Source organism: Rhinolophus sinicus, chromosome 14 (genome assembly GCF_057876585.1).
Source record: "Rhinolophus sinicus isolate RSI-liver-muscle chromosome 14, RSI-T2T, whole genome shotgun sequence".
Lineage (NCBI taxonomy): Eukaryota > Metazoa > Chordata > Mammalia > Chiroptera > Rhinolophidae > Rhinolophus > Rhinolophus sinicus.
This window is the reverse complement of record NC_142514.1, coordinates 58,419,662-58,563,840: the sequence shown is the minus strand read 5'-3', so window position 1 is coordinate 58,563,840 and position 144,179 is coordinate 58,419,662. Positions and strand designations below refer to the sequence as shown.

Here is a 144,179-nt window from a genome sequence, read left to right as displayed (position 1 = left end):
TGTGTCTACTACTCAAACATTATTTTATGAAATGATTAAAGTAGTGATCAGACTCATGAAAAATTATTTAAGAAGGCATTTTTTTTTAATAAAGAAGAAAGCTAGTTTTGTTTTTATTTTTTAAAGAATTAATTAAGCCATTAAGGAGGAAAATCCAAGGTGGTGGAGTAGATAAACACTGTACCTGCTTCCCTCCGTGAACACATTAAAATTACAACTAAATTATAGACAAATCAACCTGTAGAACTATCTGGAGTCTGGCTAAACAGAAATTTCATAACTAAGGATATAAAGAAGAAGTCACATCCAGACTGGTGGGGGTGAGGGGTGCAGAGATGCAGAACTGGCTGGCCTCAAACCTCTATGTGGAACTTGAGAACTGAGAGGGATATCTCAGATGCAGAGATTCCCCCCAAAGGAGTGAGGGAACCTAGCCCCACACCAGCATCCACAGCCCATAGTACTGGTGCCGGGAAGAGAAGTCTCCACAATATCTGGCTGTGAAAAACAGTGGGGATTCCAATCATCCAAGTGGGACAGAATGAGCAGGAAACCCAGACTTCCTCTTAACTGGTTCGTGCACAGACTCTCACTCCCAGGCACTTACCTTAGGCTCCAGTGGAGGGACAGTGACTTAGGGGATGTCAGAGACATACTGGGGGAAGATTGAGTAGTATGGCTGTGGGATAAGGGCTGGAGGACAGTTGGCTTTTTCCCTGTGAGAAGGTCATCCTCCCGTGCAGCCATTAGGCTGACATCATGTTTCCTGTGTTGAGTGCCCCCCACTCCCCACACATGTTTATGGACAAATCTGAATCTGATTAGTTTGGTGAGCTCCACTGCTCCACCCTACTGACTTACTGGGACCTCACCCCACCTAACTCCCACTTTCTCCAAGAACAGCCAGCCCTGCCTTCATTGCACTCTTTCTTAGAAAACTATCAGAGTCCGACAGACCTCAGGTGGGTGGAGACTGGCCTCAGTGTGCTTCAAGACTTTTGCTGAGTAGATTCAGACTAAGCCCTGGCACCAACCAAAATTTACATTAACCTGGTGAACACAACTCTTCCCACTCTAGTGACTCCCTGAGACATTGCCTCACCCAACTTGCATACCACCTGAGTCTTTATCAGTGGCTGAACCTTAAGGGAGCTGGCAGGTGGCAGCAGGCTTCAGGATGTCCTGGAATTTTGTGGAGCTACCCCAGATCTGGTACTGGTGGCAGACGTCCTTGGTTCATCGTGTGGCCTCTCCCACATGGCTCCAAGGTTAGGACAGACAGTGAACAATCATGGATCACTTTGTAGCTCTTACCAGGTACTCCTTGGCCAGTAACAGGCAGTGGGTGACCTGCATCCACCAGAAACCTGCCCAAGAGGCCCCAGAACCAACATATTTGGAGTTTGGCTTCAGAACAGAGCAGAGCACTGTCCAATTAGCCCTACAAGCAGCATACACAAAGTGGAGTCTCAACAGGCACCACAGTCTGCTGGGTGAATCCCACTCAGTGCATTAAGTCTCCTGCACAGCAGCCTGTAAGCTCAGGACATAGCCTAACCCCACAGCCAATAAGCCTGAGGGTCAATCCCACCCTTCTGATATGGCAGTAACAATCAAGGCTCAACTATAACAGGAGGGCACACACAACCCATACAAGGGACACTCCTGCAGCACCAGGTGTGGGTGACCAGGAAGACTGTGCCCCTGGACCCCACAGGGCACCTACAACATAAAGCCACCTGGCAAGACTGGGGGACAAAGCAGATCTACCTAATAAAAGGAAACAAACACAAAGAGGCAACCAAAATGAGGAAACAAAGAAATATACCCCAAATGGAAGAACAGGAGAAAATTCCCCAAAAATATCTAAATGAAATAAAGACAAGCAACCTACCAGATACAGAGTTCAAAACAATGGTCATACGGATGCTCAAGGAACTTTGTGAGAACTTCAACAAAGAGATAGCAAGCATAAAAAAGGACATAGAAACCATAAAAAAGAACCAGTCAGAAGTGAAGAATACAATAACTGAAATAAAGAATGCACTAGAAGTAATCACCAGCAGACTAGATCAAGCAGAGGATTGAATCAACAATTTGGAAGACAATGGAGCAGAAAACACCCAGACAAAATAGTGAAGATTAAAGAATCCAGAAAAATGAAGAAAGTTTAAGAGACCTCTGGGACAACATCAAGCATAACAACATTCTCATCATAGGGGTACCAGAAAGAAAAGAGAGAAAGCAAGGAAGGGATTAAGAACCTATTTGAAGAAATGATGACGAAAAACCTTTTTCTAACCTGGTGAAGTTACTAGACATACAAGTCTAGGAAGCGCAGACAATCCCAATGAAGATGAACCCAAACGGGCCAACACCAAGACATATTATAATTAGAATGGCAAAAGTTAAAGACAAAGAGAGAATCCTAAAAGCAGCAAGAGAAAAGCAACTAGTAACTTATAAGGGATCTACCATAAGATTATCAGCTGATTTCTCAGCAGAAACTTTTCAGGCCACAGGGATTGGAACAAAATATGCAACGTGATAAAAAGCAAGAACCAAGATTACTCTACCCAGCAAAGCTATCATTTAGAATCAAAGAACAAATAAAGAGCTTCCCAGACATGAAAAAGCTGAAGCACTTTATCATCACCAAAACAGTATTACAAGGAAAGTTAGAAGGACTTCTTTAAAATGAGGAAAAAAAAAATCAAAATTATGAAAAATAAAATGGCAATAGCTACATATCTATCAACAATTACTTTCAATGTAAATGCATTAAATGCTCCATTCAAGAGACATAGGAGGTCTGAATAAGAAAACAAAATATTTACATATGCTGCCTACAAGAGACTCAATTCAGATTGAAAGACACATGCAGATTGAAAGTAAAGGGATGGAAAAAAAATATTTCATTAAAATGGAAAAAAAAAAAAAAGAAAAGAAAGCTGTGGTAGCAATACTTAATACTTATACCAGACAAATTAGACTTTAAAGCAAAGACTATAACAAGAGACAAAGAAGGACCCAGTGATCCCACTTCAGGCTATTTATCTGAAGAAACCAAAAATGCTAATTTGAGGGCACATGCACATCCATATGTTCATTTCAGCATTGTTTACAATGGTCTAGATGTGGAGGCAGCCTGGGTGTCTGTCGATGGAAGAATGGATAAAGAGGAGGTGGGACATATACACAATGGATATTGCTCAGCCATGGAAGGGAATGGGTTCTTGCCATCTGTGATGGCATGGATGGACCTGGAGGGAATTGGGCTGAGTGGTGTCAGACAGAGAAAGACAGATGCAATGTGATTTCACTTATATGTGGAATCTAAAGAACAAAATAAACAAGACAAACAGAAACAAACTCAGAGATAAAGAGAAAATTTTAATGGTTGCCAGACAGAAGGCGGGTTGGGGTTGAGTGAAAAGGGGGAAGGGATTAAGAAGTGCAAATGTTGTTACACAGTAATCATGGGGATGTGAGGTATAACATAAGGAACACAGTCAATACTGTTGTAATAACTATGTGTGGTGTCATATTTGTACTATATTTTGGGGGTGATAGATGGGAGGGGTTGGGGAAGTGTGAAAAAAGGTGAAGGGATTAAGAAGTATAAATTGGTTGTTACACAGTAGTCTTGGGGATGTAGGGTATTTTACAAGGAATATAGTCAGTAATACTGTAATAATTATGTATAGTGTCAGATGGATACCAGATTTGTTGGGGTGATAGATGGGAGGGGTTTGAGGGGCAGGGTGTAAAATGTGAAGGGAATAAGAAGTACAAACTGATAGTCACAAAATAGTCATGGGGATGTAAAGTAAAGTATAGGGAATATAGTCAATGTAATAACTATTGTATAGTGCCAGGTGAGTAGTAGAGTAGTCCGAGTGATCACTTCTAAAATTATAAAAATGTCTAACCACTATGCTGTATACCTGAAATTAATATAAAATAATATTGAATGTCAACTATGATTGAAATATTAAAAAGGGAGGGGAAATGGGAAGAGGAATAAGAGGTTCAAATCTCCAGGTATAAAGTAAGTCATGGGGATGTAATGTACAGCGTGGAGAATGTAGTCGATAATATTGTGAGAGCATAGTATGGTGTCAGATGGTTGCTGAACGTATCATGATGATCACTTCTTTAGGTATATAAATGTTGCATATTATGGTGTATACCTGAAATTAACATAATTTTGTATTTAGCTTATTTTTATTAACAACTGTAAAAAATAAAATAAATAGAAAAAAATGAAAAAAGCCATTAAGATAACAGACTTAAACCTAAATATGTCATTATATTAGAAATACATAAGTTAAATACTACAATTTAAAAAAAATCAACTAAGCCATCATCTTATCCACAACCCCAAATTTTTCCACATAGAGCAAAGCAATTAAATATAATGTGATGTTATTAGGCTACACTGCTAGAATTTTCTCAAAACAAATCATCTTATTTTTACTTCACTCTGGAACAAAAAAGAGAAAATTATTCTCCATCATCATTTCAAACTTAAATAACGACGTATGCTCAGAAAATCATATGTAAAACATAATACCCTGATAAGAAATTTGAACACATTTTTAATCACATTCAAAAATCTCTTTAAGATTCAGGTTGAAAGGGAAAAATGTAGAAGAGAATGAAAGATTAAGAATTCATCATTGCAGAATGACATTTCTTTTGACAAAATAACTCAATTGACACTCAAAAATAAATCATTTATGATTCAAATACTGTGAATATTTATTTCGTGTCATACCTGTCATTTGTTTGGCTTTTTTCCCCATAGATAGACAAGAACAACTGTGTATCTTTTTTTTACACGGTTAAAATGATTCCCGGTAGCAGAAAATCACAAATGGTGTGTGCCTTAAAGTGGGCAGCAGATTTTTTTTTTTTTTCAGCTGTCCTAATAAGTCACAAGAATAACCAATAAAATTGTCCTAATACCACTCCACTTGCTCTAAAGGCAACACTGTATAAAATATAATTCAAATGCAACATTAGAAAATATACCCAGGCTGTTTGGTCAGATGATATTATTCAATTTAATAAAAAATAAAAGTAAAAAGAGTTGAATTCCCAGACTTTTCCAAAAATTAAATCTCTGTGGGGTCTAAACAACATCTGCATTCCACATTGCCTGACCAACATTTTCTTTAGGAACTACCCATAACGCTGTCTTGAAAGTCCAGCATAGCATGTCAGAACTGGGAAATGGTGGTGTACTAGTTAAGAACTTCTAGGAAATTAAGTTAGACAAGACACGACTGCATTCTGGATTCTGGGCAGGAATGAGTCAGATTTTAATTAGATTACAATATACCTATAAAATAATGTTTTGACATTTCATAACAACATTTAAATTAATTTACTTTGAACCTACAAGCTTCTAATTTATCGTATTATTGAAGATCATAAATTTAACATCTAAAAACATTTTGCTGGATGAAGGATTTTTGACAAAGCATAACATTCTCTAAAATGTAATGAAATTCCTATCTTGTACTATTTTTGCTATGATTGACTGAAGTTATATTTGTAAAGTACATTGTCAAATAAAACTTGATAGTAATATAATAGATTACTATGCTGATGGTAATGATTAATATTTTCAGCCAATTTAACCAGACACATATTTATCCAATCATAATGGATTTTTGGTAGTTAACCCCTGCCCATGCATAAAGCAGATAAAATGTCGATTCATCAGATAATTGAATCTTAATAGAAATCTGATGTCAATAATAAAGAGTTAATATAGAAGTCGATGCGTCATGATAAAGTGAAGCTACATTGAAGTCAGGAATTTTGAGATCCAGTCACTCAACCAATCTAAAACTCAATTTCTCTTGATTTATAAAATGCGTGAGTTGTATTATAAGACCCCCAAATTTCTGTTCAGCAATAAAATTCCATGTTAATGGTCAGAATCAGAAATCAATATTGTCTTATAGATCACTAGTAACATGACAATACTGATGGTAAAATGTACTTTTTTAAGTCAAACATTATTTCATATCTACTATCTCAACTGATGCTCACCCCACCTCTAAAAGGAAAACAGAAAAAACAGCTGTGAGGAAGCCAGGACAGAAATTCCAATCCACATTTTACATACTAATGCTAAATGGAGTTGCATAGTGTGCCATGGATAAAAACATACGATGCTCAACTGGGGCTAGAGTCCAAATTTTTTTTATCCCAAGAGAATGAAAGTTTTCAGGATTCTTCTAAAACATTCTCTCAAAAATGAAAACAAAAATCATTGATCAGAAAGCATTCTGATTTCTATTACAATAAAATTCCCCATGAGTTAAAGGATTAAAATATGCAAATTTTGAAATGTTTTATCCCACATATTAATATGTAAACACAAGAAAACTAATTCTATTTGTTTATTCTTCATTAAACATTGTTAGCAAATAATGAAAAAAGGATCATTTAAATTTTAAGATGTTTGGCACTTCTTAGTAAACTGCACTTGCATTTCAAACAATATATCAGACTTAAAAATTACATACAATTATTAGGATATTTAAGATTATTCATTTTTCTCTGAGTTGAAATATGAGTACATAAATCACATTCTAACCATAAAACCTCTAGAGTTGATCAGAATCAAGTTTAATCATATTCATATTTTATTTTAAAGCCAATTAATTCACTTAATAAATATGTACACATACTATTAATATCAATTGATTTTAGATATCTTGTATTATTATTTCTTCAATTCAAAAGAATAATCCTCTTTTTTTTAAAATTTATTGGGGTGAAAATTGTTAGTAAAATTACATAGATTTCAGGTGTACAATTCTGTATTACATCATCTATAAATCCCATTGTGTGTTCACCACCCAGAGTCAGTTCTCCTTCCATCACCATATTGTTGATCCCTCTTACCCTCATCTCCAACCCCTCTCTCCCTTTGCCCTCTGGTAACCACTAAACTATTGTCTGTGTCTATGAGTTTTTGTTTCTCATTTGTTTGTCTTGGTCTTTTGTTGTTTTTGGTTTATATACTACATATCAGTGAAATCATATGGTTCTCTGCTTTTTCTGTCTGACTTATTTCGCTTAGCATTATACTCTCAAGATCCATCCATGTTGTCACAAATGTTCCTATATCATCTTTTCTAACCACCAAATAGTATTCCATTGTGTATATATACCACAACTTCTTTGTCCATTCATCTATCGAAGGACATTTTGTTTGTTTCCATGTCTTGGTCACCGTAAACAAAGCTGCAATTAACATTGCAACACACGTGTCTTTATGTATAAACGTTTTCAGATTTTTGGTGTAGATACCCAGGAGAGGGATTGCTGGGTCATGTTGTATTCTATTCGTAATTTTTTGAGGAACCTCCACACTGCCTTCCATAACGGCTGCACCAGTCTGCATTCCCACCAACAGTGTATGAGGGTTCCTTTTTCTCCACAGCCTCTCCAACACTTGTTACTATTTGTGTTGTTGATGATAGCCATTCTGACTGGGGTGAGGTGATATCTCATTGTGGTTTTTATTTGCATTTCTTTGATGATTAGTGATGTTGAGCATTTTTTCATATGTCTATTTGCCATTTGTATGTCCTCTTTGGAGAAATGTCTCTTCAGGTCCTCTGCCCATTTTTCAATTGGGTTGTTTGTTTTTTGTTGTTGAGTTGCATGAGTTCCTTAGAATAATCCTTTCTTGAGGTTGTTTTAAGATACCATAAAAATAAATATTTTAGAAACAATCTACAGTTGTAATCCTGAATTTCCATGTTATATGACTGTCATCGATTTTGATGTCATTCATAAAATTTGAAATTGAATGATAGAGACTGTGTATCATGTCTATATGTCAAAGACATTTGACTATTACCTCGATTTTTTAAAATCTCTATTATTTATTACCTGGTGAAAACTAATACATTGGAATGAACTGCAGGTAACTGAATGGGTACCATACATTAAGACACAGTGAGATGTATTTACTTCTTTCAGTAAGCTCAGCTTAGATAGAAAGTTTGTGACAACTTGTAGGGTATTCCTTTTTTTTTTTTTTTTTGGTTGAGAGGAAGTAACAGTACATAAACTGCTAAAATATTATTAGCATACAGCATGAGGAGAGACTATCGTTTTCAGACTTATTCCTGGACAGACTCTAATCCCTATTTTGGTAACCTGCAATTGTCTTTTAACTCAGAACACATCTATGGCATTGTAATATCTACGTTTTACAACATTTATGAAAATAAATATCATGACAATAGTTTTTAAAAGCATTGTAATTTTTTGAATCATGAAGTGAACTGAAAGGAAGGGAGGGAGGGAGGAAGAGAGACCTGGAAGGAGACAGGGAGGAGAAGGAAGGAAAAGGGAGGAGAGGGGGAGAGAGGGAGGAGGGGGAGAGGAGAGAAGCAGGGAAGAAGTAGGGAAGGAGAAGAGAGGAAAGATGTGGGAAGAAAAAGAATCCTGATGCCCTAATAAACAAACCTCCCTTGCTGTATTCCAACACACTGAGCAGTTTGTCAGTTGGCAGAATGAAGTCATTCACAGATTCTGCAGATTCCAGTCATATTCACAGAATGGATTCTACACTTCCTAAGAACTCACTGAGAAGATGAAACTTGGCATAACCCATGTGGAAATTCATTTCATCTGTTTTCACTTTACACTGTCTACCATGTATTTTTGATGACAAAATGGAAAAGAAAAATGAAATTTTACCTTATGAATTTCTATTAATATCATTTTAGCGATCAGTTGTCACACCTGTTATTTGATCCATTTCAGGCAATTGGCATGATTATATATTTTTGCAACCTATATCATTCTATGAAGACTTACTTTTTTGCAATAAAACCAATTTATTAAAAATGTATTGAAACATTCTAACACCTACCAAATACATGTTTCCAATATATTTAAATATTATTCAGTTTAAATCCATAAGGGTTGGATAACATGTGGCTTCTTTTAAGTTAAAATGAGTCATTGTTTCCATGATAATGTCATGACTGCTCTGTAGACTCTCTTTAGAAACATACAGGTCAGCACATGCATTTAGATTTGCATACAATTGCAGGAAATTTTGAGGCTTCCTGACATCTCTACAAACTCTTGCCAGGTTCTGAAGCTCCATCAAATCTCTATAATATACACATATCAGTTGCCTCTGAAATTCTGTCATTAGACTCACAATACCCATTACATATTTTTTCTATCATCTATCTATCTATCTATCTATCTATCTATCTATCTATCTATCTATCTATCTCTATAATAACATCCAAAATTAACCTCTTATATAACATAAAATGCATACACATACATACGTAATTATAACATAAACATAGATTATTAAAAGGTGAAATAAAAATACAATAAATAATATTTCACTGCTTCCTTATGATATCGCTTCAGAGTATCATTACCTATATTATTAGGTATGATTTATAATTAATAATAATATATTATGTAAAAGCTTGTTTAAAAAATTTTCTTGAATGTTTTGTTTTTTGGCTAAATTTTTGTCAGATCTGATCATCTGATCAATAGTCACTTTTTACCTCCTCATAAGTATCATTAACCCACTTTCAAAAGCAGCAGTCTATATACTACAAAATTATCTGTATATACACCAGGATACACATGCACACACACACACACACACACACAGGGTTTTTGTATACCTCATGAAGATGGTTCATCAACCAATCAAACTTCTGACTGCGTAGAATCTTGTCTAAAAATGAATTTCTTAATGGGATGCTGAAAATAAAAATATCTTTACATGTACATTTCTCTCTCTCTCTCTCTCTCTCTCTCTCTCTCTATATATATATATATATATATATAGATAGATAGATAGATAGATAGATAGATAGATAGATAGATAGATATAGATATAGATATAGATATAGATATAGATATAGATATAGATATAGATATAGATATAGATATAGATATAGATATAGATATAGATATCAATTGCTTTAATCATAGACAATGGTAAATAATTTTTAAAATAATTCCATCTTAACTTATTTAAATATTCCCTAGATTCAGTACTCTAAATGTACACTTTACTAAAAATATTTAAGATGATTTACTGGACTTCTGTTTCTATACTCACAATTATTTAGACCTTTTTCTTTAGGAGTGTCATTTGATATAAAGAAAGAATGAAAGAGAATGTACTTTGTTAACAAATATACTATTTTTTGTAATTTTCCTGCCAAAAATTTATTTCAATATGGTGAACAAAGTTTTCTTTTGTGAAAAAAAAAGCATATTTGTGTCACCCATTTATCAACATTTATGCATTAAAATATATCTGAATGTACATTATTTATGATCACCATGCTAGGTAGTGTAGACTCGTTTTTCAAAAGTTGGTATCTGTTTCCTTCCTTTATATAATTATTTTAAGTCTTAAATTATTTGAATTAACAGGGTACCACCCAAATTTCCTGTGACACTTTTTTTCTGTTTTAAATGCCCTTTTCTTAAGTCAATAGAAAATAGGTAGTGCTTATCAATCAAAAAGCATTATTTAACTGTGTATGAATGGGAATCAGTCCCCACCCTCACAATCTGAGTTTAGAATAAATCCTGGAAATGTCGTTTATTTTATCAGGGAATGTAGAAGTTGACATTTCTATAGCGTGGAGCTTATTCTTTAGTGGTGACAGAAAAGAAAAGAAAAAAATAAATAAAAGACTGATCTAATCATTCCAGTATTCCAAATTACATCATAGATAGTGACTCTTAAAATAAAAACATACTTCATAGACTTACTCTATAAGGTTTATATTCTGTACTGTGACTAAGTATTTTGGGATTGAAAATGACAGATATGAGGTGCATTAATGAAATGAATAGTCACTTCTTCTCACCAGATGAAGCACTTTTATCACAGCAATTTATCACGAACTAGATAGTGATTCAAGAGGAAACATTTGAGCTACAGTATATATTGCAAAGGAAGTTAGAAATTTGAAATTACTACTACAAACTGGTAAGCATTTTTATTACTGATTTTAATATTTGAAATCAAAAGGTAAAGAAGTGAAAAAATACACAGAGGTCAGAATACTCCAGCTAAACTAGAGAGGAAGGAAGTTTGACCGTGATTTAGGCAATAGTTGCTGCATTTTTCACTCTACTTTCGTACAACTACATTTTTGGGATCATTTGGCTGATTTTGCAGGAAATACTGATTCTTTCCGCTGCCTGAGTCACTGATAAAATTTCCATTGTTTCTCCTCAAACATTTTAGAAATAAATATAAGTCTAATGTTCAAAATCCAAATGCTTAAACAGTAGAGAAATTTTTATTATCTATATTTGATTTCATTTCGGTATTCTCTTAATAGCTATTGACATTCAGAAAGAGTTATTTTAAGACCATGTGTGTCCAAGAAGAGCTCTAGAGATAAATATATACACTGATACTATAGAGATAAATACATATACTGATAAATGACAGTCTCCAAAATAAAAATATTCTTTGGTGAAGGCGGAACATTCAATCTCATAGTTTATTACTCTCTTCATTAGACGTGAAGAACCTCCTACGCCAGGCTCTGGGAATGCGAAAATGAGAAAGAGACAGTCCAGGCCCTTAGGAGCTCACATTTTATTGACGAGACAGTTACTATTCAATTTGCATACTGTGTAGACATGATGTAATAGAAGTATGTTTAATATTCCATGAGAAATGCATGCACAAAGTGCCTCAATCTGTGAGAAATCCTTAGGGAATGTTGCCCAGAGTATGTGATCTGGAGAGCAGAGGGTGGCATGGCAGAAAAGGTTTACCATAGTAGAAACCAGCTGTCTCTGCCCAAGCTGGAAGGGTGCCTCTAGCCAGGAAGGAAGCTTCCATTCTTCTGAGCACTCATCACTTTAACAATGGCTGCATGAAGTGATATTGGACAACATGCAGGGGGCATCTATAAGCAGTGGGGTTCTAGAAAAGCTTAGAAGAAACTTAAAAATGGCTATACTAAGACAGACATGTCCTCTTTCAGCCTATGCGTGTTACTGTGAGAAGGTATGATGCTAAGTGTTGCCACAGTTTTTTTATCACCCTAAGAAGAAATAAGAAGGAAAAAATGGGGGAGATAAATCAAACTGAACACAATCAAAAGCTTATTTGGTTACATTTTGCATATGCACACAAAATGACTTTGAGGTCTTTACTAACTGGTCAAAAGAATCCAAAAGAGAAATAATAGGTATAGATGTAGAGATATGTATCGTAATTACCTCACCCACAGCCAAAGGGGGAGATAGAACAGCCAACTTATAATGAGAACCTATCCTCTACGGATCTATTTAGTCCTAAAATGTCACCTTCTGTGAGTCACTCTTTTTGTGTTTTGATATAAAACCTTAAATATCATTGCATAGGTTCAGTTATTATTAGCTAATGTAATAATACATATTATGCACACAATAATGTAATGGGTCAGAATTAGAGAAGGGTGGTTGATGCCTGGAAGAGGGCTAGAGACTGGGAACCTAGTCAAGGGTACAAATCAAAGGAATAGCAAAAATAGGAGTGAAGTTAGAATGAGACCAAATTTGCCTACTTCATAATTTTGTCTAGCTGTAGTCGTAAACACAATCTTTGAGCTAAAATCTATTTCATTCCAGAAAGCTAAATTTTATATCTAAAATTGCTTTTCTATTTCCTTATTAATCAAGTCTATTGTCAACTGGGTGCAATTTGGAAGTATTCCACTATAGTATTTGCAGGTCTATTATGAAATAATGATCCCAAATTCCTGCCATTATTGAAAATTATTACACGTAGGAATTGTGTTCGATATGTATTATCTCATTTAATGCTCAAAGCAAACTATTAGGCTGATATAGTCTTTATACTCCTTGATAAAACCCAAGACTCAGTTGACCAAAATCAAAAAACGTGTAAGTTTCAAAAGCAAGATTCAATCCCAGGCTTTCTGAATATGTGTGCTTTTAACCACTAGCTGTGATGTATGGCTCCTAAGAAGAAACATGTCAATAATTAGCTAGAGTGTGGTGCCTCTTTGCTCTAGAGATAATTATTTCAGTGCTTTTTTTTTTTTTTTTGAGTGGTGAAGTAGTCTATGGCAGTGTTTCTAAATATTCGTATCATACAATCATATCAAATTTTCTTGTCAAAAAAAATGTTAACACAGCTTTTTTACTGAGTACAGACCAAGTATTTGCAAGGATTAATAATTTCTTTAAAAATACCTCCAAACAATCCTATAACAACTGATCATTAATTTCCTCCTAATTATACACATGTATAAAAATGAACATTTTTAAATTATGTTAGGACAGCATGAATAACATATTCTCTTGAAATTTTATAAGAATATTCATAAAGAACATCATAATTCCTAGTTTAAAGGTGCTTAATTTAACGATGTATGGACTCTAATGAAAAGGTCAGGTGTGAAATTTATTGAACTAAAAAAAAGTTGTTCTTTATATGTAATTAATCATGAAACTCATACTGACTCAGACTGAAAAAAATGTGGCTCATTGCAATTCAGCCCTCCTAGGATTGTTAAACAGAGCACTAGTTGTTCAAGTGACACCAGCCTAAGGAACACAATGGAACTTAATATAAGCAAAAATGTCACAATTGCAACCATGTAATATTCGTTGGCTGCCTACTTAGTGGATATAGCTACGATAAATGCTTTAAGAGCTTTAAAGAGACAGAGATGACCATCATGGATCTGCAGCACAGGAAAAATAAGTTACATGATGTGATTATTAAATCTAGAATATAGACCCTCTTTCATGTACAGCAAGCATTATTCACTCACAACTTTATTCTTTTGTTCATATTTCACTCATTCATTTCATTATGAAATATTTGATACAGATGAAAGAACGTGTACAAGTATATACAAGCTATACAGCATAATAATAAACTACATACCATCACATACGCTCTCTGTACTCTTATATCTTTCATTTTTGTCTATCACCCAGAAGGAAACACTGTGCTGCATTTTTTTTTAAGTAAGATTCCCTTGTTCTTTATGGTTTTAACATACAGATATCTATTCCTGAATAATAAGTGAATTTACTTGTTTTTTTGAGATTTATAAAAATGGCATTGTAACTTATGTCAGCTTCTGTGACTTGATTTTTCTCTCCTCATTATGTTTCTAATACTTATCCATTTGTTCTATTTTTTTGTTTCACTTATTTTCATTACTGTAAAATATTCCGTTATGTAAATGTACTTCAGTTATTTATCAGTTCTCTTCCTATATTCAGGAAGTTAGTTTCCAATTTCTTGCTTTTTATTTGTTTGTTTTTGGAATTACATATAAAACTGCTATGAACATTTTTGCATCTGTCTCCCAGGGCTCATATACAACAGTTTCTCTGGCTACATATCTAAAAATAGAATCACTGAGAGGTAGATATTAGCTTCTTTTTTTTTTCCTAAGTGAATATAGCAAAGTACAAAATTTTACTTGATCTACTTCCACACCAACACTTGATACTGTTGCTAACCTACGTCCCAACAAAGTTGAGACAATTATATTTTGTTTTTTAAAGCGATTCAGATTTTTTTCCAATTTAATTGAATATATAAATCAGTTTGTAGAGAAATTACAGGCTTACATTTCTTGATTCATTTAAATTTTCTATAAAGACTTCCATTAAAATTTCATAATATTTTCCATACAGTTCTTCCAAATTGTATTATATATTCCAAGGTAACATTTTTGTTGATAGGGTAAATAGTACTATTTTATTGTAGCAAAATGCAGTTGATTTTTATATATTGATTATCTAGACTTTGTCAATTCTTCTAATTTCTAATAATGTATATGCTGTAAGATATATATATATATATATATATATATATATATATATATATATATATGATAGCAGTTTTGTTTGTTCTTTTCTCTTAATACATTGTAGTTTTTCTTTCTTACTCTTTTGGCCAGGCTTTCAGTACAATGTATCAAAGAAGTGAAAATAAAAGGAATTTCGGTCTTTTCTTTTTTCTTCCTTCTTTCCTTCCTTCCTCCCTTCCATCCTTCTTTAAATAACAGTTGACATACAATATTATATTAGTTTCAGGTGCAAGATAGTAATTAGACATTTATGTACCTTTTGAAATGATCACCCCGCTAAATTTAGTACCCATATGACACCATACATGAGTATTACAATATAGACTATAGTCCTTATGTTTCTTTCCTTAATTTTAAAGCAAGCATTACTAATGAAGAATGATATTTGCTACAATGTATAATCATTTTATGGAGAAATGACAGGTTTATATCACTGAGTCATTTAAATTTTCTATAAAGACTTCTATTACAATTTTATATTTTCCATACAGGTCTTCCAAATTGTATTATATACTTCAAGGCACCTTGTGTTTTTTCTTGATATGTTTCTAAAATTTCTAAAATCAGCAGGTCATAACAGAAATGGGAATGGTTTTGTGGTCTGTTCCATAAATGTGGTAATGTCACAAATTTGTTTGCCTTATGCCCTGCTCTTTTAGGATAGGTGCTCTTTCAGGAAGAATCTTCATCCCTAATGTAAAGAAATTTGTGGCAGGCAGCTCATTCAAGGCAACTAACATACTCAATTTTCTACAATGGATCCAATTAATTTTTCATAGGTGTGTCTGTATACATATACATGTACATGTGCAAGTACGTATATATGTATATAAAAACTACATATATATACATATATGTAGTTTTTCTTTGTTTAATAATCTCTCCTTCTAGACTGTGAACTTCAGAAAGCAACAATCTTCTCTGTCTTAGTCGTTCACAAGGTCTTTATTCATTTACCATTCAAATTTGATGGATGTATTTATTGGCTAATAGATTTAATCCTTCAATGAATATTTATTGTTTGTTATATGCCAGTACTGTTGACATGCTGTGGGTCCAACAGTAAAGAGTTCATATTAGACCAAATTCTCCACTTTTATGGATTTATAGTCCATCAGGAAAGAATATACAGAGATATACCTAGATATCTATATATATGCAGTCTGACAATCAAGTTCAAGAACTTGTTGCAACAATGCTGCTAACCTTTTTTGATATCAGAGGGATTACTCATTATAAATTTGTACCAACTGGACTAATAGTTAACTAAGTTTACTATTTGGAAGTGCTGAAAAGGCTGCGTGGAAAAATTAAACGACCTGAACTTTTCGCCAAAAATTCATGGCTGTTTCATCACAACAATGCACCAGCTCACATTGCACTGTCTGAGGGAGTTTTTAGCCAGTAATCAAATAACTGTATTCAAACACCCTCTGTACTCACCTGATCTGGCCCCCAATTACTTCGACTTATTTCTTTCCATGAAGATAAAGAAAATATTGAAAGGATGACATTTTGATGACTTTCAGGACGTCAAGGGTAATATGACGACTGCTCTGATGACCATTCCAGAAAAAGAGTTCCCAAATTGCTTTGAAGGGTGGACTAGGCACAGGTGTAGGTGCATAGTTTCCCAAAGGGAACACTTCAAATGTGACCGTCGTGATATTCAGCAATGAGGTATGTAGCACTTTTTCTAGGATGAGTTCTTGAACTTAATTGTCAGACTGCATATATCTATATCTATACAGAATTACAATTCTTATTTTCTCAGATGGCAGTAAATGCCGCGGAGAAAAATAAAGAATAAAAAAGGGGGAAAGAAGTAATAACTTTAATATTATGGTTTTAAAGTAGTCAGGAAAAGTCATTTAAAAAGTAACATTTCAGCAAATACCTGAAGTGCAAAAGTAACATGTCAATGCTGAGCAGGTGACTAAGACAAATCCATGTGAAAAGTAGGAGAAAAACATTGTGAGATGGGGAACTTGTAAGAATAGATTCCCCAAAGATGCCAGCATTAATGGAGTTGAATGGGGGAGCAGTATGGAAGAATTATAGGAGGTGAAGTTAGAGAGGTAAAAATGAGCCCAAATTATATATGGCTCTGCAGGACAGTGGAAGAAATTTTGTTTCAATTCTGAATGAATATAGATTGTCATTAGATGGTTTTCAGCAGAGTGTGTCATGATACAAGTTGCATTTTTAAAGATCACTCTAACTGCTGTATTGAGTCCAGATTGTATGAGGGCCAAAGGTGAGAATAGAAAGTCCAGTTAAGAGATGTACGGAGACACCCAGGAGAGAGATGGTTGATGGCTTGGACCAGGGTCAAGGTGGTGGTGGCAGTGAAATGTAAAAGGATTCTCAATATATTCTCAAGGTAGAGCTCACAGAATGTGCTGATGGGTTAGACGTTGGGTATAAGAGAGAACAGTCAAGGGTGATTTCAGGGCTTGTGTCTCAAGTAACAGGATGGAATTATCCTTAACTTAAATATGGAAGTAGACAGTTTTCCAATGTGTTGTTTGGGGTAGAAGAGGAGAAGTTTAATTTTGGAAACTGTTTTAGACAGTCCAATGGCACATCCAAGTAAGTAGTTCTAGGTGTTAGGGTTATAGTTGAAGCATGACAGTAGAAACAGTGCAGACATAAGCTTCATCAAGCTTCATCTTGTTCACTGTTAAATCCGCATTACCTTGCATAGTGCATTGTTCTTAGGTGCTCAATAAATATTCAAGATATGAAGGAAAACATGTCTTGTTACGAACATCTGAAATCGTGTTGTGATTTTGCCTCTATGGGAGCTGTGTAGCAAGCATACTTGAGGATAAGGCCAGAAATTTCCTCAGAATGCAACTCCAGATCTATTCGTTTTTGAACTCTACTCCACTAAGTAACTTGCTTCCTGTAACATGTTTGATTTGAACAGTGATATCTATGTGAGTCAACTAGAATGTTAGTCAGAAAATAGACCTCTAGATAAGTAAACATGTTAAGAAGAACAGTTTAGTTTTATCTATAGGATACCAGGTCATTTTGTGTAAAACAGTAACTGATTTTTCCATAACTGATATTCGGATGTTTTTCTGACAAATTGGCCAAGATGTTTGGCAACTTCTTGAGACCACTCCTGGAAAGAGGAAGTTTGTTTTCCTGTTGTTCTGACAGGAAGAGGTGGATCTCCTTTGTCAAAATACAGAAACAAATTGCTGAACACAAGCTAAAAAGGATGAGTAAGTTAGTATATGGTACTCTTTAAAGTTATATGTTTCTATATACCAAGTTAGGTGTCTGTTTATGCATATGTGTCCACATACTGAGTTTGCAATCCTAAAAAATCTCATACGGGTTGCTGGCAAACCAGTTTTAAAATACTAATTTGACAGGTGAAACCATGGGCTATGTATGAGATGGGATCCAGACACTGCCACTCACCAATAGATGATATTGGACACATTTTATTCTGGGTAAGCTTCAGATATTCATTCTTAAAACGCTAATGCACATTTAGCTTATGGAGTTACCTCAAAATGTACATGAATTTATATACACAAAATGTTTTAAAGTGGCTGGTATATAACAAATACTTACCACATATCAATTATCATTAATAGTTTTATATATTCAAATTGGTGTATTTCTGTTCTTTGCTTAAAATTATGCCATACTAATCTTCCATGTCATCGAATATTCTTTATAAGCAGCACTTAAAATAGTGTTTGTGATACTTACGGTATATGGTTATTTGAGTACGTGGGGCTATTTTTAAGAATTAATACACTCATCTGTTTTGTGAGCATTATGCCATCCTGTTGACATTTTAAAAATCTGAAATCCGTACAATTATTTTATTCAGGTGATGTTCAGTGACTCTCTTATATAATTAATTTGAAAATACAAGTCAATTTCTAATCGATAAACCTAGCCAGTTCTGTGCCAGTGAGTCTAAATAGGCAAATATTTTGTGATATTGCAAATCTTCTTTTGTAAGGACAACTCTTACTCTACTTCGAAAGTATTCCAAATAAATGGAATACAAACATGCAGTATTAAAACTGCTATATAGGTAAGTCTGCATCAAAACTTCCATTTATGTATGATAAAATTACAGAAAATGAAAAACCAGAGAACTGTTCTTTGTTATATATATATATATATAAAATTATTAAATCCTATGCTCCATATATATATATATATAATTATTATATCCTATGCTCCATATATATATATATGGCTTGCAATCAATAAAATGTTTTCAGAGTCAGGGGGAAAAAAAAAGAAGAAAAACCTAAAATCTTATTTTAAATGGTCTCTTCAAAGTTATCAACTAAGGGATGTATTATTTAAAGAAAGATTTGGAATAACATATTTGGAATTATGTTATAGCCTGTCTCTGCATCATTGTCTTGACTTATGTCAGAAAAAGCTTCTTCAGCAGCAGGTAATAATCTACACACAAAAATACTCATTAATGAACACTGATGATATTGACATTTTTTTTAAGATAGTGCTTTTTTTTTTAAAAAAAAATCAAATACCATTTTTTAAATATTTAATAATTAAATCTATTTTTCACTTTATATTATTTTTGGCTTACTGAAAATGCTTCATTATGTCAATTTTTATTTGAATTTAAAACTTTTTTTAAATAAAAGAATAGCACTGATATCAGCATTTTGGAATTAGCCAAAAATAAAAATGAAACACCAAACTAACCATGTTGCCCTACTATTACTATCACTAATTATGTATGTCCATATCATATAACATTGACTAGTTGTGACATAGTTCCCTTATTTCCTTTTTGTTGAGTTTTTAAATTGTTTTTAATATTTGAATACTATAATTAAAGTAGCTGTAATTACTTTGGTGCATAAAACATGTCAAAATTTAGGGATGTTTTTTGTTTTTTCAGTATATATGTAAAGACTAGGAACTACTGAGTCAAAAGGTGAGAATACTTTTAAGGCTGTTGATAAATGCTGAAAATTCCTCTCCAAATCAGCTTAGGTGTTTGATTTTGTTTTGTTCAGTTTGTTTAACTACTTAATCAAATAAGAGCTTCAGAGAATTTGCAGTATGAGACCACTTGTGTCAGGCATTCTGAGGCACTAGGCATTGCTGCTGTAACAATATCTACATGATAGATTTTCACAGTGTATGGCAATGAGTGAGCATAGGATTTGACTCAAATTACATGTAGATAACTGCACAAGACAGGGTTTGTCCCTGGTGGAGCTTACTGTCTAATGTGGGGCATTCTATATAAACAGCATTACTGAGGCAGGCAGCGTAAGAGTCAAGACAGATAAAATCAAAGGGACACAGAGAATGAAGAAATTAAATTCCATAAACAATTGTAAATCACAGAGCAAATGGCCTTCCTCATCACTAATGTGCACTCAAAATGTGAAAAGACTTGTAGACTAGTCTTATTTTCTTCCTTAATTAACCATTATATTGAATCTGCATTTTATTTATAACTGAACTAGGCACATAAAACTTTTCTTCATATTTTCCCCCAAATCATTGTTGATCAATCTTATCAATATCATCAAATTTGTAAGATAAAATGAATTGTTTTAAAAAAGTTCATTTATGATTATGCAAAATAAATTTTGATATACTCATATAGAAAAAAATGCCATGTTCTTGATAAAATTACAGGGACTTCTTATAAAGATCAAAATATTCTCTACTTTTTATCCTTCTATGAAAATCCACCAATATCAGTAAGCTAACGTTATCAAATAATTGCATTTGAAAGTAAAACCAGAACTGACAATTTTACTAATAAAGCTATTAGTTCTAAGGATTTCACTTAAGATGTCAACTACCTAGAAACCAAAAGACTTTATCAAAAAGCCACATTTGCTTCACTCAAAGCCTGGGATTGTGTTTACAAAGACACCATGTGATAGTTATAAATTACCAAAAATTTCCATTATCACTTATAGCATCCTGGGATGCTTTTATATTATGCTTATAAGTACTCTTATTTTTTAATGACCATCTTCGTAATATATCTAAGTAACCATGTCAACTCTCTAGAAATGTTTCAGTAACCATTTGATTGAAAAAGTCCTTGTAGATTTCTTTGAAATTTTGAAGGTTTGTCATCATTTTTAATAGAGTAAACGAAGCATTCAGAAGATGGAGTCATGAGCATTTAAACACTTGGATTTGGGCTTGCTTCGCTGAGGTGTTTGCATGTAGCATTTATATTTTCTTCAGGGATGAGCTCTTTAATTTAATTTATAATGTGAGAATCTATTATAATAAGTTCAATATGCTCAAAGCATTTGAATAGACATCCAAAATTAAAGCATTATCCCATAATAAATTTTGAGGAAAAAACTTATTTGCCCTAATTTTGTTTTAATTCCTAGATTCAATAAATAAATGAAAAAATATGAAAATAAAGATTCTAATTTTGATATTGTTGTACTTATGTATGAAAAGCAGTTACAGTTTCAAAAATTTAACATACATGTGTTTATCTAGAAATATACATATATAGTAAGTCCTTACTTAATGTCATCGATAGGTTCTTGGAAACTGACTTTATGTGAAACAACGTGTAAGGAAACTATTAATAATTTTACCATAGGCTAATTGATATAAATAAGACTTAATTTTCTGTGGCATATTTCTGGTCACAAAAACAGCACCCTCTACACTTCCAATATTAAACATTGAAATAAACGGGAACTTTACATACACTTAAGAAAGATTAATAAAAACAAGAAAGATAATTCTTTTCCAACTGCTTATTCTAGATTAGGGTCTCAGGTTGCCAGAGCCTTTTGGGGCAGCTCAGGGCACAAGGCAGGACCAACCCTGGACAGGATGCCCTTCCATCGCAGGGTGTACTCACACCACCCACCACTCAGACCTGGACAATATAAACATACCAATTCACCCAACTGCACATCTTTGGGATGTGAGAGGAAACCGGAATCCCAAAGAAAACTCACGCAGACATGGGATAATGTGCAAACTCCACACAGACAGTGGCCCCAGCCAGAATTGTTTTTTCCCCCTCATCTACATTATAACAAAAGGATGTTGAATGAAACATTATTCGAGGAACTGCAGTATGCACAAACAAGGTGTGATTAAAAATTACGGTGAATACTGCTGCCAAATGCCATCCAACGGAAAAGCAGAGATTTCAATACGGGAGCAGCATGTTAAACCTTAGTAAGCGTGTGACAATTTTCAACTTGTTCAGTGCAGTAGGTTGGGTGTGAACCACAGTTCAGAGAAGGTGTTTTAACGTATGCCATAAATCATTCTCCATCATGACAATACTCCGTGTCACGTATCGCTTCTGGTATACGGCAATTTCTGTCAAATAAAAAAAATTACAGTGTGTCTTCATCCACCTTATTCACTGGACCTAGCACTGTGCAACTACCTTCTGGCTCTTCCCCAAAGTCAAAATGGCCATGAAAAGTAAACGTTTTGAATCGATTCAGGACTTCGAGGCAGCCACAACAGCGTAACCAAAGACACTCATGAAAGAGGACTTCCAGAACTGCTTCAGAAAGTGGCAAGGATGATGGGATAAGTGTGTTCGAAACAAGGGGGAATATTTTGAGGGGACTAATGCCACTGCATCTTTTACTGTAATTTTTTTTCAATTTAAACATTTACCATATTTTTCAATAACACCTTGTACATACACATAGATATGTATATACATGGATAATGTATGTACTCTGACAATTAAGTTCGTGACTCATCCTAGAAAAAGTGCTACATACCTCATTGCTGAATATCACTACAGTCACCTTCAAAGCACTCCCTTTGGGAAGCTATGCACCGATGCCAGCACCTAGTCCACCCTTCAAAACTATTTTGAAACTCTTTTTCTGGAATGCCATCCTATTACACTTGATGTCCTGAATGTCATCAAAATGTCTTCCTTTCAATATTTCCTTTATCTTCAGGAAAAGGAAGAAGTCATTGGGGGCCAGATCAGGCAAGTAGGAGGGTGTTTGAATACAATTATTTGTTTACTGGCTCAAAACTCCCTCACAGACAGTGCCGTGTGAGCAGGTGCAGTGTCATGATGCAAGAGCCATGAATCGTTAGTGAAAAGTTCAGATCATCTAACTTTTTCACACAGCCTTTTCAGCACTTCCAAATAGTAAACGTGGTTGACGGTTTGTTCAATTGGAACAAATTCATAATGAATAATCCCTCTGATATCAAAAAAAGGTTAGTAACATCATTGCAACAAGTTTGCGAACTTAATTCTCAGACCTCGTATATTTTCATGTGTTGTGTGAGTGTGTGTGTGTGTGTGTGTGTGTGTGTATGTGTATTTAATTCCCTAAGCTATAGTTCAGTGTCATGTGGTAGCATCGTCTTATCCTAGTGTCCCTACTTCCTGCCTGTGCATCTGTTTTCCTTTGCTGACAATCTCTGGTCATTACCTGGTCAAGAACAAATTAGGTCAATGCTAGGCATTATGTTGGTACAAAGAGTACATTTGCAGACTGCCATGGTAACGATGCTTTTGTCCTAGTGTATAACAATCATGTCCTCATCTCCAGCTCTCTCAATTCTAGATCATTGATAGTTCAGAAAATATTTTCAGTTAGGATTAGGTTTACCTATGTTTAAGAGTAAACCTCAAAACAACAATGGTTTAATCAAGGTAAGGTTATTTGTCTCACATTAAAGAAAGCTAGGGGTGGCCCATTCTGGAACATGGCACTGGATCTGCTGTCTGTCCTCAAAGAGGACTCTAGTTTATCACTTCACCAAAGGAAGCTGCAGCTCTTTCTCCTAGACCAAGACCGCGGCTAATATTCTGGTTTTTACCACTGTGTCATTAGTAGCAGATGGAAGAAGCAGGAAGAAAAAATTAGTCTATTTAAACATTTCCAAAAGAGAAATTCAAAGCTGGTGCTCATACCTCAAAGGTCAAAACTTAGTCTCAGTAGTCCCAGATGCAAGATAGACTAGAAAATGCAATTTTTATTTTAGTAGGCCAACTTCACAGCTTCAAGTACAGATGAAAAAAATATACATATGTTTAGGAAGCAGCCAGCAATCCCTGCCATACCTTCATGGAAAGATACATTATTTGTACCACTACTGATAATTAGTTCTTTGTATTAAGGTTTTGGTTTACCCTTGCTTAACTCTAGAATTACTGAGGTCAGGAATATGCCATGCCAACTTTTATGCTATGAGGCGCAGGACTGCCTGAAAGTTACCCCGAGGATTCATTTTGGTTACTTAAGATAGCTTGGATTAAGGATTTGCTTTCCATCAGGAGGAAGTTTTTCTTTCCTACCTCAACCACCCACAGGAAGAGTTGTAACCTCCCAAGGGCCTAATAGTCAAAACCAATGTTAGGCAGCTGGTATATAAAGCTAAATTTGTAGACTCCCAGGAGCCTGCTGCCCTCTGAAAAAGCCATTTTCTTAGAATCGTGCTATAAGAACGGAGAACAGAGGACTGAGTCCCCTTCACTGGACTTCAAACCTACAACGTGTGTCCAGTAAACCACCTATCCAGATAAATTCACAATCCCAAGGTCAGCAATAGAAGAGAAGGCACAGGCCCTCCAGTCTTCCCATCATGCCCAGGGGAGGGCTGCTGGTTGAGGCCTTGCTATACATGAAGCACACATGATGTGTCTTCTCATGGAGAAGCTTTCCCTTTTAATGGGGTGAGTATGAGATCGATTTCTCAGTTGTAGAGGAAGAAATTGTCAGTTGATAATTGTGTTGATAAGTGCCAGGATCTAAATTTTTGACATCAGTTGTTAACAAGACTCCTCTGAGAAAGTATCTCCCATGTTGGGGTCTTGTAGGAAGTTAGGTTTGGCAAAACCCCTCCTAATGAAGAAAGCAGGGAGGAGTCTTCAAATCCCAGCTGGCTCACTGTCCAGAAAACCTACAGTTAGACCCTAGCATCATTTGGGGATGTTTCTGAATGTTACAATTTTGAATCTTCAGACTGTCACACAGAATATGCCATAGAGCAGACACTCAGTCACAAAGGGTGGAGAATAAATGAATAAATAGAGGATATCTGATGCTACACCTGAAAGCAACATTGAGCAATTATATTAATACTTGAATTATTTGCTTCTTTCTTTAAATGGAAAAAAAAAAAAAGTCACCTTTATATACATTAACTACCCTGTCAGTGTGTGTTTTCTCATGAAAGACCAAACCTTTCTATAGCTACTAAGGGAAATGCAGAGTGAGCTCTACTAGAATAATGCTCTAGAATAATGCTAAGCGCCTTTGTCTTAGGACTTACTCATCAGATGGAAGCTTTATCTACTTTATTTTTTGCAATCTGATTCCAATTACCTAATTAGAATAGTTTCCCTTTATCATAAATGTTTGTTTTTTCCTTTTTCTTCTTTTTTTAAAATGCATTATAAAACAGAGGCCATTTCAACTGTTTTGAAGGCACATGTAAAAGCAGGAAGGTCAAAGATGGACAGTGCTCTGCTTCCTGTCCTGATATAGATTATCAGGCCAGGTATATGAAGCAATGCCTTTGGCTGCAGAAGATAAAGAAGTCTGACATCCCTTGGGCATACAAAGTCACTGGAAGCCAATGCGGATATGATTGTAGCAGTGATAAATGTGAACTGGAGTACAGTTTTCCAGATAGAGCAGAGCACTTCGAAATTATTTTCTATTCCATTGTTCCTAGTGTCTCAGTTAATTATTACACATGTTATACAGACTATTGCTTTTTTGGATAATAATATTTGGAGATGCTTCAGTATTAGAGTGATTTGATACTCTAATAACAGATTGTTAGGTTGAGAGTTAGATAATACACATTAAAAATTACATCCGGGCAAATTATCTTACCATATACATACTTTTTCAGTGCTATGTAGCAATCAACATGAACCAGGAGGTTACTATTTAAAGATTCTGATAAAGCAGTTAAGTCCTTCTGGCATATTATCTCTCAGTAACTTTATCCACAGTGTAAATATAAGGTTAAATTCAAGGATAGCTCTTTTTTTTAGAATTGAACACTTTATAATGACAGAGGTACAAAATTAATCCATTTTGTTGACAGCTTTGTAAGTCCTTTAGAAAAAAAAAAGAAAGAAAAAGAGAAGATGAGATTTAGCCATTCTATTGACAGGATAGTATGGAAATGGAACAAAATTGGTATATTTACAGGACAACCTCTAAGATCGTAATCATATGGTTCCTCTCAAATGCTATCGTAATGGACAACAGGACTCTGTAAACAAGAAACATCACTTAAAAATTGTATAAATCAACCTTAACAATCTAAGAACTAAAGGTATAAGCAATGCATATTAATCTCAGCCTTCAAAAACAAAAAGAAGACAGTCAATTTCGGATTAAGTTTTAAAGTGACACATATTATAAAGTTTTCAAAATTACTTTCTTACAAAATTTACATAAAACTCTTTTATTCTCTCAAATATGGGGGTTATGAGGGACATATTTAGAAGATTTTAATAATAGATCACTGAAATTAATAAAAATAAATTAAAAATAATCAAAAAAGAAAACTGGCCAATAGTATAGAATAACAATAGAAATCAAATTAAAAATACTTAAGAAACTGTTTAATATGTAGCTCAATTTTTTTAAAGGAGAGGAAGTACCTATATTAACATAAATGTTAACTGCTTACATTGGAAATTTATTTTTGTCTTTCAATTTAATTAGGCAAAATGAAATAACACTGAAAGAATCTCAACCTCAGGATTAAAAGGTCAATTTTTTATGATAATTTAACTGTCACTTTTATCTTTCACAACTTTTGAATTATGTAAATAATTTCACATGTAAACAATGTCATAACAATTATAGTTTAGAATTCTTTTCATTTTAAACACATGTATTACTAGAAAAGGTACTTATAAATACCTAAACATCTACTAATAAAAAAGAAAAACCAAAACTTTTAATTCTCCCAGTGTTCTAGGCTCAGCAATCACATTTGTCACAAAAACAAAATAATGTGAGAACTGTCTCATATCATTATTCTTTGCATCTTAAACAATTTTGTTTTGATAGATTTCTAAAAATGACATTATACTATGTTACCAAAAAAAAAAAAAAATAGTAGTATTTGGTATATCTAAAATTTGCAAAATCAATATTTAAGAATTTTGGAAGAGAAACTAGTGCCACTGGTTTGTGAATAATTTTTAAGGCATATATGAAAACTAAACTATATCTTAGCCCTTGTTTTAAAATATTAATTAATAAATTATGTGACAACGATGCCTTTATGTCAGTGACTATTAGCAGAGAAAATGGTTATCCTTAAAATTGTTTAAGTAGGCAAAAGTATATTAGCAATTGGTTGGAAATAGTACTCTTCATATGCATTTCTGGCTAAAAATGGAGATATGGGGAAAACTCATGGCCTAATGTCCACCTTTAATGACAGACGTTTTAAAGTGAGGTAAATTACAAATGATTATAAGCTAACATATTTTATTTAGACTTCCAAATAGCTTTCTATTTTTTAAGTCAATCCCTTCTCAAAGATTGATATTAATAAAATAGATTACAATGGAAAATTAAATTTTCTCTGAGATTAAAGATTTCTGACATTATAGAAAGTAAAGAGTAAGAATAAAAAAGATAATTTTCAAAGTGGTAGGAAGTTAATAATAATGTTCCCTGGAGATCTGAACCAGAGACTTGTATCTTCAATATAGATGTTAATAATAATGGATGATCGCGATTAACAAGTAGCTGAACTATGCGGACAATACATAATTATAGTGTTTAATTTTCCTAAAAAAATTGAGCAATCATGGGGAATTTTAAGAAGGTTTAATGAACTAGTGATTGAAGAACACAAAGGTAGATGAAATGTAAAGTGCAATGTATTACATACCTAAATAAATAATTTAAATTACTCGTACATCCTGATGGTGTCTGTAACCTCTCAGGATACTATTTAGGACAACTCAATGAAGAAGAACAATTAACTATGAATAAATCAATGCTCCATGTTAAAATCATAGCTACAAAGTTTAACAGTATTAAATAGAAGGTGATTTTAGCATGGCTTATAGTTTAAAAGTGCCACCCTTTTTAAAAAATGAGGTCAGTTTAACATTTTTATAACATGGAAAAGGTCCAAAGAAAGGAAAATACATTAATAAAATAATTTAGAAGTCAGTTACAATGTAAACAATCAGCATAATGCACATTTTTTAAAATTTTTTAATCAATGCCCGGCTCAAAAATATCAGTTCCTGACTGGATGTTAATTTATGAATCTTTATGAACAGGAACCATAGGAGAGAGAAAAAAAATCATACAAAACAGAAACATTCTCAAATGTTAAGCAGAATAATGGAAAGAATTAGTGAGTTTTCTTAAGGTCACAAAACAATTGAATGATCAGACTGGGAAGGAACTCAGATCTCCTCCCTTCCAGTCAACTTTGAAAATTACCAGATGCTCTTTGCACCCCCTTCCACTAAAAAAACTAGTAGCATAAAAGCTAATCAAATAATATTTCTGTTCATAGCTTTGGAAACTCAATTTTTAAATGTTCTCTTAAATACTAAAGAGGGTTATTTTTTTTGTTGATTTTAGAGGATGAAGTTATTAAAAATGCCTAAGTGGAAATGTGTATTGAACATCATAGTTTATATTGGACACAAAATTTTGACAGACATTAAATAGGCTCCATATAGATTAGAAAGACACAAATTTTCAGATAGCTAGGTTTGAAAAATCATAGCATCTTGACTACTTAAGACTGTAAGTTTAACACTAGACAAAGAGAAAAAAAAAACATAGTTCTACTGTTTGGGAACCATGAATTACAAATAACTAAGGGTTCTCCTGGCTTTTTAAAAATATAAATACAAAAGATTGAGATTTGTTATATTCCAATGACATGAAATGTATTTAGAAACCTAGATATAAGACCCCTGAAGCAAACAATTTCCTGTTAATCTCCAAAAATAAAGATTCCATTTTTGATAAATTTTATTATGCACTGTTCTAGATATTCATTGATTGATTTATTCGTTTGATCAGCACATTTCTTATTACATACCTTTTATCCTCAAGCCACTATCTGAGGTGTCATGGAGGAAAAAAAAAAAACGTTTCTTACATTTGAGTTCTAAGAGACCAGAGTAAGAACCATTAACAGACAAGTCCACCTTGTGGAATTTCAATCCTTACCTATTTATGGAAGTACCGTTATTTGGGGTGTAGGGGGCTGATGTCCTACTTTGGTAGATTTCCTTGGTTTCAACATTGAGTGTGTTGGAATCAGATTACTCTTCCTAACCTTACATATAACTCAATTTTCCTTTTATTTTTTTTTAACCTTTTCTTAAATGTACATTGTTAATGCTGGGTTTGTCTAAAATTGACCTGTGGTGGAAAAATCTATCTGGTAAATTGTAATACTATTGATGGTACAACGGGAATAGAGATAATATGAAGGAATGAGGAACTACTTACATTAACTAATTGGTTAAGAGTTTCCATAAGTTGAGAAAAATAGAATGATTTGTGAGTAATAACAATACTTAGCGGCATAATCACAAAGCTAGTCAAACACTTAGAATCCAATCACACTATTAACACTTAGGTGAGGAATTAGACGCTCTCACAGAGGCCTCAGGAGGGGGCTCCATAAACTGCATAGGTTCCTGGTGCCAGTCCCTGTGGGCACCATAAATACACCTTTGGAGAAGGTCTCCATATCACTTGAGCACTCATTTCCTATATTTAGATGTGTTAAATATTAAAGGTATGGAATACCCAGTTAGTTCTGACATGTATGTTAATAACTTTAGCAATCAGCTGTGATCTAGTCGGGCAGGCATTGCTATTTCCATGTTATAGTGGGTGAAATGGTCCCCAAAGAGGTTGACGAATATATTGAAAATAAAAGCTAGAACTAAACCTGGGTCTTCACAGTGAATAATTTCCATAGCAAACTTCAACCTGACCGAGAACCTTTCATGGAAACCCTGTCGAATTTGGCCTCTTATAGACAGACCTAAGACAGAACTAATCATAGATGTGATAATATCTCACATTGTAAGATGAGTGTTTATAGTAGTATATTAAAACCATAACTGGGTAGGCAGCAAATGACTTAACTTCCATGTGTTATACTTAGGCCAAAATCAAGCTCTAAGTAATTGTTGTATCTTCAAAAGTTAGACATGTCTCACTGGTACCCAAGTGAAGATTGTTGATAAAAGTTTAAATTTACAGTTCTATATTTCTTTCAAATATGCCTTTCTCTCACTTATAATTAAAATATTTCTTCAGATTGAAAATTTTAAATATTTCTTTTTCAACAATGGATCCAAAACTATGCAGTTATTACCTCATATCTGTTCCTTAAAATATAAACCTCTCTAAGTAATACTTTTTTAAGTAATTTTGATTTTTACAAAGAACAACATTAAAAGTATAAGCATCACTTAAACACTTCATGTTTGCCTGTTATCTTGTACTTTCTTGATAAAATGTATGAATAAACTTTTACTTTTTATTAACACACATGCAAAGGAAAGTTTGGAAAATATTTTTAATTAAGTTTTAATTTACTTTTGCTAATTATTAAGCAATGTTAGAGAAGAACAACATTTTTTTAATTGGCTACTTCTATTAGCTTTAGGATAATAATAAAGAATAAGCATGTGTAGCTGATTTGTAAACTATTTTAAGGTAATGATTTTAAAAATAAGCACTGTTTCTGTTCATAAAATGTCTCAGAAAATAATATATGTCTATGTTCGTGCCTTTTGAAGGATGAGTATATTCGATGACTTTGGAAATAACTGTCTTCATATAAATAGAGTACAAGTATGTCATAGAATACCTTGAACTTTATATTATAAAGTGGACTCATTACATGTACAGCTTTTTTTTTTTTTCCTTCGAAGTGACTCTTCATCCTATCTTTTCAATGACTCCAACCTTCTTTGTTCATACAACTAGAGAACCTCTATACTCTCTCTGTCTCAAACATATCCCTTAACCTTAACAAGTCAACCTGACATCACTTTGTCTTTATCTAATCCTTTCTGGAATCTGTCCCTATCTCCCCATCCAAATACTCTTGCCCTTGTTCAGGCATTCCTAGTCTATTTCCTGGACTATACTGGCTTCCCTGCCTTTGATGTCTCCTTAACATCCCTCATTCGGAATGCTGCCAGAGTTTTTTTCACTGAATCACTGTCCAGTTTTTTGTTTTTGTTTTTGTTTTGTTTTGTTTTTTTTAAAAAAGGGAGCAAAGAAAAAAGAAAATCATTAAAAGAAAACCAATTATCCACGAATAAACCCAAATCTTCTTTTTTTGTTTTTGGCATTTAGAGCATTTTAATTACCTTTCCAGACTGAAATGCAGTGACTGGTGACTCCTCATTTTTGCAACATCCTCCTGAAGGTGCACTATAGCAGGAATATAGTAGGGTGACTGAAATCGCCGACTCAGGAGAAAAATAGCCTGGGTTCGAATTAAAGCCAGTCGCTTAGACTGTGACTGTGGGCAAGTCACAGGACACCTCTGTTCCTCTTCATTTCCCTTATCTGTTCTGGTTGGTACTACTCTCAGAAGCTTTTTGCAGGAATTAAATTAAGCTAGAAAGGAAATGGATAGCCAGGAAAATATGCCTATCCACAAGTACTTATCTCATTGTTACTCCTGTCATGGTAACTAGCTTTAGCTGTTGCCTTACTAGTTTATAATCTTGGAGTTCAAGGGCCATGTCTCGTTCATCTTTGCGAGGGTACACCCTATACAGAGAAGATTCTCAGTAGAGGTTTGTTAAACAGAATGTGAATGAAATATGACAAAGCCATGCCAAACTGGTTAAAGGTAAAATGACTTATATTGATGGCACAAACATTAGTCATTTCTTTAAATCAACTTTATTGAAATATAATTTACATACAATAAATGCACCAATTGTAAGAGTAGAGTTCAATGAGTTCTGATAAATGCACACGTTCAAGATGTAGAATTTTTCCACTGCCCCACAAATTTTCCTTTATGCCTCTGTGTAGTAAATCCCCACTTCCCATCCCAATGAGGCAAAAACTGATCTGCTTTCTGTCATTATAGGTTAGTTAGCCTTGCCTGCCAGTTATTTTTAATTTTTAAGCGAGAATTGTTTCTAAGTCTCAACTCAACCTGAATCATCAGTTTCTGTATAAGGACCTCATATATGGGAACACACAAAAGGAAGACTATACCTGATGCACCAGACGTTCAGAGGTGGAGGGTGAGAATATGGGTAACTTTTCATTGAAAACGGGAAATAACATTTTGGACTTCCATAGCCGTTTAATTCTTGAAACTTGGTGGGTTTTTTTGTTTGTTTGTTTTTACTCAGTCGTTTTAGGAACAACCCTAACCTCTAGTCAAGGTAGAGAATGTCCTTACTTTACACTCTGGTACCTTGAGCCCCACCTAGGTGAGGACTGAATACTGGCAATGAGAGCCCCATTGTTTGAAGTCAGGGCTCCTGCCTACTTCTTGGCCTGCAGTTCTTTATAGAAATTTACTGGTAAATAAAAGAACTGCAATGTCCTGGAATTTAGGCTGTTGGAAGGACCCCTAAGATCTATGCAGCTCTGGATGCTCTCTCAGGAGAGACACTACATGGGTCTCTGAAGCGCTTTATAAAGCTACTGAGCACAGGCCTTGAGGGTGGCACTCTGGTCGCTGCACCTGGGGGGCAAAATGATGCCGCAAAGGGTCTGCAAGAGTGCTGGAGGTTGGTAGCCAAGAGGCAGGGAATGAAGTTACGGTGGCGTGGGGGAAGGGGCTGGGGGCCGGACAAGACCAGCAGACTCAGGGCTTGACACACACACTCACACAAAAGAGGCCGGAAAGTGTCCGGAGGAAGCTGGCGCGTCACGGGGGACGGAGCCGGGACCCTGCCGCGCCCGCCCAGCTGCGTCCCGTCCTGGGTACACGGCCACACACCCTGTCGCGCTCCCGCCACCGCCACCACCGCGGCCACCGCCAATGAAACTCCTCCCGCTCCTAGGTGAGTGCCCAGCGCCCCTGGTCTCTGAGGTTGCCTATACTTATAGGGAATGGGATTTTTCCGAGGTGGAACTCACGTGCCAAGGGCATATGGCCAAGTCTCCAATGAGAATTGACGCAGACCTTCTCAGGATGTTTTTCTCCCTGGCCTTTCAACTTGGAAATTCAATATTCAGTGCCCAGGGACAAGGTCACCTTTTGTTCCTGCTAACCAAGTCCCTCAAACCCCCAAGTCTCACACTTTGAACTTTCTTCTAAACCCCCCACCTCCTTAAGAAATTTGGGGAATCAGAACCATTAACACTTGTGAGAGCTTTCTTGGAATTTTAAGGGAACTGCCAGCCCAGACTTTGGGTTCATTAAAAATACGATTTTGATGATCCAGTGCAGAAAGATAATAAATCACATCCTTGAAAGACGAATTCATTATGGTTTAGACAGTATATACAACTCTATGTGAAGCTGGCATTTAGAATCAAATGTTTAAGGATCTCTTGTTATCAGTAAGGACAATTTATCTCAGAAGTGACTGAAAATATTTTTTTTAATTACTTTCATGTCTCATAACTGTCCATCCCCAAGCAGAATTGTTTTGAGATCTTAGACAACATTAAAAAAGGAACGGCCTATGCTTTTCCTTATTTTTTTCTAAGAGCCCACAAAATACCATTTCCAACTTCATTTTCAGTGGCTCTAAAATAAGTCTTGTTCTCTTCTATGCTGCATTTTGTTGGCCATGTTTGTGTGGTGTTCCATTTCTGGAAGATCAATCTTTAACCAGTCTGTTGAGTTTTATTTTAATTTCCCCTAATGGGAGAAAATGTAAAAGATTTTTTTAATGGAAAAGTCAGAATTTAAAAAGATCATTAGAACATACAAAATATAGTAATTGCATGTGTCCTTCTGGATGTTATGATTTGTTGCTCTTCCTCTTAAAATAACACAAATTTGAATTTTAAAAGACCCAAACACTCAACTTACTGTGAGTTTAGAACAGTATCATTCCCAGAGGAGGGAAATTGCTTTACAATCATGCAGTTACCTTTAAAAGTATCTCACCTCAGGGTGAAGGGTGATACTATGGTCCAATGATCTCAGAATGCTGTTTTCTTTGTAAACCTGGGTTGTTTACTAACTTTTAGCTTTGTGGAGATTTCTTTGAAAAACACTGAGTTTGAAGAAATGCCTTAATCTTTTGCTTACTCAAGCTTCTGCTGTTATTTTGCTAAATGCTCCCTTGGGAAATTCTTAAAATATAAATGGAAAGAGAGAAGACTATTTGTATTTGTGTTCAGTAATTTAACTGAACGATGAGGGGAGACTTTTCTTTTTCTTTCTGAAAATATGTATTTCTCCTTTTTCTTTAGTGGGTTTTTCCACTTTGCTGAATTGTTTCTACGCTCAAAATTGCACCAAGACACCTTGTCTTCCAAATGCAAAATGTGAAATACGGAATGGAATGGAAGGCTGTTACTGCAACATGGGATTTTCAGGAAACGGTGTCACAATTTGTGAAGGTAAACAATCTTTATTACTTCTTTTAGATTTTATTGTAAAATTAAATTTTGATGTAATTATTTTTTCCTTCTCCAGAAATTAAGTTGTTTTACATTATACTGTTTGATTTCATGCTATGGATTTTAAAAAAGCTTAATTAATTAAACAATAAGTTTGAATTTCCCATGTCAAAACGTATACTTGATGAAATATTTGTGATGATTCCATGTATATCTTATTTTTGGTGTGAATATTAAAGATTGTCCTTGAACTTAAGCGGGGAAACTGAGTTGCAGAGAGCAGAGTCAATACCTTTGAAAACAAAAGTATAGAAAATTCATGAAGTCCAGACTCTACCAGTATAGGTTGTGCTCAGATACTTTCTTTAGTACTTGTTTTCCTAAATTTGAGGTTAATATTAAGAGATTTGAAGTTTTATCCTGCATGCCATGGATGTAGGGGAGGGGGGATGAGAGAGGGAGAGGAAAAGGGAGAGAAGAGAGTTTTGAAAATGCATTATTTTGTGAAAAAGTAAATCTCATTATAGAACTTCAGGCTAGAGCCCAGAGCAAGAATGCTAGTAAGGATCCTTCCAGGGTGCAATTTAGCCATTGGCTCTATACACATAACATCATCTGATAATCAAATTTAAGTAATATTTTGTCTGCGGTCTGTACCATCACCACCACGCCTCCTCTTTCCTCAAGCATCACTCAATCTTTCTTTGTTCACTCTTTCATTTTTGGTAGGATCTGGTTTTAACTGGATCAATAGAACATATGGTGTAGAAGAGAGAGAAAAAGTTTCAAGTCATGTAAAATAGTGTTTAAAATATAACTAAATGGCAACTTCAAATTAGAACTGTGTGGTATTATATCCTTAAATGTATTTAAAGTAACATAGACTTTTTGTAATTAAGCCAGGATGTTGTACATGGATAATATTTCATGTATTTGCTTATAGCATAAACAAGTTGTATCTCATAATTCAATTTGATAAGCTTGTTAAAAAGATTAAATATGCACTATATAGTAAGACCAAACCCTCCATTATAATCTGTTCAATATTTTGAAAATGTAGAACAAAGCTACGATTGCTTAATGGTGCACTGGGTCAAGAATTCTGGGTATTAACGGGAATTTATTTATGCACCTATCTTTATGCTGGTACATGTGAGGATAAGACAGGAGATAGAGAAGTTTATGTAGAAACATTGAGGTATGTTTAAAGGCTTTTGAAATCATTGGTGATATCTAACCCTAAAATGTAGGTTATTTTAGCTTTTTAAACATATATTACTATTGCTATACCGAATGCTTCTCAGTACAGTTTTGGTTACCCTCTGGTGCATAATTATCATGAATATAGGGAGTGAGAGATCCCTCCTCCTTCAGGTAACTAGGAAAGTGCTAACAATGAAAGGGAAGGTTGGAAGCGTTGAAAGAATCTGTGTATATCTACAACATGAAGTTGCTTGAGTTGGAGTAAACTGAGCTGGAAGAAGTGAGAAGCAAGAGCAAAGGGAAGAATGCACTACAGTGTGTGTTTGGATGTGACAATGGGTGGAAGAGATAGTCTCTCTACTCTCATGCAACGCATTAAGTGGGGCTGTTTTATTGGAAGTTTTATGGAATCAGAATGAGGCGAGAAAAACAGTTGTCCTAGGAACAGTCAGAAAGGATGTAATTGCCAGCTTGTGTCCATGTATAAAAATATTGTCATAGCTTGGGACTTTTCATGCCTATTATGAACAACATCACAAGCACTTTACAGAAAATAATGAAGTCTTCAGGGCCACACTCAGGGACACATACGTTACGTTTAAAAAGCAAGTTTTCGTTATCATCAAATAATCATACATATGTGTATAAAACTCAACTGGAAGAATATTATAATAAACTAGAGAGCAGTATGACACTGGTAAAGGTAGAGAAAATCATGTCACAAAAACTAAGAGTCAAGAAGAAAAAATAGCCTATGGGTTCAGAATGTGGGAGTAAGAATAATTCAAATAATGCACTAGCATAATTCCGCCTGGAATAAAATAGACGTGCTGAGGACATGCGATTGCTTCCATAACAATTGGTTCTGTAGTAAAAAGAAGGAGGCTCATCAGAATGGGCAAAACAATAGTCATCAGAACAGATGCAATGCATACAAAGTGTTTGTGTCTGTGTTATGTCATGTGTATACGCATCAATTCACACAATTAGATATGCTATCTAAACTATGAATAACTCCAGTTTTAAATATTTAACCAAGTGATAATTTGATAATTTTCATAACAGAAATTGACCAGAAAAATAATTCTAACTCTTCTTTGCACCACATTACTCTGGTATTTCATATTTAAGTATGGTACATATAGTTACACCTATATGATAGATATGACATATATATATATACTTTTGACTTTTATGAGGTGTAATCACCTCATATACGTGAATGATTTTTTAAAAACAAACATGCCAGAATCACATGTGCTAATGAGGAGCTTCCATTTCTTTCTCAAATAAGTATCTATGTAAGTTTGTTTAATTATTACAATGATGTTGCCAGTACTGAAAATTTGATGAGACCCCTTCTTCATGTTATATATATAATTTATCCTCAATGATAGTGAGATTGGATTTAATTTCTAAAAACAGCTAAGAACTTTTAGCCAAATTGGATGGGTAAAGTGGACAATTAATTCCCAAAGTGGTTTTAAGAAAATGGTATGTGCTTATAAAGTAATATGAGATAAAATATTTTGCATGAGTAGCATAGGATAAAGATACTTTTAAAAGTTTTGAAGTATTTTGATATTGCTTATAATATCTTACTTATAATAGTAAGATAACTGGAATAATATACTGGCTTCCGAATTGTTATCTTTCATTTGGACGTACACATTCTGCTATTTGTTTAAAGATAGGTGCATTATTTTCATGCATTTGTCTCATAAACATTATCTGTTCTTCATGAATCCACTTCCAAAGAACATTGTTAATATATTTAGCTTTAAAACTAGCAAAGATAAACCTAGTTCATTGTTAAACTGGATTCTAAGTATCTGTGAGCTTATTCAGAAATATATTAACCACACTGTTACTATCTAAATATCTTCTAAAATAACCATTACAATGTAGGGAAAATGTCATAAAAATATATCAGTGCACTTTGGGAAACAAACCAAACATTTTCTTATACGAGAAAACACCATAATTGTCTTTTTTTTTTTAAGTGACCAAGAAAGAGAAAATGGTCATTTACTTATTTTAACAATTGGAATATTCGTTCTGTCTCTTCCATGCTGGAAATCTATCATAGTTTAGAAAATTTAGAAACTGGTACTCCTGATTACTTAGTATGACAACATTATATTTCTGCTACCAAAAAAGATGGTCTATCAGCCTAGTTTTGCCATTCCTGACAAATTAAATAGTCTGGTTACCAAAGTTAGGGATTTATTGAGACAGTTTGGAACTAAAATGACAGAAGTTGAAGTTCACAAATTATCTCTAATTGTATCCATATATAACTGCTGTGAAGTTATATGCCTAGAATGTAGAATGGGTCAAAACTTCCTGGATCAGGTCCTTCTAGAACAGTTATTTTTCAGTGTCTTTTAAATCTTGCCTTTTTGTCATAAGACTTCAAATGGGTATCCTTTGAATATTAGTTTTCATTTCACATAAGACATTGTCAACTCTCCTGGTAGCTCATCTGCAACTTTTCTTGTCCTTTTATGTTTATTACATTTTTTGTGTTATTAATGGGAATAGGAGGTTAAGTAGCAGCCTGGGCCAGCATTGTCTTTTCTTCCTCCCTTCCTCCCTTTTCTCTCTCTCCTCTTTCATTCTTATTCCAATCCTCAGAAGGAGGTGACTCCTGATTTTTAAGAAATATTTTAAGAATGTTTGAAGAATTGGAAATATATACCTCAATAACATCACACATACATCTTCCTTCATATGTAATATGTTACTAAAAATTATTGAGAAAGGAAATGTTTTTTTGTAACACAAATGTAGTTATACATAGTCCAGAGAAACTTCTAATAAATGAATACTAGCAAAAAATTGAAAAACTAGAAACTCTGATGTGCTTCTATATAGTTGTAAATCAGATTTGTTTAAAGTGAGGTGCATATTTCCTTGGGAAGTCTTGTACTGAATGGAAACCGTAAGACATAATAGCCTAAATCAACCTAAGGCTTGCATACCAGGATGCATGATTTCTGTGAACTTCATCCAAATAAATAAAACACCGTTGCCAATTTCATAAATCTTTTTCCTTGTACTAGAAATATGACCTCTTTTGTCTGTTGACAAAAAGGGCCACACAATTGAGAGAACAAAATCTACCACAATAATTAGGCAGAATGTCCTCAAAAATATCCACTTCATAAGACTGCAAATTTATTCAACATATAGAAAAAGAAAAAGAAAACAATAAGTGATAATAAAAACTTCCTTTAAGCTAATATTTTATTTTTTTAAATGAGACAGAAAGAAGGACTTGTGTCATTTGAGTTTTGCTGATCAGCTCCACAGTTTTAAAATTAAACATTTCTCTGATCTGATTTAACAATGTTGTTTTTTGCAGACTAAGTTTCAGGAATCTTTTTTTTTTTTTTTTTTTTTTTCATGTTGTTCCGCTCCATGTTTATCTCGCAGGACAATTATGAGAATTAATGAGATACAAACTAAGAAATATCTTGAGATCTTAAAGAAAGCTTTAATATGGACATGTGATTTGGGGTTTTGCCAAATCATCTACAATGAAACATCAAGAAAATTTTTCTCCATGTAGAAGTCTCATTTATTTTTAATCATTTTTAAATCGGTATCATCTAGATGAGTTCATTACATGTTTAGAATCAGAAAAGTAACATCAAATAACTAAATAATGGCACAGAAAATTAAACTGAAATAGCAAAATATACACACAGCTTCTGAGTCCTAATTTCAACAATCAAAAAGAGTTATTCAAAATTCTGTGTGAAATCATTCACAAATAAGACTTACCGTCTGATTTGATATTTTTAATTACTGACTTTTCCCAGGTGAGGTACACTACTTTTTTGTTTGTTTTTACTTCAGGCTAAAATATTAACTCATTATAATATGTGCTACTGATGATAAGGTGTCAATAACAATAAAAATTAGAGATTGTTTTCCAAAAATCAGTTTTAATTTTGCATGTGAAATGAACATGGCACTTATACCATCTTATATTTTCTGTTCAGCAATATCTTTAGGAGCTGCTAGGATATTAAAATTAAATAAAAATGGTGCTCTAAATGTGGAATTTTAATCCTCTAGAAAAATACTGGTAGAAAGAAGAGCAAAGAGATCACAGAGATAGCACCTTCAATATCACAAAGCAACTCACTGAGTCTCAATTTTTCTGCTTTGTTTATTATAATGCTACTCTTTTGTTAATATTTTAAGATTGCTAAGTTTATTTTGCAAAATTGACATTTCCTTTGTTCTGGAATGTCAGTTATCTATAGCCCCAGTTTTGTAGGGCATCAGCCTACTTCACAGCCATTTCCAACAAATGAACCAGTCTTCTGATTACTTATTTTCCCATTATTTCTCTCTTCCTTATTTAGTCTCTTTAATGCTTAAATAAGTAACTTTCAGATTTATAGCTTATTCACAAAAAAGAGTAATAATATTGAAGTTAATTTTAGTGATTTCTGTGAGCTAGGCTCTACTCTAATCTTTTTACATGAATTTATGAATTTAATCCTCGTAACAACTCTCTGAAATAAAGGCTAATATTATCCTCAATTTATAGATTAAATAATACTCCCAGAAAAATTACATTCAAACAATTGCCTCACATGACCCTCAAACTACTATGTAAGGTAAGTCTGTAAATAAGAAAATTGAATCTCATTGAGATAAAAATAAATTATTTTGGTTCTACCCCTTCAACCTCAAATCTGCTTTCTTTCCCGCTACATTATCAAAAGGATTGATAAAATAATATGTGTGTGTGTGTGTGTGTGTGTGTGTGTGTGTGTGTTATGCATATTTATAATGCCATAGGAATAAGTGCAGGGAAGTTAAAACTATGTTCCAATATTTTAATTGGGCATAATTATTTTTTTAATTCCTCCTTTTATCCACCTCCGTCAAGCCCAGTGTAGTGACAATAAAATCAATGGAGCCATGAGAAATCTGAGCCATGAGAAATCTGTAAATTGAGTGAATTTCTCAAAGCAGAATCCAGTGCAACAAAAGGGGGTATTTTGGGGAATGTAGAGAAGGCTGCAGTGAAAATGGTGACTTTTCCTTGTGGTGATGGTATGCTATCCCCTTCTCAGAAAGGGAGTGGAAATCTAGACGACAATCGTTCAGATATGATTTTCCAAAGGCCACACAGGTCAGACTCCCTATTCCCCATTGGTGTTTGCTCCCAGATAAAGCCAAGAAAATACTCCCAAAGGAAATTTTGTCATCTGCCTGGAGGGAACTCTTGAGTGCAAACATTAATGCCACCTTTTTACATAACCCCTACCTCTGCTACCTGGAATAAGGTCTGAAAGCTGCTGTACCCCATCCAGGTATACAGATAACTCTGAATTATCTTGCACTAAAGAGGTTGTAAAGGCTGACAGAAAAAATCTGGGCCAAATACTTGTAATAATCAACATTGTTTTGATTATAAACATGAGGGTCATTTAAGGATAAGTAGTCATTGGAGAAAAGCCAATGATATAAACACAAAGATGAATAAATAAAACAATGGCCTGGAAAATTATACTTTAGGAGGAGAAAAAAACGTAGAGGGAAAAAGTACAATTTATAGCCTCACAGAGATTCTGGAAAATTTCGCACCCAAACAAACAAAAGTAAAATAGGCTTCTATGTACAAAAGAGCTACCACACCACAAAAATACTTTCTTCTTCGATAAATCCTATAACCTTTGTGTTGCTCAGTTCTTGGTACCTTCTTTCTCCTCTTGTTCCTCTCTTGGTAGCAAGAGGCACCAAGACAATAAGCTGATAAAATTGTCAGTAACACAAACCAATGCCGTAGAACCACCGGAATATTGAGGCTAAAGTCTCCGTTCCTGGGTTTCTTCTTCTACAAGGATGATCACACATAAAGCAGAAAGGCTACAAATAACTTTTTTTTTTTTTAACACATCAGTGGAAGAAACACCAGGACTGCGTTAGTCAAGATATTTTTGAGCTCATCAAAGCAATTCAATCCTCCGTTTTGTAATAATTTAATTTCATCCCCTTGTGATCTTTTCCATTGCCTATGAGCAGACCTCTCCCAAATTCTTCCCCTAATTTATTTATCTCAAAGGTGAAACTAGGTAACCAATGTGTTTTCTGTCCTTAATTGCATGATTTGCTTATGGTTTTTCACATTGCCATGTCATTAAAATGGAGACGGAGCCCATATGTGGTAATCAGAAATACTACGTTGTTGTTGAAGAAACTCTGCCCCTTTTGGTTGAACTTATAACTTCTGTGTAATTATCTACAGTCTCGTCCTTAATTTGTCTATTTTCCCCAAGTGATTTTATAAATTCACTGGCTAATACTTTTGCTTGTTCCTGACAAACAAACCCAATATATTTTTACCCTCTAATAAAAATATATTACCAAAAATGAGGTGATAATGTACAATAGAAAAAATAAAAATAATAATATCCACAGAATTGCATATCTAAAAAGCAAAGATGAAAAATATGAGAACAAAACTGAGAAACAGAGAACTGAACATGGAGAACCTAATGTCCATCAAATAGCAGTCTTATTGAAGAAGGAATCAGACAAGATTTAGCAGAACAAATAATAAAAGACATAAGACAATTTCCCAGAGCTTTAGAAAGACATGAGTCTTCAATTTAAAAAGCACTCTAATACCCGCCAGTCTTCTGTAGAATATGTTTGCACCTTACTTTTCAACTAATGTTTGAGGAATATCTTTGATATCTTTTGTTATACTGCTATAAAAGAGCAGTATAGTTTATGTTGTAATCTTTCTTTTTTATTACTATATTCAAGTCATTTATTACCTATATGTCCCTAAATAATAATGAAATATACAAGCTGCTCCGTTCCTGGATCCTAAGTGAAAACCTACTCAAAACATGGGGATAGAGTGGGAGACAGTGCTTTTAAAAGGACATTTGGGTTACTGTTATCATCAGGAGCATGAATAGATGCCAAGCAACCAAAATCCAGAGATGACCACCACAAGAAGAGTTTTTATCAATCCTTTGGGCCTCCATTTCTACATTCATCTACTTTCATTTAACCCCTACTTCATTTAATCCCTTTTCTCAGACTAATTTTAGCTTAAGGAAGGGGGGCATATTTTAGAATTACTGTGGTATTACCTCATCATGATAAAAATAAATAATTTCTACACCAAAGTGTTATCCTCCAGGTACCATTATTGGATCCCATCTTATATTCTCATATCTCAGTAACTAAGACCCAGCCCTATAACTTAGAACCTCCTACTATGGCATGCCCTCAGAACTAGATTCTCTAACAAATTCTAATTTTACTGTGCTAAGGTCTATATTCTAGCCCCATACAACTAGGATTCTCATGGTAAGTCACAGAGACCATTCCAGCCTCAATTTCTGTGTAAAATGACCAGATTGAACTAAGATTGTTATTAATGTCTCTATTTGCTTTAAAATACTTGATTCTATTATTGTGAGACATTGATTTAACCTGTAGTCAGTTTCTAGTTCATCTGTTTTTAGGGTAAAGCCTGGGTTTGGGGCTCAATGTGAAATATAGAAGTGAAATAGATGCGGATTTTGGTCTCTTGCCTCTAAACTCAATGCACTTTACACTGCACTACACTGTTCTTAACTCTGATCTCTAGCTGGCATGACCACTGCAGGCAATGCTTTCAACCTAGTTTGTCTGCTTCCCTCCTCCCTAGTCACAATGACATGTCGTGATAGTCTTTTCTGCTGAGCCTGGATATGACCTCAAAGTTCTTCTCCTGGCAGATGCTACAAATCAGTAGAGGTTGGCACATAAATGAAAATATTTTCCATGTTTTCTCTGGTGGCTTCTTTCTTCATAAGGAATTTCTGGGCCAATTTTCAGTTCTGAACCCTCTTCAGTTACAGTGCTGAGAAGTAAGGTATTAAATATAATGTAATCAGCAAGAGAAGTACTACAGCAGAGTCACTTGAACCATTAAAAACAAACCAAAAGGCTGCAAAACCTTGATTTTTATATCTGTTCTCCTCTGGGAGAGGTTTAGTCACTGCTGTATGTGATTGCAAGAACCCCCTTTGGATTAGATGGTATGCATATCCATTTGAGGGGAGGAAGGTTTTGATTCATGTGATTTTATAATTACCCTTTAACTAACATCTGGAACAAAATGCTACAAAATGGAACTTCACCTTATGTTACAATTCAAAAGAACTTTGATGATTTGTTTATGAGTGCATGATGAGCCACGGATAGTGAAAATGAAATTGATCAGAGGGGCAGTCCTCTCAGCTGGAAACTTGTAGCCAAGTGTCTCCATTCTGAGGATTACATAATTCCAGGCATCAAAATGCTTTGTGTCAGGCTCAATAAATGAGACAGAATAATCAAGTGTGCAGGGAGAAACTGGACACTTTTTATGTTAGAAATATTATAAGCTGAGATTTATTGTCTAAGAACCAATACACATATCATTTTCTTTGCAAGGCCTTTTTTATTTCTATCTGCTAAGGACAACTGGTTGTTTTTTTCATATTATCCTCATAATTCCCTTTCATTTTTGCATTAATACGTAATATTGGAGTAAATTTTGATAGGGTCTGCCTGTTTTTCAGTAGTACCTGGGGAATCTTATCAATGATTGCTGTTTGAGGATAGTGACTAATTCTTATTCTTTATTGTATCCTTGGATCCAATCTATAAAATACTATGGATAGATTTTGAGTGGTTATTCTGATTAGTTGTTGCCCAATTATTATTATTCCTGCCTATGCTGAATTTTTTTAAGATACTGTGAATGATATTCCTGCTTGCGTGAATCAGCACTCATATCTGGTTGAATTTTGTACATTGTTAAGACCCAATATAACAAGATTACCTTAGGTGTAATCCCATCCCAAATATTTAGCTATAAATGAAGAGTAGCAATTATATTAGGTTGGTGCAAAAGTAATTGCTGTTTAAAAGGTTAAAAATAATTGCAAAAACCACAATTACTTTTGCAACACCCTAATTGCCAGATAGATAATTTTCATGAATGATCAGTTAGCATCATAAATTTTACATTGGTTTTCTAGAAACTATTGGTTTTTATACGTTATTTTGAGTGACCAACTATTCAAAACAGCATTTTCATTCACTTATCTATTGCTGTTCTGAACCTTTTCATGAATTAGGAAGCAATATGTCCTAAGGCAGGGTCAGGTGCAATATTGGCACTAATCCGTTGTGATGGCCTCCTGTTTTTGAGGGACCCTGGCCTTAATCTTCAGAGTTCCAGGAGTCATGTTGACTATGTATTTTCTTCTGCATCTTATATATTAAATACACCTTTAAAAAAAAAATCCTAGGAATTGTGAAATTAGAAAAATGATTTTTTTACTTCTAATTATATTAGTACTTTGACAGTTCATTTTCTAGTTATAAAAATATTTAGTCTACGCATTATTGAAAATGCCTGTCTCATATTTATCGTTCCTTCCAATGAACTGATCTTTTTAAATACAATTTACATGAAACTGTGTTTAATGTTCAGTTACCTATTTAAGAAGTTTTATGTTTCTCTGCATTAATATGCACAAAGTGAAGGACTGTTATTAAAACAAACTTTATGTTGTTTTTTATAAATCTCTAAACTTGATTAAAATGGATCATTCATTTGATCTCATGAATGAATTAGGAAGAAAAATATTCTTACCCTCTATAACTTTAAATTATTTCATTAGAATTTTGGTACTTCCAAATATAAAGATTATGAAGAAAATATTGTCTCCATCCAAAAAAAAAAAAAAATGCTTTGTTTACTTTTTTTAAATGTGTTTTAACTCTTCCCAAGAATGATTCACTTCCTTGCTCTAGGAAAGATTATTTTCATTCCATTTAGCAGTGCTGAAATCAACAAAAAGATTACATGTGTAGGAGGATGTGGAGAAAATGGTTTTAAAAACTCTAATTTATTATTTCAGATAATTTCTTCTTCCTGTCTTCTTGAGATATGATTTTATATCCTGTATTTTACCAACCATCAAACATCAAACTGGTCCAAAGGATCTGAATTTACAATAGATTTGTTAGTCAGCTATATGAGAAAATAATACTGTGTAGTGTATATTATACAGCATTTGTATAAATGCATCAAACATTTGGAATATTAAAGAAACATAGAACAAAGCATATTTGTCTGGCATGAAAATTGTGATTTGCTGAATATTAAAACATTTAGGCAAGATTATTGAAACATTTCAGCTCCTTTAACTATTTTGGTCTATTGCCATTAAGAGAAAGGGAACCGGCCCTTAAGTTACTGCAGTCTCATGTAGCTGTGAGTAGGTTAAGAATAAGGATATTAGGACAAAAAAAAAATTATGTTTAAAGAAATTGGAACACAGAGAAAGAATTCCAACACATGACTATATAATACATGATGTAGTCAATATTCAAGTCAAAGAGTTTTCATTAAAAACGTGATTATCTTGAGTGTCATTGGTCAGACAAGCTCAATTCTTGCAAAGGCCCTTTATAGGGGATTTACTGCAAGGTAATGCTATTTTCCATATTAACATGATTTCTCTTGGAATTTTATGTTCAGATATTGATATTACCAAGAGATCTGGATTAGTATACCGTTTCATGGATTCTCTTCATATTTGTGTAAAACCTCCCAAATAAATTGCTAGAAGATACAATGTCAAAACTGTTTAAACCTTGTACTTATTTTAAGCATGAAATTAATACTTTGGTCTTTTATTTGCAATGGAAGAAGATAATGAGGTTCTCTAAGATTAGAATCTAGCGAAACATTGTAGGCTATATATAGCATACAAAGTCATACCATTTGTGAAAATGCTATCAGGTAGAAAACCCAATGACTGAGTTTCTGTACTACATTTTTTAGGTACACAGATTTAATTTAGAGATTATGGTTTGAAAATAAAATTTACTTGTATGACTGTTATTGGCTGATAAGAAATTGATTTTGTGACCTTGCTACACATTAATTGAAATATCTGGCAATGTGTCTTGACTAAGTTTAAGGAATCAAACATACTGAGAATCATATCATTTCTTCACATAACACTCACAGGTTAGTCATTGTTACCGTTGTAAGGAAGGAAACTACTTTTTGCTACTGCAGGGTCTGAATAATCTCCCTCTATTGCATAACAAGTAGGTTTTATATAATTGACAGTATGTTTAGTTGGTTCACTGTATTGAAAGTGTAGCCCTTTAATTTCTTTAACAGTGATATTACTTATAGATTAATATAGTACTTTATATTTTCTAATATTTTAAAGGTTATATTTATAAAGTAAAATTATGAAAGTGTGTGCACATGGGCTTCATTTAGACCTCAATAAAGGTTATTTGTTATTTAAATTGTTGAATGCATTTTAGATTGTAGTTTTGAAGAAGTTACAATAGAATGAAAGTAGTTATGTTGTCAGTGTTCGCCACATGTCTTAAATGTTTGTTTAACAGATAGCTTATTTAACAGATATTGACTCGGGTTGTATTTACATAGGCAAAAAAAATGGATTGCAGAGGAGAGTTAAAACAAGTTGTGAAATTTGTAAAATCTTCCCAAAGAATGCCAAAATATATCATTTCCATGAGATTCTTTGGACATGACTAACCAGATCAGTTATCTATACAATAATTATCCTGCCAGTGGATGTCTTCACTTTATTTCTCTTTTGTGGATATAACATCAGAACCAAAATTTGGGTCATATTTGTTCAGTGACTATATGCAGTTGGCCCTCCGCTGAACAAGAACATCTTGAATCTTAAAGAATTGAGCCTGAAAAATATAATTGAAGCTGTGTTTAACAATTACAGCTCAAATTGGGAAGGAGTGTGCTGTTTCTTGTGCATTTTTTTATAATTGAAGTTGACATGTATAGACAACTAAATCAATTTTGATTAGGTTGAACAGAATTTGAGGTGGATCTAACACTAGCTTGATAGTGTTGCATTTGTGGCAATTTTTTTTTATAGTTTGAAATAAGAGAGTAGTCTACCCTTTGTGTCAGAAAGGTTGCTATGCCTGGTTTTCTGGTGCCATATGGAGGTAAGTTCTGAAGATAATTTCTGGACCTTTATAAACACAGAAATCTATTGAGAATACTTTAAAAAGTACAACAAATCTCTGTTGTATATGCAAAGCAGGAGGCAAGCAGATGCTTGATTATAGTGTTATGTTTGTTCAACTAACGTTATGTTCATTGCAGCAGTTTCGTAATGGAGCACCATGTGGAGAAGAATGTTTTTTCAAATGTGTTTTGGACTTTGAATTTCAGTTTATTAGTAGACAAATATGTCAGAAAATTTTCAGTAGAGGCATTAATTGTTGTTTCATAGTCAATAATCTCTTTATACTTGTCCTCTGAAAAAAAATCAAATGGTTGCTTTAAGAATAAATAAGTAGAGTTAATCTGAATTTAAGCAAGACTTTAGATTATAACCCGTAGTGCGATTTCATTATTATGCTGAGAAGATAAAACCTAAATCTTATCAATTATTGGTGATACAGTTTCAATAAAAGATTCCAGTGATTCTTAAATTGTGATCCTAGGGCTTAGTACTACTACTGTCTTAGCATTTGCAGATCAATTTCTTTATTAATGGAAAGGTAATTGCTCTTAGAATATTTAAAATTGAATAGAAATATGATACAATATGATACACCTAGACAGCAGAATTTAAAACACAAATTTGAAACCATCATAAGTGTTCAAAATTAGGATATCAAGTACAGATAATAAATATAAGAGAGAAAAAATGGTATTGTTTGTGTCAAAGTTGCTTTCAGAAGATGAAGCACTATGATGGAGACAGACCCACTATGAAAATCTTAGCCTCAAGTTTTGAGATTCAGACACTACGATAATTTCAACTAAAATTGATCAAAGTAGAATCACAGTTTATTGTAGGAGGCAGGACCATAGAAGAGCAAAACCTCTGAGGAAATCACTTGCATGTTCAAACCCTGGTTTTCTTATTTATGCACTGTCAAATTTGGACCATTTTCTACATATTTGGAATATAAATAGTTTTATCAAAATCAAAATTTTTGAAGCTTGAAGAAGATAATACAAATAAAACACTTAGATATGATACTGGCAATATAGAAATGCCTCAAGAAGTGATAACTGCTATTAATGTAAATCTGTCAATCACATTCTGCCAAACTGTTTTTGGTAGTTTCATTCTCTTTCTACATTCCCAAACCATCCGGGAAACCAGATTATGATCATCTAGGCAGCTAGGATCTGTGGCTAACATCACACATATAGTAGTAACAAGATGTTCTGTTTTTCCCAAACGCCAGGAACAGCAATGCATATCTACACTTCAGCATATCCCTGGAGTAAGAACATATTACTCCCTATTTGTTAACAGTTTATTAATTTTGAACTTACCGTTTAGGCTCACTCTGTTTGGAGGGAAAAAAGTTTTAAATCACCTACTTTTTTTAAAGAGTAAGTTCCATCACATTTCCTTTATGCCAATCACCTCAGCATGACAGAAGACTAAATTTAAAGTAGAAGCATATTTAAAAGGAATATCTGGGAACTACTCCCAAATTATTTATATATATATATATATATATATATATATATATATATATATATATATATATATATATATGTTTATTGGAATATATATCTGTATATATATATATATATTCCAATAAACAAAATTAGTTTTAAAATATTTAGCATTGAAATCATGCTACCTAATAGAAGATATAAAGCATAGTAAAAAACAAATTTAAAAAGCTTATCAGAAAACACTTTCTTTTAGTTACTGAGTATTTAACGTAATTGAAATATGTTAATAACCATCACAAGTTTTACTGCTTGAAAACAATAGGGTTTACATGAAAACTTGAATAAATCTCTGTATTATAAAATTCTAAATATTTTTGTTTGGATTAACAAATCTCCCACTAAAATTAGCTATTTAAAAGTATATGAAGATAGATAGCTAAACACAGAAAAATAGATGATAAATATTTCTATATATAAAGTTTCTTTTAATTATTATTTATGCAATTTCATAGAAAGATTGCAGGATACTTTGGTATAAAGCATATTAGAATAGAGAAATATAAATATATCTACATATATATCTTTGTGTTTATAATAATAATATCATTGTATATAAGATCACTCCATATATAATAAGATCATTATACATAATAATAAGATTCATTTTTCAAAGTATAAGATCATTCTGAGAAATATGTAAGGAAAAATAATTTGCAGAGTGGAAGGATTGAACATTTGGCACAACTTTGTTTCAAAGATGGGAATTTGGTGTCTTGCCTCTCAATATAATCTCCAGGTAGATTCTTAAACTCTGAGAGAAATCATGGATCCATAGAATAACTCCATAGACCACACTTACCAGGATTTTCAGTGCCTGGGAGAAATGATGTGTGTTCATTGACAGGAACTGGTTGAGAGGAATGATTGGAATTACTCTTCTGTGGCTGTTCAAGCATTCATCAGTATAATATCTCATCCTGAATAATGATAGATTTGAATGGAAATATGTCAAGACATCTTTATTCAGTTCAGCAACATTTCTGAGTTACAGTTTAACTTATGTCAACCCAAGATGATCAAATATTATCAAATATTTACTCATTGCATTTAAACCTTCTATAATTTCTTGGAAACCTTCCCAATAAATGAAAAGTAGGGAAGCTAAATACAAATCCAATTGATTAAAAATGAAAAGACATCCTTTTGAAACTAAATCTCAACTTAATGTTTTTAAAAAGTCAAAACAGACTTTTTGCACTTGGCCAGTGATGAAAACTCCCATCAGGCTCTTCTAAGTCTAAATCTATTCCTTCAGAACTTTCTTAAAACTTTCATTTCAAAATTATTATCAAAGGCTGATGATCAATTTAACTTTTTTAGAAAGTCCTGAAATACAGTGTTTATACTCTCGATATAATAACATTTGTTTTTCATTACTTTCATTTTGTAATTTGGCAAGAAAGTACTAGGTTATGACTTAGAGTCCTCACTTTTAAGTTTGTTATTTTGAATTCTAATACATTTTGCAACTGTCATTCTAAATTTTCAATATTCCAAAATTATAGACGCAAAAATGCAGTTGCCATTTAAAAATATATTTAACTAATATGATAAATAATACTGTATCATAAATATAAAAACAATAGAATAGTAAGGTTGAATTGGTTTGGAAGCTCTTTTGTCTAATTTTCCATTCATTAATTCATGCATTCACTCACTCAAATAATAGTTGGTGAGCACCTATGATACATCAGGCACTATATAGGGATAACTATAAAGCAGTGAACAATCATATATGGCTCTCATGAATTCTAGAAGGAAAGAAAAACATTAAAAACACAATTATAGAAATGATTATTTAATTATTTGAGTGGTGTGAGTGGTCATGGACGCTTCATAAGGATACAGTGACTAAGCTGAGGGCTGAGCTGAGAATTAGTTAGATGGAGTATGTGCATAAGAATAGAAATGGGAGGCAGGGGTGATCATTATACACACTTATGAAAGCTCTAATGCATGACAAAGAAATGCAAGTTCCTAAAACAAAAATAAGTTGCTGAATTATACTTAGTGACGTGCTGCAATTATAGAAAATGTATCTAAAAATTTGATCAGTGGCCATATTGTATAGATAGCCATAGAAAAACTGGATTCCATTCTCAGCTATTTGCATTTTTGAAAATCACCTTTTTCTCTACAAAGGAAATGAACTGGAGGCCAGTAAAGGTGAATGCAACCTTATCAGATTGAGGCTGTTGCATTAGTCAGGAAGAGAGAGAATATTGGCTTAGTCAAGATTAGTCACCAAAAGGATGGAAGAAAGCAGATAGGAGTGATAAATAAACTGTAAAGATCTATAGGTTTTGATGATGCTTTGGATTCTCCACATGAGAAGCAGGGAGATGTGAAAAGATATCTCCTAGGTCTGTAGTATGAACAATTGGGAGGATGTTTATGCATTTGAGAAAAGGAAATATAAAGAAAAATGATTAGTTCTGTTTTGGACATAGTGTGTCTGACATGCTAATCATACATCTAAGAGGAGACAGTATGGCCAAAAACTTGGAAAACTCTTGAGTAGACAGAAAATTTTTGGACTCATTAACAGAATGTTGGTGTTAATGGAAGCCATGTAAGTAAATACGATTACCAACAGAGATCACGTAAGAAAGATCACAGAATGAAAATAAAGTGGAATGAAGCCCAAGTCTTAAGAGACTCCAATCTTTAATTAGTAGAGAAAAGAAAACTAATAGAGGAATTTGAAATGCAGCCTTGAAGGTAGGTAGAGCTTGTGTGTTATCATTAAAGTTGAGGGGATGGGTATATCAAGAGAAAGGGAGAGTTCTCGGTTTCAAATGCTACTGAAAGGCCCAATGAAAATTGGAAAACTTGGGATAGCTCTTTTAATAATAGAGATCAATGGTGACTCTAGCAAAAACTACTTTGGTGAAGTTTTGAAGATTCAATCTAACCTAGAATGGGCTGAGCAGTGAAGTGAAGTGAGAAGTGATGAAATTATTTTAAGTAGTTTGGCTATGAAGGTAAACAGAAAGCCAATATAGAAATCAACCAAATGTACAGGATGTTGGGAAGAATTGAGTAGAAAAAGAGTAGAAAATAAAAGACTAGTAAGAAGTATAAGTTTACTGAAGAAGACAACAATGGATGGGGTCATGAACACTGGAGAAGGCCCCCAGGCTCAGTGAAGATTTAGAGCAGAAGATTTCTGGCTTACTCGTAGGCACAGGCACAAACTTGGCATCTAGAGCATCCTCACATGCTATTTCAAATTCTTGAGTGATGGGGACAAAAAAGGGAATAAATGTGGCCTGCCTAGGAAAATGACAAGAGTCTTACAATATTAAAAGGAAAGGACAGCAACAAAGAACTTATCCATGTGAAATAACCAAGCAGTATTTGCTAGTGCCTAAAGCAGGATGCCAGATGGTGGTTCCAGTGATACCACACTTCCTATCTTCTCTCACAAATAACCACCACGTCTTTTATCTGAGGCAGGTTGGGCTGCTATAACACATACCATAGACTGGGTGGTTTAAACAACAAACATTTAGGTGAAACAGTTCTGGAGGCTGAGAAGTTTAAGATCAAGGTGACAGCAGAATAGGTGTCTGGTGAAAACACTCTTCCTGGTTTGCAGATGGCCATTTGCTCTTTGTACCCTCACATGGCAGAGAGGGAACACTCTAGTCCCATTAGCCCCTTAAAAGGGCACTAATTTTATTCATGAGGGCTTAACACTCATGACCTACTTACCTCCCAAAGTCCCTTCCTCCAAATACCAACATCACAGTGGGGATTAGGGCTTAAATATGTGATTTTTGGGAAGACACAAATATTCAATTCATAGCAGTATCCCTTACCCACATTAAATGAACATTGTCTTAGAATTTTCTCAGAACAGTGTATTGAGCAATAACTACCAAATAATTAAGATTGTCATGGGATTAATCCCACTCTAATTAATGATGTGAATTTTTATCTAATCCTCCATTCATGCTGTAAATTAGAATTTTTCAGACTGACATCATATCCAATGTGTGTACGTTTGTTTAATTATATTTACACCAGTCTACATTATAAAATACCCCAAAATGCAAATGGAAAAAGAAAAATATATAAATAAATGACGAAATGTTAACATTTTTTCTTGTATATCAGTGGCTTTTTTCACATGCACTTTGGGGTACGTTTTCTCCACTGTAATTTGGAAACAACTGGTACTGATGAGGTCCTCTTTGATAAGTATACCATGGGAGCTTGTCAAATATATATACTGTGTAGCTGTCTTAAATCATGCATGGAAAGTGTAATTATTATGCTTTCTGTTAGTTATTGATTTAGATACTGAGATGTGCAGCTACTTTTAACTAATATTCTTGGTGGTGGAAAAAAAATTCATGAGATTGAAAATTTACTATTAAAAATAGCACTGACAGCTCCTTCCAAAGCATGCTTTTTAAATGATACCATCATGCCATGATTTATCTATTTTTGTATTGAGATTAAAGTGCCTTCAAAGCATCATATGGCTACAGAACAACTCCCTTATGGTCAAATTCATTTTTAAGACTCTTTATCCAATCTCTTTTCCAAGATACACTTTTTTTTCTATTTTTTTATAATCTTTTGCGGCATTAACTTAGAGTGTTCACAGTCATTTGAATAGGATACCGGCTGCTTTTAGCTATGATGAGTCAAAGATTTTGAAACTATTTTTTTCTTTTTTAAATATTTTTTTCAATATTTTTTGTATTTTTCAATTACAATTGACATACAATATTATATCAGTTTCAGGTGTATGCATAGTGATTAGACATTTATGTAACTTACAAAGCAACTACCCTAATAAATCTAGTACCCATCTGACACCATACATAGTTATTACAATATTACTGACTATATTCTCTATGCTGTACTTTACATCCTCATGACTATTTTGTAATTACCTATTTGTACTTTTAATCCCTTCCCCTTTTTCACCCATTCCCCCAAACCCCCTCCCATCTGGCAATCATCAAAATGTTCTCTGTATCTATGAGTTTGCTTCTGTGTTGTTTCTGCATTTATTTTGGGGTTTTTTTTCCATATATAAGTGAAATCATGTGGTATTTGTCTTTCTCTGTCTGACTTTCTCCATTCATGTTGTTGCAGATGGCAAGATTTCATTCTGTTTTTTTGGCTGAGTAACATTCCATTGTATATATGGATGCATATGTCTTTTTGCATTGTACCCCTTCTTCTTTATCCATTCATCTATTGATGGACACTTAGGTTGCTTCCATATTTGGGCTATTGTAAATAATGCTGCAATGACTATATGGATGCATATGTCTTTTTGAATCAATATTTTTGGTTTCTTTGGATAAATACCCAGAAGTGTAATTAGAGGGTCCTTCTTTGTCTCTTGTTATAGCCTTTGTTTTAAAATTTGTTTTGTCTGGTGTAAAAAAGCTACCCAGGTTTTTTGTTTTTGTTTTCCATTTCCATCTTCATGAAATATTTTTTCCATCTTTTTATTTTCAGTCTGTGTGTGTGTGTTCCAATATGAAGTGAGTCTCTTATAGGCAGCATATGTAGGGGGCTTTTTTTCAAATCCATTCAGCTACCCTATTGTCTTTTGATTGGAGCATTTAATCCATTTACATTTAAAGTAATTGTTGATAGACATGTAGTTGTCACTATTTTATTATTCATATTTTTATCTTCTTTTACGTGATGCATAGTACTTTTTTTTAAATTGACATTTTTATTTCATATTTTATTTCCAAAAAGGCAATTAATCATAGTTCTGCTATATGAAACTTAAATATTAATCTTTTTTTCATATATTTCTTAAGCTTTGCCACTCATATTTTCCACCATCTAAGAGGACCTCTTTATGTGTAATTTTTATCTTTCATCTTCACTTATATGTGAAATGAGAGATTATATAATAGCTATCAACCAATCTGAAGTTATATTGGAGGAAGCACAGTGTTAGTTGTGCAAAACAACAGAAAGGTCAAAATTAAGATATCATCGCTAAATTTATCAAATAAAGAATAAACTCTAGTTTTTTTATATAAATATTACTTTAGAATAACATTTTTGTTTTCATAAAAGTGACATTTATGTGTTATAAAAATTTCAAGCATTTAAAAAGTAAAAAAAAAAAAAAATCATTTCAGTTCTCCATCCCCATCCCAAACTTGATCTTACGTATTTAATAAACATTACTCTGGGATTTTTCTCTGGACGACTACAAAAGGATATTATAGATAAGGGAAACTATAAATAAATAAACTATTATATCAGTTGGGTTATTTTTTTACTGAATGGTGCCCACTCTCAATTTACTAGACGTTAACAGATGGAAAAAGAAACTGAAATGAAGTTGAAAGTATTGCTGATTGCATAGTGTTTTTTTAACCAGCAGAGAAAACTGAATTTTAAAGTAACTGTGTAAATATAAGAAAATATATATATAAATAGAATCAGACTGCTGAGGTAATTTTTTTATCCACTTGTTTTAATTTCAGACAGTACTGGTTTGTCTGCTGCTACAAATAATGAATCAATTACGTGCTAACTCTTCTTTCCCCATTCCCTTCCTTCTTTACCTGGTTTTGTTGCTCACACAATTTTCACTTTGTCAGGAATTATACTATTGATATTCTGTTTTACCACAATTCCCATAGAAGTTTAGTCTTGATTTTATGTTTAAAAGGTTTTATTGCTTCACTTGAGTAATTTTCACTATTGATTTTCCATTTCTGGGTATTAAAAAATATCTTCTGTAATTACCTGAATGTGTCTGTATTTTTTTCTTGTTCTTTAATTTAATGTAACAATCAAATAAAGAGATAATTTTCCCTAAGAACTGTGAAGGTATATGTTATATTATTTTCTAGTTGTCACTATTAAAAAAGTCTGTCATCATCTATCTTTGTTCACCATCTATCTTATCGTTTCTCTGTAGCTGTGTGTGCTAATTTGCTTGGGCTGCCATACAAAATCCCATAGACTGGGTGGCTTTAAAAACAGAAATTTCTTTCTCACAGTTCTGGGGGCTGGTAGTCTGAGGTTCCTGGCTTGGAGATAGTCACCACGTCACTTTGTCCTAACATGTCCAAAATACTATTTATAAAATCATCCATTTATAAGATTGTCTCTGCCATTTCATTGTGATATGTTCAGGCTTAAATTTCTTTTCATTTTCTTGCTTAAACTTGTATTTCCTGACTTTAAACTTTCTTGTCTTCAATTCTGTAAAAGTTTTATCTTAGCTCATAAAATAATGATTCTCCCTCACTTACTCTTGTAATTCTAGTCAGATGTTTTTCTTTCTAGCCTTCATGCCTCTTAAACTCTGTTCATTTTCCATCTCTTTATTTATATGTGCTACATGTTAGGTAATTTTTTCATATCTATCTATCTTGTATATTTTTTTTTTTTTTTACAGAAAGAAGAAATAACTTTGATGACATGGTTGTGCTCCTAAATTAATCAACCCTATAGTTACTCAACTACAATACTTTTTCTTTTGTGAGATAATTGTCTTATGGTTTAAGTCATTTTGAAAGGGGTTTTGTGTTACTTACAGTTAAAGCACCTTTCATGATCTATAATTAGTCTGTTTGCTTTGATTTCTCACCGTCCCGGTTTGTGCCTTGATTGTAAGGCCATTTTGGTGTGAACTGTTGGCCTATCTTTCTTGAGAGAATGTTAGAGCAAGGGATTGTCTGGTTCTAACAAAACTTACACACATATTTTGGAATGGTGTGTGAAAATATGGGAAATATAGGTCTGATTTTCAAGTCAGAAATTTCTCTTAAGCTTAAGTTCAGGATTGCATATCAAAACAGAAAAAAAATGTCAAAAAGTACTATTTAACGAAAATATATGAACACAAAAATGATGTAAGGCTCAAAGGAGAATATTGTACTTTCATATTTCCTAGAAGCTCCTGAAGGCTGAACTCAAGGGAAGCGAAGTAGACAGGTGAGACAGATTGCAAAAACAACTAAAAATAGAGGTAAAAAGTGAAAGTTGAAAATAAATTATAATACACATGGAACAGAGTGATAATGATCCTTAGCAGCCACTTTCATAAAACTGAGGAAAACCAGGATATCGAATAGGCTTTTGTTTCTGTAAGACCATATTCCTAGTCATTTCAGAGCTTTTTTTGAGAATTAAAATGATATAATATGGTTTATATGTTTAAGTAAAGTAAAAGACCATGGATACTACTAAAAAATGCTACTAATAATAACTAACTTTTACTGAGCACCTACTTAATGAAATAACTCTTTTAATTCAGTCATGTTATTATTATCAATTCTATGTTGTAGATGTTTTTATTGTAACTGTTTTACAGGTGAAAATAGTTAAAATTTAACTTTTATACCTAAGTCAGTAGTGGATTAAATCAACACAAAATCTCAAACATCGTGAAGGGAATGGGCATGATATAATCGCGGCTTCATTGCAACCAATCCTTTCTCTATTGTGACTTCATATTAATTAATCTATTTTGCTTTGAATAGATTTGTTTTATTCTATCGTCTTTGAAGTTTGCACGATAATATGACTGCTGTTAGGGGAAGGGCTTGTTGCAGGGCAGAAGGAAAAATCAGAAAGCTCTTATAGAGAGAGGCTGATGCCTTCAGTAAGATTTCCAAGTGGTGGCACAAGGATTAATACAATTTTGGAAATGACTATTCAACCTGAGACAAAAGAAGTACTCAGGGCTCCAGTAATAGACTACACTGTACGAGTTGCTCACATGAAGAAGATTAATGTGTTATTCTCAAGTTGAAACAGTGATAGTACAAGAGGAAATAAGTTTAAATTCTAGCAATAGAAATTTAGGTTACATTGAGGGAGAAATTTTTGGAGTGAAAGGTGTTAAGTACTGGAATGGATACAAAGAGAAGTTGCCGTATTTATTTTTCTGGAGGTTTTTACAAATAGTATAGCCTCTCATTTCTCTGAGATGATTTATACATGAGACATGAACTAAGTGACCTTTTTGGTTTATTTCCAGCCTCGTAATTCTGTGAAGAAATAAAATATTTCTTCAGCACTACTCATAAATTCCATTAGGCTGTGGTTAGTACTCTCAATGGTAAACTAATTACTAAAGATTTCTTCTAAATTTTATTACTTTACTATAAAGCTTTAACTCCTCAGTGGGTGTAAAATTTTCTGTTTTAGGAATATTAAGTAAAATTCTTTTAATTGTAGAAGTCAGCACTATTTTTCAGTGAAACACTCAAATGGGCTTGATTTATAGGTCTCTATCGCAGACAATGTTCAATTGTAAGAAGCAGTGTTTTTCAACTAAATATTTATTGTGTCTATTCTTAACTAAAACAATATTAAGCACCAGAAAGAAACAAAGATGTCTTTACTCTTCAGAAGAAGAGCCAAGTGAAAAAGTCATAAGGTAAATAAAGAGGATTGGAACTCAAAATAAATACTCACAATATGAAGAGATAGCACATGGGAGAAGGGAATGCCTTCCAACCGTTGTGTGTGTACTCACACACACGTGCAGATGAGAAATTAGGAAGGCTGCTGGAAAAAGATGAAATCTGAGCTGTGTCCTAAAGCATTGGTATTATTTATTAAAGTGAGGTTAAGAATAATGTGTCAGAGCAGTGTGTTTAACGGATCTGAAAATGAGAAACATGAGTCGTTTAAAAATCTTCATGTACTTCAGAGATCTGGAATATTGACTACAAGGGAGGGGTGAGAAGACAGATGTAACCAAGGGTTGGATTGTGAAGGAACTTCAGTATCAAGCTATGGGAAATGGACTTAAATATATGGAATTTGAAGTTAATTTTGAAAACAAAGAATGTTTAAGTGGTGAAAGTACATGGTGACATTTATGTTTTGGGTCTATAGCTCTCATGACTGTGTGAACAATATTTGTTTTTGAGGGTCAGGTTAACCATTTACAAATTATAATAAATGTTTTTACGCTCTTAGGAAGGCTAGCCACATTAGGGAGATAATTATGCAGGGTCTACAGACGACTATGGTGTTTTCTAAGTTTAGGTTAGGCACATTTAGAGAGGTGTTTTTGTTGAATTTAACTCATAACTGATTCTAGAAATGGCTGCTGGTAGTGATAAATAAGTATTGACAATCAAAAAACATTAAAATATAGAATGTCAATATTAGTTATCAATCTAATATTTGTACTATACTATACCATACATGTTAGGATAAAGAAGGAAAAAAAGGATATGATCTTTGGCATTAGATTAATTTGTGGTCTTAGTCCTAACTCCAGGCTTTCCAGCTTTGTAAACTTTGAAAAGTCAACCTCTTTTAGTCTAATTTCAACTGGTCAAATAGAACTAATAAAATCCAATCCACAGAAATTTTTTTTAAGGATCAATTGAAATAATGTATGTAAAGCACTTGTATATTTCAGCACCTGGAAAGTACTTGATAAAAGTTAGTCTGCTGTTGTTCATATGTGTAAATTGGAGTAAGGTCTCTTAGGGAATTCTTCTCAAAGGGAAGTATCTATCATATATGTTGAAGAGTAAGGTTATGAGAAAAGGATGATAATAAAAACAGAAAAATCTGGAAACAATGGTCTGAAGAATTATATAGGAGAGGAATTGAAGCATTGATTATTGCAGGCAATTTTCTACGTGGAAATTGTAGCTTTTCATCTTCCACATTCTTGTGGGCAGATAATGCCTTTCATTTTTATAGTGCCAGCTATAGGGTAACATTTAAACACAAAAATTTTAACATTTTAACACAAAAATTGTGTGTGTAATTATGCCAATATATGATCTATGTCAATCCTTTGAGGGCAAGAAAATCCCCCAAGACTCCCTCAAGCTCCAGAAATCTGGGGCCTGACAATAGGCACAGAGATGAGAGTCAGGACTATGGATCATGATGGGTACTGTTAAACTGAAAGAAAACTCTGATGCCGGTGATTTGATATATAACTTAGACTCCAAGAGCTAAGTGGAAGTCTTGTTATTTTGGATGCCAAAGAAGCTGATCCTCAAAACTTTTCCACATAGACAAGATAAATGAGATATGATCAAGGTTACGGAAATTTATATGGCTGTAAAATTTTGTAGAGAAAATACTATTAATATGGATATTAATTCAGAAAGATTAGTTATTTGTCATTTTTTTATTTAATGAATTTCTTTTCAGGTCTCGTGGGCTATTTTTATTAGCTAGTATCTTCCACCACAAATACATGATAAGGGTGACTGTCAAGTGTTTTAATTATGTTATACTTTGCTAACTAATTCTAGGTAAAGTTTATTCCTCTGTTGTAAATCATATTCACTAGCATAGATAGTCTATAGCTAGGTTCTAATAGGGTTAGATGAAAAATAGCACTTATTCTCCACACTACTCACTAATACTCACACATGCTACTACTGCTATTACTACTACTACTACTACGTACACACATATTTTCATGTGGATCTGTTTCTGGGTTCTCTATTTTATTCATATCTTTTTCTACCTTGCATCAGCACTATATGGTCTTACTATAACCTAAAGTTGGTCTCTACTGTTAAAGTCATCCCATCTTATTTTCTTCTCTTCAAGAGTATGTTAGAAGTATTTAGCCTTTTTCATTTTTTTTTAAAAATCAACTTTATTGTGGTGTAATTTGCATGCAATAATATTCACCTGTTTTAAATATATTGATGAGTTTTGATAAATGTATAATATCATTTTTGATAAATGTATAAGGCCACAATCAATATATAGAACATTTCCATACCCCAAAAAAGTTCCCATATAATTCATCATAGTCAATTTTTCCCACCCTTAAACCAAGCCTGAGACAACCCTTGATTGAAATTCTGTCACTATATACTAGATCTATGTGCTTTTTTGAATATGGCTTCTTTTTCTCAGCATAATGATTTTGATATTCATCCATGTTGTGGGATGCATTGATACTTTCTTCCTTTTCCTTTCTGAGTAATATTCACAATTTACTAATCATTCACTATTGATGGACATTTATATTGTTTGTAAACAACTGACTATACATCTTTATTTTGTTCACCTTTATGCATATGTAATCAAAATATTTTGTGTAAAAAAAGTGTTTCAAAACTTTATGTTTCTATAAATATATTTCTTTTAGATACAAGCATCAGGTTGATTTGGCATTCATTATCCACAAAATGTCTATAACAGTAATTACTTCTAGTACACTGCCTGGCACAAAATAATGACTCCATAGAGGTTAGCTACCAAAATATTTTGACAAATACACTCTATTCAGATGTTGGCTTAAGTGTTTTATATGTAATATTTTATTTAAATATCAAGAAAATCCTGAGTTAGATTCTTATCTTCATTTTAGAGAAAGCCAAAGAAATTACAGCAGTGGCAAAGTCAGACGTCAACTCCAGTCTAATTGTAAATGGCCAAGTTAAGATTTCATATAAAAGGGTCCTCATAAGGATGATACAGAGTTGAGATGAACATATAATTGTATAGATGGCAAAGATATCTTAATACCTAGGCTTCTCTCACTAGCCATCTGGGTGACATAGGCATATCAGATTTATTTGTAAAATGAGAATGTGATATTAGTGTAAGCTTATCTTCTTTCTGTTCTGAAATTTGACAACTTTATTTGCTCATCATTTTGTATTTTAACTAAACATTTTCACTATCATTTTTTCTATGCTATAATTGTCATATCATTAATTTTTCATGAGGTATTTGTTCTGAGCAATAATTGTTTCCTTCATCAGAATTATAACTCAGAAACCATTTGGGTTCTCTTTATTAGAGTTACATCCAGAAACAAATGGTGATCAAGAGTAAGGATTGTTTGATAATCATGTAAACTCCCAATTTTTGTGTGTGCTAGAGAGAAAAGTTAATTTATTTATCCATTTTTTTCTTTTCTGACTGTGGTTGTAATAGGATATGAAAAACAAATGTTGTCGCCTGACCACACAGTCTATTTGCTACTTTTGTTAGTATTTCTTCACCATATGAAATAAGTAACTATGGTAGGCACAGTAATGGCCCCCAAATTACCCATGCCCTAGTCCTTGGAACCTGTAAGTATATTATGTTACATGGCAAGAAGAAATTAAAGTTGCATATAGAAGTAAGTTGCTAATCATGTGACCTTAAAATAGGGCAATTATCCTAGGATATCTCAGAGGGCCCAAAGTAATCTCACAAGTGTCCTAAAATATGGAAGAGGGAGGCAGACATGTCAGTGTCAGAGTGATGAGATATGAGAAAGACTCAACTAGCCATTTCTGCTTTGATAATGGAAGGTTGGCCATGAGCCAAGGGATGCTGGCAGGCTTTAAAAGCCAAAGACAAAAAAAATGGAATCTCCCCTAGAACTTCTTGAAGGGAATTCAGCTCCATCGACATATTTTAGCCAGGTACGAGCCATTTCAGACTTCAGCATCTAAAACTGTAAGAAAATAAATGTGTTGTTTATAGCCCCCAAATGTGTGGTAATTTGTTATAGCAACAATAACAAATTAATACATTAACTGAGTGTATTTCCTTTGGTATAATACTGTATAAAAGTGAAAGTATCACTGGATCCATTTTATTAATTTATTTTTTAACTTCATAGGATTACGGAATCATATTTTTTAAAGAGACAATATAAAAATATTTTAAAGCCAAATGGCACCGTTGGATTGCCAATAAATATCTGGAAAAGTAGATAAAAATAGTTTATGGTACTGAAATTCACCTGTATCCACAGGCATATCCTAAATTTCATGCCCTGAAATTTACCTGTATCCACAAGGAAACATAATACAGGACTGTGATTTTTTTTCTCCCAATTCCCCCCACATTTATAAGTAATTATTAAATAATAATTTAAAATCAGAGTAGTTACCCAAGAGAAGAAGACATTAAAGACAAATTGCAAAATAATAAAAAAATATTTGTTTTGTGTGTATATTTGAGGGAACAGTAGGGCAGGCAGTGTTACGTGGGGAGGATAGCTGTGGTTGTGCCTGCTAGTGTGGGGTGCGGGAAGGAGGTGTGTGTGTGTGTGTGTGTGTGTGTGTGTTCAATATACTGATCAAGCAAAGAAAAGACAGTATATTTTTCTCTAAATATTATTATCAATATGTTCTCAAAAGTGAAATAATACAACCCAACTTAAAGTTTGTGAATAACTACCCAAAGATTTTGTTACTCTAACCTTAATTTATGTAGTAGTCAAGTCTTCTCAGAGTTAGTGAAAAGGAGAATTATAGAATATGAATATATATGAGAAAGACAACATGAAATAAAACCCCATTAGCACTAATGGATATTTTAGCACATTTTACAAGTGGAGAAAAATAACAAGCAGGTTAATTTATGATAAAGATTTTAGATGGTAAAAATTGTTGAAAAATGGGTTTTGTGTGTTTAAACTAACATATAAATACTATGTTTCCTTCTTTACTTACTTCTATTGACATTTAATTATTTTAATATATGATATACTCATATCAGTGAAGAGAAATTGATATGTTACATTTATTTAAATTGTATTTTCAATATACTGAACTTTCTCATAAAATATCTCCATTTGAAACTTTAAGTCAAATAGTCATAAGAATATCTTTCAAAACCATGTGTATTTATGTGAAAGTTTTTAAAATGCTATTTTAAATTATAAGCAGGTCAGAATCCTTTATTTCTTTAGAACTGAAGGCAATCTTTTCCTATATATAGTTTATGTATAATGCCTATACATACATGAAGGGAGTTACTCTTATAGATACTTGCTCTGTTACAGGGAGTAAAAATAAATTCATTTTAAAAACATATAAACTAGGTGGTAAAATAGTTCTTGGTTTAATTCTAAAATCTGAACCAAAATTTAAAACCTGGTTTTAAAAACTAGCTAGTAAGGTAAGAAAAGACTAAATCTAAAAGGAAAACAAAGGAGTAGGGGGAGAAAAATGAGAGAAAATGCAAAGGACAACCACCTAAGGGTGCCACCTTTCTGGGTTCCTTTAAAACCCCAGCAGTATATGCTTTGCATCTGAATTCAGTCCCACTCAGAGCTGAGAAGCCCACAGCTGGTGGGAAAGGGTCCACTTGCTATTGTATTCCTCAACCAGACTTCCCTCACTTTTGGTACGTAATGGACTAGGCCACAACAACTGATGGAGTTTCACTAGGTACAAAAAACTTTCGGGGGGGAGGGGGGGAACATATCCAGATGTATGTTGACCATGAAATTATGTGCAGATCTTACAATTTGAGAAATTAATCAGAAAACAGAACTGTTGTGTAGAATTTGAGGAAGTTTTGACAATAAGCAAATTACCTTTGTGAAACCAAATGGACAACACTGCCCTCCTCATCTTTCAAATAATAAATTTTATTTCTCAACATGTTACCTTTATAAGTCAACAAATTCATACCGTGTTTCCCCAAAAATAAGACCTAGCCAGACAATCAGCTCTAATGCATCTTCTGGAGCAAAAATTTATATAAGATCAGGTCTTATTTTACTATGAGACCGGGTCTATATAGTATAGTATAGTATAGTATAGTATAGTATAGTATAGTATAGTATAGTATAGTATAGTATAGTATAGTATAGTATAGTATAATATATAATACAGGGTCTTATAGTAATTTTTGCTCCAAAAGACGCATTAGAGCTGATTGTCCAGCTAGGTCTTACTTTCGGGGAAACACAGTATCACCGTACTAGTGGTGACTGTATAGCGTCCTAAAATTATAAAGGTTTGCTATAAGACTGAAACTACTTTTTACGTAACATCCTCGTGTCTTGGATTTTATTCTTTTTAACATATTTGTAATTTCCATTTGTTCTTATTGTGCTGCACTAGAAAACATATGAATCAATAACATTTATAATGAAATCTATTAATTATAGTCTTAGAATTATGCAGTACTGTGTAAGTTTCTATTAACTGTCTATTTATTTGACTATAAATATTAGACCTAACCTAAGCATTTATACTGTTATAAAATCCAGTCAGACTTTTTCATTATGATGATAAGATATGGTGATAAATACATGCTTACCATAAACAGAGGTAGAATTTTATAACCTAAGCAGTGGGTTAAAAATAATTATTTACTTTCTTGCATATTTATTCAAAAGTTAATATGCTTTATTGTTCATAACATTTGTATAGCAAAACTCTAGTGTGCCAAGTATTACCCGAGGATATATATATATTTTAAATTCTATTTTTTAAGCAGTTTTAGATTCATAACAAAATGAGAGGAAAGTACAGACAGGCCCCACACACCCCCTAACCTCACACTTGAACAGCCTTCTGCGTTTTCAACATCCCCAGCAGAGTCGTACATTTGTTACAATCGATGAGCCTACATGGACACATCAGTATCACGCGAAATCCATCGTTCATATTAGAGTTCATCTTGGTGTTGTACACTCTATGGGTGTCAAAAAATGTGTAATGATACCTATTCACCATTATGGTATCATGCAGACCGTTTTCACTGCCCTAAATAATCTCTGTGCTATGCCTAATCATTGTTCTTTAATAATTTTTTATTAGTTTCAGGTGTACAAAATAATGTAATAGTTATACATTCACTCCCCTCACAAAGTGGTAACCCCGCAGTCTACTACTTCTCTGACATCGTATATGTCTCTTACAGTTCCATGGACTATATTCCCCATGCTGCACTCCACATCCTGTGAATATGTATAGTTATAGTTGTTATAGCTGACATTCAATATTATTCAACTTCAGCTTCAGGTGTATAGCACAGTGGTCAGGTATCTACACAGTCTATTAATCTTAACAATAACCCTACATTGGACATCATTAATTTTATTCTGCTGATGGCAAAATTAAACTTTGGACAAGTCACATAAGATTTGCACTCTGTTCTACATGACTTTTAAGTCTGTGTTTTTTTTTTCCCCCAATATCGTGATGGCTCTTTTCAACAAGGATTCCAAACAGCAACTTCATTTTTAAATTTTTTTTTGGGGGGTTGGGAGGGTTGGGGGTTGATGGGGGGAGGTTCTGTGCTATCAGTATTAAACTGAAACAAATTTTATTTTCTCATTGGTGAATAGTTCTTTGCCACCATGTTCATTGGAGATAATATAAATCTTGGTTGGTATTTTCGTGTCAGTTCAGCTGTCACACTTATAATCCAGCTCTGACACTCTAATGCTATGTGTCTTCCTGTGTGCTGTTTAACATCTCTGTGCTTTCAGTAGTACTTTCATCTATAACATAGAGGAACTATTATTTCAAAGGTTTGTTTTAATATTTAAGTAACACAGTTAAATGTAACTGCCTAGCATAGAATTAGTGCTCAATTAGTATTAATGATTACTTTCTTATAAGAAATAGGTGGAAACAGGTACAGCAGTTTTTAATACTTACAATCTCTGTTCTTTCCAGTTATTGGCCTTTGGAGTAACTTATTTAAAAGAGGAGTCTATTTATACTTGTCCTTGGTAAATCATTTTATTGTTTGCTACAAAATTGCTGGGTTATGAGATAAGGACATGCTCCATTTTTCTTTCTAAATCGACACTTTTTTGTTTGGAAATCTCCAGGAATACTATAAAAACTGAAATGTTAGCATGTGGTTCCATATTATTTACTTTTATGTTAGCTTGCAAGGTTCACATGCTATCAACAAGCAAGTACAAAGAGTTAGTGCTCCAAACATCTCCTTTTCTGGCACAGTTAAAATTGAATCATCGGTTAAATTTTCACTTAAATTTTGTTCTTATAACAAAATATTATAGAGATTATAGTTTTTGAGTCACATTTAAGTGTGATGATTTTAAAAACTGAAAAAAAATTAAACAATTGTAGCTTTTGTGTTAAAAAAGGAATCTCCTAAACTATACATTTTCATTTTATCAGAACTCTGGACTAGACAATCAGAAGCACTAATTTGATTTCTATATTATAAGTTAGGCAAATTCCTATTTTTAATAATTAAAATACTATGAATAAAATAGCTTCACAGTTTTACTTGTTCAAGTCCATTTACAATTCCTATCTCGTTTATTATGGAAAACAATTCCAAAGAAATTTAGAAAAGTTCAGTATTAATCTCACCATTTTCAGGTGAGAAAACAAAGACACCAAATAGAGCTAATTGACTTGCCTGGGGGTGGGGGGGAACTGGTTGTAAATAAATCCAGGACTATGGTTTGTCTTTCCAACTTAGAGTTTTCATATTTTTTAACACACCAATAAGCAGAATTGTATTCTGATTACATATATTTCCTCTTCCAAAATATGAAGTATGAGTCATTTAGCCAGAACCAAGAAGTTGCCATTTTCAATAAGTCTGTACAGAAAAAGCGTTAGGCATAATAACTAACTGTTATTGCAGCCATCTTTAAATGGACTTTGAAAGAAACAACTTTGATACTGTAACAGAAAACATCACAGAAGCAGAGAACAGTATTTTATTTTATGAGTTTAAAAGTATCTTAACTAATAAACTGTCTGTCATCCTTGCTCAGTATGGAGAAGATTGGGAGGAGGATATGTAGATGCCCTTTTTTTGGCACGACAATTTGCAATTACCCTATGACAGGGTACAGTTTTACGATGATTGATGAAACATTTTAGACAAAAAAAAAATAATAATAACTTAAATGGAAGAATTTTACTGGGTTTTGAAATGACATTGCTAATAATAGTGCTAAGGGGTAAAGAAACATGAAAACATTTTAAGTAGATAGTAGGAATGCAGCCTAATCCAAACTGCCTAGAATGCCCTTGCTGTTTTCACTTACTTTTGCATCATACTTGGGGATGTAAACAATTTAATTCTAAGGTTATTATTGCATCCTTTTCTGTTTTGTACTTTGATCAGAAATAGTGTCCGAAGTAAAAATGAGATACCTCTAAGACTTCAGTGGCTTGTCATAAAAGGATATTATTAAACATTAAAAAATCACAGTAACTGCATACTCTGAGCTAGAAAAGCACTAGAATTATAAAGCAATGTACATTATACAGTAATACCAGATTACTCTGATCTTGAAACTTCATTTTTAAGTGCGACAAAGTTTTTAAATCAGTCTCCTTTGCTCTTAAGTATTCATATCTCAAGTTATATAATCAGTTTAACCATCCCATATTGGGTCAGATCAGTGGTCCAGAAAATAAGGCACCATGTCTTTTCCCAAGCCAAATGATTTAGCCAAATCATCTTCACACAGCTCACTGTACCTAACTACTGGTATAAGGCTGCAAAACTGATGGAGAAAAGCAATTTCTACCTGACCCTTCAGGGAATTATTTTAGGTCTGGAAGTGTGATATTTGATTACCCCTAGTATCATTTTGAATTTAAATAGCTATAAATTACTCATTTCTTTTTTGAATAGCAACAATTTTTAATTCAATGAACTCTTCTAAGAATCAAAGAATGTCCATATGTTTATTATATGCCCCATTAAACAGTTTTTCTTTACATGCTTTAATTATTTCTTGAGGCCTTGATTTTGTTATGTGTAAATTTATATTTATCTTTTTTTACTAAGAAATTATGTGAAACAGTCAAGTGAGTGGTGATTTGAGACCAGTGAGACATAAATGATAGAATAATAGTTTTGTGGTGTGTTTTAGGATAAAGGCAGATTTGTCTTAAAATATAAAGAAATTTCATTTTTAATCCTGTTAATATAAAAACCAGGAACACAAGATTCATTTTTCACAGTCCCAAAGTAGACCTCAAATATCCTAATCCAATCAGAGTTTTCCATCTCACTAAAGAGACTTTAACAGACAGAGAAAGATAATGTTGGCAGCACCCAGGGAATGAGAATACTCCTAATAAGCAAGGTCTCCTTAGCTCCTTCCTGGGCTGAGAGGTGTTTGGGATGCGATGGGGAAAACAGACAGGTGCAAAGGAGCAGAGCAGGGTTGGGGCAAAGGAAATGTAGAGTTATGTATTTCCTATTGAGCATCATAGCTTCTGTATTTCAATAGGAACACTAATATGATTTACACCTGTCATCATACCAAATTTGCATACCAAATTTTAAACAAGTTGTCAATAAAAGGTGTACGACATACTCAGATACGGGTGCAAACAAGAAGACTCAATATTGCAGTCTCCTCAGTGAATAAGCACTTATTGTGCATCTACTATGTGCCAGACATGTACACGTCTGAAAATACAAATATCAATAATTCATGGTTTTTCCTTGAAAAACCAATTCCTCAAAATCTGTTATGTGATTAGTTTTATGTAACCATAGATTTTAAATACAGCCTCACCATTATTGTACTTTGTTTCGTACATAGTGAGGTATCTGTCAGATTTGAAAAGATGTATTACCAGAAAAATCATGAAATTAAATGTCTGTATTTTCTTTCAACAAATAAAAACCATGTGTATTATATACACACAGACATGTACATACATATGTATATAAATTAATTATAAAACAAAATACCTATGACATTTCACAATGGTTTTTGAAGAATGTTTGATGTATTTGATTGGTACTATCTAAAGAAAAAGAGGTCATTCTGACATTGTCAAGTAAAGTTTATGCTTGGATGGAGAAGACAGGGTAGAGAAAGGAATCAAAGGTGTCTTCACCATAGGTCTGCAGGAGGATTTGTGAAATAATGGTGTGGATAAAAAGAACTTGAGGGAGGAAAACTGTCTGTTATTTTTGAAGAGGATTGTAAAACATTAAAACTTTTTATATTTAATATAGGGAAGTGTTAGGAGAGGTGAGAATATCTAGTAGCTATTGAATTAAAATTCAGAGAGAGATCAAGGATAGAGGCGAAAAAAATGTAGACGTGTCCCCAGAGGTAACAGATGAACACAGGGAGTGAAAGTGGTCTCTAAGAAGAAGGACAAAGGACTGCTGAGGAATATTAGGGAGGTGTTAAATGCCGATACTGTACAGCCCGAAACCCTGCACATGCTCTGTACCATGATGCAGAACTGCTTTCTCACAGAGGAAGGGATGCTTTTGGAAAATTGGTGCAAAGGCTCCATATGTTCATCTACTCCCTTGCCTGCAAAGCTGTGTCCAAACAGAGAGGGCACACTTTTCTTATGGTGCCATATCAAGGACATCAGGGCTACATATGGGCCCTGATGTCTGTGCTCCAGGGTTGTTGTAACTGCCAATGAAAAGCATTGTTTAACCTCTGACATACAGCAGGTCATCAACAAATGGTGTCCTAGAGGGTGGAACTTAGACTAAACAGAATCAAGTGACTTGAGCCATCTATGCCTGTCCAAACTTCAGTTAATGACCTGTAAGGAGGGCACATCATCAATATGATAGATCATGACCAGCATTTTAAACCATACTGAAATAATACAGAATCAAAAAATATCAGAGCACTGTAAATGACAGTAGATAGTATTTTTTTGAAAAGTTTCAATTTATTTGTAAAATGCCCTTCTTACTATAATCAACTGTCTTAAAAAAAGTGCAAATCATTATCCTAGGAAATACACAGTAAAGTGGACGAGTTAGGACAGTGTCTCAAATTTTCTAACTCCTCATCCCAATCCCAGTTGGCTCTGAGATCTACATGGTCTAGGATACAGGGTAATTATATTAGGTCACTCAATAAGGGTGTCAGGTCTATAATTATGGTTTCAAGAGCAAGGAATATTTATTGTCAGATTAATGGTATATTCCAAAGCCCTATGGTTACCAGAAACCTAAGTGAAATGTTTATTGTGGTATTTGTGTGATAATTTTAAACTCTAGATATTATTTACCATGTACAATGCATACGAATAAAATCATAAACTGTCATGGATACACATACAGTTCAAAAAAAGTCTGAATAGCTTTTGCAAAATTTAATAGTTTTAGAAAAATCATGCTGCAAGCAGATGCTTTTTAGAAAAGCCATATTTTTATTTCATAGAAATAGTTCATATGAAGATATGATTCTAGGAAAACATTTTTTCTTAAAAGATGCCAGAGATATTTCAACTAATTAGTAAGCAATAGGAGGTGGAATTCATCTTTGTGTTTTTCAGGATGTTTCGCTTATTAAACTATGGACATTATCTAAATTTAGCCAGTATTCTTCAAAGTGTTATTTTGAACGGCTGTAAGGTATCAGATAATTTAAAATATGTTTATTGGGTAATTAGGCTCTTGCATATTCTTATTATTATATTACTTCAGTGAATATTCTTGTACATAACTTTTGCCAGATCCCTGAACCTTCAAATATTACCTAGGAGGGAGATTCCTGGGGTAAAAAAAAAAAAAAGATACGGCCATTTTATACAGTTACAGGAAATTAAAATGTTCAAGTTACATAAAATGAGCCCAGACCAATAAAATCAAAGGAAATACAAATTGAATTTCATAACTTCTGTTAATTGCTTTTTTAAAAAATGTCCTGATACCAGCTTGCCCACCACTCCATACACTGTTCTGACACTTTCCCCGGGAGAAACACATATCCAAAGATCAGAGTGGAGGCAGGATTGGAGTAAGATGTTAAGGAAGATATTCACGTGTCTTTGCTCTGTCTGTTTTATGCCTGTCTGGTTTAAAAATGTTTTGTACTGGCAAATAGAGACTACAGCGTGGGATGGTGTCATAACCAATTTGATTATTTATTAGTCACAAAATAACAACAAATTTCTAGGTTTAAAACAGTGCTAACAATTTTTATATACTTTGCAAATTTCAGAGATGATAATGGGCCTGTACTTGCTGGTTTAACTTAGCGTTTTTGTTTATCAGTAAGGATGAATGCGTATATAGAGAGCAATTAGATATTTCTATTTTGTGTTTGTGAGTTATATACTCATTTCTATTGTCCAAAGGCTATAAAATTACCATTATGATTTTTTATTTCTTCTGTGTTCTACGCATTATCTAGCAGTTTTTCGTTTTTTTCTAAAATATAAGATACTTTTAATAAAAAAACGTTTCTTAACTTTTTATGCTATTGATACCTAATTTAATTCATTGTTGTCAGCAATACTATTCTATATTATGTATTATGAAAAATAATAGTGGGGCAACCTAATTTAGCATGGAAGAATTAAAAAATAAGTGGAAACTGAGCTAGATTAAGGGATTTGAAAAAAATGAGTGTTAGGCTCTTGCCTTACCAAAAGTAAAAAAGTAACAAACTTGAACATTAGCTAAATATTATTTTCTAATATTAACATTCTGATATCAAGATGAACTCATTGGCTGATAGAGAAATAAGTTGCCATTTTTGCTCAGATATTAACACAGTCGTATCTCTGGGAAAGTATAATAAAATGTGCAAAGCTATGTCAAGATGGTGTAACCAATGTAGGCATTGGGAAAGAATATCTTTCAGGCATGGGACAATTATCTGTCAGAACCCTAAACTGAGTGTTGGGAAAGTTATGTGTATTTTCAGTGCTATACAACGCAACAAAAAGAAAAGAAGCAAATTCCTAGTTTAGTTAGAGAAAATGCTGACAAAACTCTGATAGTTTTGCATTTCAATAACATCCGTCACACATAAATGTAGTGAATATAGAGGTCAAGGTTGTAATCATGAGTTATGGAAGACAACATATCATAATGATAGTAGTACTGTTGGATGTCAAGGTAATTTCAACTAATATTAGAATATAATGTGAAAAAGGATTAGTCTATTTTATGACACAGAAAAGAAAATGGTATGTTGCTATATGCGTACATGCTTAAACTTTCAGTAAGTGTAGATTGGATATAGTTGATTTTTTTCAAAATTTTTTATTACATTGATGAAGGGCCATTAAAATGTATGGCATTTTAAAATTAAGGAAACAAGGTCTCATTAATACTTAAATCAGGCTGGCAACGATGTAGCTATATATTTTAATATCAAAGGTGCCATCTCTATTTTCTTAGTCCATTGATTTATTTTCAAGGTTGCTTTAATTTAAACTCTTCTGTTTATGATTAACAAAATATAACTGGATTTTATCTGTAATCTAATCTAACAAATTATGTCGTGTGATGGGGAAATATGTTCTTTTCCATTATTTAACTGATATTTTTATTCCACGAAAATTATTTCATGTTAGCTATTTTATTTTTATAGTTTCATTTTTTTCTCTTAATTTTGACTGTCAGTTTACTTTACATCCCTTTTTCCTTGTGCTTTTTTTTTGAAAATTCAATTTTGAATTTTCAGCCCATTTCCTATTCCTGATATTAATAATCAAATCCATATTTTTTACTTTACTAAAATTGGGCAGCAACAATTCCTTTCTGCAGTGTGCTTTACTTGCCCACTGTACTGTATCCTCACCCTGACCAAAATAAGATGCATCTTATGAACTCTATTATGTACAGACTATTTATTAGTTTTTTTCAGTAACTATTTTATAAGAATCCTAATTATCTCTTAGACTGCACGTTCAAAATCATACAGTCATCATCCACTTGAATTTATATGAGCATACGCATATATTACAGGGTTTATTTTCCACCATTGCTACTCCACCATCTAATTTTCCCCTGCATTGAGGTCTGCCTTCTAAATTTGTTATTATTTGATAAGAACACTATCTTGAATGTTATCTTCACACAGAGTACATGGGTGATCTACTCTCTGAATTCATGTGTTTCTACAAGTGTTTTTCACCCTGATGAGTGTAAGATTTCTTTACATAATTAGAGAATTATAGAGTCACAGTCATTTTATCTCAATGACTAGCACAATCTCAGTCATGTTAATGAGAATCTGATACTATTTTAATAATTTTTCCTTTGTAAACTGGCAACTTTTTTTGCAACTAAGTCTTTATAGTATTTTTCTATCAGTGATTTGATTTTCACTTTGAATATGTGTTACTTTCATGACTAGAAACAAAAATCAATAAAACTAGTTTCTTCAGAACTAGTTCATAACCATCACTTAAGAGAAAGACTATGAGTATTATTCATCTATACTATTACAGTTGATAGATACAATGGAATGAAAAACATTTCAGAATCGTTGACTCATAATTTGAAACAAATGTGTGAGAATATGTATTCCATTCTCTACATCCAATGAACAAGAAAAGTGGTTTCGTGTCTAGAGATGTAAGATGGTTTCCTTCTATTTGCCTATTCTACCTATGTTTGGTTTTGCTTCTTTGCTCTAAAATGTGTGTTTTAATAATTCTTATAAAGAGAGAAACAAAAACAAACAGTAGTATAAAATGGGAACATTTCTTTAAGTGTTGCATTTCCCTCAGAAAATAAATAAATGCAAAAACAGCCCTTTTACACTTGTTTTTTTCCTGGCTTATATATCCTTTGCAAAATCTGATCCATAGTCAAAGACATACTTTTCCTCTCAAAATACCTTGAGATGATACTCGTTGCTTCCAACAATTTAAAAAACACATTTCCACTAAATAAATTTTTAAAAATAATAAATACTCAGTATAAACCCTTTATTCTTGTGTAATTCTGCTTTCCTTACCATAATTCTAATATTTTGCATTTAATATATCTGACCTTTCCTTTACTGTATTGGACATATTACTTCTATGGTCATGGGAAATGTAGGTTTGTACAGGTGTGTTTTAGTCAACAATGGAAAAGTGGGAAGTACAGCTTCAATATTGGATTCATTTTTTTATCTGTTCTTCATCAATAAATCTACATCAATAATCTAGATGGGGAGGAGCAGTTTATGTGTTTATCACACTCATATTCTGATGCAGAAGAAATCCCCCCAGGGAAGAGAGATATAATGTTATATCTTTCCTTTGGTCCCTTTCCTTGTCATATATATATATATATATATGTATATGATATATATGATATATATAATGTAATATATATAATGTAATATATATGATGTAATAATATAATGTAATTATATATATATATGGGATGGTAATGGCAGTTCCAGTTAGGAAATGATAACTATATTACTTTTCTTAACTGACTGAACCCACTCTAGCTTCATTGCTGTTCTCTTTTTTAATTTTCCTTCTGCTGACCTTTCCTTCCCTCTTACTTCCTTCCTCATATATTTACCTTGATATTCTCAAGAAAAATAAAATCATAGAAAGTCCATAATTGAGGAGGCTCATAATGATGATTTTTCTAAGTTCATTAGAGTGCTAGGTATGAGAAAAGAATGGCCAGTGTTACTGAAAAGAAGTGAGCCCAGCAGGCTGCCTTCAGTAGAAAAAAAAAAAAACTTCTGTATTGCTGCACCTCTGACATAGAGGACCCGTTTCACAAGAAATCATATAATGGTTATAGTTATTTCAGTGCTCAAATTTTTTTTTTTACAGAGCAGTACTGGCAATCATATCCAGAGGGAGAATATGTTTAAAAGTGATGCTGCTGTTAAATTTCCTTAGCTTTCAAGTTGTACAATTAATTTGAGCCCCACCAATAATAATCTCAAGTGCTAGACAAGAGAGGGGGATATTTTCTCTTTTCAAAATTATTTTCCCCATTTGTGGTCAATAGAATGAAAACTAGAACACAAACTAAAATCTTATTCAGATTCTGAAATGTCAATGACATTGAAAGTTTACTTCATTATACAGAAAGTAATATCATTACATGGTTTGTTGTGAAAAATGTCTCATTTACTAGGGTACTTAATTTACTTTTGTATTTGGAGAATTATTTGTCCAATACTTGTGCCTTGTTTAGAAGCACACTTTATGATGAAGTACACCTCACTCTGCAATGAAAAGATACAACTTGGTCTTTGGAGACGTGCAGTTAAAAATAAAATCTGTGTCCAACAGGTTCTCTAAATTGGCATGAATTAACCATTTGAGCATTAGTTTACTAATAAGCAAAATGAAGACAATATCAATCATCGTTATTGTAACAAATAAAATGAGCCATGTAGCAGACTACTTGAAAAATGTTTTCTCTCTTCTTTATGAGGCATAAATCATGCTGATCTAGTTTTTAATATAAGGCCACGATAACTACATGAGTAACTCACCACCAACCATAGGTACAAGCTGCCCAAAAATATATCTGAAAGGATATTTCTGGGATACACATCTTTTATTACTTTAAACCTCTGTGTGGTTTTCTGAGAAGCTGGACTGAATCATGTGGAACTCCAAGGATTTTTCTGGCCAACACTGAGAACAAAAACAGATAAAGGGGCCTCCTTGGTCCTTTTTCTCTATTCTCACATCTTAACCTCTGGACTTTATCACTCAGTTGGTAGGAAAAGGCAAACCACAAACCCAAGTAAAAGCATACAAAGCACAAAGAAAAGGAAAAAACAAAAGTGCAATAATGCCCACAGCAAAGTTAATTTACATTACTGAGATCAAAGAATGCTGAATCTGGAAAGAGAGTCCATCAGAGATAAGTGCAAGGGAAGACAGCAGGCTTGCTCCTTGCACTGGAGCCCAGTAAATGCCAGGCTCTTAATTCTGGCACGTCCTCTGGAAGAGAAGGGAGTCTTGAGCTCCCCCTTGTGATTAAACAATTTATGGAATAAGGCTGACTCTCCAGCTGTTGATACCTCTATCTAAATGTCCTAAGCCACCTCAGCCTTTCCATGTCTAAAAGTAAACTCACTCTCTCAGTCCTGAACAAAGCTTCTCCTCTACTTCTCCCTGTCCTGGTCAATGGATCAATTTACCCACCGAATCCCTCCAGGTCAGCACCTGAGAGTCATTCCTGCTTTCTCCCTCTCTTACTAACTCCTATCCAATTAGTGTCCAAGCCCCACTGATATTTTAAAAATTATTTCATTGCAAACATTTTCAAACATACAAAAGTAAAAATAAGAATATAAAGATCTGCCTGCAGCCATTATCCAAATCACACAATTTTCAATTCATATGTTATCTAGTTTAATCCTTCCCACTTTCTTTTCTCTCCCCAGATCACTGATTTTAACACCTAAACATTTCTGAACTATAGCCCATCCTCCTTTCTCTTTGATTCTGCTTTGGTTAGTTATTCATGGCTTGCAGTATTCTACGAGATCTACCTGGATCTTAGCTAGTTGTCCTTATATTTCAAAAACTGTTTTGAAATTCAAACCCCATCAGATTTCTCCACTACAGACAAACTGCTAATTGCCATCCTTTATCCACTGAATATAATCCCAATCTCTTAGCAATTGTTTCCCCAGTTTAGGCCATGCCTACCTGTTCAGATTCCTGCCCTACAGCCTCTGCCCTCATACCCAGTGTTCAACAATATGGTTCTCTAAAGTATGCTGGTCCTGTAGTCTTGGGGCATTGGGGTAAATGCTTTCCTTTGTCTCGATGGATTACTGTGGCTCCCCTTCTTTGTCTACATTCTTCTTATACCACATGCCTGGATGAAGCATCCCCTCCTCTTCTAAACCTTCCCTGTGAATCCCCGTTACCTTTTCATCTTGAAAACTTACTGAGGAAAAACCATTATTTTCTCTAAGTTACCACTGGGCTGTTAAACGGCCCTTTTATTTGTTACACATACTGCTTTCTAATAATTTGGGTCTTTGTCAGTCTTCTCCAGTAGCCATGGATCCTGTCATACAACAAACTGTGTGCATGCCTTTGTTGATGCAATTCTCAACTCAGTGTGTTAGACACGTGCCAGTAAGAATTTTTGCTGAAAGAATGTCAACTGTTTCTCCTTATTAACAGTGCTTGATAAATTTTAAAAATTTATCTCCACTTTAACTGTACCCCAATGAATTTTACAAGTGACATCGTAATCTGAAATATTTACTTTATAATCCCACAAGAAGGATTAAATATGGAGCTACAGATAGTTAGTAACATAACTGACAAATTGATTTTAATAATGGAAATAAGAGCGCAAAAGAAGCAGGCTTCTATTTTCCTATATTATCCCCAACCAAAGAAACTTTCTCCTTGAAAATTAATTATTATGAAGCTGGACACTGGAAAATTTAAGGCAATTTAAATAATTCAAATTTATATATAATTCACAAAGATAATTTCTTGCCTATCTCCATCCACTATCTTAGGGGAAGAAAGGAGGTTACTTTCAGATAAGTGGTATTTTATGGAACAAGATTTGAGTCACACCATTAGGGAATTCATCCATATTATATATCCAGTTCAGGAGACTGGGAGATGGATACAAATTTTTTTTTTTTTTCAAATTCTTGATAGAGAAGTTAAAAGGTCAAGTGCTCAAAATCACACAGTAGAGACACACAAAAATTATTATCAATCTTTTTTTTTGTCTTGCCTGTTAATATGTTACCAAGACTTTTGAAAAGGTGTTGGAGTCAAATAACATATTGGCACCTTAATTTGTTTTTAGAAACACAATCAAGTGATATAAAGTTTCTCATTTTCTTGGGCTCAGACCAATATCTCAGACTTAGCGAGTCTTTTTTCCACTGTACTTTTGCATATCATTTTTGCAGCTAAAGACCACAAGGGAGACAGTCTTCATCATTCTCTGTACTACCAATAACTGATCTGAGAGCACAATTCCTTTTAAAGTTAATATAAACTTCTCCCTGTATGCTATGAAGGGAGTCCAATTTTGAGATCAAAATTGAAACTTTTTATTTTAATAAGAACTCAATTATGTGCTTCTGTGTTAACTCGCTTTAAAATGTGAACTCTGACAGCAGGGCACAGATCTTGACTTTTTGATTAATTTTTCACTTATTTCCCGGTATAGACATATTCACATTTGGGAACTGGGAAATTCCATAAATATTTGAGTACCTGAGTGATTGAATCAAACCCAATGTGTGTGAAATATTTTCCGTTAGCTTGATTTAGATGCTTTTATCAATTTGTGAGCTACTGTCAGTTAATTTTAATAAACTAGTCTAATTTCTTTTGTATGCATACATGAACATACGTTTGTTTTCTGTATATACATATACACACACATATATGGTCATTACAGTTGCATAATATATCTCTACACAAAAACAGATCAATGAATAACTAAGTACACACGTTAATAAAGTATTAACACTTCAGTATTTTATATAAGGCCATGTACAATTTATCTTACTTTATTATTATATTTTCAACTATTTTCCTCAATCACTCCAACCTCCATATGTTTCAGCTTACGGGTGACAAATGCTCGACCAAATGCTAAATCTGAACAACGTGTTTTAAATATGCTTTTTAAATTTAAAAAAAAATAAATAATAAGTCCTTTAGATGAGGTGTGAACTTCCCACTATCACAAGCCACACCAACCTTCTACTGTCTGGCACGTGGTGGAGTCAAACGTTAATACCTGCCTGGCCTATACAGGTTTTGGAAAGCTCAGCCTTTGTTTTTCCGTATCTCCAAGTTGTTGGCCTCTAGGGGGAGCTCAACACTCTTCTCTTGAAGCTGACCTATTCACCCAAGAATGTATCAGGCAACATGCTGGAGATTAGAATTTTCAAGGGGTCAAGAGAGTAGAACTCAGAATGTCAGAGAGGTGCCTTATGGTAAGATAAAAAGAGGCCTGATGCCATAACATAAAAAAAAGAAAGAAAAAAAGAAGGTGTGAGGCCTGGCCTACCTTTGTTCTAGACGGAGAAAATGTTCTTCTTTAGGGCTGACTGATGTTTCAAAGCAAATGAAATGGTAGTGTGCCAAAAGTAGAGATTTGGGTGTGTGCTCAGAGCAAAAGGCACTCTAGGTGATGTTGAGTTCCTTTGTTTTAGGGGCAAGACTGCCTCAGGTTTAGGAAAGGAGTCTAACATAGGGTCTTACCAGTCTTACCATGAGATAGATTTGAGTTGAAAAAAAATCTTTGTAATAATAAAAATCTTACATTTGTTGAGCTTTGGATCTCATGGAATACTGAAGAGTCAAGGCCAGGTCTGAAATATTTGAAAGCCTTTTGTGAAGTAAATTATATGTTTTTTTCTTTATCATAAAATGAAATAACATCATTTTATTAATGTTTTGGATAACTTTTATTAACATGGAATAATTCTTAAGAAAAATGTTACAATAATGGTACCATTGAAGTCATGTACAAAAGTGAATATTCTGCATCATCTGAATTAACTTTAAAATGGAGGTGCCCCCAAGGATGAATGTAATAGAATTATAAATGCTTTTTATTCTTTCTTTTCAGCATTCTTTCAAAGAATTACAATAAGCAGTATTAAATCACTGGAATTTTAAAAACTGAATTATGGGGAAAATAATTTGATATTTTTCTTGTATTTAGGATGGAAATATTTTAGCCATACTAATGGAATCCCTGGGCATTTGGAGATCTTACATTATAGATTCTTTACAAATATTTTTATTATTAAAATACATATGTATATATAGATATATACATTAAATAATCTTTTATTGTGCTGAACCATCATATGTTTTTATATACTTATAGCAGCTGGCCTATTATAATTAAGATAATAAGTCAAAGTGATAAAACATAAGTATTAAAATTATGGAGTAGAATTATATAGGTTGAATATCTTCAAAGGCTAAAATTTACCAATGCCACCTGCCCTGTCCATAGTAGTCATTTTTGAAAAAATACAAATAAAAAAAAATTCACCTATAGTTGTCTGCCAAATGTTAACTTCTTCTATACTTAGAACCATAATGTTTGAAAATGAATTAGTAGAAATAAAATTTAAGTTAAAAATAGAATGCAAATAAAGTTTTCATTTTCCTTCTGAAATCACTACTTTAATATCTTTTCTTTTCCCAAAATGGATCCATAATTTATTAGATACATTCTTATATATATTGGCTTTTTAAAATTATCTTCACAGAGGCAGCAGGATGCAACAGTTAAGAGAACAGGTTTTGGAACCAAACTACCTGACTCTGCAACTAAATGGCTGTGGGAAATTGGCAAATTACTTTTCCTCTCTATGCCTTATTTCCCTCATTCATTCAAGAGGATAATAATGGTACCTATTTCCTAGAGCTTACGTAAGGGTTAAGTGAATTAATATTTATCAATGTTTGAAAAAGTCTCCGACTCTTACTTATTACTATATATGTGCAATAGCCCGTGTGTGAATTAAACATTATACAAATTCATCCTTTAAAAACTTGGTTTGATTAAAATGGAAAATTAAAATTCAAGACATTTTTTAAACCTGACTTGCTTTTACACCTATTCTCCCATGATTTATCTCTGTGCTCTTCAACCAGGCTTCCCTCTACCCTCAGAAATACCTCATTCACCCCTATGCTTGCACCCTTGCCCAACATTTTATCTTTCTTTAGTGACCGTTCTTCTCTCTATCTAATCAATACTTACCTATTCTACATTGGCCAGTCTGGGTCTGTTAGTTTTCTATGGCTGCCCTACAAAGCTAGCACAAACTCAGTGGCTCAAATCAATACAGATTTACTCTCTTGACAGTTTTGGAGGGTAGAAGTCAGAAATCAAGGTGTTAGAAGAGCCATCCTTCCTCCAAAGAGTCTAGGGAAGAATCTTTCCTTCTCTCACTAGATACTGGTAGTTGTCAGCTATCCTTGAATTTTACAGCTGCATCACTTCAATCTCTGCTTCCGTCTTCACATAGCCTTCTCCTCTGTGTCTCAATGTCCAAATTCCCTCGTCTTTGCATTGGGGCCTACCTAATCCAGTATGGCCTGGTCTTAACTTCATTACATCTGCAAAGGTCCTATTTCCAAATAAAGTTACATTCGTGGACATGAGATTACAACTTGAATATAGGTTTTTGGGAGATACAGTTCAACTCACAACAGGATTTAATGCATCAGGAAATATTCTCTGTCTCCCCCAGCCCATCATAATCACTTCTGAGAAGCACTTATTTTCATTTGATAGATAATGTAAATCTGCTTTCCGATTTTACCAAAGGATTTATGAGTCTATCTTTTCTGATAAATTTTGTTATAAGAGTGTAAGGGTAAAGACTATGAGTCATGATATAATTGCTTTTTTTTAAATATTTGTATACTCTTACATAGGACAATATAATGCATATAGTAATGAATAAATGAAGAGATGCAGACACAGTAATATAAAATTATTGTAAGGAATAAGTGATAAAAATAAATGATACATGATTACAGCATGTCAATTTGTATGCTCTGATTTTTCATTTTTAACTTATGGTATACTTTTGACTGATTATAAAGCATATTATAAATTAGCAAATTAGTATATATTTATTGACATTATTATAATTAAATTACATACAAAATATGAAATATGTTCCAATATAGATTAAATAGCTATATTCAGTGATTTTGAAGGAAGAGATTCTGTTTTGTTTTACAACTACAAAGAAGGTTTCACATTATAAGCAAGAATAAAACAAGTGTACAATGTGGATTCTTTAGTATTAACTTCCTTAGAAATAAACGTTGCATTACTTTAAACTATTTAACAGCCAAAATTCCCAAATACTGATAGAAATCCATCTCAATTATACAAAAATAATGTTTTAAATTTATATTTCCACAGATGATAATGAATGTGGAAATTTAACCCAGTCCTGTGGTGAAAATGCTAACTGCACTAACACAGAGGGAAGTTATTATTGTATGTGTGCAACTGGTTTTAGATCCAGCAGTAACCAAGACAGGTTTATCACTAATGATGGCACCATCTGCATAGGTAAGTCAACTATCTCACTTCGAATTTGTTTCTATCTCTTATTGCTTATTACCTCCAGAGATTAGATAAAAATTCAGACCAAATGCTGCCAGTCCTTGATTATACCCTAGTTGTTAAGTATTTTCAGAAATTTCATTAATTCCTTCACGCCTGCAATAATCATCAGTTACTATGGAATATTTTATCCAAGGATATAACAAAAATCAAAGAGTTTTTGAGAAAAATAAAAGAGTTTACAAAACAAAATTCATGAAGCTATGAGATCTAGCATGGTGACAAACAACAGAATAAGTGTTTACACTTTACTAAATCAAGAAAGTTACGATTTGCATCCCAAGATATTGATGCTTTTATAAATATGCATGCCGAAACGGATTCTACATTTTCTTAGAATGTGTTCAGATAACCATTCCTTATGAAAGAAATGTCCTAGTGCTTTACTACTTCCTGCCAAAAGTTAGTCACACTTAAGATCCATGTAAACTTTTCTGAGCACTAGAGTTCTAATTGGAGAATCATTTCAGTTTCACTAAAATGTCTTCTGGAGGGATAATAATTTCAATTCAATCCCTAAATGAAATATTATACTGAGTCTGAAGAGAGTATCTAGAAGATATTTTAAATGTCCTTCTATTGTAATGTGGCCACACATTTGATTATCAGATCCTACAGTCTGAGGAGTCAAAAAAAAAAAAAAAAAAAAAAAAAGATTGTTTAGAAACTTCAAACGATGAATAATTTTCAGGGGCAAATTCTCGGGAGCCAAAGACTTTAACTTTGAAAATAAGTTATAAAGCATCTTACTCATGGTTGCTAACAAAAAATTGTACAGTTTACCAACAACTAGTAAAATTAATTATGATTGCTACAATTTACAAGATTAATAGATGAATTGAGGCCCTGAGAGTTAAATCACATAGCCAGGAGTAGATGGGGGACCAGAACTCAGGAATAATGTGCTGTTTCTACTTTATGTAGTTAAATAAAAGAGAGAGATCCAAGTTAATCTAAATCACACTAAGGCCTTTGATTATTTTCCCAGTGAGATTCTCATCAGCAAGCTAAAAAGGAGTCTGGCAATGTTATTACTAACAACATGAGGAGTCAGGGGATAATGTTCAAAGAAAATTTACCAGCGAAATCTCTGTATCAAAGAAATTGTCATGTCTCATGTACCTATGGTCCCTAACATTTACTCTGCTGTGTAAACAGTAAAGATTTTATTCTCCTCATTTTTTTAGCCAAGGGAAGTGCAAGGCTACTCCCAATTCATTTAGGATAAAAGGGGGATTAGAATCACAGTCTTATATCAAGAAAGCCACAGTTATTTCCACAGGAGACTGAAGTGGCCAAGCCATTGAAATCTCACACATTGTTCTGAATCATGCAAATGCATGATTTTCATTATCTATATATACAGGTATATATACAGCTATATATACAAGCTTTGCAAGGGCATAAAAGATTTAAAATATGAGATATAGTATTATTTTCATCAAATAGTGTTGGCATCTTTAGTGTTGGCAGCAAAATATTTTATTGGAATATAGCTTTACAATATATTCAGAAAATAGGATAAACATGAAGTTCTGCCCAGAAAACTTACAGCACCTCACTATTTGTTCTTCTGGAGCTTATACTCCTGTTGCTAGTCTTAGAATGTCATTTAGTATGCGTATTTTACCTTTAGTACTTAAGTTCTAACTATGTAGCTCTGTTAGCTTTACTAAAAATGTTCCAGTTAGATAAGAAATCTAACTTGTGACGTCTTAATCACTGGAATGTAATACAATTGTAGCTGTGCTCTTAATTCCCACTTGTCTCTAGAAGACATCTTTCTTTTTAACCTGATCATGTTTACTTTTTTTTTTCAATTTAGTTTCAGGTATACAAAACAATGTAATAGTTGGACATTTATACCCCTCACAAAGTGATACCCTCAATCTATTACCCCTCTGATCATGTTTACTTTTAATATGACTCAATTCACAAAGGGCTATATTTTTCTGTTCATGTTCCTTGCAAGTGGAGAATTCCTATATTAGAAAACAACTGAATCACAGACACAGACAACAGACACACACATAGATGACTTAATACCAATATTTTGTGGGGGTGTAATACACTTGCAATTTAAAGCGCTTTCCCCCCATACTCACTTCTTATTGAGATACTGTGGCCCTAATTTTTTGCTAATTCTCTTTTTAGCTACTGTAAGTAATCAGTAAACACAATAACTGTATTAAAACCCAATACTCAGTACTGAGTTCTTCAGTTTCTACCTGTTTTGTTTGATGGATTATTCAATGAAAAGCTCATTCTCTGGAAAAGTGTTATTTCTAACCAATTTTGTTGTCCTTAAGGATTATGCTTTTTTGAGAAGCAGAGCAACTATTTCTTTTTTTCCAGTTTTGTAGTAATTTTTGTTGTGCACTATGATAATCCTTGGGGAATTTGAACTGAGAACCATAATTCTACTCCCTTTCTACTTTAGTATATCACCTTGTAGTGTATTATTTCTGATTTGACAGCTTAGCTGATACTTAAATTTGACATGTCTGATAATTATAGTCACTAAGAACCTGTATATATAGATAATGAAAAACTCCAATTCACGGCAAGAAATGACCCAAGCAAAACTCTTTACCTTTAGTCTATATTCAAGTACTATCTTCCACAGATAAGGTAATTTTGTTGCAGAAGGCTTTTAGTGAGATTTAGCACCATGCATATTTTTCTTTCCCTTGGAATAACAGTAAAACAAAACTTCAAATGCCATGCTTCTGAGACACCTAGATTTAGACTCACATTTCCCAAGTGGGGAAACTGTGGCATCCATTAGTAAAGTGACGCTCCAAGACCAAATGAATAGAACCCAAGGACTCCTTCATGTTTACTGCATGCTTCAAAGCTGTGTTTATTGCTTGTAGGTTTTTTGTTGTTGTTTTTTATGTCTTATCGCCTTAGTTACTCTGATAGTTTCAGATTTTTTCCCTTGCTTTGAATAGCATTAATTATTCAATTTTGTCTTTGCAAATTGTTTCCAGTAATTGAACATTTTATCTTTTCTTTGCAGTATGTGACTTAAACAACTTTAGAAAATTCAGCTATTGATGAAAATTATAAGAATCAAAACAATCATATGACCATGTTTTAAAAGAAAATTATGATAATATTCTGCTGGGTTGGCTTACTATAGACATTAAAAAAAGCATAATATTATTAATGAAAAAATTGCAAATGAATTTTTTGATGTGCAAAACAAATAAATGATTTTTGTGATGTGCCTACATTTAGAGAAATAAAGTTAGCAGTATTAAGTCGAGTGTTGGGTTGGTAGTGGAAAAATGGATCAGTTGTCAAAAATGGTAGGTCAGGGGCGGGCCCGGTGGCTCAGGTGGTTAGAGCTCCATGCTCCTAACTCCGAAGGCAGCCGGTTCGATTCCCACATGGGCCAGTGGGAAGGTTGCCAGTTCAATTCCTCGTGTCCCGCAAGGGATGGTGGGCAGCGTCCCCTGCAACTAAGATTGAACACGGCACCTTGAGCTGAGCTGCCGCTGACCTCCCGAATGGCTCAGTTGGTTGGAGCGCATCCTCTCAACCACAAGGTTGCCAGTTCAACTCCCACAAGGGATGGTGGGATACGCCCCCTGCAACTAGTAATGGCAACTGTACCTGAAGCTGAGCTGTGCCCTCCACAACTAAGACTGAAAGGACAACAACTTGACTTACAAAAAAAGTCCTAGAAGTATACACTGTTCCCCAATAAAGTCCTGTTCAACTTCCAACAATAAAATCTTAATTAAAAAAATGGTAGGTCAATTCTAATCCAACAGAAATAATTACATAGTAGTAATTTAGTTTTCATTAAAATAAGGGAGAGCGTTCTTTTTCTCTATTATAGCTCTGGGAAGTACCAACACATGGCAATCAAATGAGACACTCATTATCAATCTGTTTTCTCTAAACCTACATATTCATAGGGCTCCTGCTATTATGAAAACATATAAATAGGATCAGTGGACCTGATTTTTATTTATAATATCAGGCACCTACTACATCTTAGGCACTACTCCAAACACCATATATTTCCTCATTTGTTAGGAAAAAGAATACTTTGGAGTTAAAAGATATTTTTTTATAGTATTACCCAAGGTCATAAAGCTAATGAGTATTATATAGGCAGGGAGCTTCCATAGTGGTTGTATTAGATCCAAGCCAATTAGGCCCTGCAGGAGATTGCAAGAAAAGTCACTGTGGATCTTGCTGCAAAATGGCAGTCCCATTCATGGTGGCTAAGCCAGTTTCATCCCATTTGGGCATGGGATATGTTTCACTATTTTATGATTCTCTCTATATTACTAGGTAACAAAGGGGCATAGAATGATAAACTGAGTAGTGGAAGCTTTTGTGTACGCTGGCACACAGCCAGTTGTGGTAGTCACACATTTCATTAATAAGTTAAACTCAATAAACTCTACTTCCGAGGCCTAGAGTGAAAAGGATAACAAACCTCACGTCCACATTTTAGAAAAAAGTTATGGTGATATAAAGTATAAACGAGAAAAGTATAAACAATTTGGAAAACATTGATGAGACGATTAAAGTTTGAAAAACATTACTTTGGTAGGATATTTAATTCTGTAACATTTGTAGTCAGTCTATTCAAATTTGCATACACCCAATTTTGAATGCTAGTCTCCCAGGATTACTACCTCATTTTACAGATTACCATTTCATTAATTGGTGAATTCAGAAGTTGAAATACCCTACTTGGTCCAAGTCTGACATCCTGGAATACGAACTAGCTGAGTGAGTGATGGTGAAGGACTTGAACTAGAGCAAAGACCCCAACATAAACACCACAGGGTGGGGAGGAAAGCTGAAACACAGTCAGTTGTGAGTACCAAGATTGTGTACACCTGTGTTCAAAGTACAGGAGGGAAGATGGAAATTGAGTTTGTAGAGCCAAGATTTGTATGTTGCTCAAAGATTGGGTGTGGGACACTGTTCCCAAGAAATGTTGCACCTTTAAATAATTTTCAAATTGAGAAAATCAACATCTGGTTTCCTGTTACGCCACAGAAGGCATCCAAAAACATGAAACGTGGGTATTCAAAAACATAGCTTTCTTGTCCATGAAAGAAATTATTCTTTTTGTGATACTTCATCGGTCTGTTCACACCTTCTTTGGGGTGTTTTCCCTTTTTGGATACAGCACATTCTACTTCTTTAGCAATGCTCCAAAAAAGACTAGTCTTTGGCTTTGTAATATTTTTTTTCCTCACTTTATTGATTTCATGAAAAATAACAACCTTAGTCTGCTCTCCCACCTGGGTTCTTTTCTTCAGCACAACCTTTCCCCAATGGTTCTCCGTATTCTAACAATCAACCTGCAATTACTCATCTGCTACTTTATTTTCTCTCTCTTTTTCTTTTTTCCTTTTTCCTTTTTTTTTTTTTTTTTTTTTTTTTTTTTTGAGTTTCTGAACACATATATGTAGAAATGATAGGAAGAGGGTGAAGATCTAGAATGGCATTTCTATTTCTTTAAAAATAGTGTACTCAGATTTCTGGGTAGTATAGATCATGAATACATAGATTTGGCAGAAGAACAAGGGATTTTCTACCTTTTTTTCAGATCTTTTAATTGTCCTTAAATCTGGTACCATCACCTTTATTAGCTAATTGAAATTTCTTCAAGAATCTGGCAAGATGTTATTGTCATTTTTCAGTTTTTGGTGGTATGAGTTTTAATGCTTTCCTGTATTTTTTTTTTGCATTTTAAAAGTGAAAAATTAGGATCAGCTATATTTAAGAAAACTAACTAGATGGCGTTTTTAAATTGGACTATGATCAAACCCCCCCCCTTTTTGTGGCAAATGGTACTGTGAACCTCTATTAGTTGTTTAAAAATCAAATTGTATACTTTAGAGTACAGATTTATTCATTACTCTAACATAGAGTAGCTTAAGATGTCAGAGCTATGCTGGGAACACAAAAATCTTTGTATTTGTTTAAAGTAACAATCTGTACTTTTCAGTTCCTTGTACTTTTTCTCTATTGGAACTCTGCCTACTGTCAGAGTATTTATACTTTATTTAAGACATATTTCACTATAGTATATAAAATTTTAAATTAAGAGTATAAATTATGTGAGCTTAAAACCTGTAAGTTTTATTGTGGCCTTTGAATTATGGCTACTGAAAATCTAAGAGTTAATTCTGTATAATTTGTTGCTTTATCTAAAACAAGTATGTATTAAGAATCATAATAGAATATAACCTGAACTAAAGTAATAAATTATGGTAAAATTTTAAGGGAGTCGAATCACACATTCTGCTACATCTGAATGTTAAGTTAACTTACATGCAGAAATGAAGCTTTGGAAAGAAAGGGCACTACTCTTTTTTATCATCCAGATTTATCTAAATTGAATTGTTATAATAAATGTAGTTTAATACTAGAAAACAAAGTATTTTAAAAATTAGGTTTTTATTAAATTAGAACTAAATTTTGCACAGTCAATGATGAAAATGTCTTTAATGACTTTATTGTTGAATCATGCTATTCAGAAAACAATTCAAGAGTTTAGATCGTGAATAATATGTTTAATACATTGTCAAAATGGATTGGCCAAATCAGGGTTAGATAAATATATGCAGCCAAGTTTGCTCTGTCATTTTTTTCCCAAATGATGGGATTTTCCTTGCATTTTTGGAAATTTGTTATGAAATCACTAACTGTATGTAATATTATTAACAGTGTAAGCAACATTATGAGTACTAAATAAAATTGCTAATTGTTCAAATATTTCCAGATATAGATGAGTGTAGTGAATCAGTTGCCTGTGGTGATCATGCAGTATGTGAAAACGTGGATGGTGGGTATAACTGCTCCTGCAAAGAAGGTTACCAGACATCCACAGGAAACACAAAGTTCACACCTAATGATGGCACTTACTGCCAAGGTAAATTATGTTATTAAATTTTATGTATTACCAAAGAACTATATAAAATATATAGTACACAGTTGTGAAGTATCAAAGAGCTACACCTTCCAAAAGATGTGCCAGTAATCCTTTATTGTCTTAAAATAAAATAAGAAAAATATTGTTTTATTTAATGGAATATGTAGATCACATATTTTATGTAGTTAACAGCTTTCTTTAGGCTAACTACATTCTTACATCTTTCATAAAATATTGTGTATTTTAATGAATAAAAATGAATAAATTTCATTTTGAATAAAATTTTTAAATGTTTTAAATGTTTAAATAACTAAGAAAAATCTTTAGAATCAATATAATCATCTTAGGGGAAATATTTTAAAATTTACTGTATATTTTCTTTTTCTACAGAAAATGTGAATGCAGATTGTCATTTAGATAATGACTGTATTGCTGCAAATATTGACAAAACATTAACAAAAGTAAGTAGACTAGTTGAATTAAAAATGCATTTTATTTTAATATTTTGGTTTTAATTAAAATTTTTCTAATGTCAAATTTTAAAAACAGTAACAAGCAGGTGAACTTCATGTAGAATTGAAACTATTTACGTACAGAGATCTAAGTATTTTATTTGAGACACAATAGGATTAATTAGAAAATCCCCAATTGAGGAAGAATTTTACCTATTTAACTTATGCTACTTTTAAACTATTCAATATACTGGAAAATTCTTTTCAACATGTAAAGAAAGTTGATGAATAAAATAGCAAAAACACATTTTGACCCCAGGCCCATTGCCACACTCTAAGGAGCCATAGCTAAATGAAACTAGATTTTGTACTCTAAAGTAAATATTTCAAAAAGTAAAGAAAAAGTAGGACATCCATAAAATTACTGTCATGTGATTGAAAGGGTGAATCTCAACATAACTAATTAACAATCAGCTAAAGCAAATTTCCTTTTTATCACATTGTAAAGAATTTTCTCTGGTTGATTAAAATCTAATTCATATTAAGTTATGATTATTATAACTTTCAAAAGCTACTTTTTAAAATTATCAATTCAAGCATGTTGCTTCTTTTCTGAAGTAATTTCTATGATTTTAAGTGTACTTGTCAGCCTTTTGTAAATAATTTCGGGTTTCACTGCTGCATGTTATCATTTGGGTTTAATCTGGTAACTTATTAACGTACAGGGCAAGAAAACAAGACTCAGAATAAATTTAACATGCAAATTGTATTCTTGAAAAGATCCAGTAGTACTCTAAACTGGTTTCCTTTCTCTGGATTCATTTTTGTTCAGATTAGACGAATAGACCAACCTGTGGCTTTGCTGCAAGAAGTCTATAGAAATTCTGTAAAAAATCTTTCACCGATGGATATAATTACATATATAGAAATATTAGCAAAATCATCACCATTACTGGGTTACATGAATAGTACTAACTCAGACAAGGACACCCTTTCTAATTCAACTCTTGCTGTAAGTATTTTGAACTTTAACTCAGTATTATTGAGCTTTAAAATTTTCCTTACATCTGTGATTAATGTAATATTCCAACATTTTTAAAAGATACTTTTTTCCCACAGGAATTTATAAGAACTGTGAATAATTTTGTTCAAAAGGAAACATTTATAGCTTGGGACAAGTTACCTACAAATCGTAGAAGAACTCATCTTACAAAACTGATGCATGTGGCAGAACAAACTACTTTAAGTATATCTCAGAACTTTCAAAAGACCACTCAGTTTGATACTAATTCAAGTGATGTAGGTAAGAAGCCCCGGTCAGTTTCAAAGCAATAGTATTTTTCAAATAAGCCATTCTCAAAAGGGAAGGAAAGTCTTTAAAATACTGTTAATGAAATTGGCATTTGTTTTATCGATGTAGAAATGAATGGTGATGCATATTACAAGAGCGATATGAATGAAGGATGAATAAAAACGATGAATACATAAGCATTGCCTCATTCCTACAATCTCCACCTTTTCCTGTTCCTGAATTGCTTAGCACTTAAATGCTCAGCGTACATTACTCCTTTGCCATTTTGAGTTAGTCATCTCATGACTTGTTAGGCTCTACCTTGACCAATGATAGTGACAGACAGATTTTCTGGATGTAGTATATTTAAATTTCTCTTTAGGAATTCTTTGCCTTTTGATGATATAAATCAATCAACATATTAAATTAGAATGTTTCTTGCTTTATGCAATTTCATACTTAAAACATTAGGAATCTTGGATCAAATTGAAGATGCCCGTAAAGTTGTTCTGAGGAAACAAGGTACAATTTCTGAAAGAATCATTACCTCTATCTCTACTATATTTTCCGGGTGACATCCTGCTAGGCAACAGTAGATATACAAAAATCATTATCTCATCTGAATTCACCATTTAACTCAAAATTAAGGTAGCAAGCATTGTGACATATATAAAAGTGTATATTTCTATGACGTTCCTGCATGAGAAGGGTGAAAAAATACCAGGTAAGGAAACTATCATTCAAGAATTTAATTCAATCCATCTCTAGATAGTAAGTTTTATAGTAGACATCATCCTCTAAGATGTCATAGTTCTTACTCTTTGGTTTGGTAATTATGTCACATAGCTCCCTTGCATTCATACATGTTTTATCTTTTATTTCATAAATATAAACCATGAGTGTTATAGTAAAATAAAAAATTTAAACTTGAATCAGATTTTAAGATAGAAATTATAATGTGAAAACATGATCAGAATATGTTCATTCTACTTGCCATAAATAAAAAGTTGAAGTCCAATATTGACAGATGAAATTATCTTCAATTAAATAAAAACATTGATTAAACTAACTTCAAGGAATTTATGATATTCATGGTTTTCTTTCAGCTCTCAAAGCATTCTTTATTGACTCACATCACATGAAACATATACATCCCCATATGAACGTGGACAGAGATTACATAAAGATATTTCCAAAGAGAAAAACTGCAGATGATTCAAATGGTAGTATTTTGACAATCTTATATACAATGTCAATGATTTGCAATAAATACTTGTCATGCATTTGATTGTATCATATGTACATATAACGTGTGTGGTTTCCTATAGAAAAATATTTGATGTTTACATACAGAATTTCTGTATTTGTACTTGAGATTTTTATTCTGATATAAATACCTGGGGAGAATTTTCTTTTATTTTTATTTTTTTAATTATTTATTTTTTTTATTTATTAAATTTATTGGGGTGACATTACTTAGTAGAATTATATAAGTTTCAAGTGTATATTTCTATAATACATCATTTATATATTGCATTTTCTGTTCACCACCCAGTGTCATTTCTCCTTCCATCACCATACATTTGTTTGACCCCCTTTTCCCTCTTCTACCACTGCCCCCCTCATACCTTCTGGTAACCACTAAACTGTTGTCTGTGTCTTTGAGTTTTAGTTTGTCTTGTATATTGGTTGCTTTTAGTTTTTTATCCCACATATGAGTGAAGTTCTGTGGTTCTCGACTTTTTCTTTTCGGTTTATTTTACTTAGCATGATGAACTCAAGATCCATCCATGTTGTCCCAAATGGCAGTACTGTATTTCACCTTTTCTTATGGCCAAGTAATATTCCATTGTGTATATGTACCACATCTTCTTTATCCAATCATCTATCAAAGGACACTTCGGTTGTTTCCATGTCTTGGCCATGAATAGTGCTGCATTGAACACTGTGGTAACATATAGTTTTACAGATAAATGTTTTCAGATTTTTGGAGTAGAAAATGAATTGCTGGGTTGTATGGTATTTCTTAATTTTTTGAGGAACCTACATACTGTTTTCCATAGTGATATATCAATTTACATTCCAACCAGCAGTGTATGAGGGTTGCTTTTTCTCCACAGCCTCTACAACACTTTTTATTACTTGTCTTGTTGATGATAGCCATTCTAAAAGGTATGAGGTGGTATTTCATTGTTGCATTGATTTATTTTCCCTAATAGCTAGTGATGCTGAGCATTTTTTCATATATCTGTTGGCCATTGTGTTCTTAGGAGAATTTTCTGTTCAGGGCCTCTGCCCGTTTTTTAATTGGATTGTTTTTAGTTTTTTTTTCTTGTTGGGTTCTATGAGTTCTTTATATATTTTGGATATTAGCCCCTTATTGGAGGTGTTGTTTGCAAATATCTTCTCCCATTCAGTTGTTTGCCTCTTTGTTTCGTTGATAGTTTATTTTGCTGTGCAGAAGCTTTTTAGTTTGATATAACCCCATTCATGTATATTTGTTTTTACTTCCCTTGCCTTTGGAGTCAAATTCATAAAAATCCTCTCTGAGCACAAGGTCCATAAGTTTAGTGCGTATGCTTTCTTCTTTGCAATTTATTGTTTCACAACCTGTCCAATGTTTAGGTCTTTGATCCATTTTGGGTTAATTTTGGTACATGGTGACAGAAAGCAGTCTAGTTTCATTCTTTTGCTTGTGGCTTTCTAATTTCCCCGCACCATTTATAGAAGAGGATTTGTCATCACTGTTATTCAACATAATATTGGAAGTCCTAGCCAGAGCAATAGACAAGAGAAAGAAATAAAAGGCATCTGAACTGGAAATGGAGAAGTTAAATTGTCACTTTTTGCAGATGACATGATTCTTTATATGGAAAACCCTAAAGACTCCACCAAAAACTGTTAGAAACAATAAACAAATACAGTAAAGTTGCAGGATACAAAATCAATGTATAAAAATCCATTGTATTCCTATATACGAAAAATGAAACTTCAGAGAAAAAAAAGAAAAAAAAATCACTTTGCAATTGCAACAAAAGGAATAAAATACCTAGGAATAAACTTAACAAAGCACCATGTTTCCACAAAAATAAGATCTACCCTGAAAATAGCTCCAGTTAAGATCGTCAGCCAGACAGACACATTTAGTATGTTATGACAATGTTCCAGAAGAAGATGACATGACTATATTTGAATAAATATAGATTGTTGTATATGAAAAATAAGACATCCTTTGAAAATATACCCTAATGTGTCTTTTGGAGCAAAAATTAATATAAGACCTGGTCTTATTTTCGGGGAAATATGGTATGTGAAGGACTTATATACTGAAAAATAGAAGACATTTTTAAAAGAAATTGAAGAAGATACAAAGAAATGGAAAGATATTCTGTGTTCATGGATTGGAACAATCAACATAGTTAAAATGGCCATAATACTCAAAGCAATAAGGTTTAATATAATCCCCATCAAAATCCCAATGGTATGTTTTCAAGAAATAGAACAAAAAAATCATCAGATTTGTATGGAGTCACAAAAGACCCTGAATAGCCAACGTAACCTAAGAAAAAAGAACAAGGCTGGAGGTACCAACTCTCTGACTTCAATTTTTACTACAAAGTAACAATAATCAAAACAGCTTGGTACTGGCAGAAAAACAGACACACAGACCAATGGAATAGAATTGAGAACCCAGAAATAGACCCACATATACATGGGCAGAAAATTTTTGACAAAGGATTCAAAAACATACAATGGAGAAATGAAAGCCTCTTCAATAACTGGGGAGAAACTTAGTTGACAATATCTACATCCTTCTTGTCTTACCTCTAACATCTGTAACTGTCTGCTACCGTTAAGATTTTAAGGAAAATATACAAGGAAGTATGGATTTACTTCTTGTTTTGTAGTAGTCAATAGATAATATAATTTACATAGAGTTTTAAATATTTTTTTCTTCAATAATCCTTCATATTCCTGAATTTGTGATTGTGTGAGGAAGACAAATAGAGACAATGTTCAAAAAGGTAGAAAGTTATTGTTTAGGCTTGGACTTCTCTTCTACTTGCTATTTCTTAGTATTTGTACACTACACTCTTCAACTAAGGCAGGATTTCTTAAGAAATGGAATCAGAAAATGCTAGTTCTAGCAGGCAGCTTAATAACTAACCTATTTTCCTCAATTTATGGGTAATGGAACTAGGTCACAAAGAATTTAGCAGATTTGTCTCTAAGCCCATCAACAGGTAGTACAGAGCCAACACTGGAAGGGAGGTAGTTGACAAAGAAATCGGCCCTGACCAGCTTTTCCTTGTCACCTAACGATAGGAAAGCTAGCAGCTTGTTCTTTTAATTTAACGATTTTTCTGCTCTCTTAGCTCAATGTACTTAGAAAAAAAATCTCTGCTGGTAGTAGAATTGCTGTGGTTGTTCTTCCCCTATAGTTCAAAATATATTACCCAGGGAAAACATGAATTATAATATTTTTCTCAAGAATGTATGGGTGGTTATAAATACAAATGAAAAATATATGCAATCACACACTTATGGTCTCTTTTATAGACATCATTTCATAAACAGATATGTTGTCTTTATTATTAAGAATCTTGTGCATTCATTCTCAGAAGAATGTGTTTTTAAAACAATTTTTATGACACTAATGTGGGACTTTTACTTAATCCATAGATAGTATACTCTCCATTTTTTTGTCAGTTTTTTAACTCAAAAGTAAGAAACAGATGGCTTTAAAACAAAGCAAAAATAACTAAGCCATACTGCCATTGAACCCATGGCTCTTCCATATTGGATCATATTCTAATTAACCAAGAACACATATAATATTTAGGAGCAAATCCAAAGAATGTGTTAAACTGTTATATTTTCAAAGATTTGAGAAGTGATTAGAAGTTGCAAATAAAGACACTGAAAATACTTATCATAGTGTCAGATGATAAAATTGTCATGGAATTAATATCTCGAAGAGATCCTGTCTGAGTACATGGTAGTTTTCTTATGTTTAATGATCATGCATGCAAACTCTGACATTTGAAAGGGACAATAATATCAGCTCTGGAAAAAGCAGAGGGAGAAAATTTGTTTTCCTCAAGGTTGGATCTTAAAAATAAGGGCAAGAGTAACAAACTGATCAAACTCACTCAATGATGTCTACATGTGTTTATTCACTTATTGACAAAGTCAATTAATAAAAACATGCATTAGTTAAAAGCTGCATAGTGTCATTAGTAGAAAAATAAGGGTGGCACAGCTGGATTTTTTAATCTTTTTATAGGCTGAATTTTAGTCCCTATCATTAATGAATGACCCCTAATTTACTAAGAGAAAGTACAGATTTCATAAGAGAGTTAAAAGTTAGATCAGGCTCAGAATTAGTGAGATATCATGGGAATTAAGAGGTTCAAAATGATGAGAATGGACAAATACTGCGACAGTATTCTGAAAGGTGTCAAAAATGGATTTTGGAGTATTCTATGTGGCATGAATCTCCTTTTCCCTAGTAAAAAATTGACGTTAAATAAATATTTTCCCTTAGAAAGGATAGAGTAATTAAAATATTTTAAAAATCTAGCGTATCTTTTTGGTGCTTCATTGGATTTTTTATTGTCTCCTACTACAACCTCTGAGAAATCACTATTGCATGAACTGGTTCATCAACTGAACTAGATCCAGTTGACCTAAAAAATTCTAGGTTCTGTTTAAGGCCCTGGTGTGTCCATAGAAAGTCTGGGCACTAGCCCAGACTATGTCATCTCCTGGAGTCATCATAATTTCACTAGCCCAACCATGATTTACTAACATTATTTCTTTCTTTGATATCAGTTTTCTAAGCTGGAAGTTCAGGGAAATACTCTATGTAAGGCCTTTTTAGATTAAGATAGAAAATATAAAAAGCAATGCACTTTGGCAACTTCTAGCTCACATAACCATATCCAAAGAACATTATTTATTAATGCAATGTTGTGATGTGCAAAGTTCCAGCTTTGTTTCACAGTCTATTGTTTTCATTATTAGCAACATTGTGTTTATGATTTTAATTTATGCTTTTTAAATTATTTGGTAATATCACAAAGTTGAGGGAACAAATGAATATGATGGAGTTCTTCCTCTGTTGTCCAAGAATCGAACACAAACATATAATTTTTCTAGTTAATAACTATAACAATGATCATAATAATATAGTATGTCAAACTTTGCAGAAGACTTTCTCATGCATTTTCATTTGGTCTCCACCTTATCCTAACAAATAGCTAGGGTAACTATTACCTCCATCATTTGATAAGTGAGAAAGCTGAAGTTCAAAGTAGCTGCTTTATCCATAGCCACACAAGTAGGAGCAATGATTGGAAGCAGAACTCCTGATTCCAAGAGTAAATTCTAAATGTAAAGTCCGAAATTTAGTGTCCATAATTCTGTACAATAAATAGAGGAGGAATATGACCTAAATAACAGAAACTTAAAAGATAATAAGTCTAGATGTTGAGTCATCCACCTACTTAATACCAGTGATAATGAGCTGCTACAAAAACCAAGACAGTTTGAGATCCATTAATATAAGTTTAATGTCCAAGCTAAGAAAAAAATAGTCACGTGATAGTCTGTACTGATGAAAGTCCTTTCTAATATTGGGTTATACGTGTATGCTGATTGATGCACCACATTTGGGGAGAATGAATGGTACAGATAAATGACCGCCTTGAAAAATAATAAATTTCCTACCCTGAGACTGCCTAGTTATATGCCATCAATATTAAATAGAAAACATTTCAGTGGGCATGAGGTTGAACTCAGTGGGATCTCACAACCTGTTCAATTGTAAACTTTCTTACTACTGTTAAGTCTCTGATAATTTTCTGTCCATATCTTTCTAACTCATGTACTTACACATACCAAAGTAATAACTAATTTATCTTTTATGTGACTACACTTTTCACCTTGATTGTTAGTCAACACTTGGATATAAATTTACCTAGGAATATTATTCTTCTAAATATAGTTTTTGCAAAGGGGGTGCTACAGTCCATGACCAGTTTCAGAGACATAAAGGTCAAAGAATACGTCAATACAGTTTGATGACGTAGGCATGGAGTTATTATGATCCAAATTTTAATATCTGGGCATTTGTATGACTCCCTTAGAGTAAAAATGTTGTCTGTTCAATTGTTATGTTTATATTAATAGTTTATATATTTCTGTTTTATAAAAATTTCACCAAATGCACTTATTTGTTTGATAGGCAATGTTGCAGTTGTGTTTTTATATTATAAGAGTATTGGTCCCTTGTTTTCATCATCTGACAAATTCTTATTGGAACCTCAAAGTTATGATAATTCTGAAGAGGAAGAAAGAGTCATCTCATCAATAATTTCTGTCTCAATTAGCTCGAACCCACCCACACTGTATGAATTTGAAAAAATAACATTTACATTAAGTCACATAAAGGTAAGTTGTTTTTCTGGTGATTATTATGATCATGAAACATTCAGAGAAGTAGACATTTTTTGTGATGTCACTTTAATTATATGTGAGTTCTTGAGTTTAAAAATACAGATTCAAAATTAAAATAATAAAGTGGTTAAAACTAATTTTTCTATAAAATAATTTCATACTTTCAGTGCTCTTTAAACTATCTAACAAATACCAGAGTTTCACATACTTGATTCTCTGAAATTAAGCTGTGCTTTAGTTTTATTTTTTAAGTACATAAATTGTTCATTTTGGAGTCTCTATACCTTTAAGAAATGAGTTATAAAAATGTATCAATGTCAAAGAGATAAATGTCACTTGTGTAATGAAGGCAGTGTTTGGTTAGTAATTGCCATTTAAAATAATATCTGTACAGATTTGCGTGCTGATTAAAACAAAATCACAGATAACGTTTATAATATTTCATAAAGAAATTAACTGAGACCATTTTACTATTTTATTATTATTCTAAATCTTTTTTCAAACTCATATATAATTAAAACCATACAATAAAAGAATGTGATTAGAAATAACCAAGTATTCATTTCTTTTATATACCTAAAAATGAATGAGAAAACCCAAAAGTCATAGATTTCTGCCTTTTTACAGTTTAAGCTTTGGGGGCGGTGGGGGCTTTCAGTAGAATTTCAGTCCTAGTACAGGATTTAAATATCTCTGATGCTCCATTTGGAGAGCCTTGAAGCTGGCCAGTTACATTGACATGTTTACAGGGGAGGGAAGGAAGTAGAGGAACATATATGCTTACCCACAATATAAATTTGGGTACGTAGAAACTATGAATAAAAAAGTCTAATGTAGAAACTAAATGCAGGAGAATGCAAGAAAATAGTAGCTCAAACCTAAACATCGATGGGTATTATGTTGAGAGAACTAGGTGTGAAATGTATAAGAAAGGAAACTAAACTTAGATATTTTCCGATGCTAATGCAAATGATATTTCTGACACTAGAAACCCAACACCTTCTTTTGCATAGATGGATGATTTTTGTAGAGGTTTTATTAGTGAATGTTTTAGCAGCTGAAACGATGCCAAGGACAATCCACTTCACCAATATGTTTGACCCAGCAACTAGACACATTTAAGCAAAAATTCTTCACCGTAATTAATGGGAAAACTTTATTGTCCTTAATCCGCCTCTCTGTTCAAATCTTTTTCCAATTCAAAATAATGACCATCACAAAATTTCATCACTTTCCTTTGATAACACACCTGTCTAATGCATGGTTCCCTCTCCCTGAGAATAAAATTTGGATCCTACTCCATTTTCTCTGAGAAAATCAAAACTATCTCATATATAACACCTTCAGTTTCCTGATTCCTTAATATTTTTCTTGTAATTTCACCAATTAGTATATACTTCTCTATTACCTCAGGGGAATATTAATAGTAGTTGTCATAATAATATTAATAATGATGATAGTAACCAGTACTTTAACAATGCTTATATGAGACCTTGTTCTACATTCTTTATGTAAAAATCAAAAACAACTTATTATCACAAGAGCCCTATGAGGTACGTACTATTATTTTCATTTTATAGATAGGAAACTGAGACTCAGAGATGAAATAACTGCCCATGGTCACTTGCAGTAAACTAGTAGAACAAAGTGTTATTGCCAGGAAATCTTCCTCCAGAATCCATGCTTTCAGCAGCTATGATACTCTCCTGTTCAATGCTGTTCTCTGAATCCCTCCTCCAGCTGCCTTGTAAAAAATTACGCTTCGTCCATTATCTCATCTCTCCTGGATCTCTCAGTATTAGTGCCAGTGTCTCCACTAACAAATAGGCTCAAGTTTCTGGCTTCATACAAAGAAGGGAAAAACACTCACCACTGGCCCAGTATCTCCTTGACCAAAAACTCAATAAAGCCTCTTATTTTAAGCTTCTAAAACATAGGTATTAGCTATTGACTTTCATCTATGGAAAATTTAAATATAGTTTTCCTACACACATCTTCCCCTGTGATACAAAAACTCCCCCAACTATCCATCCTCCCATGCTTACCTCAAATTTTTGGCTAAATCTGTTTTCAATGTGCATATTATTATAATTTATTATGTGTTATTCACAGCTGAATCACGAGGCTGAACCATTTTCCTGGTGTTAGTAAATTCTTCTAATTTAGCTTGCTTAAATTTCTATTTATCCATTACTAATTCATTCTTAAACTTTCTGACATACTATATATCTTCTCGCAAAATAGTCAGACACATAAAATTGTGTATCAGCTAATGGAATGTCCTGAAGGCATCCTACCTAGGTCTCTGTAAACATGATCCTATCCAGGTGGTTTACTCTTCAGTCTGTGGCACAGCTATCAGTCTGAACACACCTTTCAGCATCATCCTGGACACGCAACTCACCTCTCTCCTGTGACAGATTCAATATCTCCTTGCACCGATGTGTCCTCTTTCTTGGTTTATGTCTGTATTTAAAGCATATTCATCAGTGTCTCTTGAGAAAATTGCACAGAAGACCAATTTTTTAAGGTATCTTATCCTAACACTTGTTTGGTAAATTTCATGAACTAGTGTTATAAATTGTAAATATTTTTTCTTTAAAATTTTTTAGAACTTGAGGAAGGTTGTCTTCTAGCTTGTAAGGTTAACCTGGAGAAGTTAATGCAATTAATATTTTACTTAAAATTTGCAGTCTTTTGCGTGTAATCAGTCCCTTTCTCTCAAATTTTTGAGATCTTATCTTTATTCTCAGAATTCTGATCTAAGATGAACGTAGGTGTAGGTCATTCTTCATTACTTCTACTAGGCATTATGTGAATCTGTTTAGTCTGAAAATGTATGGCCTTCAGTTCTAGGGAATTTTGTAATATTATATCTTTGCTAATTTCTTCCTCTCCAGTGTTCCTGTTCTCTTTTCCTGTTATTCCTATTACTCGAGAATTAGACTTCCCAGCCAAGACTCTAGGTATTTTTTGTTTTTGTTTTATTTTGTTTTCCATTTTTAATGTTTTTATTCTGCTAACATTTTTATTTCAACTGTATACTTAATTACCACTAAAAACCTTATATTTTTTTTACCTTAATTTCATTTAACGGGTGCAGTATTTCTCCCCCTGTTTTTTGAATGACACTCATCCTCTCAGCTGATTCTGGCTTCCCATTTCTAGAGGCCCTCTGTTTCCTCTGGATTACGTGATTTCCTACAAGAGAGGGACTGAGCATTTTCCTGGCTGTTTTGGGGAGAAATGGATATAGAGTTTCAATTTTCTTCACATACCTTGACCTCTTTAAAAAACTTCTTGTCATCTCTCCAATTTTAGCTCAATCACTGTCTTCCCAGATTCCCTCCATTCTAATTTAGTCTTTCACCAGTGCTCCAACTGCTGACCCAAGTGTTGGGTTTTGCATATATCCAATTAAATCAATTGTCTGAGTGTATTAAAATCATGTGAGTTTCTATCATCCTTGAGCGCAGATGCTGTATATTTTTAACAGAGAATCTCTGGCTCCTCACACAAAGTCTATCCCTTACTTGATACTCAACTAATGTTTTGTTTAATAAATTGTTGTGTGAAGTTTTGGGTTTGATTCTATGCTACTCCACTTACGAATGGTTAGTCTTGAATATATCTCTAGCCATTTCTTAGCCTCTGAACACAATACCTACTTCACAGGACCCTTTTGAGGGTCAAATTAAACAAAGTCGGTGAGAAAACACCTGTTTAAACTGTAAACTGTTATATAATTATAAATCTTTTTTTTTTTCCTGCAAGATACAGAAATAGGGTGTTCAACATTCTATGGCTAAATTATTATTAAAATTTTTGGAATATTAGGTATTGTGTGGAGATTAGTTAAAATAAATATATGGTAAAGAAAACTCTACTATTTATTGAGCAACCACCTAGTAATCTGATCATCCTGTCTAATCTACCCTTTGTCTACATTCATTGTGCTCTAACTACCCTGGTTTCTACATGTTTCTAGAAGACCCTGTGCAATCTCACCACAACCTTTTCCATTTTCCATTCCAACCGTCTGAAATCTTCTCTTCCCAAGTCTTCAAGGCTCCCTCTCTCACTTCACTGAGGCTTAGACAGCTTAGACATAATATGGGAAAAGCCTCTTCAAGATCAACATCCATCCTGCTTTTCTTTTTTTTCCCCCTGGTTTATTTTTCTTTTTTAAAAATTTCTCAGCTCCTCGCAAGAATGTAAGTTCAACAATGCAAACACTTTTTCTTTTTCTTTTTTTCCAGTGTTGTGTTTTTAGTACTGGGATCAACAACTAATATCTAGAATATATTCAATAAATATTTATTGAATGGAGATTATATGATAATTATTTGTGTCATGCACTGTTCTAAATGACACATACATGATCTCATTTGATAATAATTTTCACAACTTTAGGGACACAGGGTTGATAAAATATTGCACTATTGCAATGTAAAATATTGCACTATTGCAATGTAAACTTTAATTCTTTTAGGTAACAGCAGCATTCATTTATTAGCATTGATTTTATGCTTCACTTTTTAGACAAGGTTTTATTTATATTGATATGCAAAGTGGTATTTTTAATATGACAAAGTGATACCATATGTGTAACTTTTTCTTTTTTTTCCATCAGTAAAATGTCTCTTTTTCAGATCGCAGATAAATATAGGAGTCAATGTGCATTTTGGAACTACTTGCCTGACACTATGGATGGCAACTGGTCTTCAGAGGGCTGTGAGCTGACATATTCAAATGAGACCCACACCTCATGCAGCTGTAATCACCTGACACATTTTGCAATTTTGATGTCTTCTGGTACTTCCATTGTAAGGCTATTTTCCACTTCGTATTTGTAAATCTGCATGTGTTTCATTGTTTTTGTTGTTTTTAATGTCATTCAAGAGAATAATTTTATATGCTTTCCTCAGTTGTAAATAGCACATTAAATTAATTGATAAAACCCCAACATTATCTTTTTTAGTCTTTGTTTTTCTTACCTGACTTCTATGACATATCTAGTCTGGATTTTAGATTATTTTTAGTCTAGGACTTACCTAGTTTGCAATATGTAGTAGATTGCATGTTAAGTATCTGTCCATTGACTCTTTGTTTTTAATGTGCTTTTAAGGACCATTTATACATTTTACTGTACAATGGACTTTATGGGCTTTTGGCTTTGTGTTGAAAGTTTATTGTTACCAATGACAAATTCATGAAAAATTTGATACCTGATCAATAAGCATTAGTACATTTATAAATACCATGTTTTAATAATGTAGAACCCCACAAGATTTTAAACATGAAAAATCTCTCTAAGGTGAATAGCTTCATAATATGTATTTCACATCAGTAACATCTTGCTTTTACATTATGTATATCTTATTTTATATCTCTGTACAATAATCTTCATGGATTACAGGTTTATTTCTATATATACTTAGAACCTGTCAAGTATATAAAGTGGCCAAATAAATCCACCTAATCATGTCAGTCATAAAGATGATTTTTTTCTGAATGTTAAGTAAGCAAAAAAGCCTCTATTCTGTATGTTTAAAATAAGTATTCATCTAAGTAGAATAAAATCAATCTTTCTCATGTTAGTCTCTCAGCTGGACTGTTTTGATATTCTATATATTCAGCATTTCTAATACCTTTGTTAATGTGTTTTAGATGAATCACTGCATAGGAATGACTTGTTCTTTCCACTGATAAATCTGCTTTAATTAACCATTTTCACTGTATAATAATGAATTGCCATTCTAATATCATGAAATTGATGATAACATTGTTAAACCATATACTAATATGTATACTATGCCTAGAAAAAAATCACTAATTACAGAACTGTTAAAGTGACATGTGATTTATAGCAATCTTTTCTGAATATTGAACATTTTCAAAAGTCATCTAAATGCACATTTGTATTTTTACATTTTATGAACATTTTGATTAATGTTTCACCAAAAAAGAAAGTTCATTATATGTTGTAGTTCCTTTGATAAGTTACTGAGTTATTCTCTTAACAGCTTTATTATTATTTTCCCTTAGGGTATTAAAGATTATAATATTCTTACAAGGATCACTCAACTAGGAATAATTATTTCACTGATTTGCCTGGCCATATGCATTTTTACCTTCTGGTTCTTCAGTGAAATTCAAAGCACCAGGACGACAATTCACAAAAATCTTTGCTGTAACCTATTCCTTGCTGAACTTGTTTTTCTTGTTGGGATCAATACCAATTCTAATAAGGTATGTAGACCTCTTTACCTCTGTATTTTTATTTTTAAATTTGTACTTTCGTAAATATATATGTCACAGAAACATGAATTATATTTAAGGGTTTAATGGGGCATAAACTCTATACACTTAAGTCTTTTCTAAGTTTGATAATGCTAATATATCTAATCAACCTGCCTATCAATTTCCTTAACCACAATGTCTCTCATTGTAATGAAGTATTGGGACAAACGAAAGCCTTGCAACGAACCGAAGAAATAACTTTCTTTGTTTTGTTTTCACATGGCCATTAAACAAAGGTAGAGCAGAGACAGAGAATTCTAAATAAAGTTTATAGTAACATGGGGATTGAACATAGCAACTAAGGTTCATAGGTTGAACTATGATAAATTTGTTCTACCTAGTAGTCCACTTTCCTAACTACTGATTTTCCACCATAATTGATTGAGGGCCTTATCAAATACCATATTGCGTTTGTCTGGGTCCTTCTAGAAGCAGACACTAAAATGGAATTAAACATGCAATGATTTTATTAGGCAAAATGATTGTGGAAGAAATTGGGGAGAGACTTTGAGAGCCATCAGACTAATCTATAGGTCTGACTCCAAGTGAGGGAGAGAAGAAAGAAAGGATGAATGGGTGGAAGCATTTTACACAGCAGAGCAATTCTAAAGAAAGTTCAGCATGGTTGTCAAGGAGCCCTTTGAGAAGACCTTGAGCCAAAGTCACAGGGCAGAGGAATCCTCTGTCTCTCAAATACAGGAAAGTTTTAGCAAGCATTGCTGTGCTCAGTCATTGGCTGGCAGCTGCCAGAGGAAGACATAAACACAGCTTTCCTAGTGCAGCAGCTGGAGCCCTAGGCCACAGCCCTTCATTGGAGCCTGGAGAGGTGCATTCCCACGGCTGCAAAAAAATTAAATTGCTTCCATATTTCCATTGTTATTAGAAATCTTTCAAGTACCGAATCTAACCATCAGTTACCAAAGTTTTCTCCTGAAGTAGATGTCACAAAACATCTGTTTTAAATCATATACACTAGATCTCCCTGTTGTGTTTTTAAATTTTTTTTGGAGTTTTATTCAGAACACCTTTCAATTTTACGTATCTCCCACTATCCTCCAATACCTATTTCCTCCTTCAATTTCATCCCACCATCATTTTCACTGCAAAAGTATCCTTTATACCATTCATGTTCAATTCTATTTCACCTAGCAAATTTTTCCCATTTCAAGCCATATTTCAAATCCCACTTTCTCACTAAAATGATTCCCAAATCTTAATCATTAATGATTTCTGTGTTTCCAACCTTATATACCACTCTCTAACATATTTTAGCACGTAATCTCATTGTGCTAGATTGTATTCAATTTTAATAAGTGCAATAGATATGTGTGTATTATGAGTATGTTATCTCTCCAGTAATAGGTCATGTTAGTTCTATTAATACAGAAGTGTGTAACTACTTCTTTTTCTGTTAATTCTTATAAGCCTAGCTACAGTTATAGATGTAAAGTAAATACTAATAGATAATATTTCACTGACAAATTCACCTGAAATTTACCCGGTAATCTTATAACTTAAAGTGATTCTTCAATGGATATTTTGTAAATTAAATGTTTGCTACTTAAGATATGTTTTATTTAGCATAATATTAGAGTATTTTTATGCGGTAAGCATGAATAAAATAAAGGCATCTCTAAAACAGAAATCAAGTTAAATCATAACATTTTCATTAAGATATCATTGTTTACATGTAAATCCACAATTTATCACACAATATAAATGGATAAAAAAGTACAAGTGGACAAAACCAGTAACTTAGTTCTGTCACAGGATTGGTGAATATTTTATATTGATGAAATACAGTTCTTTTTAAATCAGCTGGAAGTGGTACATCTTTAAAAATTGACACTTGACAGGAATATTTTAATGTGATCAAGCATGATATAAGGTGGCATAATTTGTAGAGAAAGTAAGATTTTATGTTATAATAGTGTTAAAGCAAGCATTTCTCTTTTTTTTTTCTTTCTTTGATTTCTAGCTCTTCTGTTCAATCATTGCTGGCCTGCTGCATTACTTCTTTCTAGCTGCCTTTGCATGGATGTGCATTGAAGGCATCCACCTTTATCTCATTGTGGTAGGAGTCATCTACAACAAGGGATTTTTGCACAAGAATTTTTATATCTTTGGTTATCTCAGCCCAGCTGTGGTAGTTGGATTTTCAGCATCATTAGGTTATAGATATTACGGCACCACCAAAGTGTAAGTTAAGATGATCTTAAAGTATTTGAATTGTAAGTCTGAATATGCTTTGTAGTATCACTGAAAATTTTGTTTTGTTAAAGTACATACAAACACATTTATAGATTTTTATTTCTTATTTACTTTTCAGATGTTGGCTTAGCACAGAAAACAACTTTATTTGGAGTTTTATAGGACCAGCATGTCTAATCATTCTTGTACGTATATTTAAAATTGTTGTTAGAATTCAAAAAACTGATAATTAAAAGGTGCTTAAAAATTTCAGCAATTAGGCATTACTCTAAGGGAAGAAATGATTTTGAACACTTTACAGTATATCATTTATTAACATTTAAATATATTGTATCACTATTGAGAAAAAATATATACTTCTCAAATTCAAAGTGAATACAATTAATTTACCCATCCTAGAGAGAATATGTTTCCGCATAACATATAGGAAAAACATTTTTCACTTATCAGCAGTATCTCAGCATACCCCAATACTGAGAGTATTCCAACCAGCTGATAATCTGGCACTTCAGATGTTTTTGTCCTTTAATATTCTATTGATGATCAGTGATCTTTGAAGATTAGACTGTCATCTTTGTTGTTTTATCATCCTGTGTACCCTGTTATCATGAAAGTGATTTTACACTAAATTGCAATGTCTGAGACAGAACCCGCTATTTCTCATGAGCAGACAAGTCATATATTGATAGTCCTATTTCAGCTAGGAAGAGGGCCTTTTAATTCTTATTGGAAGTGGTTTCAAACCTACAAATTTGGCAGGTATTATATGTTCCACTCTAAGTAAAGACATTTTTATATGTCTCAAGAGCATTTCTAAGGGCTGTAAGTTTTCAAAGCCATTCTGAATATAACAGTCTGTCAATGAATCTGGGAGGTCTGACATGGTTCTAGAATGGAATGAATTATCAGTGGAGGAGTTGTGACAATATTTTGGACAACTTTGTCCCACATGTTTTGACCATAAGCTAGCTATCTTTTCTTAAAATTATTTTTCTCTCATTCTTTCCCATGTTTATTTTTATGGTTGTGAGGATGCTGCTAAATGGAGAAATTTTGAAATGCAAAGCGGACAATTTTCATCAAGATTTATTTTTTAATGCTGTGGGTGAAATAAAATGCATTCAGAGACTATATTTTACCATTATCACAGAAAAGTGTTTATAATTCTCACAATGAATCTAGTTATATATATTTTTTTTTAATTGGCTAGATTTCAGCTGAAATAATTTCAGTTAGCTTATTGCAATTCCAGAATTTTCAACCTACATAAGAATACAGACTGAATAGTATCCCATTTACACATTTTCATATGTTGCCCTGATATGAGTACTGTGTCAACACTTTCTACACATTCTAATTTTACTGAACCCCTCTCTACAGTAGACAATCTCTGACATTCTTTCATACAAGTGAAAGTTCTGTGGATATATGATGCTTACAGTTTAGATGAAAATAGTGGGCTAGAAATTATACTGAAAACAGGAAAAATAGGAGCCTATTTATCTGAAGTAAAAAATGGATAATGCTCTCTGAATTTTTTTTGTTTTTGTTTTTGCTTATGTAAAGGAAATGGTAACTTTGGATTGTCTTACAGCGAAGTCCATGGACTTTAGATGAGCTTATCTAAACATGAGTCTTACAGGCTTTCTTAGTACCCTAACTGAACCAATGTCACACTGTCCTAGTCTGGAATTAATGAACCAATTTATCTTTCATACAGTTTCAGGATGACAATCATTACTTTTAACCAGAAGGTCAGGGTACTTAAGAAATGTATAAGGCACCTCAGTTTTACCCAAAAAACTGTTTATCGTTTTGAGTATCTTCAAAAACTGCATAAATTCCTTAAATAATTACTGAATTGAATCGAAATGAATTCATTTACTCTAGTATTCCTGGTTTTCTGTGCTAATGCTGGCTTACTACTACTATGACTACTATTACTATTACTATTACTACTACTACTACTATACTACTACACAGCTGTATGACACAACATTAGAGGTGAAACTTTTCCCATTGTCACAGAATAATATTTTGTTCCAAGATGAAGTAAAAGAAATGTTGAACACCAAACATTTGAAAAAGGGCCACCCACAGGTTGGGCCTGACACATCACATGGGTCTTACAAAGAGACGATAGGACCTCCTTGTAGCCCAGTAAGAGACCTGGAAAGTGGAGGCACAGTGGCTGGTGGCTCAGAGGTAGGAGTCCTGGGCCTTTGGGAGAGCATAATATTCTCTTTGAAAATCTTTTATTTTCCCTACCAGTGAGAAAAAAGATAAGAGTTCCCCTTTCTCTTAAAGAGAAGTTGTGGAGGAATATTCAAAGGTTTGTAGAGAATGGAATCAGAAATAGTAAGAGTAAAACTATCATCCTAGTGTTACATGGAATGCCAGTTGACAGAATTTTCATGATGAGCACATTTTTATGAAAGCTTGACAGATGTCCCTTGATGCTGGGCCAAATGTGAACATAGACACTAGACTTGTTTTTGTTGGGAGTTTCTTACAAGCTGCATGCTTACTGGAGTGTCCCCTGACAACAGGGAAGGAAAGGATTATTATACAGCATGCTTAGGAATAAAATGATGGGGATACACTCAAAGACTTCAGCTATTCCATAAGCAAAGAAAAGTTAGAGAAGTGGAGATAAGTTTTAGGGCTACCTGGAAGGTTGCCAGGTCAAGTGAAGTCATGCACACTTATGAGAATTGGTTGAATAGGGATGTGAGGTTAGATGGTGATATGACTGTCCTTCTCTGAAGAATGGAAGGGGCCAAGATGGAAAGGCAATACTATAAACATCAAAAATAACATATACTATCTAAGTAGAGGTCATCATATAAGCCAAGATTACCAGCAATAAGAACCAAACTAAATCAAAATGATGTTATGAAGTTCCTTCTATCACCAAGAAATGATCAGATCCTTCTAAGCCCCAACAGCAGAGGAGTTGGGCTTTGTCAATGGAGGGACAGTGCCCTAGAACCAACCACACTACCCCCACACTCATCTACGCAGCTCTACTGAATTGAAAATCAATATACAATGTTTGGGGACATTCTGATAGGTAAAGATGCCAAGCCATATAATTATCATATTAATTGGATGGTGTGGGTATGACGGGAGAATAAAGAAAACATAAAAAGTATCCCATATCTACTGTAGTATTAATGAGGAGAAAGCAAGAAAAAACAAATGACAAAAAACAATATATAATAAAATATAAGTGACACTGATGAGATGTGGGAAAGATCAATATGGGCTATAACAATCATTCAGCAAGTCTTCATTGAGATGGAGGAACTTGTTTATGGGTGGCGCAATAAGCAAATTTTGCTTCAAATGCAATGGATTCTTAATGTGGACTTAAGTGTCTACCAAGCTGCCTTGTAAACTTGCCAGATTCCCTTTAAAGGCAAACAAAGGGCACAGTCAAAATAGTTGCCATTATAAATAAGGCAATACCAAAAATAACAAAATTATCATCTGTTATTAAAAATATTCAAGAATCATCTTTTCATAGATTCATCACTCCCTAGTTTAAATGTCATTAATTACACATTAAAATTTACCTCCATAAATACTTTCATTTCTTCTCTACTTTCATAGTCAAACTATTGCTATCCATTACTAAGATTCTAGTATTAATAACAACAGGATTTTTTTTTAAATTTATGATATATTGAACAGCTACTGCTTTTGAAACACACAGCTAATTTGTAATATGCAATCTCCTTAAATCATTCACATTATTATCCCATTTTATAGTTAACAGAAAATAAGGTTTGATTAAAAATGTTAAGTGACTGGCCCAATGCTCTAAGTCTACAGATAGTATTAACATTAGAATTAAAAATTCTTTCTGTCTTAATGTAGACTACCTTTTCCTTTTACCATGTCTCTTTTGCAGTTGCCTTCCAACCTTTCTTTCGTCTGCCATTCTCTACCATTTCATTCTTTTTTAAAGTCTTTTTTTTTAATTAAATTTATTGGGGTGACATTGTTTAGTAAAATTATATAGGTTCAAAGAGCACATTTCTCTAATACATTACCTATATATTACATTGTGTGTTCACCACCCAGTGTCAGTTCTCCTTCCATCACCATATATTTGACCACTTTTCCCTTTTTTACCTCCCACTCTCCTCTCTTGCCCTCTGATAACCACTAAACTTTATCTGTGTCTATGAGTTTTTGTTTCTTTGTCTTGTTCCTTTGTTGCTTTCAGTTTTATATTCCACATATGAGTAAAATCATGAAGCTCTTGAGTTTTTCTGTTGGTTTATTTCACTTAGCATGAGAATCTCAAGATCCATCTATGTTATCGCAAATGGCAGTATTTTATCTTTTCTTATGGCCAAGTAATGTTCCATTGTATATATGTACCACATCTTTATCCAGTGGTCTATCGAAGGACACTTTGGTTATTTCCATGTCATATCCACTGTGAATAATGTTGCAATAAACATAGGGGTACATATATCTTTATGGATAAATGTTTTCAGATTTTTTGAGTACTCAAAATAGGGATTGCTCAGTTGCGTGGTAATTCTATTCTTAATTTTTTGAGGAACCTCCATACTGTTTTCCATAGTGGCGGCACCAATCTGCTTTCTCATCAACAGTGTATGAGGGTTCCTTTTTCTCCAAGTCCTCTCCAGCACTCATTGTTACTTGTCTTGTTGATGATAGCCATTCTAACAGGCATGAGGAGGTATCTCATTGTGGTTTTGATTTGCATTTCCCTAATAGCTAGTGAAGTTTAGCATTTTTTCATATGTCTGTTGGCCATTTACATATCTTCTTGGGAGAAGTATCTCTCAGGTCCTCTGCACATTTTTTAATTGGATTGTTTGGTTTTTTGTTGTTGTTGAGTTCCTTATATATTTTGGATATTAGCCCCTTATTGGAAGCGTTGTTTGCAAATATCTTCTCCCATTCAGTTGGTTGCCTCTTTGTTTTGTTTATGGTTTCTTTTGTTTTGTTTATGTGTAGACTTTTGAGTCTGACATAGTCCCATTCACTTATTTTTTTAATTAAAATTTATTGGGGTGACAATTGTTAGTAAAGTTACACAGATTTCAGGTGTACAACTCTGTAATACATCATCTATATATCACATTGTGTGTTCACCACCCACAGTCAGTTCTTTTTCCTTCACATATATTTGATCCCCTTTACCCTCATCTACTACTCCCCTCCCCGCTTACCCACTGGTAACCACTAAACTATGCCCAGTCACTTACTTTTGCTTTTACTTCCCTTGCCTTTGAGATCAAATTCATAAAATCCTCTCTGAACCCAAGGTCCATAAGTTTAGTACCTATGCTTTCTTCTATGCAATTTATTGTTTCAGTTCTTATGTTTAGATCTTTGATCCATTTTGAATTAATTTTGATATACGATGACAAATAGCAGTCTAGTTTCATTCTTTCACACATGGCTTTGCAATTCTCCCAGCATCATTTATTGAAGAGGCTGTCTTTTCTTCATTATATGTTTTTGGCTCCTTTGTTGAAAATTGTCTGCCCATGTATATGTGGGTTTATTTCTGGGATCTCAGTTCTATTCCATTAGTCTGTGTGTCTGTTTTTCTGCCAATACCATGCTGTTTTGATTATTGTTGCTTTGTAGTCTAAATTGAAATCAGGGAGTCTAATACCTCCAGCCTCATTGATTTTTGCTTTGTTTTATTTTTTTTCCTTAGGTTGCTTTGGCTATTTGTGATCTTTTGTGATTCCATACAAATCTAATTTCCATTTCATTTTAATCTATCCATAATAATAAACTCAGCTCAGATAATGGGAACTATGAATAAGAATAATAAGAATGTTAAAGTTAAGTCTTAGTATATCCCTGGCACTAACCTAAACATTCTCCATGTGTTAGCACATTTAATTTAATTGATCAAACAACTCAAAATGATGTGTGTTTGTGTGTGTGTGTGTGTATGTATACAATTTATCTTATTTTGAAGTTGGAGAAATTGAGGCATAGAATAATTACACAGTTTGCCCAATACCTAGTAAATACCTGAGTAGGAACTCATATTTATGAAATTGAATCTATGGTCTGCCTTCTTAATTCCCTGCTGATAGTTCCTTTGCCTGTAGTCGAAATGCCATAGGCTGGTATATAACATTCTCAGTATTCTAGCTGAACCTTTCCTATGTTCAGCCTTTTTTCACACTGCATATCTCCACAAAACAACTCCTCCAAGAGCTTTATCCTCATTAGAATACTTGCTGTCCCTTGGGTATTTTCTTGGTCCTTTGCACTCAATCATCTTACCACTTTGTGCAAAACTCTGCTGCCTAAAATCTCATTATTAATTAATATACAACATGATGAAAACCTTTCCAGATTTGTAACTAATCTTCTACAGAGTAAGGACTAAATCCTGTAAATGGTATTTGCTTGTTTTTATGAATGGAGCCCTGGAGCATATCTGGTTTAAGATTATAATGTAAAATGCCTTTAAGACAATATGTAAATAAATAAGAACTGATTTAGTTCAGTGCTGATGGCTTTTTCTACCCTTAGTTATGTTGTTTCAAAGGAATACTCAAGCTTTTAATCTACTCTGATATGTGTTAATGATTTAGGTATTTGAGCAGCAACATTTCCTGCATTGATCAAATGAAAGTTCTTCCTCAGGTGTTGACTCATTAACATTAAGGATCTCTCAGAATTCCAAAGTATGAACTAGTGACCCCACTGATTCTATCTGAGAGTCACTACATTTAGAATGTTAAGATTGTAACCATACATGAAAAGACCTAGCTATGCTTTTGAAAGATTGGACTGTGTAAGAAAGAGGCTTCGAATCTTTGTAAAGCAAGCTGCAAACTAAAGATAATTTCCATAATGTATTTCTTTTTTCAATATTTTTAATCTTTAATGCAGAGTTCTTTCATCTAAAAATGTGCAAAATTAGACTCAAGTACACAAATAAGAAAAAGAGTTTGGAAAATAATTTAACTTTTAAGTAGAAATTGAAGTCTTTCATAGACACGTTCACTATTGAAGAATAGAGTTTCCTTGATTGAGGCAAATACTAATTAAACTATATCCAATAAGGCATTTTCTTTAAAAAATGTGAGCTTTCATTTTAATTTAAATTACAACCCTTATGATTGAGTGTTTCTATATTGTTACTCTTATACTCTTACCCACTTTTTATAGGTTTGGCCAGAATTCCACTCAATTTTTGTAGTGGCCTCCTCTAAGTGTTCTTTCTATCTAAAATCTCTTAATTCTCTTTCACCAGGAAAAATCAATTGCTCACATAATCCTTACAAGATGGACCTTTGCTATGTATATTTATCATTATGTGATATATTCTTATTACATTTTTTATTTCAAAAATTTCCTAAACTTGAAATGCAAATATTACAATACTGTGTAAAAAAAATGAACATTTTATCCCATACTCATATTCTCATGACTACTCTTATTCTATATATTTATTCTATTTACTCTATTTCTTCCAGACCTTTGTTATACACACACACACACACACACACACACGAATATAAATTTATATAAATTTAAGAAAAATTGTTGATTAGAAATTTAAACAACCTGAATGATTATATTTATAACTTGCAATATATCATATCCATCCTTCCTTGTTAGAATACACAATTCTACCGTGTTTTTTTTATCATTGCCTATTACGGGTATACTCTAATTTATTTAACCACTTCTTTATTGATAAACATTTAATTTGTTTCCAATATTTACTTATTACAAATAATACTGCATAGAGAATCCTTGTTCTAATACAGTTACATATATCCATAATGTATAGTTGTTAGGAATTGCTTCTTAAAAATAGAAATGCAAGTAGAGGTAGATTTTTAAATTACAAATTGCCTCTAAAACATTGACTTTAATTAATACTTCCATCAACAATATATGAGATTGTCCTTTTTCTGACATTTTTATCAACACTAGATATTATTATCTACTGTGGTATCTAAATGGCTAAACTGGAATGTTTAAACCCACAAGAAGGGTTTTGATACACCACAGTTCTGCAAGAGTGGCACCATTGACATCTGGACCTCACCTTTGTTGTGGGGGATGTCCTGTGCTATAGGGAGTTTGGCTGCATCACCAGATGCCAGTAGCACCACCACCACTGCCTGTATATGACAGCACAAATTGCCCCCAGACACAACTAAATGTCCCATGGGCAACGATATTCCCAATTCTTTTCATTGGAAACCTGCAGTTTAGACTTGGATAGTAAGTTTCTTGTACAGGAGTTCATTTGCAGCTTTCTTTAAATGGCATAAATATGTTAAAAAGAATTAAAATCATGGTTTGGGCAATGTCTTTTAGATAATGCTATTGAAGCTATATTAGAAACACTACCCATTATAAATTTTAAATGTTATAGATGACAGCATCAACATTTCACTTACATGTTTTAATTTAAGGGTATCATATTTATTAGATGCATCTTTTAGTGACCACTGTAGTTCAAGGTACTTTAATATTCTAACCTTTTCTCCATATTATGTATTAATAAGCATTTCAGTGCCTGTAACATTTAGCTACTTTTTTTCATATTATTCTGACCTTCATGAAACAATAGGTAGCTAGAATTTTAAAAAGAAAAAGTGGAGTTAAAAAAAAACTTAAAATAAATAATACATTTGTAGTTTTCAAAGTATTCCCATACATGGGAATTATATTCTTACTGGCAATACCTTCACAGATCATCTCCTTGGGACGCCTACTAGAAAATTTCATAAAAATTGAATAACCTCATAGAAATTAGATATCTAGAAAAAAAATGGAAAAAAAAAAGTCTCTTGGGTTTCTCAAACCTAATTAGAAATAACAGGCCAAGGTAAAGTTCATCACTGTTATTTTCTTATACCTGTAGCTTTACAGTGATGGATGCTACATGGCGAAAGAGAAATACTATGTTGGTAGACTAAAATAATCATTGGAATTGTTCTTCACTTTACATTTGTATAGTCTTTTAGGCTTTACAAAATCCTTGTAAATCTTGGTAATACCTCAAAAACCAGTAATACATCACAAACCAGTAATACATCAAGATAAAAATAGTAATAACATTTAGTAAGAGATGTGTTTTACTAGATTTTCACTAGATTGATGAAAATCTAGTGGGAAATCTATATTTTCCACTAGATTTTCACATATGTATTGATATATACCAGTGGGGGTTCTGCTATGTATAGCTTTTTAAATAAGTGTACTAATTACTTGAGAAGAACTGGTTACACTCAAGCAAATTATGTGCACGCTTATATAGCTAACAGATAAGACCTTCAAGCTTCTACTAAGAATTTATAAAACTGTTAAATTTGACCAAGAGCATAGTCCATGTTCTGATTATTCTTATACTTCTCATCACCCTCTGAGCATAACACAGTGTCCCTGCCCAAGCTGATCTGCAAGAACAGTGAGCCCATCTTTGATTCAGTCTTTATTAGCTTTTGCAGAGCTCTTGCTCTACACATCTGAAAATATTTAATCTTCCCTATAAGTATTTATCGTGTCCCTCTTTCTCCTTCAGTATTCTCTGCAAAAGACAAATTACTCATTCTAAAAGAATGGACTATCTCTGTGTCTCTGTCTTGATTTCTGTTTCTCATATGAAAATGTCGCCATGTGTAGTTTCAGGGCTTCCCAAGAAAAGAACATTTAAAATTCCTTCTGATGAAAAAAATATGCCCCCTGATGGTATCTGATCAAAACAAGAAGCCAACGTTGTTCAGTGTTAGAGCACAGCCTTTAGTTGTTAGGACTTAATTCATACACTTATTTGGATAAGAGCCACCACTTTGTCTGTATTTTAAGTAAGTGGAAACTAAGGCTTAGAGAGATTAAGCAATTTACTCAGGATCACCCTGCTACTGAGAGGTAGAGTCGAGCTCATGTGGTTTAAATTTAGTCTGTGCTATTTCACTACCACATATCCTTTCCATCTTCCCATGCAAATGAAATTAAAAGGAGTAGATCTTTGTTAGGTCCTTGGAAAACTTGTTCCTATTTCCCAAATTCCACAAATCATTTTGAGGTGAGTTGTGAGAGACCTAACAACTGCAGATCTTCTAAAAATTATTTATGAACTTTCAATTCTTTAGTTTACTTAGTAAAGATGTCAAAATAAGTTACTTCCCATGTTGTTGAAAATGAAGAAAATCTTGTCTGCTGTAATATTTCTTTCCCATTTTGTATTGCTTTATCTAAACACTTGCCAAGAATATACAACTAATCAAAATATCCTACCTCAAATCCTGATTAGATCAAATTATAGATCAATATATGGAATACAGATAGTCTGGATGTTTACTGTCTTTTAATTGATATTTATCATTAAGTAATTTCCAATGCCCTAATTGCTCATATTCCTTTTTTTCTTCATTTTCTTTCATTGAGAAAAACTAAAAGGTTAGCTAAAATCTTCATCTATTTAAATTGACCTTAATTTTATAATTCTAATTAGCAGGTTTATTTTCTTTAGGAAAAAAATGCTCTTTTGGGTTCTTTGAAAAATCCTTATAATTTTCTGTAATTAATATTACTATACTAAAACAGGTAGTATTAAACCAAAATAAAAGTACAGGTAGTGTGAAAAGGAAAAAAAAAAACCTGAGGAAAAATAAGTGTAATATTTTGAATATTTCAGAATATGTCAAACCTTTATCAACTATTAAAGCCCCAAATAAGTCTGTGATAGGAACTAAGGGGAGATAAATGGAGAACCAAACCTTGCTCTCTAAAAGTATATGAAGGTGACGTGTAAATAAAGCACTCTAAAACAACATATTAGTAAGTTTGAGATAATATTTTGGAAAAGCCAATCTATTTCTTCATTTCTTCACCTTGTGTTTACATCTTTCCTGACTTTACATTGCTCTTTGGGGCAAGTCTAAAACCTTTAACAAAGCCTATGATAAGAGTGATATTATTTTCTTCAAAATTTAGACTTTTTGAGAGTTAAAGTGGGTGGTAAAAATACTTCCAACTGGTTTCATTATGCTGTGGACCTATAAAACATCTCTATTAAAAAATCTATTTTTTTCTACAAGGTAAAAATTATTGGGAATAGAGCACCATGTGCCTGACAATGACAGCCATTTGGAACACTTCTTCTATTACTCCCTGATACAGGAAGAAGGTAGCTGTTCCGAACCACTCGTGCTTGAGCTTATTTGAATGTAAGGTGGTACTTTATGTCTGGATAGGTTGTGGAAAGAGAGGTGGATTTTACAGATTATCTTCCATAAGTAAGCACATGGGAAAGTCAGATTGGTCACTGTACATGTGCTCTCAGACAGTAACCCAGGAGACATGGCAGAAGCTGGAAGTGAAGCTTACCAAACCTATCTGAGTTTATTTTAATAAGATGTAAACAATAAAAAACTCAGGTAAGTGCTGAACTGAACAGAACTCTGGGCAATATACATGAAAAATACTAGCCCTGGAAAATAGGGAAAAAGTGGACACTATCTAGGAGGCACTGCATGTTCTGGCCCCTGTCGACTGCTCAGCCTCATCTCACAAGACCTTCCCATGGGCTTTTGTGTTTTAATCACATTGGCTGCTATGCAGTTTTTAATAGGTTCTATGTACCTTCCCATCTCAGCACCTCTGCACTAAAACACTCACTGTCACTTCCTTATGGCCATCCCTTCATCCAGTTAACTCCTGTTTGTCTTTCAGATAACAATTCAGACATCACTTCCTGAGGAAAGTAGTCCCTGGCTTAACAGTCTATAATAAATCTTTTTGTTATATGCCTTCATAGAAGCCCCTTTTGTTTTCTTTTTGAATAGTATCCTCAATTTAAAATGACATGCATGCTAGTGTGAATAACTCATTAAAAACTGATTCATATCTGTCTTCTCCAGGAGACTGTAAGCTCTATGAGAGGAAAACCTTATGGAATTTCTCTCACTATATTATCCTTAAGGTTTACCAGGTACTAATCACTCAAGTAATATTGTTGGATGAATAAATAAATGATGCACCAAGCACAGTAGTCAAAAATGTCAATTTCTTTCCTGTAAAGGAAACTAAAAGAAAGAAGTCATCATCAAGGAAATGAAATTATTTTGAAAAGATTTAACAGAAAAGATAACATGTGAAGCATTCATTATAGTGTAACACTTTTCCTTTATTCCTTTTCTCCTTAGGAATGATTGCTATGAGTTGTGATGATTAAAAAAAAAAAAAAAAGAATGTTTAAATTAAAAAATAATTATTACAGTAAAATATACACTTCCATATTCCCCCTCAAAATACTCCCCCTCGCTTGGAACATACTTATTCCATTGTTCTTGCCACTTTCTGAAGCAGTTCAGGAAGTCCTCTTTCATGTCTTTAGTTGCGCTTTCATGGCTGCCTCAATGTCTTGAATCGATTCAAAACGGTTTCCTTTCATGGTCATTTTGACTTTGGGAAAGAGCCGGAAGTTGCACGGTGCCAGATCTGGTAAACAAGATGGATGAGAACACACTGTAATATTTTTATTTGACTGAAAAGTGATGAGTGACACGGAGACTTTCCATTGATATCAAAACATATGCCAAATGCTGCTGCCAAGTGCCATCCAACAGAAAGGCAGGGATCTTCAATATGAGAAGTGGTGCATCAAACCTTAGTAACAATGTGTGACAAGTTTCAATTTGTTCTGTGCAGTCAGTCAGGTGTGAGCTACGGTTGAGAGAAACTGTGTTTTAAAGTGTGCCGTAAATCATCCTTCATCATGACAGTGCTCTGTGTCACACATCGCTTCTGGTATATGACAATTTCTGTCAAATAAAAATATTACAGTGTGTCCTCATCCACCTTATTCACCAGATCTGGCACCGTGCGACTTCTGGCTCTTCCCCAAAGTCAAAATGATTCAGGACCTTGAGGCAGCCAACACAGTGCAACTGAAGACTCTCACGAAAGAAGACTTCCAAAACTGCTTCAGAAAATGGCAAGAACGATGGGATAAGTGTGTTTGAAGTGGGGATTGGGGGGGGCGGGGGTATTTTGAGGGGGATTAATGGCAATGTGTCTTTTACTATATTTTTTTAATTTAAATATTCACTGTATTGTTTGATCACACCTCGTATATCTATCTACATTAATCTATTTATGACATTTTCACTAGGAATTTTAACATTGACATTTTATGATTAACTGAATAAAATAAGGCCCTGGACAAATAATGGCAGAAGTTTTCAAAAGCTATATGATTGGGAAAAACACCACACCATGGTGTGATGACGAGCAGGGAAAAGAAAGGGTTGGGACACACTAGAGAGGGGCTAATGAATTTATTTATTTAGCAATATCCAATCAACTTATTTAGCAATATGCAATAGTAAAATACAAAAGCAATTAATAGAATGTGCTAATGACAGAAAGTAAAGGTGGTTAAGACTAAACTATATACCTTGATAACAATGTCATGTCATAGGAGTATACATATAAGTTTAAGAGACCTCAACATGTTTACTATTGATCAAAAATCACTTAGCTAAATATACAAATAACATTAATAAGGCATGTTCAAAAGCGGTAATAAGCTTTATAAGATAGTAACTATTACAGTAGATGCCAAAAGCTCACCAAGCCTGAGAACAACACTGGAAAAATCATAAATCAAAACCTCGCCAGGTCTGTAGTTGAGAGAAACTCAGGCATCTCCCACAGCACTGCTTGCTAGTTCCCAAGAATGTTGCTGCTGTTCCCATTGCCATTGTTGTTGTTGTTGCTGCTGCTGCTAGAAGTCAAGGTGTCTTCTGATGCTGTAAGCTGCAAGCTGCATATAAGTTTTTAAGATGCTAACAAGTTCTCAAGAATGTTGCTGCTGTTGCTGTTGTTGTTGCAACTGTTGTTGCTGGAAGTTAGGGCACATTCTGATGCTGTTAGCGGCAAGCTGCATAAAAGCTTCTAAAATCTTAACACTTTTCAAGAAGGTTATCCATGGGGAACAATAGTGGAGAGGTCGGGAACCAGCCAGACCTCACCAGGTCTGCGGCTGGAAATCAGGACATCTCCGGGTGTTGTAAGCTGCATGTTGCTGGAAGTTTCCAGAATGTTAAAATGATGAAGAATCACCAATGACAAATGAAAAAAATGATAATTACACTGCCATCTGAGGTCTGTCTTATATATTTTCTCAGATGTACCTTAGCCAAGTTTCTTGTTCCTGCCTCCCCCTCTGGGAATGACCAGTTTCGGGGAGGGCAGTTACTGACATGAATGTTGCCCATCTGGCCAAAGGGCCAATTCATCTGGATAAGCAACAAGGCCTGGCAATGTGCCTGTCACGTCATCCTGATATAACTTAGCTACTTCTTCACTTCATCTGCTGATGTGGGTGAAACAGACAGAACAAAGAGGGAATTCTCTCAACCCCTGATCAAGAATTCCTTTAACCCTAAGCTAACCATCACCTCACAGCACAGACAAAAGCAACCTCATCTCATGTCTCCCCGATTGGGAGAATGAGACCAAAGAGGAAATTTACTCAACCCCTTGATCACAGCACAGAAATCACCTCACATACAGGAACAGATAAAAGCTAATAGACAAAAGCTCACATCAACCAATGAAGGCAAATTTTCTTCAACATCTTCCCTACACATGGGTTCTTTCTAGTTACTGCATTTCTAATATGTACATGAAGACAATAATGCCAACTCTATATACGCAGCTACTATTAAAACAAAAAAAAAAAGGAAATTAAAAGAATAACAGCATCCTTTAAAAGTCAAAAAAGGGAACTTTTAATAATTTTAGGGACAATCTTATATCTCTTTTTGTATTTTCACTTTTTAAATTTGTGATAACTTTAGATACATCTTTAAATTGAATTTTACAAGTTCTATCATAGATGCTGAGTAACAGTCATATGATTTATATAAGTTTGTATAAACTGTGTTCGTGCTTACTAACCTGTCCTCATTTTGTACAGCATGTGTATACAAGGAACATATTACCTTGCTTATATTTTAACAAAAGAGATTTTATCACTCAGTTTCATTATTACATTAAATCTAAGAATTGTAAATACTCTTCATACAAAATTTTTCTCCTTCACCTTTGTTCCTTTTCTAGTATCTTCCTATGGCTTATAATCATCTGCAGTTAAAACCAGCTATAAAAATAGGCCCATGAAAGTCACTTACACTCATGGAGGTCACTTTATCCTTCATGTTTATAAATTTCTAGTTCTGCCCAACTTTTGATTCTGTTTAAGAGACAAGCAAATTATTCTTTTAAACACTAAAAAATCAGCTATTAAAATATTCCTAATAGAAACATGTTAAAAATAAGAAGCATAAATAACTTTTTAATGCCTAAGGTGATTAAATATTGGAATGGGATTTTGCCCATAATAAAATAATTATTTCACTATTGCCTCAGGATATGTGGAAAGATATGAGATATAAATTTACATATATTAAACATATATATTTAATATATATTATATAATATATATACTTCCATATATTAATTATATACATATGTATTTATATATACTTAATATAAATTTATATATATAATATAAATTACATATATATAATTTCAAAATTTTTTAATCAAATTAATGGCTGAATGCTCTTTTACATAGGCCATTAAGGATACCTGGGATTTGGGTATACCATCCTTGATACTTTTATTCATTTAAGAAATGTGTATTGAACATATTTTATATAACATAGTGTTCTAGGCCTTGGGGATACATCAGTAAATAATATAGAAAAAAATATTTATCTTTATGGGTCTTGAATTCTAGACCAGGAGTCATCAATGGCTACAGCCTATTTTTGTAAATGAAGTTTTATTGCAATACAGTCACATTCATTTGTTTGCAAATTGTCAAAGGCTGGTTTAATGGTAGGTAGGGCAGAGTTGAATAGTTGTAATAGAGATCATATGGTCCTCAAAAACCTAAACTATTTAATATCTGGCCCTTTACAGAAAAAATTTGCTACCCCATTCTATACTAGAGTGATGTAAGAAAAGATAAGTTCTGCCTCCCATAAAATATCCCAGAATATGTTGGATTCATTTAAAACATTTCTTATATTTAAGCATGTGGTAATTTTACCTATGGATTGCCCTTTTAAATATAGCTACTCATTCCTTTTCTGTAAAATTTTTGAAGACAGCCAGATTTTTTTACCTGGAATTTTTAGTTCTACTCTAGTGGAGTTTCAACAACAATAAGAAAAAGTTTACATAAATTATAAATGCTTGACTTATTATTGAATTTTATCTCCTTAAGGATTCATTTTGCTGACATTATTTTAGAGGAAAGTCCTGAAAGTAGGAAAAGATATTTTTTTCTACTAAGAACATGTTACACAAAATAAAGACTTACAGATGTAAGTTCTGATATTTTTAGGTGCTGTTTACAGGTCCAATGAAACTATAACACAAAATATGCTTATCAACTATTGAATAAATATATGTTAGATTCATTGTTGGGTACTTCAATATTCAAGACTATTTGGAAGAACATTTTTTCATGTGAACATAATAACCATCGGTGGTGATAATTTATGTGTGTTGAGATTTTATATATTGAGCACTATTCTAAATGCTTTACATTAATCATGTTATTTAGTATATACGACAACCCTATAAGTACTAATCTTATCCATATTTTACAGACAAAGGAAGTGAAATACAAGGAATTAAATAAATTGCCCAGTTAGTAAGTGTCAGAGCTGGAATTTGCATCCATGAAGTGTGGCTCCAGAGTCCATTTATTTTCTTTATTTTGAAGATGCTTCTGTTGCTTTTGAAACTGTCAAAGCAAAGCATATAAGGCAATGGTCTCAAAACTCTTTTGACCAAAGAGCCCATCAGTAAAATATATGTACCTCAAAAAACATAGGTTTTCATCTTGAAAAATTTTATACATCTACTAGTTTGCTAATGTTTTATGTACATTACATTATATGTTATACATACAATGTATATTATAAAACATACTTGAAAACATATTTTAAAAGATTAAAGATGAAAAACAATATTTAAATGTATTTAATATGATCCTCACTAAAATATTTGTGTTCCATTTTTAATGAAATATTGATTATGCTTTTAATACAGCTATTCAAATGTATAGATCTAAATTCAGTTTATTTTAATTCTTGGTTTGAATGGCTATCAGAGCTGAAACTTCACAAAGGTGCATTAAATCTGTACTTTAGTATGACTATGTAGTGAATATGCCATCCTAACTACTCTGTTCTAATACTTATTTCTTCAAATCTATACTATTGTTTTCTAATTGTAGTTCACAATAATATTACTGCAAAACTGTGTATTTAAATTTATACAGGGAATGCATTTAAGTGTGTACCATATTATTTTTCATGTATTATTTCAGTTAATTTACTTCATCATAAACAGCAGAGTTTTCTTTGATGGTATGTGACTTTTTAAAACTCTCACTATAAAGTAGAAAACGTTAGAAGAAACATCTAAACATGTATGATTGACTTTAGAAAAATTATGTTTATTTTGACTATGCCTGACTTAAAATATGATTGAAAACTGTGGATCTAAATGCATACCTCAAACAGTCCCCTTAATAATTTGAATTTTTAAAAAATATTTTATTAAATCTGATTAGATCTTCCTGGATTTTAACCTGGCTGACTTACATGTACTTGCAACTTGGCTGGCAAATAATTCACTCTGAGAGTAAGGAAAATGTCAGTCTGTCATTTTCCCATTTGTATATTCTTTATCAGTATCAATTTTAAACCACAGTGCACTTGGAAGTGTCTCGGGTCTTTTTTGTTTCATTTTATTAGAGTTATTTTAATAAAACTACATAATGTGATCTGAAATCCACCTAATAGGCACACATACAATATATTGCAGTGACTGAGATAATAAAAGGGGTAAACCTCTCTAATTTTAGGAATAATCACTCATCTCTCCAAATGGCTTGTATCTTACATGTGATTCTATTCGACATGTTAAAAGCTAGGGCACCAGTACTTTCTGTATTTTAAATAGTAAACCTTAATATTTTCCTTAGAAAAATATTAGCGAGAATTCTAATATATTTTTCCTGTGCCCCAATGTATTATTTTGGCATTGCACTTTGGAGGCCACTGACATGAACCAGTAACCACATTCAAACTCTCAGGGTTAGAAAGCTCTTGTTCAAGACCACAAAAACTACCAGCTTCTTATATCCTTTGACCACAGATAACAGTGAAGACAGATATCTCCACTGGGGATAAATGACATAACACACTAAATCCTGTTCAGTGTTAACAAGGCCTTCCACTGGTATCTGAAGTTCAGGGAACACTAATGCTAAATAGTGAACCATATCACTACTCATTAATATTCTACTCTTCTACTCTGAACCATTTTTAAAATGCAGTAACTATTAGCAGTTAGTATCAATAAATGTCTAAATTATTAAAATTTTAGATATCAATTTAACTTCTCTTTACAGGTGTTTCATCTGTAGTTTGATAGTCTTGTAAAGTTCTTAGGACCATAAACTCTGGAACCTGTCTACTAGCTATGAATCCTACTTAGCTCAGCTACTTCCTAACTGTGTCACCTAGGGAGAGTCATATGACCTTTCTATGCCTCTATTGCCATAAATGCAATGATAATGATAATGATAATATTAATATTAAGAATAAGAATAAAAACCCCATAAAGTTGGCATGAGGGTTAATTGAATTAATAAATAGAAAAGACTTGGAATAGTGCCTGGCACACAGAAAATACTCAATAAATATTATTTTTTGTCATTGACTTGAGTCTCAATATTACAGTAGTTATTAAGTATGTGAAAAAATGCATTTTATTCCAGAACAACAATTCATCCAGTTGTATAACACAGCAGTCAATGCCTGGGTGGAGAGCACTGCTGTTTTCTAAAGTGTAAACCATAAGAGATTAGTGAAATATCATAAAAACTGTTAATATCCCAGAGTAATCTATAAGGGCTATCTCCTCTTATGATATGTAGAACCTACCTAAATATTTGATTATATGTTATTATATTTTCAGATTGTTTCAGATGTTTCAATATGTTTCATATTACTCTTTGTGTATTTTTTTCATATAATTTTATTTCTCTTTCATTTCATACACTTCCATTTCTCTGTAGTCTGCTCCCTCCTAAACGGTGTGTTAATAATCTCAGTGGAGGAGTCTCTCTCTCTTACCATGTTTCCCCGAAAATAAGACCTAGATGGACCATCAGCTCTAATGCATCTTTTGGAACAAAAATTAATATAAGACCCAGTCTTATTTTATTATAAGACTGGGTCCTATATAATATAATACAAGACCCAGTCTTATTTTACTATAAGACCGGGTAATATAATATAATATCGGGTCTTATATTAATTTTTGCTCCAAAATACCTGTTAGAGCTGACGGTCTGGCTAGGTCTTATTTTCAGGGAAACACAGTAGTTCTGTAGATATATCCAAGGATGCTAAATCCTGAGCCCAGGGAATGTTAGACAAGTTGAGGCTTGTGAAATTAGGAGAGAAATGCTTCCTAGCAGTGTCATGTAACATATGTAGGGGAAAAAGTTATTCCACTCCAGAATTCTGACAGTAGGCCAACACTGTAGCATTATCATTTCTGTCAGTTTTCACTAAATTGATATTAATACAATTTCATATCTAAGCTTTGAAAATTTAATTTCTAATTATTACTTTATTACCAAAAGTTTTTTAGCAAGTGCCTTCCTGGCACAGCTTCAGCAGGCACACAAGAGGCTGCCAAAGTTGAGGAGCTCTGCCAAGCCTGGGTGTATTCTTTACTCAAACCTTTTATAGGTGCTTTCATCTGCTATATACTTTTAGGACATTTTATCAGGCTTAGCACATACACACATGTTCAGATTCCAAACAGTTCCAGCATCTGAAAATGTACCCCGTCTTCCTTTGAGATCTCTTTTCAAATAGTTATAGACCAGCCTGGGTGGAAAGGGTGATGTCCTGGGGGTTTTCTACTAAGAAGCCAGTGTCCTCAGATTATAAGAAGGATCAGATGTGAAAATAATTTGAAAGCTATAAAGTTAACAGTTGCCATACAAAATACAGATGCCCAGTGAATTTGAATTTCAGATAAACAATTTTTGAAGTATAAGTATGTCCCAAATATTGCATGGGACATAGTTACACTAAAAAAAAATTATTTGTTGTATATCTGAAATTCTAATTTACCTGACATCCTGTGTTTTAATTTACTAATCTGACAACCCTATGAGAAGGACCTATAAAGATAGTTATTATAGAGAAGAAAATGTGACAGGTACTCAAAAGTATTATACAAACTTCATTTAAGACTACCTGAAAACAAAGTCATGTACTAGTTATAATTTTTCTTGATCTTTTTATTTTAAGAAACATAGAAGCAGAATCTACAAATTATAAAGAAGTTTTTATATAATTGACTGTTCACCAGATATCTAGAAAATCAATAATAAATGTTATTGATAAATTAGTATTTATTTTAAACTGGATTTTAAATTTTTATTTATATGGGAACACTATAATTATAGAGTATATAATTCCTTTTGCCATATTCACAGATTCAAGACATTAGGGTGTGGACATTTTTTGGAGGAGGGACATTATTTGACTCACCACATACTGCTATGATATGGGATTAGCATGATAACTAAGGCATTTAAAGGGTGATTCCAATTGGGAAATAATCAAAAAAGAAAAAAACAAAATCAGACAGAAAACAAAATTCTAACTATTTGATTCCAATCTACCTAGCAGACAATTTTTTAAAAATTAATACATCATACTTTTCATTTTACAGCTTAGATTAAAAATCACTTAGCTATCTCTGCAGGGGTCTAGGGAATAAGAATGAGTTGATTTTTTTATGGCCTCTCTGTAGGCCAGTAGAAACCCACCCTTTATCCATGGCAGAAGCGGATATGTCCTAGGCTAGTTAATTTAAAGACAATAAAACTATTTGAAAGGACATAATAGTTGTGATCATGACACATTCTTAAATGAACCAGTTTCTGTTTGATATATATGAAAAATTAAAGCCAGGTCTAAAAGTGCTATAAGAGAAATTTTCTCATTCTTTTTGCTGAGATCTGACATCAGCATATAAATGGCTTCATCAATTATTGAGGAAAAGACTAAGAAAGGAAAAATGACTGATTGGGATGCTTCATTTTGAAGTCTGAATGTGAAGCCCTTGGGTTGAATGTACCTGTAGGTCTGAATCTTTCAGAATTAGCTCCCGCTCTTTCCCCAGCTTCTCTATTTAAATTTCTTGTTTAAAAAAGGTAAGACGTAAAAAATTTTATCGCTCTCTGTCAAACATCAGAACATGTGTGCCAAACTTTGAAGTAACTGCATATATCAATGAAGTTAAGAAACAGATCTCTGTATAAATATCCCTTAAGATGAAGCAAGGGGAATGATTTTAAATTTAAAATATTTTTCTCTCAAGGGTTAAGTTTTCATGACTTTGAATGATTATTTTTCTTCACAGCTATTTTCACTCTCTTTTGTATTCTAAAGTACAGCGATGAATTTCAGAGTTCTTATGTTTGCCATCTAATGTCCTTGCCTTGTTTATTCCTAAAAAAGTATTATGGACTCCTACTTGACAAGATAAAACTGTTTCGTTTCTTTTAAACTGAGACAAAAATGACCATGAATGACTTTGTTCATTTGTAAGTCATTAATCCCTGTGCATTTGTGGCACTAACATTTAGAGCTAAATAATAGGGGTAAAACAGCTAATAAAACCAGCATATATAGGTGAACACTAATGAACAAATGTGTGAATGATTTTAAAGGCACCATTTTCCTAAGGTTAATGTTGTTTTCTTATATTGAAAAAAATTACTCACATACTCAAGTCAGTTATCATTGATGTAGCCATTGCCTGTAAGCACAGTGCAAATAATATATTTCCAACTATTTAACCTAAAATACAAATAATTTTCTCTCTATCCTCAAAGTCATTACTTCTTAAATAATTGTGAACTATTACTTATTATCAGAAATACTTTTCAATTCTATATAATTTTGTTTTGAGTTTTTGCTTTTGTCTCCTCTCAGACTATTCATACTTATTTTTATAAAACTTCCTTCTCAAAATATACTTTTCCATACCAAGTAAAATGCAGAGTTTCAATTTAATTTCCACCTCTAAGTAAATAAACTCATGTGCATTTAGGATATGTTGATTCTTACTTTGTGGTTTTTTATTCTGTTAGAAAGGGGATTAAAAGTATCTTGTATATTTATGAGTAAGAGAGAATGCAGGCAGTGTAAACGGAGCAAATGTAGGCTTTTCCAGTTACTCCAAATTTGAGGAATATTGTAACATGATGTTGGATTTAGCTCTGAGTTTAATTAAAGAAAAAATTATTCTGACACTTGTTAAAATGGTAGGAAAGACTTTGTTCAGGACTACTTGTGATAGATGTCAAGACTATCACAATATGGGAGAGAGATTTGGGCCAACTCTGAATACAAAATATATCTGGGGATTATAACCAAGGAACAGGTTGTATGTTGGGGGCGTGGGTGAAGGGGTTGGTAGATGGAAATTTACTAAGAGGTGACATCAAAGTTAAGGAGAATTCTTACTTAAACAATATTCTTGCTGAAAGGCAAACCACCATGATCAGATATCATGATCTGGGGAATGAGGAATCAAATGTCAACAGTGGGAGGATCCCCTCTTAGGATGACTTAGCAGGATTCTTACTAAAACTGGAGTCCTCAAGAATAGACACTGAACCTAAGGTCAAAGCCTAGATGAGAAGAGGGATCAGAGGAGCCTGACTAAACTTTGGTCAAGGAGAGTCTGTTAGTTTTCTAGTGATAAACACAAAGGATAAACATGTTGGCATACAGAATACACATTGTCCAACATGGTAAAGAAAACCATCATTTCCTACATTTCCATAGAATTGATTTCAGGTCTAATTTATCATGTGGGTTTCAGATAAAAGTACACTGGGAGGCAGTCTGTAAATAAGCAGCATTTAAGAAGAGATGGTGAGGGAATGAACTATAGGAATATCTGAGGGCCCAGAAAGTACAAACGCTCAAAGGCCGGCTTGGTGTACTGGAGGAAGGACAGAGAACCCAGTGTGAGTGGAGTGAAGTGATCAGAGAATGAAGTTAATACTCCAGGGAAGAGGTATACCATTTCAAACCTTAGAGGCCATTATGAGATCTTCAGGTTTAACTCTGAGATGGGAAAGCCACTGGAAGGCTCTGAATAGAGAACTGGTCTGACTTAACATTTTACAGGGATCAATCTGACTGTGTAATGAGAAGAGGTTGTTGGAAGGCAAGGCTGGAAGAGAGGAGACCAATTAGGAAGCTTGTACAATAATAGCCCAGGAGAGGCACAATGGTGGTTTCTTTCAGAATAGGAGCTGGGAAAACAGTGAGTGGTGGTTGTATTCTGAATATGTTTTGAAGGGAGAGGTGAAGGGTTTGCTGATAAATAAGCCTGATCTACTAGAAGGATGAGATACATCTCCCCCCAGCCCCCAAAAGTGGGGAAGATTACAGCAAGAATAGGTTCTTTGAGGAAAGAATAGCAGTTTGGTTTTTGATATTTTTAACACAGGATGCCTATTAGCTTTCCAAGTGGAGAGGTCAGACAGGACCTACAGATAGTATTTTGAGCCATTGGATCTGATCATCTGGGAAATGAGTGTGCATACCATGTTTCCCTGAAAATAAGACCTAGCCAGACCATCCAATCTAATGCGTCTTTTGGAGAAAAAATTAATGTAATACCCGGTCTTATTTTACTGTAAGACCGGGTGTTATATAATATAATATAATATAATGTAATATAATATAATATATAATACCAGGTCTTATATTAATTTTTGCTCCAAAAGATGCATTAGAGCTGATGGTCCGGTTAGGTCTTATTTTTGTGGAAACACAGTAGGTAGATCTATTGACGAAGATCTTGAGTGATCACTTATTTTCTCTAGGTTGCCCTTCTTTTGTTCTACCGGTCACTCAAGATTGGCTTACAAACCATAAATAAGGGCATCATCCTCTGTTCTTTTACTTTACTGTGCAAACTGCATGGCACTTATTGAAGAGTGTTATACTTTCCTGTTGACTGGTCATCTTCTCCATTATATTGTAAGTTCCTTGAGGAAAAGACTTATAGGATATAAGTAATTCCTGAGTGAAAGAATAAATAAAAACCTTTGCATTTAGGGTAAAATCTAAGTACTTTTATCTCTATGTCAGCCACCTTGCATCATGCTACTCTTTCCTTTGTTTACTATACCCCAGCCACTGTTAATTCCTTAAAGACATACCACATTCTCAACTCCCTCAAGCCTCATGGCCTTTTCTACAATGTTTTTTCCTTCATAGAATGCCTTTCTCCCCTCATTCTTGATCTGCTAATATTTATAAAGCATCAGGTTCTGGTTTAAATGCTAAATTTTAGGAGAGATATTTCCCAAACCTTCATTCTAATTCATACACATTTTGTCTCTCCTAATAGTTTAAATTTGTAACTTAATGGCCTATATCACAGTTTGTAGATTTATACCTATTTAGTTGCAAATTTGTTTACCATCTATTTTCTTAATAAGTTTATGAGAATCAAGGACAATGTCTGTTTTGTTCACTAATATGTACCAGGCCACACCTCTATACCTGACACTTAATAGACCCTTTATAAAACATTTAGAATAAGTGCAAATGAAAAGGTCCATATATTTGTATTATTATCCATGAATATAGATATCACAATCGATGTATTTGTGATTGTTTTCACTACCATAACACCTTTTGATAAAAATATTTTAATCTGTTCTCCCTTACAATTGGGAAAATATGAGTTAATGGTGTAAGAATTAGTCTCTTACTTGTGCAGCAGCACCTGGTTTTCATAACTATGTAAACATTTTCCCTTTTGTAAAGGAAAAATATGTACTTTCCAGAACTGGATCACCCCTAGGAAATGTTCCATTTCTATTCTTCACTATTTAAGCGTATGATGTAGAAGAGCATATCCAAAATATATCTGCACTTCTGAAAAACCAAAGCAGTATGAACAACTATTTTTCAAATTTGTATTATCAAAAGCAGGAGTCTGTGGAAGTTTATTTAATAAATATTATAAATTACTTATGTGGAAAAATTATGCATTAGAGAACATTTATCATTTAAACTTCTTTTATCTTATAAGTCTTTCTTTGTTGAGATAACAAGTTCAATATAAACACCTCACAAAAATTCTTTGAAGATTTTAAAACCAATAATACTTTGAATATATTATTTATACTAACCAAATGTTAATACTTTTTATTATTTAAAAATATGGATATTTTTATAAAATTAAATACAATACTGTCTCCAAATTTATTTAAAGAAGCTATAGTTATAGAAACCTAGAAAATACTATGCATCACTTTTTCATAAGCTGTAAAGACTATTTATAAAATTAATTATTAAATTGTTATTTCAGTTAATTATATGAGCACATAGTAAAGTGAAACTGTTAAAAAATTAATTTAAATATATTTTATCTCCTCCCTGCAATTGCTGGTCTTTTCTTTGTATGGAAGATTAATGTAATTAGAATTAGTTAATCATATCATTAGAATTAATAAACATTTGGAAGCAGGAAGAAGGAACTAGATCCTTATTCCTCTAAGTTTTTACTCTCAAGAACCTCTCCATGGAGAAGTGACAACATGAAATTATCTCACCCATTGTTGCATACTGCTTTTTATAATAGTAATCATTAAACTTCATTTTGAGAAACTATGAAAGTCCTTAGAATATATTATAGAAGAAAAAACAGAATTTTTCCAAGCTTTAGAAATACTAATGTAAGAATTAGCTGAAAATTAAAGTATTGCACTTTGCTAAAGTTACTATAAAATGGCTTTTGAAATATCTGTTTGGATTAATGTATTCAATAAAGGAGTAATCTACAAATTATTTTATAATATTTAATGTTTTACAGTATTGGTATGCTCATATTGAAATAGATATTCACTTAAAATATACCCCTCAATTAGTCTTCTGACACTGCAAATATGATTTACAGGTTTTCAAAAATATAAGGAAAGAAAAGAAGAGGAAACTTTTCATAATACAGTCACTTTAAAAGGGGTGTAAATTTGTATACTCTCTTTAGCCCATATTAGGAAATATAATAATAGAATGACAAATGTTTATCAATAAAATGTATATACCTTCAAACAAATGTTTATTTATTGATTAAAGTTAAATGAAGAGAAAGTAAATCTCAACATAAATACTAGAAGAGCTAGCTAGATGAACCACACAAAAGAATTTACATTCAAACTTTTTCTAGCAATAGAAATCGAGGGTATTTTGTTGAGTTTTCTAATTTCCTTTCGATTTTTCTTTCCAGTTTAAATTTTTAAAGGGTTGACAGAATTATCACTAATACTTCTCCTCAAAGAAACAATACACAATTTAATGAACAAAAATTTGATTTCTCAACTGTTTATAAAGTTTTTCAAACCAAGATTTATCTTAATATGTATATCCATTACAGTATTGGCAGCATAATATCTGAAGAAATGTCTAGAACAGGTTCCTTAATACAATGTGGCAAATTGTACTACCAGTTTTCAGTGATATTATAAAGATCAACCACAGATTTGTTTGCCAAAGTTTACCAGAAGGTTTGTACCTTGTAATAGATATAAACATACCATGATTTTCTGGTTTTTGTTTATTTGAAATCTTTACCACTTATTTCCTTTATATGTATCTACTTTACTATGAAAAATATCTCTTCTTTGAAATTATTTCCTCAGGTGAATCTCTTGGCTTTTGGAGTTATCATATACAAAGTTTTTCGTCACACTGCAGGGTTGAAACCAGAAGTCAGTTGCTATGAGAACATAAGGTAATTTTAAAACTACTTTCTTTAGTGATTAAAAGCCTTAGTAACTTAAAGTACAAATAAGGACAATTTTTAAAATGATTTTTCACCCTTTCTTCTTCCATCTTTAAAGTGCTTATTGTTAAATAACATTTAATATGTTTAATAAGCCTGTAATCACTACAGATCAAATGGTAACCAAAACAATCCTTTTAAACATACTCCCCTGTGAAAGAAAAGATGATGACTATTTTAAGCAAAAGTAGGCTTTAGTGATTCTCTTTTGCAAAACATTTTTCAAAGCTTTATAACTATGATTCTTTCTTGTGTTTCCTAGTTTGCATGCTGCCATGATTTTCCCTTCAACCCCCCTCTATTTAAACTGATTTATTGAAACTGTGAAAATAGTTTGTTCAAGAAAAACTGAAGTGTACTATAGGGACCATCAGACACAACTTATGTTTGGGTTGCTTGAGAACACTCCTGTAGTTTCAATACCTTGCACAAGATTTATAGGTAGGATTTAGCAAGTGTTTGATCGATTACTTTTCTGTATTCCTTACCATTCATAGTTTCACGTAGTGTGCTGGTTTTAATAAAGTTAAAAATGACTCATTTTCTGAGGTACACTGCTAAAACATCTTCTGCAGTAAAGAATGCTTAGACTAAGAATAAATGAGAAAATAATCATGAGATTATTTTAACAGTGTCCTCAGTGAGCAGGACTAAATATTATTTTACTCAAAGTCATAGGCAATAAGCTGAGAATATGTAAGAGTATGCACATGTATTATTTTTAAGATATCAGTATTCTGACATGAATTTATTTTGAGGTAATGGTATTGTAAAAGCTTTAAAAAAATCTAGTTTTATATCTTACACTTTCTTCTCTACTAAACCTGAAAGGAAAATAGAAGTTTCCTTTGATGTCATGCACATGTGTGACCCCAGACTACATGGTATACTTTTCAAGGTTTCTGAAAGAAAATATTGCCAAACAGATATATGTCTTACCTTCGGGAATTACTGCAACATTAGATTTGAAATCAAAGCATACACACTGCAGTTCACCAGATAAAAATATTTGAAGATTAAGGAAATTCCTTGAAAAATGCTATATTTTAATAATACTGTCGTGATTTGGGAAGCACATCCTGCCACAGTGTTGCAGCATACCCTAAAGGCTGTCCCATGTAACTGTCGCACAGTTTGTCAGCTTCAAAATTGTTACTGGTCTTTCCAAAAGGTTGGTTATACCAAAAAACTCATTTCCCACATAATTTGAGGAATTTGTGGGTGTGCTGAGTATATGTTAGTGTCTTAATTGGAACATTTCACATATGTTCTAGGTCTTGTGCCAGAGGAGCCCTTGCTCTCCTATTCCTTCTTGGCACCACCTGGATCTTTGGGGTTCTCCATGTTGTACATGCATCAGTGGTGACAGCTTACCTCTTCACCATCAGCAATGCCTTCCAGGGGATGTTCATTTTTTTATTCCTGTGTGTTTTATCTAGAAAGGTAAGCATTTGCTATTTTGGTCAACTCTATAGTATACTCATGTACCATAGGTTACCAAAGTGATAAAAATTCTTATTATCATAGATTCATGACTTGTGCCTTTATTGCCTTTATGCAGTACATTTCAGTATCAAAAAAGTCAGAACATCTAGCTATGTTTAGGAAAACATACTTTTACAAAACTTGCTATTAAGAATATAAACATAGCTTATATTCACTTGAGCATATTCTCACAGGTAATCAGAAATCATTAATAATTTAGGAAAACAAATATAAAAATTTAATGTGATTTGAAAATAGTTTGATGTGATTGTTGCAGTTATGTTGAACATTTCTCTTCCTTTCTCTTTTCCCTTTTTTTTTAGATCCAAGAAGAATATTATAGATTGTTCAAAAATGTCCCTTGTTGTTTTGGATGTTTAAGGTAAACAGAAGGAACTATGGTTAATTATTGCTACACAAAAATAAAAAGCCAAGCTGTGGATGGATGGCCAATGTATAAAAATGACTCAAAAAAATTATCCAACTGTCAATTACCAGATAATCAAATATTTTAAACCAGTTTTTTTGTTTACAGTGTAGGAACTGTATATAGGAGATATTATATACCGTATAGCTATAGTATACTTCCCTGTATGACTAAGTTAGCTATGTCAAAAATAGTGTTGCAAATATTTGGAAAGTAATTGGTTTCTTGAGAGTGATATCACTGTGCCCAAGGAAAAATTTTTCTAACTCTAGAAATATATGAATGTCCTGAAGGAAACCACTGGCTTGATTTTTTTGACTTATGTTGCCTTTGAAACTAGTCTCCTATCACCTTGGTAATGAGCTCTGTTACAGAAAGTGGAACATAAGAGAATGAAAGGGCAGAATATAAAACAGTAAAAAGAGAATGGCTATTATAACAATGGGATGTATTTTGAGTAAACTCGTTCTTTTTGGTAAACTAGATGAAAAATTATGGAGATAAAATAAAGAATTGAATAAACACATATTACTATTTTGTGAATTGTTCTAAACATAAATTTCTACTATAATAACTTGGACTTGTATTTCTACTATAATAAAATGGACCTCCATTTTCTTTTCTAATATTCTAAAAACCACAAACTTTACAAAAGAAAAAAACATACATTTCTGTTCTGTTTTAGGTTAATATTAGAATAAGGTATATGCTATTTCTGTACTTATTTCACAGATTTTGATTTCAAGAGCTTAATCAGTAATACATAAATGTGTCAAAATATAATATTGTCCATGCTTGTAAATGTTTACGCCTGTAAATAAAGCTGAAATATTCTATTCTGTAACCTTTCAGTGCAGTCAAAAATATTTCTCATTAGACTAGTATATTTGAGTTCTTTATGTTTTTAATTTTAGAAGTATTGTAGTTCACATCACAGTATTCCCATTTAACTTACTATTTTGAAAAGGGCATTGTAAATATAAAAGTATTCATAAAGTGAATAGTTATTTTTTTTCTGTTCAGAAAAGTACACACTTAAAAGTGTTATTTATAACAAAGAAATCACTAAGAACTCTAGAAATTTTCACAGTGGATCAATTTTATGACAGTTTTCCACTATCTACTAAAGCATATCTGCTTAAATGTATGGCTTCTATCTATCCTCAAATCTTCTCATTAAAATGTAGAAGCAGTGACTAGATTTCAAAAATATGTCATTGTTCTACACCCTGCACCTACCTGTAAAAGTATGCCAATACACTAAACATTGTGATTTTAAATTAATTTCTTCAGCTGTTGAAATGAAGTCTGTCAAATCTTGCTCTAACAAATAAAATGTTATCTAAATGAATCCTGCTACTGCCTTGCTGAGTCATTTTGTTGAGAAAGATCAGCTACCTGCCAATACATCTTACACATTTTTAGAGGATTTGTAATAATAACTTTTCATTATAGTTTTGATCTCTTATCTGGTAAGCCTATGACCTATTATTATCATTGTCATTATAGGAAGGTGTTCTAGGAATGTGATATTGAAAAGTAATCTGTTCAATCAATGTATACAAAATTAAGAGTGGTCGGTAGAATAATGACTGTCCAAAATGGCCACACTCTAATCTTCAGAACGTATGACAATGTTATACTGCATGGAAAGGAGAATTATGGTTGCTAATCAGCTGAATTTTGCCGTGGGGAGATTATCCTGGATTAACTGGTAGGCCCAATGTAATCACAAGATTTCTTATAAGTGAAAGAGGGAGGCAAAACAGGGAGCCTGTGCAAAGGATCAACATGAGACATGTTCAACCAGACATTGCTGGCTTTAAAGATGGAAATAGTTCACAAACTGAGGAATGTGGATAGCCTCTATAAACTGAAAAAGGCAAGGAAATGGATTTTCACCCTAGAGCTACTAGAAGGAAGTCAGTCCTGCTGATATCTTTATTTCAGCCCAGGAAGACCCAATTCCAACTTCTAACCTCAGAACTGCAAGATAATAAATGTATATTGCTTTAAGCCACCAAGTTTGGTTAATAATTTGTCACAAGTTCATTGAAGAATTTTTGATAATTTGTTACAATAACCATAGAAAATAAATAGTATGGAAATATTTGTACAATAACTTTTCAGAGATAAGCAACTATTCATATCATTAGGACAAACCTTAATTCCAACATCTTATTTTCATCAACCCTCCCCTAGATATCATTGGATAAAAACTATATTTTTTAGCACAAGATTTCAGACCATCTCACATCAACTTACCTCCCTGGTTTACACTTTTGCCCTATGAAAGTTTCTTCAGTCATACTAAACTGTTTATCTTCCCAAACTTACTATGGTTTACCAAATCCCCTATTTCTGGAATTTTCTCCTTATTACCATCATTACTCTGAAAGATCTACTCAACCCTAATATATCATTCTCTATGAAGCCTTCCTTGATTCACATAAGGAATTAATCTCTTCCACTTTTGTGTTACCACTTCATCTAGTATTTATCAATTTCAACATTTATCACAATGTATTGCAATTAGTTAGCCTGACCTGACGACATTCATTGTACCAAGTTTTGTTCCTTTAAAGCAGGGACCTTCTCTTGTTTGCTTCCTGAGTCAATATTACTGCCTTCTGCTGTCTTGTGACCATGTGACTGATGTGATAAGAGGGTCTGGACCCTCTGAACAATCTGCTTTTTACTCTTTTGCTTTAGGTATTTCATATTGAAAATCCACTGGGTGAACAGATTTTCTCAGGTAAAGCCCTGTATGCTTGTCTTTAACTGCTAGGAAGTCAGGTGGGAAGGGATAGCTAAACAATTTCAAATTGGTGAAGTGGAGCAGGCAGAGGAATTAGACTACCAGTGTAGACTTCAGCTCATATTATGGCTTCAACTCTATCCAGAAAAGAACTCCTTTAGGGATTTGTAAGGAGCTTGTCAAACAACTAATACTGTAGTACTTCATTATCCGTTTGGCTGTTATTCTTCATGTATAACTTCCTCATTTGATACTGAGTGGGGTAAATATTAAGATTTGAGACTCAACTTTCTCAACAACTAAAATATATCACAAATTCATTAATAAATATTAATTTACAAACTGTTCTTCATAAACTAATGGGTATGAAATGAGGGCTATAGGATATCAAGAGATGCAATCAAAGAAACAGTACATTAAGTTTGGCCTCAAATGATGAGATGAATGGACACCAAAGAAGTATGAAATAATTCCCTGTGTGAAAACTTGCTGTTTACTAGAGACCCTATAACAACATATATATATATACTGATTTACTGATTACACTGTGGTTAAGAAAAATATATTTACACACAATATAACAATTAGACAAAGTATAAGAAAGTCTATAAGCAGATACTCCACAATCTGCATGCAAGGCATAACCAACAAACCATACATACTAATTTGATGATGACATCATTCCTTCAGTCTTTCACTTAATTCAATGATACCTCCTAAAGTTAAATGATAGCTCTGCATTTCTTAATTTTCTATACAGTCAATCTAACTTATTGTACCTATCTTCAATGCCTTATAAAATATGAGCCTTTTGTCTATGTATCAATAATATTCTTGGAGAGATCCAAGGTGGTAGAGTAGATAAACACTATGCCTGCTTCCTTCCATGAACACATTAAAATTACAACTAAATTATACAACAATCAACCCGGAGAACAATCTGAAGTCTAGCTGAACAGAAGTTTTATAACTAAGAATATAAAGAAGAAATCACATAGAAACTAGTAGGAGGGATGCAGATGCAAAATGGGCTAGCCCTAAACCTCGTGTGGCAGTTGAGAATAGGGAGGGATATCTCAACTGTGGAGGTCCCCCTCAAGCAGCAAGGGACCCCAGCCCCATACCAGTCTCCCCAGCTCCAAATACTGGTGTAGAAAAGAGGAGCCCCCACAACATCTGACTGTGAAAAACAGTGGGAATCTAATTGAACAGGTGGGATGGAAGGCTGAAGGAGACCCAGACATAGTCTTAAAAGTCCCACACACAGACTCACTCGCTTGCAAGCACTCTCTGGGCTCCAGCTAAGAGATGATGACTCAGGGGGTGAGGGGTGAGGTATTGGAGGCATATGGAGGGCAGACTGAGGTGTGTGGCCTCAGTACGAGGGCTGGAGGACAGTCACCATTTTCCCTGTGTGGGGTACTTCTCCCATGCAGCTGGCAGGCAGTTAGCATCTTTAATATGTTGAGCCCTCCCCCACAGAGCCAAATCTGAATCTGATTGGTCTGGTGAGCTCCAATGGGACCCCACCTTATCCAACTCCCCCAATGCAAAAAGCATTTTCTTGGTGAGCAGCCAGCCCACCCATATTACACTCGTTTTGGAAAACTATTGGAGTCCACAGGCCCCAGGCAGGCAGTGAGGCAGTGACTGGCCTCAGCGTGCTCTGAGACTGTTGTTGAGTAAGTCCAGGCTCTGCACTGGCAGCAAACCAGAATCTATATTAACCTGGTGACCACAACTCTTCCCACTCCAGTGACTCCGAGACCCTGGCTTACCCAACTTGTGTACCTCATGAAGCTTTATCCATGGCTGAACCTTAAGGAAATCAGCAGGTGGGTGCTGACATCAGGTGTCCTGGCTTTTTGCGGAGGTACCCCAGGCCCGGTACTGGTAGCAGTAACCCTTGGTTCCCAGTATGGCCTTTCCCATGTGCCTCCAACTTTAACACAGGCAGCGAATAACCATGGATTGCTTTTAGCTCATACCAGGTAGTCTCCATCTGGTGACAGGCAGTGGGTGACCTTGGCCTACACTGAAGCTCTTTCAAAGAGGCCCCAGAACTAACATATTTGGAGGTTCACTTCAGACCACAGCAGACCACCACCCAATTAGCAACACAAAGGGCATACCCAAAGGACAGTCTCGATAGACACTAGAACCCACTGGAGCAAATCCCACTCAATGGGGTAAGCTCCGCACACACCAGCCTATACACTGTGGAAATGGCAAAATGCCACAACCAGTCAACCTGAGGGTCAATCCCATCCACTGATGTCCTAACAGCAATCAAGGTTCAACTATAATAGGAGGGCACACACAACCCACACAAGGGACACTCTTGGAGCTCCCAGAACAGGTGACCAGGGAGACTGTGACAGGGCCCCACAGAGCACCTACTACATAAGGCCACCTGGCCAAGAGTGGGAGACATAGCAGAACTCCCTAATACATAGAAACAAACAGGCAGCCAAAATAAGGAAACAAAGAAATGAATCTCAAATGAAAGAAGAGAAAACTCCAGAAAAATCACCAAACAAAATGGAGGCAAAAAACCATCTGGATACAGAGTTCAAAGCAATCGTTATAAAGAAGTTCAAGAAACTTAGTGAGAACTTCAACAAAGAGATAGCAAGCATTATAAAAAGATATAACACCATAAAAAAGAACCAGTCAGAAATGAAGAATACAATAGCTGAAATGAAGTCTTCACTAAAAGGAATCACCAGCTGACTAGATGAAGCAGAGGATCGAATCAGCAATTTGAAAGACAAGGTAGCAGTAAACACTCAATCAGAACAGCAAAAAGAAAAAGAAAAAGGAAAAAAAAAAATGAGGATAGTTTAAGAGACCTCTGGGACAACATCAAGCACAACAACATTCGTATCACAGGAGTACCAGAAGGAGAAGAGAGAAAGCAACGAATTGAGAACCTATTTAAAGAAATAATGACTGAAAACTTTTCTAACCTGGCAAAAGACACAGACATACAAGCCCAGGAAACGCAGAGAGTCCCAAACAAGATGCACCCAAACAGGCCCAATTAAATGGCAAAGATTAAAGACAAAGAGAGAATCCTAAGGGCAGCAAGAGAAAGCTAACCAGTAATTTATAAGGGAGCTCCCGTAAAATTGTCAGCTGATTACTCAAGAAAACTTTGCAGGCCAGAAGGGACTGGCATAAAATATTCAATGGCCTACAACCAAGATTACTTTACTCAGCAAGGCTATCATTTAAATTTGAAGGACAAACAAAGAGCTTCTTACACATGAAAAAGCTAAAGGAGTTCATGACCACCAAACCAGTATTACATGGAATCTTAGAAGGATTCCCCCCCCAAAAAAAAATAAATCAAAATTATGAATAATAAAATGGCAATAGCTACATATCTATCAACAATTACTTTCAATGTAAATGGATTAAATGCTCCAATCAAAAGATATAGGAGGGCTGAATGGATAAGAAAACAAAACCTTTATATATCCTGCCTGCAAGAGACTCACTTCAGATTGAAAGACACATGCAGATGAAAAGTAAAGGGCTCAAAAAAGATATTTCATAAAAATAGAAATGAAAAACAACAACAAAAAATTGGGGGAGCAATACTTCTATCAGACAAAATAGACATTAAAACAAAGGGCATGGCAAGAGACAAAGAAGGACCCAGTAATCCCACTTCTGGGTATTTATCCAAAGAAAACCAAAAAGCTACTTCAATGGGACGTGTGTATCTATATGGTCACTGCAGCATTGTTTACAATGGACAAGATCTGGAGGCAGCCTGGATGTCTGTTGATGGATGAATGGATAAAGATGTGGTACATATATACAATGGAATATTACTCAGCCAAAAGAAAAGATGAAATACTGCCAATTATGACAACATTAGTAGATGTCTAGAATAGCATACTATCCTCATTTTTTAATGTGAAAAGTGCTCAATGTTACGCAGCTAGGAACTTGAAAAGTTAACGTTCAAACTGAAAGCTCCAGCTATTTCTGTTTCCCCATGCGACTCTGAAAACTTTGCTCAGACTCCCTCAATTTGGAAGTTAAAGTGATGGGATTCATACCCAAGGTTTCAGTCTCTAAGTCCAGGGCATGATCCACTGTTCAACAGCTATAAACTTATATAGTATAAGGACAATATTCATTTACACCTATGTTCTTTCAGGGATGGAGGAAGCATGACATGCTTTTTAAAATGTCTTTCTACATGCATACGCATTTTGAAGTAAGTGCCTTTCATATATTTTAAAGGAAAATGTTTTTCTTCTTTTTTTGTGCTTTCCTTGCAGGTTCATTTCTATCACCCAATCCCCACCCACACCCTCAACCAGGCAATTTGTTTTAGCTATCTCTTATATCTTCTGTCATATTTTTCTTTTTGTTCATATCCCCATATTCAACTCATTATTACAAGATTACATTATAAAAACATGACTGTTACCTGCTTTGCTTTCTTAGAAAGCTAACAGGTATACCCATTCATTCTTTTTAGTGACTGAATAACATTACATATTGAGAATGGACCACAATTTGCACTGCTGGTATGCAATCTGGGTTAATGCAATAATATATTAGAAGACTTTGATATCTTTCAGAAATAATGTTCTCCAGGCTATGTGGCTTAGTTTTGCTGCTGAAAATACCAAATGCCAACTTTTTTTTTCCCCTACAATTGATAAAGACCCCTGTTGATTAGCCAAAACACCATAATCCTTTCATTGATATAGATTTGTTTGTTATTTCTTGTAACTATTCAGTATTATGGATTTGAGATCCACAAAGCTCCTTAAGCATTTTCATGTAAGTGAAAAGGATTTGAATTATTTACCTTAGATTGAAGGTTTGAGCAAGCCTTATGATTGGTAGGCAACCTGAAAGTACAGAACATTTTACTTGATATTTCATTCAGATTTTATACACCGTAATTCTGTATTATAGTTATGATTCATATAAAATGAGAGGATTAGTTTAGCTGCAATGGATCTCTTCAGGTGCCAATGTACCATGATTCTAATTAACCCCCCATTTTGAGGCATTGTAAATAATAAAATCTATAAATTATATTACAATTTTATATACTCAAAATAAGGG

General features: G+C 33.3%; 1 protein-coding gene across 2 annotated transcripts; it reads left to right on the top strand.

Moving 5' to 3' along the window:
• Positions 1–32,767: 32,767 nt before the first annotated feature.
• On the top strand, positions 32,768–137,672 carry ADGRL4 (adhesion G protein-coupled receptor L4). 2 transcript variants are annotated; one of them, XM_019743359.3, is made up of 16 exons: positions 32,768–32,946; positions 34,313–34,462; positions 82,581–82,733; positions 89,554–89,703; positions 90,094–90,164; positions 90,988–91,167; positions 91,275–91,458; positions 92,553–92,669; positions 98,696–98,901; positions 103,560–103,733; positions 104,956–105,159; positions 107,189–107,409; positions 107,540–107,606; positions 134,267–134,358; positions 135,684–135,852; positions 136,218–137,672. In XM_019743359.3, the coding sequence occupies exons 1-16, from the start codon at positions 32,925–32,927 to the stop codon at positions 136,278–136,280; spliced, it is 2,223 nt and encodes a 740-aa protein (XP_019598918.2). In that variant the 5' UTR covers positions 32,768–32,924; the 3' UTR covers positions 136,281–137,672. The 2 variants fall into 2 exon arrangements, with proteins under 2 accessions (XP_019598918.2, XP_074191099.1); XM_074334998.2 differs by lacking the exon at positions 82,581–82,733 and having other exon boundaries at positions 32,795–32,946.
• The last annotated feature ends 6,507 nt before the right edge of the window (positions 137,673–144,179 follow it).

Coding starts and splice junctions, on each gene's coding strand:
- ADGRL4 (XM_019743359.3), top strand. CDS start 32,925: ATGAAACTCCTCCCGCTCCTAG. Junction 82,734..89,553: donor TGATGGCACCATCTGCATAG/GTAAGTCAACTA, acceptor AAATATTTCCAG/ATATAGATGAGTGTAGTGAA. Junction 105,160..107,188: donor TCAATACCAATTCTAATAAG/GTATGTAGACCT, acceptor TTTGATTTCTAG/CTCTTCTGTTCAATCATTGC.